General features: G+C 37.7%; 6 protein-coding genes, 2 long non-coding RNA genes and 3 pseudogenes across 14 annotated transcripts; 9 read left to right on the top strand and 2 right to left on the bottom strand.

The window, feature by feature from the left end:
- The first annotated feature begins 8,690 nt into the window (after positions 1-8,690).
- Positions 8,691-11,966, top strand: LOC126589265 (uncharacterized). Its single transcript, XM_050254520.1, has 3 exons — positions 8,691-9,292; positions 9,392-11,460; positions 11,566-11,966. Exon 2 carries the CDS (start codon positions 9,427-9,429, stop codon positions 10,105-10,107), a length of 681 nt encoding a protein of 226 aa, XP_050110477.1. The 5' UTR covers positions 8,691-9,292; positions 9,392-9,426; the 3' UTR covers positions 10,108-11,460; positions 11,566-11,966.
- Positions 11,967-49,059: 37,093 nt separating this feature from the next.
- LOC126589286 (protein SOSEKI 5-like) lies at positions 49,060-49,759 on the bottom strand. Its single transcript, XM_050254551.1, has 2 exons — positions 49,287-49,759; positions 49,060-49,202 (listed from the first exon to the last, which is right to left on the bottom strand). The coding sequence occupies exons 1-2, from the start codon at positions 49,510-49,512 to the stop codon at positions 49,105-49,107; spliced, it is 324 nt and encodes a 107-aa protein (XP_050110508.1). The 5' UTR covers positions 49,513-49,759; the 3' UTR covers positions 49,060-49,104.
- A 2,311-nt stretch (positions 49,760-52,070) lies between these two features.
- LOC126603300 (40S ribosomal protein S27-3-like) lies at positions 52,071-52,932 on the top strand (annotated as a pseudogene).
- Positions 52,933-56,062: 3,130 nt separating this feature from the next.
- On the top strand, positions 56,063-57,340 carry LOC126603292 (uncharacterized). Its single transcript, XM_050270097.1, has 2 exons — positions 56,063-56,433; positions 56,602-57,340. Exons 1-2 carry the CDS (start codon positions 56,063-56,065, stop codon positions 57,338-57,340), a joined length of 1,110 nt encoding a protein of 369 aa, XP_050126054.1.
- A 4,587-nt stretch (positions 57,341-61,927) lies between these two features.
- On the top strand, positions 61,928-89,032 carry LOC126589253 (dynamin-related protein 4C-like). Of its 3 annotated transcripts, none has more exons than XM_050254512.1 (2): positions 61,928-62,849; positions 87,509-89,032. In XM_050254512.1, exons 1-2 carry the CDS (start codon positions 62,073-62,075, stop codon positions 88,808-88,810), a joined length of 2,079 nt encoding a protein of 692 aa, XP_050110469.1. In that variant the 5' UTR covers positions 61,928-62,072; the 3' UTR covers positions 88,811-89,032. The 3 variants fall into 3 exon arrangements, with proteins under 3 accessions (XP_050110469.1, XP_050110462.1, XP_050110451.1); XM_050254505.1 differs by having other exon boundaries at positions 61,929-62,565; positions 87,225-89,032; XM_050254494.1 differs by having other exon boundaries at positions 61,931-62,160; positions 86,820-89,032.
- LOC126589274 (nudix hydrolase 16, mitochondrial-like) lies at positions 70,647-103,470 on the top strand. 2 transcript variants are annotated; one of them, XM_050254536.1, is made up of 5 exons: positions 70,647-70,655; positions 98,130-98,204; positions 100,348-100,462; positions 102,129-102,212; positions 102,964-103,470. In XM_050254536.1, exons 2-5 carry the CDS (start codon positions 98,134-98,136, stop codon positions 103,216-103,218), a joined length of 525 nt encoding a protein of 174 aa, XP_050110493.1. In that variant the 5' UTR covers positions 70,647-70,655; positions 98,130-98,133; the 3' UTR covers positions 103,219-103,470. The 2 variants fall into 2 exon arrangements, with proteins under 2 accessions (XP_050110493.1, XP_050110487.1); XM_050254530.1 differs by lacking the exon at positions 70,647-70,655 and adding an exon at positions 98,030-98,038.
- On the top strand, positions 94,790-97,019 carry LOC126603282 (dynamin-related protein 4C-like; annotated as a pseudogene).
- Positions 103,471-105,815: 2,345 nt separating the features above from the next.
- LOC126599474 (uncharacterized) lies at positions 105,816-120,333 on the top strand. Of its 3 annotated transcripts, none has more exons than XR_007615165.1 (3): positions 105,816-106,945; positions 109,630-109,871; positions 118,495-119,027. It is a non-coding gene; the product is annotated as an uncharacterized LOC126599474 (long non-coding RNA). The 3 variants fall into 3 exon arrangements; XR_007615156.1 differs by lacking the exon at positions 105,816-106,945 and adding an exon at positions 120,204-120,333 and having other exon boundaries at positions 109,576-109,871; positions 118,495-118,894; XR_007615161.1 differs by lacking the exon at positions 105,816-106,945 and having other exon boundaries at positions 109,576-109,871.
- Positions 108,556-109,564, top strand: LOC126599494 (uncharacterized). The gene is made up of 3 exons (XR_007615168.1): positions 108,556-108,630; positions 109,094-109,247; positions 109,405-109,564. It is a non-coding gene; the product is annotated as an uncharacterized LOC126599494 (long non-coding RNA).
- Positions 120,334-123,362: 3,029 nt separating the features above from the next.
- Positions 123,363-124,536, top strand: LOC126599339 (serpin-ZX-like; annotated as a pseudogene).
- Positions 124,537-126,165: 1,629 nt separating this feature from the next.
- LOC126599211 (E3 ubiquitin-protein ligase KEG-like) lies at positions 126,166-139,422 on the bottom strand. 2 transcript variants are annotated; one of them, XM_050265547.1, is made up of 16 exons: positions 138,381-139,422; positions 136,073-136,435; positions 135,750-135,980; positions 135,012-135,137; positions 134,579-134,915; positions 134,329-134,486; positions 133,645-133,802; positions 131,849-131,970; positions 131,587-131,721; positions 130,725-130,849; positions 130,330-130,434; positions 129,991-130,224; positions 128,867-129,200; positions 128,599-128,787; positions 128,189-128,494; positions 126,166-127,801 (listed from the first exon to the last, which is right to left on the bottom strand). In XM_050265547.1, the coding sequence occupies exons 1-16, from the start codon at positions 139,103-139,105 to the stop codon at positions 126,584-126,586; spliced, it is 4,866 nt and encodes a 1,621-aa protein (XP_050121504.1). In that variant the 5' UTR covers positions 139,106-139,422; the 3' UTR covers positions 126,166-126,583. The 2 variants fall into 2 exon arrangements, with proteins under 2 accessions (XP_050121504.1, XP_050121511.1); XM_050265554.1 differs by having other exon boundaries at positions 131,849-131,967.
- Positions 139,423-140,222: the final 800 nt, after the last annotated feature.

Here is a 140,222-nt window from a genome sequence, read left to right as displayed (position 1 = left end):
TAAAATGGTTTTAATCGCCCACTACCTCGCTAAAAGGAACCTAATGGATCGCACACCATAAAAGGTAGAGATTGAAGATTAAACGGAGATGAGTAAGAATGATTAAATGGTTTAATCATTTATTTATGGCAAGGATTAATTAATATGTTAATTAATCAAACGAATAAGTTCGTTATATGACTACGGGATAGTTTTGGACCTTAAGGCCCAATGGGCTTCGAACGTCAAGCCCATTAACTTAAGTTGTATGACAATTTAATGAATAAAGATTCATTAAGGCCCAAAAGCCCAAAATTCCCTAAATGGCCGGCCATAGTGTGATGAATTAGGGTTTTGGTTATTTAGGTCACTTAAAGAAGTGACTATATAAAGGACTTTATAGCCAAATATTCATTAAGGATTAAAAGGGTTTATTTTGGGGAAAATTGGTGAGAATTGTCTCTCCATTTTCTCTCTAAAGAGGCCAACACCTTGGAGGGTACATCTAGCAATCCTACTACTCCAAGGTCACTCATTTCTTCTACAATCTAACCTTGGTGAAGAGACTTAGAGGTTCTCAATTTTGGGAACTTGGAGAACCTATTCTTCCATCCAAATCCATGGATCTAAGAAGCAAGGAATGAAGGCCCTATCTCTTTGGGTGATTAGCCTTTGCTTATGCAAAGAGGAATCTACAAAGGTATTAATTTCAACTCACTTTGTTTTGAGTTGATTATTGGTTCACCAATCTACTAGGCTTTGAATTTCATGGTCATGTTTTGTTTTTTAGTGCATGATAGCATGATTCCGCCTTTAATTGTTAATTGCATGCTATATGATGTTGCTTAAATGAACATGTTTTCACAAAATAATTCCTTCAAGTGGTATCAGAGCCTAGGTCTAGTAGTTGGTGAATCCTTTTGGGTTTTGTAGTTCATAAGTTTGTGATTTAAAAGTTGTAATTGTTACAAGCTTTATTCTTGCTTCTTTGAATGTAAATTTTGTTGGAAAATTTGCCATCTCAAATGTTGTAGATGTTTTTCATATGAGCATGAATATTGGAGCTAAAATTTGGTGCCATGCTTTTGGGAAAATTCGGCCAAAACCAAAGGGTGGATTTTTGGGTTCTTGTTTGACTTGTTAAAAGTGTTTTAATGTGTTCTTTGGAACCCCTAAGTACCCTAGTTTGGTTAGATGTTATTTCCCTTAAGTAAGAATGGTTTTGGAATGTTTTTGGGTGAAAAAGGTTCATGGAAAAATTTGGGTTTTTCATGGATGTTCTTCATTGTTCTTGATGTTCTTGCCAAGAACAAAAAGGTTTGGTGTTTTGATTCAAAGTTTTGAATTATTTCATAAAGTTTATGTGATATGTTTTTAAATGATTTATCATGTATTTAAAGTGTTAGATATTTGTATAAATGATGATTGAAATAATTGTGATTGAATTATTTCAAAAACTTATCTTACATACACTTGCATGTTTTTGACAAAACTCACAAATCAACACACACACCAACCTTATCCCTCCCCAAAACCGGCCACTCCCTCAAAGGGAGTACTTTTGGGGCTTTTATGCAATTACATAAAGTTTTGATACTTTTGTGTATTTGCACTTTGGCCCAAAAGTTTACGTTTTTACGTTTAGGTCCAAAAATGCTAAAGGACAAATTGTTTTGTTCCTTTAATGAAGTTTTTGCATTATTAAAAGTTTGGGTTCTAGTTGTATTTACATGAAGTAGTGACTTTTGTGTATTGTACAAAGTGACCCCAAAAGTTTTTGTTATTGCAATATGGCCCAAAAGTTGAGGTTAATTGCATGATGGCCCAAATAGGATGAGAACAAAATTGTTTTGTCTCTTTAAATGAGAATTGGATTTTCATTTTGTTTAGCTCCATTTAAATCAATTTTATGGATACAAAAACCAAATGAAAATGTTGCATTCAATTTAATTAGTTAAAGTGTTAATTAATTAAAGGGTGATTATGAACCTAAGCCTAATATAATTGAGCTATGTGAAAGGCGTTTCAAATTTGTTTGAACCATGGGAATGTGTAGATTAAATTTTGGTTGTAATTTGATTTGATCAAATGTTGTAAAAGGGCTTAAGCTCTTCTTTACTTTAAAGTAATTTGTGATATGCAAATGTTGTAATGAGCATAAACTCACCTTTACTTTGAAGTACTTCTTTCTTGCTTTATTTGATATGCATGAAAATGAAGTAGTTGGGTCCAACGCCCCTAAGACAACACGCCTTAATGTGATTAAACGCGTAACTAAAATCAATCACCATTCCTAGACCGAGATTCAACACAAGGCTCGTGTTGAATCTAAACAAAGGTTCATAATCATCCTTAGGCCCTAAGGCAACTATATATAGTCCATCAAATGAATGCAAAGTTTATGTTAGTAGTATCATATACTCTTGCTTTAAAAATCGTTTTAAAAGCATAGTGGGACTATTATGTACAACTAAAACAATGAGATGGACCAATAGTTGTAATAGGACCAAAATTGTTTTAATAGAGATTAAAATGTATGTTTATATGTGATGAGACCTAAAACCCTCAACCAAACCAATATTAAGTTGATAAGCGGAGAGTGCTTAGAACACTCTTTCGTGGCCTTCCACCGTGGTGGGATCCAATCGTTTATGACTTGTACACCGGCTTCACCCTATCATGGGGGAGTACACAGTGCATGCTTATACTCATGAGGAATCCATACACATATGATGAGGTGAGTGTAGGCAACGAGGATGGCCAATATCATATCATTGTGAGGCTATTCTTGAACCCCTTCATGAACTAAGCATGGTGGGAATAACTTAACTAAGTGCAATGCAACCAATATCATATCATTGTGAGGTTACATTCTCTAGAGGCCAAATAAGATGGGTACTTGCACTAGTTGCAAATGAGTAAGCGTACTCTCTCATTATTATTAATGCTAGCCAATATCATATCATTGTGAGGTGGGCTTGGTAATAGTGAGCCTCCCATAACCTACTAGGAGTTTCATCCAAAACTCTCGAATTCCAATGAGGGATATGGAATTTGCCAAAAAATAGTGGGTGGTGCTATTTTGATTTAAAGACCCGAATCAAATGGCTTAAAATCAATCAATCTATATTCGTTATGTATTTGTTTACCAATATATTTGCAAACGCTATCCAACACTTGACAAAACCGAATGTTTTAGTTTCCGGACTTAGGTACCACAATCCCAAAGAATGTCTTAAAAGGATTGCATATGTATCTAAGTAGTCTCATCCTCAAAATCCTTCTATTGGTAATGTATCATTGAAAGAACATGTTAGATAAGTCTATCATGAAGAGGACAACACAAACAACCAATGCTTAATCCTTTGTTAAATGAACAAAGGAACTTACGAAGATTAGCATAATGACAAGGACACTTTTAGTGTTATTATTTCTTCACTTACAAATCGTTGTATGAAGAAATAATAGTTGCTTTGAACAACCCTTAGTCAATGCAAACACTAGTGCTTGTTTCTTTGTTAAATGAACAAAGAACTTGAGAAGAAAGCACAAAGGCATGGACACTTTATGTACCATAATTCTTCACTTACAATTTGTTGTGTGAAGAAATGAGAGTTGCCTTGTACAACTCTTGAAAGTTTGTAATTATGTTTAGAACATAATGGTTGGTTGACAAAAATAGTCCATTAACATGGACTTATGATGATTTTGAATCATTGAATGTTGAAGTGATAAACCACTTAACGAGACGGAAACTAGGCAAGGACTTCACCTTTGTGTCCCTATCCTAATGGTTCACTAAGTTTATTGTAAACTATGTAGTGAACAATAAACCACATGCTCTCCAAAATTGTTTGATGTGTATAACACAATTGAAAAAAAGGTTTCAAGAGAGATAGTGGGAGTTTAGGGACCATGACTAATGTAGTCAAAGGTGAAAGTCAGATAAAGAAGATAAATAACTCCAAGGGAACAAACTTTCTTTATGAAATGATGGATATTGGAAGGGGTATTTGCAAGAAATGTCTTGCAAGTGTCAAGGACACACCTTTCGAAGGTGTTGTAAATTGTTCTTGAATAGTTCAAAACAGTTGGTTCTTCTACTTGAATGCATGATTCCGTATTAGTGACTATGTTTTACAATCGTTGTAAAAGTGTGACTAATAAGAAGTAGAAGATTTATGAGAGAAGAGAAAGTACTTCACATTCGAAACGTGAATCAAATGTAGATCTCTGTGAAAGCAGATGGTACTTACTTCCTCATATGAACTACCAAAGAAATTGGAAAAACATAGATTGTCTTTATATTCCAATTTTAAGGAACTAAATTCCGTCACTATGTGAAATGGATAAATGTTTTGTTTGACAAAACAATGTTCTTTATTAATCAATGATTGGATTATGGTAATCTAATTAATTATCTCTATAGTAGAGATAATACGGTAGTGTTAACTGTTTAGAAAATAATGATGCTTAAAACCCAAAAGGTTGCAAGGTAGTGACTAATCCCAACTAAAGTTGTGATACCTTTAAAACATAAATTACGAGTTGGTCATAGATGGACGCTTTGGATCGTTAGATCCGGATCCAATACCTTCTTGTTAAAATTGTATAAAGGCGAAATGTTCGAATCTTTATTCTTTTGGAAAGAAGAAAGAATCACAAAGTTGTTGAGGTTAATTCACTTAAATGTTAGTGGCACTTGTCCACAAACATAATATTACTCATGTTGAATAACATTCACCGAAGATCACTCTCGGTTGGACTATAGTTTATTTTGAATAAACACAAGTCCGAATACTTTGCAAAATGTTTCAAAGAATTCAAGTAACGTAAGTTGATGAGTAAGACATCTAAAGTATTTACCTCCTTAGATTTGATCCAAGGAAAGGTAACACTTTAGATAAGTTTCCTTGAAAGATATCAAGGAAATAAGCATCATAAGATAATGTATTTCTCCATTAGGAGAAGAACGAACTCGAATAAGATTTAGTTCGTTAGATATTATCTATTACCCATATATAGGATATATACTTCTAAAACAATATGATTGTCAATGAGAAGATCTTCCAATATTTTCATGACTCCATAAGATGTAGTTGGAAAGAAAGACAAATCTTAAGCATGTTAAAGATTTGGGGTTGTGTGCTAACAAGCAATATTTGTTTAATAACAATCTTGTGGGATATCCTTAAATTAACTTTTGGATATCGCTTCTATAAACCAACTAACAAATGTTGTTTTGTTGGGTAGTTCATTGTAATTCTACAATGTGATTTGCCTAAAAGCAAATGAACGAGAGATAGAACTCAAAGAATGGATTCTTTGAGAGACAAGATAGTAATCAACAAATATAACAACCTAGTTCCTATACCACAAGCTCCAAAGTAGTCGATAAGAATGAAAATCCTTATGACTACATTGAGTGCATATACGATATATACTCAAGAAAATGGTAAAGTACCATTTGACTCGAAATAATGAAACCTTCAAAGCTAATTGGTAGCTTAAGGTGACTACAATCAAAGAGAATGGTTGACTTTAAAGGAACCATTTTTGACGTAGTCTTAGTTTCAATTAATTCGAAGATTGCTAGCTACAACTAAATGGTGATTCAATGTTTTGACATAATATGGGTTTCCGAAACCATTATTAAGATAGTCTTGATAATATATGTCTAAAACTATAAATCACAAGACATGTAAGTTGTAGAGATCCATCCATCATGGATCTTAGCAAGTTAGTGGGAGCTATTTGCATTTTATGAGAAAAGGATCAAATTGTTTGATTTCTCATAAAGATGTAAATGAATCTTTTGTTTACTAGTTTTACAAAAGATTAGTGGGAGTTAATCATGTTCCTAAAAATTTAAATATATATGATATATTAATTTTGGAAATGAAAAGAATACTTCTTCGTTAAAGTTATGATTTTAATACATTATATGAAGATAGAATGTATATGGGAGATATAGTCTATATACATGGGATGGAAATCTATAATGATATATTTCATGATATAATTGGATTATATCAATCCCTAATAATAGACAATGGATGCTAGGAAGTTTCTCATATGATGATAAACTTCAATAAGAAGGATGACTCTAGTAAGACTAGCAAGTTGCCCTTCTCAAAGGGAACGTACCCTTTTACTCCCATAGAAATAATGCGTAAATAGAATCCTTTATGCATACGCAGAAAGGTGATTTATGTATTTCATATTGTATGAAAAACATTGATATGAGTTGTACCTAGAACGGTACAAGACGATATCAGTGCAAGCCCAAGATCAGAACCATGGCAACTGTCAAGTGAGTCCTTAAGTATTTAAGAAATACTAAAGGATAGATTCCTCAAAGAATGAGGAAGAATTAGAGTAACGTAATGGAAGCGTAAATGTATTAGATTATGAATCTAATCCATCATTGGATGTTTCTTCATTATGAATGAAGAGATAAACAAATATCTCTTTATTATGACTAAAGAGATATTTGGATGGAAACATTAAAGTAATGACTTTAGTGTGTTCCATTATGAATGCAAGATATATTGCCATATAGAAGTTTACAACAATGTTGTTTGGATGGGAAAGTTCATTTATGAACTCTCTATTCGGTTCCAACCAGAAAGTGTATGACACTAATGGGGCGATAGCTCAAGCCTGGGAATCAAGGTCTCATCAAGATCTGAACACAAATGAGAGACTGAACCACATGATTGAGAATCATGTATAATGGTGACGTCGTTATTCTCAAGGTTGCTTCTATGGATAACACTTATAGATATCCACTGTCTAGGCCTACTATTCAGCCATTTATGAAATGACTACAGAAGAGGTATCATCAAGATGACCAAGCTGATTGGCTCTAGTGCAAGTGGGAGATTGTTGGAAATGTGCCCTAAAGCCAATCATGTGATGATACTTTACGGACATTTCACATGTTAAACTAATCTAGTTTTACATATAAAGGGCAAAGATTATTGTTTGAGCCGTCTCATATAAATGTTATATGCTTAAACGATAAAGTCCAAGGAATATGTGATTGGGAGAATGTAATCTAATGAAGTTAGATTCAAGAGACCATTCTTTCGTAGACACATCCTAAACGTTCCTGATCATAGGATTGCCAATTGGGCGTTGACAGTCCGTTAAGATTAGTACGTACTATGTCTTCTTTCAGGGAGAGTGATTAGTCTCGAGTCATTGGTGTGTGTGACATCAAGACAAGTACGGTATGTGGTCAATAGAGAATGAGTTCACTGAACGCGATTAACGAAGAGTTCTCATATTCCATGTCACATGAGAACTCATGTTTGGGATAATGCAAATTAGTCCTTTGACCTGAGGCATCATAGTTGTCTTGTGGTTAAGACCTTGATCTTTGATTATGTCAAAGTCACTCCATCAGGAGGGTGTCCACGGCATCGTTGGGGTCAAGCCGCTTAGCTATGGAGACAAGTGAATGCGCAACAAGGGATCTCTAACCTTCAAACCGTTTGAGGGAGAATACTCTCTGATATGATTTGAATCTCTGGCCAGAGTATGAATGAGATTAGGGAATGCGTTCCGAATCACATTCAAGTTAATCATATAAGCACAAGACACACATTGGATAGTAGACATGAGAAAATAAACTATCAAACCAAACAATGTGGTCAAGAGTATTAGATTAGAGAAAGACCGTATTGCATTTGTAATCTCAAACTGAATAGGTTCTCCACCTCTTCTGATTAGCTTGGGTAACCATGATATGCTGCTAGGTGTCACTCATGGTTTGTGGAAGCCCTAAACGTGTGTAATCACTAAAGGGAGAATTGAAAATAGTTTCAATTCACAATCGATGTAAAATGGTTTTAATCGCCCACTACCTCGCTAAAAGGAACCTAATGGATCGCACACCATAAAAGGTAGAGATTGAAGATTAAACGGAGATGAGTAAGAATGATTAAATGGTTTAATCATTTATTTATGGCAAGGATTAATTAATATGTTAATTAATCAAACGAATAAGTTCGTTATATGACTACGGGATAGTTTTGGACCTTAAGGCCCAATGGGCTTCGAACGTCAAGCCCATTAACTTAAGTTGTATGACAATTTAATGAATAAAGATTCATTAAGGCCCAAAAGCCCAAAATTCCCTAAATGGCCGGCCATAGTGTGATGAATTAGGGTTTTGGTTATTTAGGTCACTTAAAGAAGTGACTATATAAAGGACTTTATAGCCAAATATTCATTAAGGATTAAAAGGGTTTATTTTGGGGAAAATTGGTGAGAATTGTCTCTCCATTTTCTCTCTAAAGAGGCCAACACCTTGGAGGGTACATCTAGCAATCCTACTATTCCAAGGTCACTCATTTCTTCTACAATCTAACCTTGGTGAAGAGACTTAGAGGTTCTCAATTTTGGGAACTTGGAGAACCTATTCTTCCATCCAAATCCATGGATCTAAGAAGCAAGGAATGAAGGCCCTATCTCTTTGGGTGATTAGCCTTTGCTTATGCAAAGAGGAATCTACAAAGGTATTAATTTCAACTCACTTTGTTTTGAGTTGATTATTGGTTCACCAATCTACTAGGCTTTGAATTTCATGGTCATGTTTTGTTTTTGAGTGCATGATAGCATGATTCCGCCTTTAATTGTTAATTGCATGCTATATGATGTTGCTTAAATGAACATGTTTTCACAAAATAATTCCTTCAGTTTGATTACGTAGACAAAGACTTCATGTCTTTTTTCGAGATTGATGAAATGGTTAAGGAGTTAAGATATGATGGGTTGATGTTGTATCACTATAGGATTCCTGGGATGTCTTATTGGGAGGGATAAAGGCTGATTGAACGGGACCAAGATGTGGCTGAAATGTGCAAGTATGTTCCAGGGGTTAGGGAAATAGAAATTTACCTAGAACATCTGAGTCCGAAGCAAGCTGCCTTGAAACATAAACTTTTGATGAATCTAGATGAGAGTGTCGTATTAAAAAAAGGTGTCATTATAGAATATATTGAGGAATCGAGGTTGGTGATTTTGATTACAAAGGGAAGTGGTTCAAAATTGAAGAAGGGTAAAGCAAAAAGGGGTGCAGATGACTTAGAAAAATGGCTATGTCTTTTGAATAACATAGCCTACATTGGTGATGATGAACATGAGGTTGAAGCAACTGAGGGAGGACAATGAAGTGGAGATGAGGTTGAAGATGGTCCTCTCAATGCTGATAATAAAGGAGATGAAGATGATGAAGGTGATGAAATTAAAGAAGGTCACGAAGTTGAAGAAGTTAATGAAGGGACCGAAGTAGAAGCTAATGAAGGTAAAATTTTTGAAACATTTATTTTTACAATTTTAATTTCAGTATTCAATTATTTTTGCAAAGTTTAGGTTTTTAACAAATATGCATTGTTTGTGGCAGTAAATGCAGAGGATGACACTACAGATATTGAGTTTATGGATAGTAACTACAGTTTGGAAGATGATGATCGTCGTGCAGTAGATGATACGGTTGTAGAAAGTGTCGTTGGAGATGCTGAAAGGGGTGAATGGGTTGGGAACCAACATCCAGAAGAAGTTATTGATGCAAGGGATGTAGAAGACGTTCCCCTTGATGATGAGAGACAAGACTTAGATGGCCTGCACAGTGTTGACGATTCAGGTTCAGAATGTGATGAGAAGGTCATCTACCATGAGTTTAATGAAGAAGCTGACAGGGATGATCCAAAGTTTGAAAAGGGATTAAAGTTCAGAGTTGCTGCACAGTTGAGAGAGGCAGTGTGGTTTCACTCCATTAAGCATGATGCACCTTCTATTAAGCTAAAAATGAATGAGAAATGGAAGATTAGTGCAATGTGTGAGAAAAATTGTCCATGGAGATTGTATGCTTCTAGGATGTACAATGAATATTCAATGCAAGGGAAAACCTATGTTGGGAAACATGAATGTTTGAGGATTTGGAGGGAAAATCCTAACTGCAAAGTGGCATGGCTTGTGAAAAGGTATGTGGACAAGTTCAGACTCAACCCAAGCATGCCCATCACTACATTTATGGAAACAGTGAAGGAGGAAAGAATGGTTGAGATCCACCTCAAGACAGCCTACAAAGTGAGAGCACAATGTTTGAAAATCCTTTAGGGGAGTAACATGGATCAGTACACAAAGTTATGGGAATACTGTGATGAGTTTAGAAGGACAAACCGGGGTAGTACAATTCAGATGAAGGTGTTGCCCTATGATGATACTCATGTGATATTTCAGAGGATTTATATTTGTTTGGGGGCTTGCAAAAATGGATTTAATAATGGATGTAGGCAGCTTGTAGGGTGGGATGGTTGTCACTTGAAATGGGTGTTCAAAGGCCAGTTACTGTCTGTAGTGGGAATGGATGCAAATAACCAAACTTGGGTTATTGCATATACTATAGTGGAGCTCGAGAACAAAGACAGTTGGGTTTGGTTTCTGGAACTGCTAGCTGCTGACTTGGGAATTGTGAACCAGCATGCTTAGACTTTCATTTCTGACAAACAAAAGGGTTTAATACCAGCTTTTGAGAAGGTACTACCTAATTGTAATCATCGGTTATGTGTTAGGTACTTATACACCAACTACAAGGCAGATGAGTTTAAAGGGAAAGAATTAAAAGATGCCTTATAGAATGCTGCCAAGGCAACAACCATCGCAGAAAGAGTATAGTTAAGGTGATTAGGCTGAATGAAGAAGCTTATAAATGGTTGGAGAAGAAACCAGCATTGCATTGGAGTAGGTCACACTTTGAGACACATACTCAATGTGACATTCTCTTAAACAACCTCTGTGAGAGCTTCAATTCTTTTATCCTAAGGTCTAGGGACAGGCCTATTATTATCATGCTGGAAACTATATGAGTTTTATTGATGAAGATGATATGGTTGAGAAGAGATGCAATGAGGAAGGATAAATGAGCTATCTGCCCAAAAATTCAGAAGAAGTTGGAAGAGTACAAACTGAAAAGCTCACACACTATAGCTACATGGTCTGGAGGAGAAAAATTTGAAGTGGATGAAGGCAGAGGCAATATATTTGTGGTGGATTTGAATGGGTGCACTTGCTCATGCAGAAGATGGAATTTGACAGACTTTCCTTGCATACATGGTTGCTCAGCCATCTATTATGCAAGGAGACAGCCTTCAAAATTTGTTTCCTCTTGGTACAAGAAGGAGAAGTACTTTGAAGCTTACGAAAACTTGATTCAACCTGTCCAAGGCATGAAATTTTGGGAGCCATCTGAAAATAAATGCATTCTTCCTCCAACTTTTAAAAGGCAGTCGGGGAGACCAAAAAAGAAGAGACATAGGGAGGGTGATGAAAATAAATTCAAGTTAAGCAAGAGAGGGCAAAAAAAGTGTGAAGTGTAGTGTTTGCAAGGCCTCGGGACACAACAAGGCCAGATGCCCTACCACTCATCATCCTCCAGCTGCTAGAAAAGGAAGAAAAAGCAAGAAAAATGAGGTATAATTTTGATATTTTTTGTTGAATTTTCATTTCTTAAGTGAATTTGTTATTTGTGAGGTGTAGTATCTGTCAGTGCTAATGCTATATAAGTTCATTACTTAGGCCTCAACATCTAAGGCATCATAACCCTCTCAATCATCGCAACTATGCACTCAGGTAGCTCCACAACCTTCATCTCAGCCAACTCAAGCCTCTCAAACCACTTCAGAAAAAGAGGAGGAATGTTCCATGATGCTGCTTTAATGCTTTAGGTAGTTTAAGGGTTCATTTTGTTATAGTCGAATATGCCCGTAGTTTTGTTTTTAATCAACTTTCCGATATATCTTTAGTGTTTTGGACAGAGTTCAATTAGTTGTTAAGGTTGACCCATTAGTGTTTTGGCCAGTTATTTTTACAGATCTTTAGTATTTTTTGAATAACACCTTGACGCATTAGTTGTAAAAATTGTGGTCTTTTGATACTTTTGTGTGAATTGGAGGGTGTATATTGAACTTTGTTGTGAATTGAAAGTTGTTGACAATTAAACTTTGTTGGTAGTTTAAATGATGAATTTGCAGATTTAGAATTCAAAGTTTGTTTGGAATTGAATTTGCAGATTTGGAATAGAAAGTTGTGGTTTTTTCCCTATTTAATTTGATTTTTTTTTTCAAAAAATTTTGGCGGGAAAAAATGTAAGGTACATGGTTGTGGGAAAAAAAATTTGGGTGGGAAGTTTTTTTTTTGGAACCCCTTCTCTAAAAAAAAAAAAATATTCCACATAGACCCACATAGCGCCCAGTCATTGTCCACGTGGGTGCCACGTCACAGTTAACGGGAGACTTATCAGTTTGACTAACGGATGTATGAGACTGTCCCAAAATTTACACTTTAGGTATGACTCTGGGACGAAAAAAACTTGATGTACTAAATGTTGAAAACCACAAAACATAAGCGTAGTAAACAGAGATTTACCCAAGAAGTTAACAACAAACTCTCACAAGCAAGGTTCTAAAAGACACAATACACTAGTCAGACGGCAGGCTGAGGCCTAAGGCCTAGTGACTAGGCAGGCGCTTAGACGGACTAGGCAGGCGCTTAGACGGACTAGGCAGGCGCTTAGGCGGACTAGGCAGATTTAAATAAATCTATTATATTTCGTGTAAATAAGTGTTTGTTTATACCTTAAATATATATAATTTCATAATAAACTACAAAATATAATGATATATATATATATATATATATATTATGAAGTATTGAAACATAATGAAAACATGGAGAACAAGGATATAATGTGTGTTCATTTAAGTATGCAACAAGTCTCTTATAATTTATTGAAAAAAATAAAATGCAAAATGAAAGTTATCTATTTTCTGTTTAAGTGAGTCGCGACCTAGGCGGCTGCCTTAGCAGGTCCAGACGCATTTTCTTAATTTTCAAACGCTGCATTAATCGAGACGGTGACCAACCGCCTAACGCCTAGGCCGCTAGACGATAATTTTTAGAATAGTGATCATAAGGGAGAAGGAACTCTCACGAAGGGAGAGAAGCTTCTAACGTCTTTTTTTAATTAGAATCGACCTTTCCCACTTTGTTAATTTAACAACAAACACGATACTCAAATAGCCAGAAGAGAAAAATGGCCAGATATAGTTTCAAAATCTCAAAGTGATGTAAAAGAGAAATTCTGAGATCCGACAATCGAACTGCTTGTTCGTGGAGAATAAAAAAGAACACACTTTCTTTATCCCAATCCTTGATTTGCCATATTCACTCTGACCTACTTTTGATCCCACTCCTTTATGTTGTACCAAGACCCTCTCCTACTAAATACTTACAATAAAAGAAGGCTTAAATGTCAAAATAGCCTCGTGTGATAGCCATTTGGCCAATTTAGTCTTTGTGTTTTTAATTTGGTCAATTTGGTTCTCATGTTTATCTCCATAAACCAATTAAGAACATTTCATCCAACTCCTCGACCTCCTCCCAACTTCTTGACCTTTTCCCTAATGTTCTCTCATCTCCCAATTTTCTTCAAACACCCCCATTCTTTTCTATGTCACAACCTTAATAAATTTTTGGGTAAATCTCTGTTTATTACCTTCAAGTTTCATGGTTTTCAACATTTGTTACATCAAGTTTTTTTCGTCCCAGAGTCATACCTAAAGTGTAAATTTTTGGACAGTCTCATACATCTGTTAGTCAAACTGTTAAGCACCTATGTGGACAATGACTGAACGCCATGTGTCATTAAAAATTATTAAACTATTAAAATAATTAATTAAAAAAAAGTATTTTAAAAAAAAAGAAAAAAACCTAGAACTCATTTGTCTTCCCCACCCGACCCCTTCCCTTCTCCATCCATTCTCCCCACTGCACCTACCTTAACGTCTGCACATCTATCCTTCCCCCTCATCCGACCACCATTCTAACCACATCCCCTCCCTCGTGGATCTACTCCCATCCCCTTCTCTGTCGTCCCCACCCCAATCTCATATCCAATTCTTTTTCATAAATTCCATTCCTAACCCCACAAACATGGAGAAAGGAAGACCCATCCCCACTGTCGTCCGAGCACTTTTCTCCCTTCGCCGGAGACCTCGTCGCCGTGACTTACACTGAGCACACCAAAAGGAAGACTGTGACGACGATGGACGTCATCTATGCGCTCAAGAGGCAAGGTAAGACTTTGCACGGGTTCGGGGGTTAGGTTGTTAGGGTTTCAGATTGGGCATTTTGTAAATTGGTTGGTTGGTGGGCTGGCCGTTGGGTAGATTTAGGAAAGGCAATGCTTCAATTTTTATGTTTTTAGTTTGGATTTGAATGGAAAATCTACCTATTTGCACTGGTGTATGAGTCGCCACGTTTGGTGTGCTCGTCCCGCTCATCCCTCTTCACCTCCCTGACCCACCTTCTCCCTCTGTGACTCCCCTGATCCCTACCATCGTCGTCTTCATCCTGAAATCAAACGAAAGCTGCAACCCTCCCCAAATAAAAACAGAACCCAATTACAAGACATGAATTAAACCCTAAAAGTCAAATCAAATTCAATCACATAAATAATTAGAAAGTTTAGAAATTGGAGAACTAGAAGTTAGACTTCAATTGGGGTTTTGATGGTTTGGTTGTAGACCATTTGAGAGCTCAGGTTGAAGAAGAAGGGTGGCCCTTTTTTTCTGTGATTTGGCGGTGCAGAGAGAAGGGGGGGTGAGGTAGAAGACGCATGGTTTTTTTTTTTAAATACTTTTTTAATTAATTATTTTAATAGTTTAATTTTTTTTTAATTTTTTAATGACACGTGGCGCCTAGTCATTGTCCACATAGGTGCCACGTCATCAGTTAACAACAGACTTAACAGTTTGACTAACGAATGCATGAGACTATCCCAAAATTTACACTTTAGGTATGACTTTGGGACGAAAAAAATTTGATGTATTAAATGTTGAAAATCACGAAACTTGAGGGTAGTAAACAAAGATTTACCCTAATTTTTTCATATTGAAAGTTTACTTTGTTATATGTGTTAATTCTTATTGATTTGCATTTTTCTGTAAATTTATGTTTAAATAAAAAGAAAGGGTAATATATGGCTCTCTAAATAGTGATCTGTTACTCGATTAACCGTCAAAGGCGAGGTGGTCGAGGTTAATTTTCTTGGGACTATAATGATAGGTAAGGTTGAGATGGGTCTAGTGACGAGGTTCGGGTCAAGGATAAGGTGGATGACAGGTTGGGTTAGTTTAATTTTTTTTTTTTTTTTCATTTTGAAATTATATTTCTTTTTATTGTAATTGAAAAAATATTTTTCAACAATAGAATGTTATACTTTTATAAAAAAGAAATTTTAAACAAGTGATACTGTCTGCACTAAGGGATGAGAATGTGTTTAGCCTTACAATGTGTTAACAATAATATGGTTCAAAATTTTATTTTAGCAAGAATCGAACCTAGTATCTCTCATTTACAAGTGGAGAAGAATATCACCAGATCAAAGTGTTAAGTGGCTACTTTTATGTATTTTTTAACAGAGATTAGATGAAATGTCGGATAATGAAAATAAATGCGAGAAATAAATTGGCCAAAATAAAACATGGAGACTAAGGGCTGGTTTGGTATTGCTGTGCTTTGAAAAAAAGCTGTTGTGAGAATAAGCGGCTGTGCTGTGAGAATAAGCGGCTGTGAAATAAATCAGCAGAGTGTTTGGTAAACTTTTTTGTAAAAGTGCTTTTGGGAAAAAAAGCAATCTGATAGTGGGTCTTTTCATTAAAGGAGCAATGTAGCTCTGTGTGCTTTGAAAAAAAGCCATTTTTCCAAAGCTGCAAATAGCAGCTTTGGCTTTTTCCTTTGATTTCAGCTTATTCTCACAGCAGCTTCCAAAATAAGCCCTTTTTTTTCAGTTTACCAAACACCTAAAATTCTCACAGCTTTTTTTCATGGGTGCTTTTTTTTTAATCACCTCACTCCCAAACCACCCCTAAATTGGTCAAATTAAAACACGGTAACTAAATTAGCCAAATAACTATAACACAAACCGTAGCATTTAAGCCATAAAATAATTTACAAGAAATATGTATCATTCTTATTCGTTATTTATCGATATTCTTTCTCATTCTTGTATCAACTAGTAAATCTTCAGTGCCGGCCAGAAGATGTGGTGATTGTGATGGATAATTGATTATACAAACAATTAGCATGTGGCCTTCCCACTCAATGCGATCGGTAAGAAAACAAAAATATATCACTGGAATTCAAACTGTGCCAAACAGGCAAGAAGCGTACAGCTAGCTCATAGCTACTACTTGATATAATCAAAATCTATTACCTAATAATGTTTACACAGAATAAGAAACGACGAGCTGTGCGGCCGGCTGATCAGCCGGCGAGAAGGCGAGAAACACAAGAGCAGCCATTATGCCAACCGGAAAGAACAAGAGCATGAACGGCGGAGGAGGCAGCGGAGGCAACATCAAAGGCAGAACTACCATGCACAACGCTAGAACCGCCAGCGCCAGTACGGACCCCAAGCTCATACACTGCACCATGATATTAACAACGTCGTCAGACTTCCGACGACGACCATGTCTCTCCTCACCTCACCAACTGAAATGCTCGAATGCCACGTCAGCAAACGACAAAGTCGACGAGAAATTCTTATGGATACCGAAAACACAAAGTAGAAGTAGTACTCCAACTTCAACGAGAAAGGCGACGAATGAATGAAGGCTTTGACAGCGGTTACGGCTTCTAAATATAAGATGGTGTACGCAGGAGTGGGGATCTGTTGGGAGAGGGTGTAAAGATTTGTGATGAGACCGACGTGATGAGAGCCGTTGATTTGGGGATTAAAAATAATGTGAGGGACCAGAGAGTGGACTTTTGTTTGTTTGCGAGGAAATCCGGTTTGGGGTGATGGTCCGAATCGAGGAGAATCAGAGCGTCAGATATCAAGATATTCGGCTGATACGTTCAGCAACTTCTACTGTAAATTTTAATACTTAATTGTTGGGTTAGGTGTTCATTCTCATGTTTTATTTGTCTTTTTAAGTACACCATTTCATTTCTCACTTAAAGCAGTGGTCTTGTAGTTTTTTTTTTTTTTTTGAGCTTATAAATTAGAAGTCTTACATTTAAATCTATGGCATATCATCAGTTAATGTCTAAGATGGAGAGTAAAAGAACAAAGTACAAAATATTGAGATTAACGGTCAATGAGTGCTTAAAATGTGAGCCAAGTTTATGCAATATCATCACTTAACGTCCAAGACGGTGAAATTTAAGGAAATGTTAAATTTGTGCAATTCAGAAATCACGTGATGTATAAAATTGAAATTTCGTGACTCATTTTATTGATGACTTCAAATCTTACGGTGTAAAATGTAGTTAACACTATATTTTAATTAGCTATTCCTACGTTGGCGGCGACAACTGTGTTGGTGTACGGTTTATGTATTTTGGATTTCATACTTGGTTTTGGGCTGATGTGTGTGTGTGTATATTTTGCTATTTGTTTTTGAGCTCTTTGTAGTTGTTTAATGAAATGCATTCTCTCTTGTACTCGAGGTCATAAATTTGAATATTTCATTTTTCAATATAGCTTAAGCTTGCATCAAAAGAAATGTTACATGCCGAAGTGTGTTTGAAAACTTCTAAATATTACATTCATATGTATTTTGCTTGAAATATCAATAAAAATACTAAACCCTAGCTCTAAATTGAACGAGACCATCCCACAGATGGTAAACTATGATTCATCTAGTCACCATAATTCGAGCAAGACTACAAGTCTACAAGTACATTCAAGTGTATGGCTGCGAAAGTGTTCATTCAACAAATTACTAGAACTAAAATGTGAAAAATCTTTTCATTCGGACAATTTTGTACGACCCAAAAAGTCCGACTACAGAATAGTTGGTCAAAAATTTGGGCTTAAAGCACGTGTCACGGGTAACTATGAAAGACACAACAATTCTGATATAGCCACATCCGTCATGAGACTTCTATCCGAACTTTAACAATCTAATCATGTAAAATGATGGTCTGTTTGGTGAACTCTCTTTTTTTAAGAAAGAGAAATTTAACTTACACTCGTGACGCATAAGTGTTTTTTTTTTAATTGAGTTGAGGGATATTCTTGTTTGAATTTTAAGTTTTGACTAATACAGTATCTGGAGTGTTTTAAAGCATATTTTCTTCTGCGTGGTTAATTCATTAACCACTATCGACACATAAAGAGTATGGACATCTAATTATTAACAGAATGATGAAGATGGAGAAACTGAGAAATGCAGAACTCGAAGAAGAAAATGAATTGAGGAGAGAGAGAGAGAGAGAGAGAGAGAGAGAGAGAGAGAGAGAGAGAGAATATCTATTTGTATTGAATTAATTGAGTTAATGAGTGGCCCTTTACATTTCACTATGTATAGTGCTCAGTACTCTTCTTACATTTTAACCACCTAACAATATTTCTAACCACCTATACCAACACTCTGTAACCACTTGTAACCATAAGAAAGTGCACATTAATATGTCATACTTATTCTGTACCGAAAATATTATGTCATACTTATTGGACATCACTTTAATGACAGAAAGACATGCATATATATATATATATATGTATGTATATATGCATTTGATATGAAACTCTATATCCCATGCATGCACGAGAAGATTGATGATAATCCTGGAAAGATTGAAGATGCAGAAAACGATTCAAAGATGCTTTTTCCGAAGTCCAAGGCTGGGGTTGCATTACAAATCATTATAGAAGCAAGGAATGGCCGTGTGGGACTCAAATCTCAAGTCCCCATTTTGGCACAGTTGGGTTGTCTTATGTCTCAGTTCAATGCATGATCACAAATGAAACGTCAATACGACTTTTTTCATCTTAAAGATAGAGAAAATTTTAATTGTGATGGGAACACAGATGATACATCACGTGTTTTTATGCAAGTGGTGAAAATTTTTAATTTTTAAGTTATTAATCTTTTAACACACATAATCTACCATTTATATATGAACACGTGATGTACCATCTCGTGTGACGATCATACTGAAAAATCTCTCCTAAAGATGATCCTTTCCTTGGTCAAATAAGCTCGAATAATTAAGCCAATGTTGACTGTTAATATTACGGCATGATTACAATAATAATATGAAATAAGGTTAATGCAAATGGTGAATTGTTGAGTGAATAAGGTATTACAAAATAAATGTATTCTTTTTTAAGTTACTGTATTTCGAATTCAAAATCTCCATATTCTTGTAATGTAGACGAATTTACTGTAGATTATATGGTTTGTAAAGGAAAAAAGGTTATTGATCATGTTAATTGCGTTTTATAGTATATAAATGATCATCTTGAGGTATGTTGTATGCATATTTGGTGACAACTATGTTTCGTTATAAATTACTTAGTATTACGGTCTAGTAGTATTTCTCTGCACTTGTAAATGATAGGTCTTAGGTTCGGTTCTCATTAAATGCGAATTTGAACCTCATGGTTATGGCTAGTCCAGTGTGAGACTAGTCTATCCCTTACTCCCTTAGTGTAAATAATATCGTTTGTTAATATATATATATATATATTTCATATATACAAAGAGTCTTGTATTCAAATCTCATAAACACATTTGTTGATTTGAAGACACATATTATCGTGCCATGATCTACAATGTAAATTAAAAGCATAATGTATATATATTTGTTATTGTGAAGCTTATATGAATTATAGCTCTACAAGAATAACTTTTATGAATAAGTAGATCTACAATACTGTAAAACTTTCATAAATTGTATGTATACAGTATATGTACAACATAACAAATAAATTCTTAATAAATTAGCAAAATGATCCGAAATAAATTCTCAATTGCTGAACTAAACAAAAATTAAATATCAACAAAATATCGATCCAACGTCGACATGATGATCAAAGATTTACAACATGACCATCAAAATCAAAAATCGACAACACACTGAAAATAATCTCATTTTCTTTTCATCATTTCATACTGGTACAATTTCCTTTCTATCACTAAATCCATCCTCATCTCACGTCATTATATTCCTCGTCTCTTATTTGACCCATCATCAACAAATATTAGGCAGTCTGTGCAACATGTATAATTGTTGAGCTCAACAAGCGAATAACTTGGACAATTCTCGATCGATATGGGGGATGGATATGATAGGTATGATGAATGTGCAGCACAAACACAGGAAAAGAGCCCATACACCGATAGAGTATGCAATGTACGTGATCTTCTAGTTGGTATATAAAATTACGTTTTGAATCAAACAGGCGCGTCAGAAGCAGACGACTGGATATGATGGTGATGTTGTGCATGAAAGAATATGTGCAACTTGGTACATTCCCACTTACTTTTGGTTTTGTGCAATGTATCTGAACCACCCTACCCCACGCGCCTACCCTTCCTTTTCCTACACGCAATCATGTATGAATCTATTGAATATTCTTGTACCCTATTCCTACCTGTCCTTCTCATTGCCTTTTATTTTTGGTAATTAAGCATATGATATTAATTTGGTTAGATTAATGGTATTTGAACTATAATCCTGGTTTCAGTTTTCTAATTTTAGTTTTTGTCTTTTGTTTTTTGTTTTTTGTTTTTGGTAATGTCTCACTTCTAACTTAAATTAAATTTATCCTTTTTTTTATTGTGTTGTTTCATCTAAAATGTTGTGTGTGATTCTACGTGACAGGATGCAAATTTTTTTTTCAAGGATTATGTGCAAAGTCAATCTATTTTTTGAATAGTTTGGCGTATAAGATTAGTCCTGTGAGAAAAACATCTTATATGAAATGGCGAAAAGATTTAATAATTTTTTTTCAGCGAAAAATTGCAACAAAAATTTGTTCAAATGGTATTATTGGTGTAGTTTTCCTTTGGGTGAATAAATAGCCTTATTATCCTACTAAAAAGCGAAGTCATTTGCTACCTACAAACTCCTAAATACATTGTGGATGCAAATTTCTTCCTCCTCGATCTTGGACGATTTTGCATCTACAAAACAATTAACACCTTAGGTTAAGGCCAAGAGCCTCACGCGCCCACGATGAATGGGGGGGGCTTTGGCCGAAGAACCTCCGATGCCAAAGTTAGAATTTAGAGAGAAAGAGTGTTTAGAGAATTTTGGGATTTTTGCCAAAGTGTTGGAATTAGCTTTTTGGTGAGAATGGGAGTATATTTATAGGGATAGGAGGTGGCTAGGGTTTTTAGGTTTAATTTAGGTTTAATTAGCCAATTTATTTGGCTATTAAACATAAGATGAATGTTTTGGTGGTTTTTGAATTTATTGGGTAATAAAAAGGAAGAAATGGTGAAAAAAGTAGAAAAAAGTGATGGATTAGGTTTTGAAATGGGGATAGCCGGCCATGTGGTGTTTTAGGGTTGAATTGGATGTATTTTGTAGTTATTTGGATATAATGGATGGTTTAATTGACAATTAATGGGTTAATTAGGCAATAAACCCATTAATTAGCCAATTAACATAATTTAAAAAGAATGTGTTTGGGAATTACCTTGTAGAAAGAATTTGATGAGATGGACTTTGAATTGTTACCTATTTTGGGCACTTCTGTCTTGGTTGAAAGAGGGTTGCCCGCTGCTTGCGCGTAGGAACCTCGTTGTACTGCAAGGGTATTTTTGTCATTTTTGTCCAAAAATCCACGTGTCGCCCTGTGAATATTTTTGGCTCCACAAATGCCCCCACACCTGTTGGGCTGCTCGCAGAAAAGGGCAGCAGGTGTAGAGATCTTCTTGCTTTAGGAAACTTAGGACTGCTTCCTATTTTGATGTAGATTCTCTCTTTAATAGGAAATTAGATCCTTCTAGGAAAGGGAAATAAATTTCTCTCAAAGCCTATTTAAATCCACCTTAAATGGGTTATTAAATCAACTTTGGAGAGCGATTTATTCTACCCTACAAGAGAGAGATAGCTTAGAGGATATTTGTTCCCCCTCCTCTAGCAATCTTCTACATCTTGCCCGTGCAAAGGACCGTCTTTCGTTGATTTCTTCGTCTTCTTCGTGGATAGTGCTACCGCGGGGCAGCCGTCGGGGTGGTGCGGCACGTCGGCTGGCATGGGCCAGGAGTCGACTCGGCATGGGCCGATGAGGTATTGTGGCAGGGACCACTGCTTTAAGCTGCTCGACTTGGCTAGAACCAAGGGCAGCTTGTGTGGTTGGGACCTCGGATTGTGGCACTGGGGCGCAGTGTTAGGCAAGTCACATGGCTCATGTCTTTTTAGGCTTTTGGACATGACTCGAGCTAGGCTGGTGATTGAGAGAAATGAAGAGGTTGTGAACCTTATGAACTGCAGGAATGTTGGGTTGAACTTCCCTGCTAGGTACCACGAATGACGTTGGCTGCTTTAACTCTTTTCGTCAGGAGAAACGTGGGCTGTTCCCAAAAGATGAGGGGAATAGGATCAAAGCGGATGCACTGGCTCGTCCAATCACTGTTGTGGATCCTGCTGCAAGTGAAGGTGGGAAAATGGATATTCTCTGCTTGCTCAAGAGATGCCGGCTGAGAAAAAACCAAAGACTTCTTTCGCTGCTCATGAGGGTCCGCTTGCTACCAAGAGGTATGTGATTGACATGACTTCTTCCAATGGGAAGAAATGTAAGGCTGCTAGATCTGAGCATGTGGCGTCTTCCATGTTGAGAATGGCTAGTACAATTGTGGATAAGATTACTCAGCGTAAAGGTTTTATCATGCCCCCAGTGCCGAAGTCTGTACCAGGACGTTCTTTGGGAGCCAAGTCCGGTTCACCTTTGTAGAGACTTGTTATTATGAAGAGTGGTAAGGTGGACTCTGCTGCTAAAGTGGCGCCAAAGCCTGCTCCCTTTGCTGCTGAGATTGATTCGCCTCAGATTCAAGATCTTAAGCTTGCAATTTCTGAGCTTCGTTTCGCTACTTATGCTAAAAAGAGAGTGGATGAGCTGCAGCGCGTCCGTGTTAGTCTGCTTAAGAAGAATGAGCAACTGAAGGGTGAGAAGGATGGGCTTGAGGTTTTAAGACCTTCTCTATTTCTCCGGAAGACTTGTTTGCTTTTACTTTTAAGGCTTCCATTGGTGAAGTAGTTGGAGAAGTTAGTGCCCAGACTGGGGCAGCCAGGGGTGAAGCGTCGGATGATGCCGTTGCTAAGAGCGTTACAGCTGTTGAAGGTGTGGCGACCGAGTAGTCGTGGGATGTCCAAGCTGCTGTAGTGTAGCATTTTAGGTAGCCTTTCGGATTTTCTTTGTTTTTCCTTGTAGCTTTTGTTTTGCTTGAACTCCTTCGGCCTTTGCTAGTTGTTTATAAACATGTTTTCCTTCGTTTTTCTTCATCTTCACTTCTTTTGTTCATGCCCTAACCTTTAGACTTGATAGACCAGTGGCAGGCATGCTACTTTTTTATAAGCAGACAAACTCGCGTAGCCTATGCAGTCGTAGGTGTTGGTGTAGAACTTTGCAAAGTTGTTAGCCATAGGGTTGGCAGCCGGATGCCTTACTTACAGAAGCAGACAAGTCCGCGTAACCACTAGGCTGTTAACCTTGACTTTCTTCAATTCCGTAAGTTGCGTAGCAAGTATCACAACACTTTAGGACTTGGTGTAGGTTGTTTCGCGCTTGGCAGAGGTGAAGCTTATCGACTACGTAGCATGTCGGCAGTGGATAAAACTTCGTATATGCGCGCTAGCTTGTTTAACCTTTCACAAGAATGTGCGGTTGTATAAGTCTAGTGCGGCTTCACTGCTCGAAGGGCAAGCCGTAGGCAGTCTTCCGGAATCCGTAGGCTACCTTAGTGCACTCGGTAACAGCTTTAGGATTCCAGGGCAGCCGTCCATCGGATGTACTGCGTAATGTGCCCTCTCCGTCTCTAGGGCCCGGTTCCCCACGGATTAGGCCAAGAGACCCAAAATCCTTTAGTTAGCTAAGCCTTGAAAAAGACCATTGCGGCTACTTCTAGGAATCCCGGCGCAAGCCATCGTGCATCTAGTTATACTAGGGCAGCCAGGCTCATCCACGTCTGGATATTCGGAGTGTAAAGTTTATCCTCTCGTCTTGGAGAGCTGACCCATATGGGTATCGGAGAATTGGTTTACCCTCTCGCACTGGAGAGCATGGTTGGTCCCTCGGGGGGCGCAATTCCTGCGATGAGTCCCTAAGAAGGGCGCAGTCTTCTTTTGAAGTGCAGGAGTGATTAGTTGTTGTAAACATGCAGCCAAGCCAAGTTGTGATTACTTCTAAATTCCTCATTGAAAAACGAGTGAAACGAACGAGAACTTTAGCTGTAAGGTAGGAACTGCATAACAACTGGATAGTCCTTAGCTTGTGAGGTGGTGCCCGTCGAGCTTATTGAGTCTTCGGGTTTTGATGTAGCGGGAGGTCACACATGGTACTTCTTCAGATTGTAGGCCATCCATTTCTTTTCAATCTTTTTGCCGCTTCATGGTGGTGAGGGTGTAATTACTCTTGCCCCCTACTCTGCTGATCTTGTACGGACCTTCCCAGATGGGATCCATCTTTTTGGAGCCTTCTCTGCCGGCAGTGATGAAGGCTTTTCTGCGTCGTCGACATGCAAATGCCAGAAGTCTCCATCGGGTGGAGTAGGCGCAGCTAGAGTGTGCTCGGCTACTTCTGAGGCATCGTTGGGCCGCTCTGTTGCGTCACCTAGGCTCGGCGTGAAGACGCAATAGGGAGCTGTGGAGATGGGGCCATGTCATACGCAACAGGAGATGCTCAACTACCGGTATTGGGCCACTCTAGACTTGAATCATTGAGCAAGGGTCGGATAGGGCCGTGTGGTGCGCAGCAAGAAATGGTACTCAACTGCCGGTACATGTTGCTCCTATGTAGAATCTTTTAGGGTGACGAGGACAAAACTTGCTTTCGAGTGTGTCCTTCCAGTGTTGCGTTTGTCAGAAAACTTTACATCCGCCAGGGTCTACGCCTTTATTGTCGCGCGTCTGGATTGGGTAGAATAGTACGTCATTAGGATGATTGCATGCGTTTGAAAGTAAAACTTGTGCTTCTGGGTTGCAACAACTATCGCCAAAGTTAGCTTTTGAATTTTTAATAACATCGAGGGGAGCTTTTGAACTGTAGAATACATGTAACTGTGGAATACAGGTAGTCGGGCCCCCATCTCTTCTCGCATGATGGTAGAGCTTATTGCTACTTTAGATACCGTCAAACATGTGAATAAGTCCTCTGCTGCTTCTAGGGAGGTGATGTCGGGTACTTCTTCAAGTCCTTGAATGTGCATTGGCGAGCCTCATCCCAAAGTGCATACTTCTCTGCCAAAGCAAAAGAGTCTGCCAGAGTTAGATCTTCTTTCATGATCAATTTTCCGAATAGCGGGTGGTCTGCTAGAAGTCCTTTTTGGAAGGCTGCTCTAGCTATCGAGTCGTTGCATCCGACTATTTTTGCCTTCTCTACTTTGAATCTCCTCACATAGTCGCGAAGTGACTCCTTTGGGTTCTTCTTGACGTTGAACAAATGATCATATTTCTTTTTGATCGAGCGATAGGATGAATATTCTTTGGTGAAAACCAAAGAAAGTTCGTAGAAATTCCAGATGGATTGTGGCGGCAGGGTGTAGAACCAATCTTGCGCCTCGCCTTGTAGAGTGGTGGCGAATATCTTGAACATAAGCTCATCGTTGTTTCGATAAAGGATCATTGCGCTTCGGTAGCGCTTTAAGTGTCTCTCCGGGTCTTCATCCCCTTTGAAAGATGTGAAATGTGGCATGCTGAACTCTCGTGGAGGCTCTGCCTGCTCGATCTCGTCGGTGAAGGGTGACCTGCTTATATTGGTCATGTTTCGTCGTAGTGCCTCGTCGGTGACCTCGTTGCGTTGGAAATCATGCAATCGCTTGGTCAAGAGTCTCTCTACTTCTTCCTGAATTTGCCTTTGTTGGGGTAGCGGAGCTCTCGGCTGCCCCCAGCCATGACTTGCTGGTCTAGGCTGCTCTTCCATGTGTTTGGCTCATCTACGCCGCAGATGCAGTGCATGTGGTGCGTTCCTAGTAGGCGAGCGAGTTCTTCGCAGGCTGCTGGTTGAACTTGAGCTGGATTGAGTGACTGCTTCTCTCCGTCCGTCGTGCTGCCTACTCTGATGTGAGGTGGATGATGCTCCTTGTGGGCTTAGCCGCGAATGACCACTTTGTCCGGAAAGTTGCTCATGTTGACTATCGGAGTGTGACCCCAACCGTGAATGTATGCTCATCCGTGGGCCTAGTCGAGAGTACACGCTCCTCCGCGGCTAAGACGGGAGTATACGCTATCTCGGGGGCCCAATCGGGAATGTACACTGCCTGAACGTTCGGCTCGTGGCTGGTCGAATGGCTGCTTGCCGGGACGCTGCTGGAAAGGTTCGTCTGCCCTTGTCCTACTTCGGGATACCTCATCCGGGGCACGTTGGATCCTGATGCGTTGCAAAAGTTGATTCACCAAAGTTGTCTATTGTGCAAGGGCGCTCGTCAACTCTATGACTTGTCAAGACAAGTGTTCGCCATTTGGATTGGAAGAGCTTGGAAGGAATGCGCCTCATTGGGCAGTGGAAATGTGGTAGACTCCGGGCGTGAGATTTGAATTGGGAAATGTCAAATCCGCGAAAAAATATGGTGAGAATGCCCCCAGCTCGATGATAGGTCCGGATGGTTGAGATAGTCTTGGGTCGACTTGGGCTGCTTGGAAAGCCACTGGAGCATGATGGGCCGTGAGAGTGGGCTGCTCGTCGGGAGCAGGCTGGGTCACGAGAGCAGGCTGCTTGGCAGGAGCAGGCTGGACCACGGGAGTGGGCTGCTCGACGGGAGCAGGTTGGGTCACGAGAGCAGGCTGCTTGGCAGGAGCAGGCTGGGCCACAGGATTGGGCTGCTCGACGGAAGCAGGCTGGACCACGGGAGTGGGCTGCTCGTCGGGAGCAGGCTGGGTCACGAGAGCAGGCTGCTTGGCAGGAGCAGGTTGGGCCGTAAGAGTGGGCTGCTCGACGGAAGCAGGCTGGACCACGGGAGTGAGCTGCTCGTCGGGAGCAGGCTGGGTCACGAGAGCAGGCTGCTTGGCAGGAGCAGGCTGGGCCACAGAAGTGGGATGCTCGACGGAAGCAGGCTGGACCACGGGAGTGGGCTGCTCGTCGGGAGCAGGCTGGGTCACGAGAGCAGGCTGCTTGGCAGGAGCAGGCTGGGCCACGGGAGTGGGCTGCTCGACGGAAGCAGGCTGGACCACGGGAGTGGGCTGCTCGTTGGGAGCAGGCTGGGTCACGAGAGCAGGCTGCTTGGCAGGAGCAGGCTGGGCTACGGGAATGGGCTGCTCGACGGAAGCAGGCTGCTCAACGCGCGGTGCATGTGAATGCGAGGCTTGGGCTTGGGTCCATGTAAACTTGGATGACACGGCTTGGGTCGTGGTCTTGGTACCGTGAGCCTTGGATGGCACGGCTCGGGCCGTGGTGAAAGCTCCATGGACCTCCCCACGAATGGCTACCGAAGTAGCCACCATGGTGGTTCCCATGGTGGCCGTGGTGAAGGCACTATGGACCTCGCCGTGGGTGGCTACCGAGGTAGCCACCGCGGTGGTTCCCATGGTAGAAACTCGTGGTGGTGATGCTGCTCCCCTTATTGTTGCATTTTGCCTCACGGATCTCCGCACTCCCATTTCTTGAACACTAGAATTTTCACTTATGGAATTTTCTAAATTTCTAGCCATTATATTTTGCTTATACATTTTATCAAAGAACCTTTGCAAATAAAAAATTCTAATAATAAGAACGTATGAAAAATATTCAAATGGACTAGAAAATAAAGAAAAAACCTTTTTTGTGCGAGAGTATTCTACGAGTATGGATTTCAACTCTCAATGAAAGCACCAATTTGTGGATGCAAATTTCTTCCTCCTCGATCTTGGACGATTTTGCACCTACAAAACAATTAACACCTTAGGTTAAGGCCAAGAGCCTCACGCGCCCACGATGAATGGGGGGGGCTTTGGCCGAAGAACCTCCGATGCCAAAGTTAGAATTTAGAGAGAAAGAGTGTTTAGAGAATTTTAGGATTTTTGCCAAAGTGTTGGAATTAGCTTTTTGGTGAGAATGGGAGTATATTTATAGGGATAGGAGGTGGCTAGGGTTTTTAGGTTTAATTTAGGTTTAATTAGCCAATTTATTTGGCTATTAAACATAAGATGAATGTTTTGGTGGTTTTTGAATTTATTGGGTAATAAAAAGGAAGAAATGGTGAAAAAGGTAGAAAAAAGTGATGGATTAGGTTTTGAAATGGGGATAGCCGGCCATGTGGTGTTTTAGGGTTGAATTGGATGTATTTTGTAGTTATTTGGATATAATGGATGGTTTAATTGACAATTAATGGGTTAATTAGGCAATAAACCCATTAATTAGCCAATTAACATAATTTAAAAGGAATGTGTTTGGGAATTACCTTGTAGAAAGGATTTGATGAGATGAACTTTGAATTGTTACCTATTTTGGGCACTTCTGTCTTGGTTGAAAGAGGGTTGCCCGCTGCTTGCGCGTAGGAACCTCGTTGTACTGCAAGGGTATTTTTATCATTTTTGTCCAAAAATCCACGTGTCGCCCTGTGAATATTTTTTGCTCCACATACATTCTTTTCATAATTCTAACTTTGGTATCGAAGATTCTTCGGCCAAAGCCCTCTATTCATCGTGAGTGCGTGAGATTTTTGGCCTTAATTTTAAGTGTTATTCTTTTGCAAGTGCATTTTCGTCAAAGAAGAAGACGGCAGAAATTTGCATCCACAAATTAGTACTTTTATTGAGAGTTTGATTCACATGGTCGAAGAAGACTCTCATATTCAAAGTTTCTCATTTCTCGTTCATTCATAAATTTTTCATACTTTCTTATTCCTAGAATTTTTTTAATTCTTAGAATAAAGGTAAGAGAAAATTACAATGGCGAGAAATTCGGAAACCACAATGAACGAAACTTCCTAAGTTTAAAGATCTGGACCGATTGATGGATAATGAGACGTAACCCCACCATGACGATCCACGAAGCTTAACGCAATAGCAAGAAAAGCAACTTTGCCACCAAGGAGCACCACCACCATGGTAGCCACAAGGACCACTATGGCAATGGGGAGTGGGCCAGCTCCATGGCAGTAAGTCCATGGTGAGCTGGGAACAGCTGTGCTAACATCCCACGCAGCAAGACAGTTGAGCCAGACCCATCATGAGCCGGCCTAAGCTACTGCCCTAGTAGCGTAAACCCAAGGTGCATCGCAAGCCCGAGCCACGTCAACAATCCTCTCAACCCAGATCCAACGTGCTTGTAGTGCCGCACTGCCCCCACACGCCCTACACGTGGCCCGACCCACTTCTGCGGCCCAGTCCACTCTCGTGGTCCACCAAGCAATCTCAACTGGTCTAAAATCGGTTCAACCGTCCCTACTTTAGATTTATGAACCAACGATTAAACCGGGGGTATTTTCACCCCATTTCTCCTCAGATTTGACATATCCTAATCAAATCTTATGCTTGGAGTCCATTACACTTTCACTACTTAAGGAGACACATACCGTCCAATCTCTTCCAACCTAAATGGTGAACAACATTTGTCTCAACAAGTCATAAAGTTGACAAGCATCCTCGTGTAGCAGACATCCTTGGTAATTCAGCTCTTGCAATATATTGAGATGCAGTGTGCCCAGATGAGGGGTTCCAAAGTAGGACAAGGGCAGACGACGAACTTTTCCAACAGCGTCCCGGTAAATAGCCACTTGATCAATCACGAACTGAGCACTCTGACAGTGTACACTCCTAACTAAGCCCCTGAGATAGCGTATACTCTCGTTTTAGCGTGCGGATGAGTGTGCACTTTCGATTAAGTCCACGGACAAACATGTATTCATGGTTGGGGTCACACTCCGATAATCAACCTGAGCAATCTTCTAAGCGAAGTGTTCATTCACGGCTAGGCCTGCAAGGAGCATCATTCACCTTACATCGGAGTAAGCAACATGACAGATAGAGAGAAGCAGTCACTCAATCCGGCTCAAGTTCAACCAGCAGCCTGCGAGTAATTCGCTCGTCTGTTAAGAACGTACCATATGCACCGCAGCCATGGCATAGACGAGCCGAGCACATGGAAGAGCAACCTAGACCAGAAGGTTACGACCGGGGGTAGCCGAGAGATCTACTACCCCAACAAAGGAAAATTCAAGAAAAAGTAGAAAGGCTCATGACCGAGCGATTACGTGATTTCCAACACAATGAAGTCACTAACGAGACACTACGACGGGACATAACAAACATAAGCACATCACCCTTTACGGATGATATCGAGCAAGCAGAGTCTCAATGCAAGTTTAACATGTCATATTTCACATCCTTCAAAGGGGATGGAGACCCGGAGAAACACCTAAAGCACTACTAAAGCACAATGATCTTCCATTGAAACAACAACGTTTTTATGTGCAAGATATTTGCCACTATTCTACAAGGTAAGGCACAAGATTGGTTGCACAACTTGCCGCCACAATCCATCCAGAGTTTCAACGAACTTTCTTTATTTTCCACCAAAGAATATTCATCATATCGTTCGATCAAGAAAAAGTCTGACCACTTGTTCAACGTCAAGAAAAACCTAAAAGAGTTGCTCCGCAACTATGTGAAGAGGTTCAAAGTAGAGAAGGCAAAGATAATCAGATGCAACGACTCGATAACTAGTGTAGCCTTCCAAAAAGGACTCCTAGTAGACCACTTGTTGTTTGAAGAATTTATCATGAAAGAATATCTAACTTTGGCAGACTCTTTCGCTCTGGCAGATAAGCATGCACTTTGGAACGAGGCTGGGTGAGCAGACAAGGCACATGAGCATCCTCGAAAAGAATCGGCAGTAACTCAAACGAATGAGGACGTGAAGCAGTATAATAACCAAATCAGGCAGGAGGTTAAGTGTAGGGACCGATCCTCGACTAAAGAAGGCTTGACGCCCAAGAACTATTATAAGTTCTCGATCCCAATTCACCCAATTCACTAAATCCTCCACGACATCAAGAGCAAACCATGGTTCAAGTTGCTGAGCAATCAAAATGAGATATCTCCAATTTGGACCACACCAAGTACTGTGTATTCCATCGAGGCCCCGACCACGCAATCGACGAATGCTACACTTAGAGGAACTACATAAAGAAGCTGGTGAAAAAAGGCAAGGTCGATAGATACTTGGACAAGCCAGCTCAGTCTAGAAGGAACGCAGACGTCAATGAATAACTGTCAACCAAGACAATTCAAATCAATGGCATCTTCGTCGAATCCGAGCATTTGGGGGCCACTAACAACTCCATGAAAAGGAATATCTAACAGGCTCTGCTAGTCTCACAGGTCTAGACAATCAACACCTAACCTGGACCCATCGTTGGCTTCACTGAGCAGGATGCTGAAGGCGTCTACTTCCCACACGACGACGCATTAATGGTATTTGTCCAACTAGCCCACGCTATAGTCGACAGAATGATAGTTGACAACGGAAGTGCAGTCAACCTACTTCAGCTCTCAGTAATTCAGAAGATGGGCATAGAAAAAACAATCATACGCCAAACGGGGGTACTTACCAGATTCAATGGACACACCTCGATTTCCATCGACAACATTACACTAGACGTGAGAACACTACCAATTGTCTCAAAGCAAATGTTCACGACAGTAACCAACCCGTCTCATTACAATGGGATTCTAGGGCAACCTTGGCTGATAAAGTTGAACGCTATAACCTCCGTCAAGTATCAAAAAATCCAATTTCGCAACCTGGGTGGAGGAGTCGAAGAAATCAAATCTGACTAGGCCACATCTCGATGATGCATTGTGCAAGTACCGAATGAGTAAAAAAAAAAAACCTTTACCCCCGCAGAGGCTACCGAGGTTCGAAGAGACATCGAAGCTACCAAATAGCAATTATAACAGATGGATGAAGAAAATGGTGTCCAAATCAATGTGCCAACAGACAAGACGGGATGGAAACCCAAAGAAAACGTCGAGCACATCATTCTTAATCCCCAGCAGTCGGAGAAGAATGCTACGATTGGCTCACGACTGAGCCCTAAGGTAAAAGAATAGCTCACGACTTTCCTTAGGGAGAATCGTGACATCTTCGCATGGTCACCTTTTGACATGCCCAGCATCGACCCCAAGATAGCTTGCCACAAGCTGCACGTCAACCCCGCTGTCAAACCAATAATCCAAAAGAAAAGATCATTTGCACCAGAACGAGTGGCGATCATTGAAGCGGAAATCGGCAAGCTATTAGAGGCCAAATTCATATAAGAGATAGCACACTCAACATGGCTTGCCAACTTCGTGCTAGTAATGAAGAAAGAGAATAGTAAATTGAGGGTTTGTGTAGACTACACCGACCTTAACAAAACATGCATGAAAGATCCTTATCCAGTTCCCCAAATCGATATACTAGTAGATTTAACTTCTGGGAACCAGTTGCTCAGTTTCTTGGACGCATGCTACGGCTACAACCAAATAGCCATGCACGAGCCCGATAAGGAGAAAACCACGTTCATGATCGAGTGAGACATCTACTGCTACAAGGTCATGCCTTTTGGCCTAAAAAATGTGAGAGCTACTTACCCACTACTGGTAAACATGATGTTCAAGAAGCAAATTTGAGTAACCATAGAGGTCTACGTCGACAAAATTATGGTGAAAGGGGAAGCAACGATCAGACCACATCGACAACTTGGTGAAAACCTTCGACATCCTTAGAAAGTACAAGATGAAGGTCAATCCCCCAAAATGCAAATTCGGAGTATCTTCAAGCAAATTCTCAGGGCACCTAGTAACCTAACAAGGAATCGAAGCACATCATAAGCAGATCCGAGCAATCCTAGAAATGAAGTCTCTAACTTCCTTGAAAAGGATCCAAAGCTTGATCGGACGAGCTACCGCTCTTAACTAGTTCCTCTTGCGATCCATCGATTGATGCAAGCCTTTTTTTCAAAGCAATCAAGACGGCACAACTGACACGCTCCAATCCAGGTGTTCGAATGACAACGAGATGGCTACGTACTGACCGACACCTGAGGGTGATGCAAGCCATTTAATGAATGCATATGTCGAGAACATGTGAAACATGCATATAAATTTCACACGTAACTTTGCAACGTAATATTCTAATACAACCTTTACAAAATAATATAATAATATTCAACTGCTAATACAATAATAGTGATAATGCATGACATGTTTAGAGTATACTACTAAATTAGAATACAAGCGAAAGATATAACAGAAAGTGCTATTACAAGAGATGTCAAAAGCGGAGATGATGACACAAAATCACTGGTAGGGGAATGCCTCGCAGCTCGGATCGTATGTCTCGTTCCTATATCCTAAGGGGGTGCAAAACAAAACATAAGTGAAGCAAGTTGATATATAAGTAATACTAAAACAGTTATTCGTTAACATACTAACCCCCAATTTATGAAAACTCATATAGCATAATAAGAAATAAGTTTTCTGAAAACCCTAGCATGCCATAAAACCTTCAAAAACATATATCATATATAGTATGCTTAATAGTGGTATCAAAATCGCCCAAAAGCCTTCATTTGTCTGTAGGCCCTACATCACCCGACTTAAGCCATAGATAAATCTTCATTCGCCTGTAGGCCTCTACATCACCCGACCGAAGCCATATATAAATCTTCATTCGCCCGTAGGCCCTTACATCACTCGACCGAAGCCATATATAGATATCATTCGCCCATAGACATATAATATGAGTAACCACTGAATAAGTACGTAAAATCATAGAACATAATCTTTCCAAAATATATCTCATCGAAGCTCAATAGCTCAAACATCATATCATAAATCATGTTCATAAATATCTCAGAAAACATAAATCCAGTAAGGCATGATATTTCATAAAGCGTAAATCCAATTTACTCATAAACGTTTCATAAAACATTGCCATTAAATCATGTTTTTCATGTATGCATTTCTAATAATAAAATCATGCATTTTGGAAAAAGTCCACTCATAGATACTTCGTCGTCGAAGAGTTGTGCGAACTAGGAAGGACGAAAACGTCACTAACAAACGCACCTTGCTTGACAGTTAACTCATCTTGGTTTGGCCGAAAAACGTCTCAAAAGTGGCGGTGCTCACCGAAAAACTGGGAAAAGCTTACTCCGAGCTATTTCTATGTTGGAAAATCCACAACCACATCGAAGTTCTTTGGGGAAGAAAATTAACAATGACACCATCACTGCTGAGTTCCACAGCTTGTCACTAGTTCTGCGAAGCTCCTCCGTCCAGGTGTGAAGGTGGTTGTGCGTGTGAGTGAACTCAGAGAGGAGGAGGAAGTGGTTGCGGATGATGAAGAGATCTCGGGGGTGTGGAACGAGAAGAATAGAAAAATGAAGGGGGAGAGAAAGTTATAAAAGGAAAATATCTAAAAAGTAGGGGGTGGGGATATCTGGATAGGGTAAGGTTAAGGGGACAAGAATCCCAAGTGGGTCCCCTTTGGTTTGCAATTTAAGAACGTATAAGATGATACACAAAATATCCGGAAACGTTCGACGGTTCAAATGTAGAATCTTCGTTATAAATCCGATTTCAAATTCGTTCGTAACTATACGTTCGTGGCGATGAGTACAATATGAATAAATTAATTAAAATAAGACTACGCATTTCAACAAGACGATCAACGAAAGTCAACTAAAGGGTAAAATGGTAATTTCATAAATCTGATAGTACAAAATACGATAAATCAAAGATGGGGTTTCACAATAATGATCGATGCAAGCCTTTTTTCAAAGCTTGACCTGAGAAGTTCATTCGTAGCGTGTCACTAACATCGAAACTCCGAGCCGAAATGGTGGGGTTTCTTAAGGGAAGGGGGACGTTGTTGACCCTTTTTATGGTTGCACTTCAATATGTGTGAATCATATGAAGAGGGACATGTACGTTGGTCTTTTACAAATTACAACAAAGCAACACATCGATGGTTAGTTCCAATTATTTTGATTCAAATTCTGGGTATGATAATTTTAGTTATTGGGTATAAGTCTATCTACAAGTTTGATCGTTTTTGGATGATTGTGAAATTTGTTGTGATTGTTCTTTGAGGTTTGTAACAAGTGACGAAGAATTTAGTGAGGGTTATCGATTGAGCATGCCGCCAACATATTCACAGCCCCACACTTCAATTACTTCCTCACACGTAATTACAAATACGAGGGATGAGAAAATAACTGAAAAATTTAGAAAAATAGCCTTTTTCAGAAGCTTAAAAAGGTTTTGTCTTCTATTTTTTTACAAAATTTGTAGTGTTCTTCCCTTTTTTAAGACATAACTAACTTAATTTCATTCAAATTCTTTGTCTAGTTCGAATTGCTCAATTGAGACTCCCTTAAGAACAACTCAAGTCCATCTCAACTACGGTAAGATAATGTAGCAACTATTGCGAGTTATATATTAGTTAAAGTGTAAATAGTAGTTTATTGTCCCACATTGGTGAAGTACATATGTAATACCAATTGTAACTCCTATATATACTCCACTTTGGAGATTAATGAATATATAAGAAATTCCCAAATATTGTCATATATATTTTTTGTATTTACCATGTTTAGTTTAATATGGTATAAGAGCAGTTCGCTCTTGGTGACCTATGTGCTTTAATTTTGTGCCCACATTTTTCGTGATTTCCTTCGTGAGGGAAAAAAAAAGTGAATAGTGTCGCACTACAGTACATCGCTTTGCTACAGTGTGTGAACAGTGATCCTCTACAGTGCCGTGAACAATGATTGTTATAGTGCCGTGAATAGTGCTTGCTACAGTGTTCTAGTAAATTGTTTTCATTCCGCCGCGTATCTTTTATGCCTTTATTGTTCGTGATTTTGTTCAATGGCTCAATATAATCATAGTGTTGTTATGCATCTTGGTGGAACAAATAAATGGATAATTGATATTGGGGCCACTGATCATGTGACTAGTGATCCTAGAGTGTTTGATGAGTTATGTGACTAGTTCGTGATCCGTTTATTACTAGTGCAAATGGAGCACCTTCCCCTGTGAAGGGTGAAGGCAATATCTCTCTGACTCCAACCTTATCACTGGTCCGTGCTTTGCTTGTTCCTGATGTTAAGTGCAATCTTTTGTCGGTAGGAAAACTTCTTGATACCTTATATTGTTCTACTCACTTCTACCCTACGTATTGTTATTTTCAAGACATTCAAACTCAGAAGATAATTGGTCATGGTAAAAAAAATAGGGGGTTTGTACATCTTGACTATGGAGGATACTGTTGTTTCCGGTTCAAATAATCATCAAGTTTTAAGTGCTAAAGTGGACGACAAACATCAAATTTGGTTGTGGCATCGACAATTGGGACATCCATCATTTAGTTATATGAAGCATCTACTTCCTTCTTTGTTTCGCACTTGTAGTAATTCAGAGTTCAAGTGTGAAACATGTGTCAAGGCTAAGAGTCATCGTGCTTCCTTTCCTGTAAGTGATTCTAAAGCTACTTTGCCATTTGATTTGATACATTTTGATGTGTGGGGTCTGGCCAAAGTTACTTCTAATGGATTCCGATGGTTTATTACTTTTATTGATGATTGTACTTGGTTAATTTGGGCGTTCTTAATGAAGAATAAGAGTGATGTTCTTTTACTTCTTCAAGAATTTTGTACAATGGTATCTACTCAGTTTCAGACCAAAGTTAAGGTCTTCAGGTCTGTTAACGGAGGAGAATATGTGAATCACACGTTGACATGTTCTTTTCATGATCATGGTATTATTCACCAGACGACTACTCCGTTTACACCCCAACAAAATGGTGTGTCCAAACGAAAGAATCGTCAAATAATGGAGGTTGCCCACTCCTTGATGTTGGATAAATGTGTTCCTAATCATTTGTGGGGTCATGCTGTTTTGGCTGCTGTGCATTTGATCAATCGTGTTCCAAGTAGAGTTCTTGATTTTCAGACACTGTTTGATGTGCTACAAAAACATGTTTCTCTTGTTTCTGAATCAAAGCTTCCTCCGAAAGTGTTTGGGTGTATTGTGTATGTGCATGTCTACTCTCATCAGCGGAGTAAACTTGATGCATGTGCTCTCCGGTGTGTCTTTATTGGATATGCTAACAATAAAAAAGGTTATAAGTGTTATGATTCTCTGACTCAAAAAAACTTATATTACCATGGATGTCACCTTCCATGAGGAAGTTTCGTATTTTGTGAAGCCCTCTTCCGACTCTCCACTTCAGGGGAAGAGGGAGAGTGAAGTGCAAATTCAAAGAGATTGTATGGATGATGTGTTACAAGCAGAGTTGGGAACATAACCTATTATGTTGCCTGATACTAATCAATCGGCTACAGATAGTGATTGGTTACCTGTCATTCCCGGAACTATTTCTATTGACGACAGATCAGATGTGGCCAGCGAATTACCTTTTAGTATGTTTGATGAATTACCCTTCAATGATCAGTTGCCTGCTGCTGATATGTTTAACGAGTTGTCTGATGATGGTTCGTTCAGTGAAGATTCTTCTAACAGTTTGGTACAAGATGGTGGCATATATGAGGTAAATTCTGACGATTCTTCTACTTATCAGTTACCTCCACGAGCTAATCGTGGAAAACCTAAAGTACAATATGAGCCTAATATGCATGCCAAAGCCAAATATCCTATTAACAATTATGTGTCTACTCATCGTTTGTCCAAACCATATGCATCTTACATATGTCAGCTATCTAGTGTATCAATTCCAACAAAATTGCAAGATGCTTTGTCTGACCCTAAGTGGGTTAACGCCATGAAAGTTGAGATAGAAGCTTTGGAAAAGAATTCTACTTAAGATTTGGTTCCTTTATCAAACGGGAAGAAAACCGTTGGATGTGGGTGTTTACTATTAAGCAGAAAGCAGATGGTTCTATTAATCGGTATAAAGCCAGATTAGTTACTAATGGTTATACTCAAACCTATGGGGTGGACTATCAGGATACCTTTGCTTCTATTGCCAAACTTAATATTGTGTGTGTTCTTATGTCCTTAGCATCAAACCGGGATTGGCCTCTGTTGCAGTTTGATGTTAAGAATGTTTTCCTTCATGGTGATCTTAAGGAGGAAGTGTATATGGATCTCCTACCTGGTATTGGAACATCTCCTGAAAAAGGTGTTGTATGCAGGTTACGAAAGGCCTTGTATGGTTTGAAACAATATCCTAGAGCGTGGTTTGGGAGGTTTACAAGTTCAATAAAGAAGTTTGGGTATATCTAGAGTCATTCAGATCATACTTTGTTTTCTAAAACGACAAAATGGTAAGCTAACTACATTGATTATTTATGTTGATGACATGATAGTGACTGGTGATGATCAGAAGGAGATACAACGCCTTCAAAAGTACCTAGCTACTAAGTTTGAAATGAAAGAATTGGGTGAATTGAAGTATTTTCTTGGAATCGAGGTTGCACGATCCAAGCATGGTATTTTTCTGTCTCAACGGAAGTATGTTCTTGATTTGTTAGCGTAAACAGGTATGTTAGATTGCAAACCTATTGATACTCCGATTGATTAGAATCATCGTCTGGGCTTATTTCCAGATCAAGTTCCTACTCATAAGGAACGGTATCAGAGACTTGTGGGGAGATTAATTTATTTGTCTTACACTCGTTCTGACATTGCTTATGCAGTTAGTGTGATAAGTCGATTTTTGCACTCATATAGTAAAGCTCATATGGATGCAGTAACCGGTATTTTGAGGTACTTGAAGATGGCTCCTGGCAGAGGCCTGGTTTTCTCCAAGAATGGTCATTTGAATGTCGAAAGGTATACAGATGCAGATTGGGCAGGTTTTATCATTGATCAGCGATCTACATCTGGATACTGTACGTTTGCGGGTGGTAATTTAGTTACTTGGAGAAGCAAGAAACAAAATGTGGTGGCTAGGTCAACTGCAGAAGCTGAGTTTCGTGATATGTCTCATGATGTATGTGAGTTGTTGTGGTTGGAAAATTGTTGAGAGATCTTGGGTTTAAACCCAAAGGTGCTATGAAACTTCATTGTGATAATAAGGCTGCTATTGAGATTGCTCATAATCCAGTGCAACATGATTGAACAAAACATGTGGAGATTGATGGACATTTCATTAAGGAAAAATTGGATGCTGGAATTATTATGTTTCTGTTTGTGGAATCTGAAGATCAACTTGCTGATGCTCTTACTAAGGCTGTGTCTAAGGTCTAAAATATCGATGATATCGGAAATATCGGTAGTCCAAAAACACGGAAATTTAGATAGAAATATCGGGATATTATCGATATCGATAAAAATTGAATAAAAACCACGAAAATTATAAGAAAAACTTGGAAATTTTTATTGAAACTTTGCAGGATGTTTATTTAGTCAATTATCTATTAGTTTATCACAAAAAATTGGAAGGAAATGCATTGCATGATGGATTTAACTGATTTAAGTTGATTATATAGCGAGCTAGCAAACATTTTAAGTGTAGAAAATATGTAGTAATTAATGAAAGAAGTTTAAATACACCATAATCATTTATATATAATGAATTAGTAGAATATTTTACACTTTATACAATACATGGTAAGATACATGAGTGACTTAGTACCACATAGAGTTCCTATCAAGGTCTAAAATATCGATGATATCGAAAATATCGGTAGTCCAAAAACACGGAAATTTCGATGGAAATATCGGGATAATATCGATATTTTAGACCATGGCTGTGTCTAATAGTGTGTTTTCCAACTCGCTTGACAAGTTGGGCATGCGTGACATCTTTGCACCAACTTGAAGGGGAGTGTTGCGAGTTATATATTATTTAAAGTGTAAATAGTAGTTTATTGTCCCACATTAGTGAAGTACATATGTAATACCAATTGTAACTCCTATATATACTCCACTTTAGAGATTAGTGAATATATAAGAAATTCACAAATATTATCATATATATTTTTGGTATTTACCATGTTTAGTTTAATAGCAACAAGTTAAAATAATACTCGAAAATGTGAGAGATTGCTTGACAAACACTTTTAAAATGATCCTTAATTATGAAGGTGAAAAATCTAAAGTCCAAAAATATGAAATCCTCCAAATTAAACAAAAAGTTGGAGATAAAAGAATGAAAGAAAAAATGAAGAGGTAAGAATAAAACAAAATTGATTTTTAATTAGTTTTAATAGCCCAAATTAGAAGTCTCCGGTAGTCCCCACTGCTTTATTTCCAATAGAACCAAACTATGTTAGTTTGATTCAAATTAAACTAATATAACCAAACTGGCTACAACGGAACGAAACTAGGTCTTTCAGTTTCAGGTACACTGGGAGTGGGCGATTGACATCACCTCAATTGAACAGTCACTTTGATTTCGAATCAATAAATGACAACACAATGGCCAGCTACTACTGCTAGTGCCCGTCTTCTCAGCCTCAAGGATGTCCTTGACATTGTGTGATTTGATACCTGCAGCCTTCCAGCCTAACCCTCTGCTTGTTTTATTCTCTGGCTGGGATTTGACTCGGTTCGTCCGGTGAAAGAGATCATTTGGGATTTGATTTGGGTTTGCATGGATTATGAACACTACTAATTATATTATTTCGAAACATTTTAAGGTGATGTGGGTGTTTGATCATTGCCTTGCTGCCCAAACGTTTTGAATTGAGCATGTCGCTACAAGCCTTTGGGTTTGTAACTTTGTATTATCTGCTGTGTAGACTCGAGTGCGTTGCATGAGGTCTTGTTTCTACCCGAATTTACACTATTAGTTTTAATTGACTATTAGCTTTACACTATTCGATTTAATTGACTATTAGCTTTCATTTGGCTGTTCAAATCAAGGTGAAATGAATATTATATTAATCATATCTATGATTTAATTGATTAAAAGCATTTTCGTTTCGAATTAAGAAAATGGATACAATCAAGACTAGCTTATGTCAACCATCAACTAAAATTACGAAAAGCCCATGTGTAAAGTAAAAGCATTTTCGTTTCGAATTTGCTTTCTCCTACTAGTTTAGCAAGAGTAAATTGTAGCTATGGTCCTTGAACTTTATTCAAATTGGAGCAATGGTCATTCAACTAAAAATCTATTACCATTGGTCATTCAACTCATTAAAACGTGCAACTATGGTCCCTCAACTAAAAATTCATTACCTTTGGTCCCTTAATTTTAATTCAACTGGAGAAATTGTCCCTTAACTTTATCCCAATTGTAGCTATAGTCCTTCAAACATAAGTCGTTTTGACAAAATTTTTTAAGTAGTTGACGAAAATGACTATAATTACACACTTTGATGAGTTGAGGGACCCTAATTAAATAAATGGTTATTCCAACATAACATATTTTGACAAAATTTTGAAGAAATTAATGAAAATGACTATAGCTACATATTTTGATAAGTTGAGGGACCAATGGTAATGGATTTTTAATTGAGGGACTATTGCTCCAATTTGAGTAAAGTTCAGGGACCATTGTTACAATTTACTCAGTTTACCAAAGCTGATCATATGACTTTATTTCCCCCCCCCCCTGCCGCTACTCTGAAAGTGCCATTTCAACCTTCAATTGCTTCTTCCCCCCCCCTCCCCCCAACAAATCCACTCCAACCCAAAACCTAAACCAAACCTAAAACTTAAAACTTAAATTGAAGGTAAATATAGGTCACAAATTTAGCCCACAAAAGCTGCTGGGACTCACGAATGAGAGTGAAAAGTGAGCCTTGTCCTGTAGCCAACGATTACTTTTCTTCATCGGGTGGTGGTGGTAATTGGACCGTTGGTTAATCCAACGGTCCACATTCAATTTTTTTTTTGTTTTATATTTATATATTTATTGGATCCAACGGCTTAAATCGAATATAATCAAATCTAACGGTCCAAATTTAAATCCAATGGCTAAAATAATCTAAAATTTATCGGAATTTAAATATTTTTTTCCAACGGCTAGAATAATTTTTTTTTTTTTAAGTTTATGTGGTTTATCATGATTTTCATGTATTGATTTAGTGATTTTTCAAAATTTATCGGAATTTAAATATTTTTAGGTTAAAATGTTAATAAAATTAATTTAGAATAGCCTACATATTTTTTTTTTTAAAGTTAATTTAAAAAAAAATAGCTTTAATTCATTTTTTGATAATCTGAGGCTAAAATTTTAGGCCAAAATGGTTGGAGTAGAAAAGCTGTTTCTTGGTTAAAACCTAAATTTTCTGGACTAAATATTTTTATGTTTTAGGTCAGGATTGAAGATGGTCTTAGTGTTAACACTGCCCCCTTAAACAAAATTAACATTTCTACACGCGCCTTGAGAGTGAGAAAAACTTTTTTTACATCCCGACACACTACATGCGGCATACAAAATTTCATTAATCAAAGACGTTGCGTGCCCCTAAAATGCTTCTAAATATACGACGTTTATTTGTAGCTCTATGTCCCTCTATCTTTTACTTTATATTAATCCATAATACGTAATTTCTTTATCGATTTCTTCTTTTGTTAAAGCCCTTTTATTTACCTAAAGAATGTATATTTGGTTGAGAGGGCCGTAAAAAAAATTCAAATGATTAAGATCATTAGGGTATTAGGGTTGTCATTGAACATGGCATATCATCAACATTATCATACTACAATTTTCTTTTGTTTAAAATTTTCTGCACTTGTTTCTTCTAGTGTCTAAAATTATAGAGTTTGAAAAAAAATATTAGATAAGATGTCAGAACAAATGAAAAGAAGACAATTTACTTTACCATTTCACAACAAATCACAATATCAATTTCTGTTTCTTTCTTTACTTTAAAAATGTATACAACATAATCAAATACATTTTGTCGAGCAATGAAAAAAGAAATTGGAAGAACAAAAGAAAAAGTATTTGTTCACACTTACAATTACAATATATTGTGGTACATACATTTCTGTTTCTTCTTTTACCTTTGGTAGTGACTAATATTAAAACAGCCCTCTAGTTTTGCAGTCACATTCATGCACATGAAATGCAATGGATATCCATGCATGAAGCATCAACCGTTTTCCTTTCTGACAAATAGACAGTTCAACTTTTTCTTTGCCAACTGAAAATCTCATCTCTGTTGGGTTCATAATCCTCATATTCTCTGATACATGAAATATTCAAATCAAGTTACATCATATTAGTAATCTCTCTATATATTGAAATCGAAACAACACGAATAAACTAAAGGAAACTTGTGTAAACTTACGGTGAAATGGTAAAGTAAATTGAGATTATATACATGCCTGTCATTCAATCTCTCCCTCCTCAATTTCTCACGGCAAGCTTTTGCCTCTGGTCCAGAGCACGAATCCGGTCGTCCCCTTATTAACAAAACACCACCAATCAAACAATCAATTTCGTGACAAAAAGCTTGGAGCTTTAGGGATTAAGAACGCATTAAATTTCTGAAGGTTTCAAGGAAACCGGAAAAGGAGGAAATACCGCTTGCGGGACACTCTTTTTCCAGTAACCGTGAGGCTGAGGAACGGCGACGGCAGGAACATTGAGGGCCGAGAATTCGAAATTGTCGAAAGGAGTGCCATTGGACCAGAAGAAATCGGTGGGTTGGGTTTTGTCGATGTAATCAAGATAATCTATCCATTCCTCAAGATAATCTATCCATTCCTCCATTAGAGATTGCAAGAGAGACTAAGTCCTCTTCTATGAAAGAAAGCGATTGATTTTTTTAAGGAACCGCCCAGTCATGGGTTTTGGAGGACGTAAAAATAGGGTGCGTAGGTAACTAGTCTGTCGGTCTCTAGGAAGTTGATTCTAAGAGCAACTCCAGCCTTGCTTCTAGGCCGGGGGACAGGGGAGAAGAAAGGGCCCGAGGGCCTGTCAACCATCTCCAGCCATGAAGAGTCCGAGCTCGTGGAGAAGGCCCGAGCTCCAGACCTGTCAATTTGTGACAGCCCGTGAGCCCGAGCACTTCACCCATTTTTTATTTTTTTCTGTCAGACGCGTGCACCCCACTCGCGCGTGGGGCGCGTCGCCCAACAGCTTTTCAGAAAAATCAGGCCACTTGCAGCAGCTCTCAGTTACCGTTGGGAAGCCACTTGGCTTCCCACGGTCCGTTCGATCTCAACGGCTCCTTCATTTGGACCGTTGGATCTCAACGGTAAAAAAAATAAAACAAATCTTATTTAATAGCAACCGTTCGATCTGAGATCAACGGTCAATATTAATATGCTTTATAAATAAAGAAAAAAAAGTTTTAAAATTAAGAAAAGTTACCGTTGTGACACGTGGCACAATCTGGAGTCTTGGAATTCAAATTTTTTTAAATCCAACGGCAGAGATTTATTATTTGAAAAAAAAAATTTAATGGAAAAAATCCTAAAAAATTGTAAAAAATTGTAAAAAATCTGAAAAAAAAATTGTAAAAAATTGTTTTTACTTTTCTATAAATACCATTTCTTCTCCATCTACCTTACACCACAATTTCATATTTTCTCAACCACTTTCAATCAAATTCCTATCTTTCTCTCAAAGTTTCAATCCAATTTTTTTCCACAAAATGACTACTGATGCAGGTACGAATTGGTCGCTCATTGAAAATGTTGCGTTGTGCACTAACTGGGTTGAAGTTACTCATAATTCCCTTACGGGTAATGAGATGCAGTTGCGAGAAATGTGGAGTTTAATTCATACCAAATTTCTTGAGCAAATGAGTGGGAAAAGAACCAAGGAATCGATGTCCAGTCGTTGGAAAATACTTAGTCATTCCTTTAGTACGTGGAGAGATGCCTTGACACAAGCTAGTAGTAATGTTCGAAGTGGGGCAAATTATGCGGATGAGGTAAGAATATATTATAAATATTTGTTTGTATTATTATATTGTTACCTAATTTGATTATAATTATTTGTTTGTATTATTTATTTGTTACCTAATTTCATTATTATTATTATTTGTTTGCATTATTTATTTGTGACCTAATTTCATTATTATTATTTGTTTGTATTATTTATTTGTTACCTAATAATTTCATTATTATTATTTGTTTGTATTATTTATTTGTTACCTAATAATTTCATTTTTATTATTTATTTGTTACCTAATTTCATTATTATAATTATTTGTTTGCATTATTTATTTGCGACCTAATTTCATTATTATTATTTGTTTGCATTATTTATTTGTGACCTAATTTCATTATTATTATTTGTTTGTATTATTTATTTGTTACCTAGTAATTTCATTATTATTATTTGTTTGTATTATTTATTTGTTACCTAATAATTTCATTTTTATTATTTGTAGCAACTTCAAGCACAAGCATGGTATGCTGCCAAAATCAAATCAAGAAACAAATCATTCACCCAGTGGGAATGTTGGAATATTGTTAAAGATTGTCCTAAATTCAAAGTTGTGCCTGTTGGTCCAGAAGTATGCATGAACATCATCCCTCTAAGCAGCACCTTTGTACACAACACCTCTCCACACTCTACACCCGATCATGGCTCCCATGTTGATGAAGAAGATGGAGAAGAAGTGCCTGAACCGTCCATTCCTGAACAAGCGTCGGGGTCGACCCGTTATCCAATTAGGCCTCTAGGTAAGAAGGCTTCAAAGAGAAAAGGGAGTGCTTCCAAGAATGATTATGGAAAGTACATGCAAGAACTTGCTCGTCAAGGTGAATTGACGTTGGCACGGGAATTGGCGAAATATGAGGCTAATAAGGCTAGAGATGAGGTAAAAGCTGCAGCTATTCAACAAGCATTTCAAGCTGAACAGAGGGAAAGAGAGCTACTTAGGCAAGAAAGGGAGTTGTTTAGAGAAGAAAGAATTGCACAACGAGATCGTGACATTATGAACACGCGTTTAGAAGGGATGTCTCCAAATTCTAAATATTTTTGGCAGTCGGAGAAAGCGGATGTGGTCCAAAGGAGGCGTGCAAGAGAAGCGAGATCAAGACAAGATGGTCCTAGCACAACAAGACAAGATGATCCTAGCACCACAGATTGGTTAAGTGGTGAGGAATAAGGTACTTTTGTAATCGGAACCCATAGTTTTCCAATCACTTTGGGTTGTAATTTATTATTTATGTTATTTCCATTTTATTGAAGTTAGTACTTTATTTAAAGTGAGAGTACATGTATTTAATTACGTAATATATTTATCCTAATAATAGAATCTTTATTCATCAAATTGTTCACGTATAATGAAATTATAAAACACACCAAATAAAACTAAAAAACTCACCAATTGGAATTACATAAACACACCAAATAAAATTACATAAACATATGAAATAATAAAAAAACTCACTACAAAAAACACACCAAATAAAATTACATAAACATACCAAATAATTCACACCAAATAAAATTACACAAACATACGAAATAATAAAAAACTCACTACAAAAAACACACCAAATAAAATTACATAAACACACCAAATACAAACAAACATACTAAATAAACCTAAGTATCTTCAGCTTGTTTCAATGCCCACTGGTGCTCTATCAAGTCAATTTGCCGATCAATGTGCATAGATGACCTTTGAAGTGCAGTATATCGTTGAATGACCCTTTCATTGTAACGTCCATCCCTTTCTAATGGGTCATGTTGCACGGGTTCTTCGGTGGCATCATGCGCACAATATATCCGTGTTCTTCAATTGTTCATCGTGTCTGGCTCTGGCTCATATTCATCAACCGCATCATAATCGAACTCATCTTCCACAATCATGTTGTGAAGAATGACGCACGTCATCATGATGGATCGAAGTGACTCTACATCGAATATTCTGGCAACACCCCTGACGATCGCCCAACGAGCTTGAAGGATACCAAAATAACGCTCCACATCCTTCTTGCACCCCTCTTGACAGCTTGCAAAGTGTTTTTCCTTTGCACTTTGCGGGCGTGGCACTGTTTTGACGAATGTTTCCCACCGTAGGTAAATGTCGTCAGCTAGGTAGTATGCCCCTTCGTACCTACGTCCGTTGACGACGTACGTGACTTTTGGTGCCTTTCCTTGCAGGACGTCGTTGAACACTAGGGATTGGGCAAGGACGTTGAGATCATTTTGAGCCCCTGGAACCCCGAAAAAGGCGTGCCATATCCATGTATCAAAAGATGCCACGGCCTCCAAAATGATAGATTTTGATCATTTTCTGTCCCCATATGCGCCTTGCCATGCACTTGGACAGTTTTTCCACGTCCAGTGCATACAATCGATGCTTCCTATCATCCCAGGAAAACCTCGCATCTCACCCTTCTTCAGAAGCCTTTGCAAGTTCCAGCGAGTAGGTTTTCGGAGGTACTCTGCGGTGTACAAAGATTCGACTGCTCCGCAAAACCTCATCAGGGCCTTAAGAATGGTTGATTTCCCCATCCTCGTTATCTCATCCACTTGGTCTGCAGATGCTCCATACGCAAGCATCCGCAACGCAGCAGTGATTTTTTGCTCAGGCAGGAGACCCATAACACCACAAGCATCCTTCTTTTGCACAAAGTAAGAATCATGGTTGCAAACATTAGTCATGATTCTGTTGAACAAATGTCGTTCCATTCTAAAACGGCGTCTGAAGTACGTATCAGGAAATGCACTGTTATGGACAAAGTAATCATCCAACAGCTCTTCACCTCGTCGTTGCCTGCTTCTATCAAGGTTTCTTGAACGGTTGGGCCTGCATATCTGAGCAACAGTCTGGATGACTCGACGGGAATGTGAGGCTCTGGCCATTCTTGTTTCGTCATCTCTCCTTCTACGCTCCTCATCCTCTTCCATCTCATTTTCGGCTATCTGAAGGTTGAACATTCCTTCAGATTGGTTAAACAATTCTTCCTCTTGCTGATCGATTTCCCACATCATCCTTGATGAAGAAGAAGACATTGTAATGATGGATGATGAAGAAGAAGCAGAAACTATGAATAATGAGATAGAGATGTTGAGAAAATTAGTGTGAGATTTGTGAGGATGGATGGTGGATTATATGGACGATTCAGAAAGGATTGGATTGTAGATAAGGCCACGTGGCATGCCGTCATTCGTTAAAAATCTGATCGAAATCTATCCTCAAAGATTCTGAAAAGATAATGACACGTGGCACGATCGTATTGGATAAAAATCTTATCGAAATCGATCTCCAATAATTATATTTTCGGATAATGACACGTGGCGCAATTTTGAACGAGTTAAAATCTGATAGAAATCTATCACCAAAGATTCTCAAAAGATAACGACACGTGGCACGATGACATTGGATAAAAATCTTATCGAAATCTATCGCTAAATAATTGTTTTTTTTATAAAATGACACGTGACGCAACGAGAACGATTTAAAAAATCTTATCCGAAATTACAAATAATTTTATTTTGTATTATTTAAACAAACAAAAAAAACTAATATTTTATTGCCTATTGCCAGGGGAAGGGCTCTAAGGGTGGAGTTGCAAATGGCAATTACTGTTCATTTATGGCAGTTACTATTCATTAAAGGCAGTTACTGTTCAAAATGGTGGATTCAATAGTAGATTGCCAGTGGGGAGGGCTCCATGGGTGGAGTTGCTCTAAGAAGCAACTTACATTTTTTTTAATTAAAATAAATTGGATTTTTTTATGTTTTATTTTACAAAAGTACTCATAGGAGTTATGTTCCTTATTTCATCGGTAAATTACATAGTAGATCTTTAGATTTGAAATCTATTACAATCTCATATAACATCTTTAAAACATTTCACTTTCAAACCTCACGTATTATTTTATTTTAAAATAATACATCCGTTACATTTTTCATCTATTGATCCATTAAGAGCTGACGTGGCTACCACATTTGTGCCACGTGGCTGTCAAATGTGTGCTACGTGGCTGCCAAATGTGTGCCACGTGGCTGCCAAATGTGTGCCACGTGACAAAAATAATAATTTTTTAATTTTTTTAAGAAAAAACTAAACCTTCTAAATAAAAATAATAAAAAAAACCTAAACCTTCAGATCGTCTTCCCTTCCCCCTCCACCACCTCCTCCTCCTCCATCTTCATCCTTCCCTCTGCAACCCGAAAAAAAAAAAAGACAAAAACCCCTTCAGTTCGTCTTCCCTCCCTTCCTCCTTCCCTCTAATCTCCCCTATCTTCATCTTCTTCCCCATATTTCGTAATTAGATCAGTAATTAGATTAGACGGTTTGAGAAGCTAGCTCGCACCGTTTGGAAGACCAGGAGTACATCAAAGCCATGCCTTTGCCACGTAGCAAGTTTAACCGGTTGATAACATCTTAGGAAAGAAACGCACAAACTAAATTCATTTGATTTGAGCCTGTTTGGTTGCCGAGAAAGTGGACAGAAAATAAATTCTTACCTCTGAGAAAGAGGCCACGAGGAGAGGAGAGATGGACTTCCATGAAGTGCGGGTGCTCGAGCTGGCCGTTCATGGACAGGTAGTAAACGACAGGAACTTTTCTGGGAATGAAATGGAGATTGGGACCGGTCTGGGCAGGACTAATCCGGTCGGGGCTGGTTTCCGAGTCCCTCCATTTACTGGGGATTTGGAGGTGGGAGGGTCTGTCGCCGAAAGTGACAGGCATGGCTAATGGCTCAGTAGAAACAAAGAGTTTGGAGTCAGAGAAAAGCTGTTTGGTTACCGAGAAAATTGTGTGGGGTGGGGGGGAGAAAAAGTGCGGGAAAATGGCAGCTGGGAGAAAATTTAGGAGAGGAATGGAATGGAAGAAATGGTGCTGGGAAAGGTGGGGGTAGGGAAGGGAGGTGTTGGGAAGGGGGGAAATGGGTTTGCTGGGTTGCGGGTTTTAACTTTTGTTTTGGTTTTTCATCTTTTTTTTTATAGAAGATTTAGGTTTTTAAAAAAAAAATAAAGTTTTTTTTTTGCCATGTGACACATTTGGCAGCCATGTGGCACAAATGTGGTAGCCACATCAGCGCTTAACAGATCAATGGATGGAAAATGTAACGGAGGTATTATTTTGAAATAAAATAGTACGTGAGGTATGAAAGTGAAATGTTTTAAAGATATTGTATGAGGTTGTAATAGACTTAAAACATGAAGGGCTACTATGTAATTTACCCTTATTTCATTCTCTTGTGGATTTTCCATTTTTTTTTTGTTTCAAGGGCTTTTGTGTTCAATTATATTTGGTGATGTCTGGAGACACCAAAACTCACTTCTGGCATTCTAATATTAGAGATTAGAGATTAGAGATTAGAGATTAAGCTAGTAATGGGGGCTTTATCCTCCTTGAGGCTACCACATTTGTAGCTCTAATGAAAAATTTCATTCCCAATGGGCCGGAAAATGAGGCTATATCCACCACAAGGGCTAGCAACTTCAATCCTTGGGTAGCAAGAAGTTAAGCTACATCTAGCCCCAAAAAGTAGAGAACCACACCAAATTGAGGGCCCAGTCTTGGTTTTTGTTTTTTTAGTTTAGAAATTGGTGAGCCCCATTTTTAATTCCAAAAAATGATTTTAAAGGTTTACTTTTCAACCGTTTAGGATTTTAAGAGTTTATTTTCAATTGTTTGTTTGATTAAGAAAACATATACAAACAATGACTATTTTTTTGTGTTATTGATTAGAAAAAAATGTTGTGCTTCATGTTTAGTTTTCTAGAATGAAAAATTCATAAAAAAAATTGATGAAATTTAACATTGGTAGTTTAGAGACCTAAACCGAAAATATAAACAAATAACATAACTAAATTGTGATAAGATAATCAAATCCAATGATTGTTATGAAATGAAAATCTTGTTTGATTTCGGATAATGTGTCAAGCAGAGAAATAAAGCAATGATTGTTATAAAATGAAATCTTATCTTATCTTATCTGATTTCATAGAAATAAACCAACAGATGAGATTGAGATAAGATAATCAAAACCAATGATTGTTATGAAACGAAATCTTATCTTGTCTGATTTCATAGAAACAAACCAACGGATGAGATTGAGATAAGAGAACCTACAACGATGCATAAGTGATGAAATCTAACTTTATCAGAATTTGAATATTTTTAGGTTAAAAAGTTCATAAATTAAAATTTAAGATAACAAGTCTAAAAATCAAGTTTAGAGAAGTTAAGATAATAATAATTTACCGCGTAATCAAATTACTACATAATAAAATATATAGTCCCATATAGAGCCCGAAAGATATATAGTTCCTTATTGGGAGACATTCTTTTTTAGAGCACCTAAGATTCATTGGAGCTCTAAATTGAGCTATATCCACCATTTTTCTAGCCTCATATAGAACCCCTCATTGGGGATGCTCTAATCAGGCCTTCGTTACGTTTAAGCTGTTTTTGAACCGCAAGAACTTTGAATATGGAAAGTTGCACAAGTCAAGTGTGGTTTTATTTTAGGGAGTTTTAATGAAATGCCCATGGTACTGTTTACTTTAACGAAAAACCACATTTTTATACTAAAAAGTCAATCCTTGTACTATTCACTTTACCTTTTATTTTGTCATTATCGTTAAAATTCAAAGTTTTTAAACTCACTTTATTAGTTTTCCTTTTATTTTAGGAAACTTTAATGAAAAGAGTTTGGATCAAGATTAATTTAATAAAAAACCACCATATAGTTTTCTTTAATCAAATGCACCTCAAAATTAACCATAAGGTCAAGGACCCTAAATTTCACACAGGCTGGATTACAGAGCCCAAAATGAACAAAATTCAGTTTCCAAAATTACCCTAACAGAAGCCAGCCCTTAGGTACCGTTTGGTATGCAGACGGAATGGAACGAAATGGGACGAGACGGAACTGAGAGGGAGCAAAGATGCTCTCAGATGGAAACAAGGAGACGGAAATGTTATAATTTTGTGTTCCACGAATGTGGAACGAGTCGTTTTAGCGGGTGAGACGGAACAAAAATTCACCCAAAATTCGTCCCATGGAACAATGCGTTCCACCTGTTTTAAGTGCACTAAACGTGAGACGGAACACCTCATCCCATTCCGTTTCATCTCGTTCCATGTACCAAACGGTACCTTAGTGAATTAAATGAAGGATTGTTTGGTGCATATATTCTAGCATATTCAGAGGTTGCCTTGTCATGGTTTCCTCTGCTCTCTCACCAGCCATCATTGCAAGCTCGCTCGCTCCCTAGAGTCTTCCATTCGTGGTTGCCACTATTTTCTACGATCTTCAATTTCAATCAAGATGGTGCTTCAGAAAGATATCGATTTGCTCCATCCACCAGCTGAGCTTGAGAAGAGGAAGCACAAGATCAAGAGGCTTGTAAAGACCCCTAACTCTTTCTTTATGGTATGGATATTAATCGATGGATGCTTACGCTTTTGGGTTTTGTATTTATTCTTATTCCCTCGAATTTTGGGTTTTGTATTTTTTTTTTTATGTCGAAAGATGAGTTTTGTATTTAGGTTGTTTAGTTTCGAATGTTTAAGTGGGATGATACTAGTTTCGAATGTTCTGAACTTGAATAGGATGTCAAGTGCCAGGGGTGCTTCAACATGTGAATTTTTATCTTTTTTGTTGTTTTCGTTTATTTATTAAATTATGTGCTAGGAAATAAGAGTATTTATTTGTTGTTTAAAAGTGAATGTAATCGAATATGTTTGTGCAAAACCACTATGTTCAGTCACTCGCAAACAGTTGTGGTGTGCGGGAACTGCCAGACTGTGCTGTGCCAGCCTACTGGTGGTCGTGACTCGTGCCAGGCTCATCGAGGGTTCCTCTTTTGGGAGGAAGGGGACTGATTGTCCTGCAAATACCATTTTTGAAATGTTGTGTTTACACTTGTATTGTAAGATAAAACTGTTTTTGGAGAACTCAAAACATAACACTGTTTTTGGAAAAAGAAAAAAATCAGATACAGTGTTTGTTTTGTCTGTGCACAAACAAACACTGTATCTGGAAAAAAAACCAAAATCCAGAAACAGTGACTTAAATTCTAGAAACAGTGACTTAGATTCCAGAAATAATCTATGTTTTAACTTTTGACTGTTTCTTTTTTTTTATACATCAGTTGAATATATTTGAGAAACAGAGTGCTTATTTTGTTTTGAATCCATATACACTAATTTCACTATTTCTTTTCTAGCTTACATTTAAGAAACAATGTGTCTATTTCATTTAAATCCAGAAACAGTGACTTAGATTACAGAAACAGTATTTTAGATTCCAAAAACAATGACTTAGATTCTATAAACAGTGACTTAGATTCCATAAACAATGTTACTTAAAATCCAGAAACAATTTATTCTTACAATCCATAAATAATGACCCGTCGTTATTATTGAATAGTATGCAGATCTCAAATTTATTTTTTGGAAAAACAAACGATGAACTCCACTGACGAAGAAAAATTGAAAAATAGTATCTCGAATACACTATGAATAATAACGACGATTACATTTTAACGAGATAATACAAAATATAAATTAAATAGCATGAAGATCTATATTTTTGTTTCAAAGAAAAAGAAAAAGGTCTGCAAAACAACGATGAACTCCATTAACAACGAAAATCTGGAACTCAACTTAAAAATGTTAGGGGTAAAATCGACAAATCATAATTTATTATAGTTGGACCATTTTTAGTTGGACTGCTTTAATATGAGTTTTGTACTAATCATTAAATAAAATTTATAACATAGTTTTTTGGGTAAATTACATAGTAGCCCCTCAGGTTTGAGGTCTATTACAACCTCATACAACATATTTAAAATGTTTCACTTTCATACCTCACGTACTATTTTATTTCAAAATAATACCTCCGTTAGATTTTCCATCCATTGATCTGTTAAATGCTGACGTGGCTGCCACATTTGTGCTGATATGGCTGCCACGTGGCAAAAATAATAATTTTTATATATTAAAAATATTATAATATTAACCTTATTAAAAAATAAAAATAAAAAACAGAAAAACCCAAATCAGACATGCTCCCTTTCTCTGTCTCTCTCCTCTTCCCAAATCCCTAGCCGCAATCATCCATTATGCCTCCACCTACACCGGAAACTCCGTCCAAATCCCCACCCTCAACTCCTGGGTTTAGTACTTCCCTCAGGGCCACCTTGAGCAATCCTTCACCTCCTCCCCTACGCCTATCCTCCTCTCCCTTCTCCTCCTCTCCAAGCCTTTCATTCTCTGTCGGATCCTTGACCTCCACTTCCTCGCTGACCCTACCACCGACGAGGTCTTCGCCAAGCTACTTCAATGTCGAGCGGCCCAATGGCGACGAACTCGACGCCGACAATAATGGGGACTTGGAATGGATGCTCGCAATGGAGGTGGATTCTCTATTCCAAAGTTCTGCGCGGACTCCATCTTTCCTCTGCTTAACTAGCAGGCTGACCCGTTGGTCTAGGCGCTCTTCCTCACCGACCTCCACAGCGTTGACGGCACTTGCTTACCACTGGTTGGAGCAAGTTCGTCAATCACAAGATGCTCGTCGCTGGTGACTCCGTCGTCTTCATGAGGAACGGGAGTTGCAGAGAGGTGAGGGGAAGAAAATTAAAAAATGGGTAGGAAATGTTTGGATTTCTTTGTGTTCTGTTGAGTGTGGGAAAATTTGGAACTTTTCCAATTTTTGCCTTCTGGGATGGAGATTGATGGATCTGGAGCAAGATGGAGATTGAAGGTTGCGGGGGAGGCTCGGGTGATGGGGGATGGGAGAAAGGGGTGGGTGTTGGGGGGATGGGCTCTGGTGGGGGAAGGGGTGGGGAAGACGAAGGGGACTTTTGGGTTTTTTTTTTTTTTTAATTAATTTTTTTTATAAATTTTATATTTTTTTTAATTAATTATTCTAATATTTTAATTTTTTATTAAGTGTTTATCCATGTGGCATAAATGTGTCAGCCACATCAACACAAATGGGGACCTCATATTTGTCACGTCATCACTTAACGGTTAACTTAACAGAATTTTTAACGGTGGTATGAAATTGAAATAAAATAGTACTTGAAGTATGAAAGTGAAATGTTTTAAAGATGTTGTATGAGATTGTAATAGACCTCAAACCTGAGGGGCTCTATGTAATTTACCCTAGTTTTTTTATAAAAACAAAAAAATTTTAAGTTTTTTTTTATTTTAATAGTGGCTTCCGAGGGTTGTAATAATAAAAAAAAAAAAATCAAAGAAAGCATACTAATTTTGCAACACGTTGTGGTTTCCAACAGTGGAGACGATTGGGTATCTCTCTCTCTATGCTAGATTATCTAAATTTTTTAGTCGGATTATCTGTTTGGGTTTGCTAGTCCGGTTATCAGTTTACATCTCAACGACAAGATCTCAACCCTGCTCCGCCCGCAGCCGCGCGAAAGCGACGTGGTCCTGATCGTCATCTCTTCCACGACAGTCCTGGAATTGTGTTTTTCTTCTTCTTCATTACTTTAGGTCGACGGAATTTTACTAAGGCCGACCGTATTTCAGTTTAATTTCTCAATTAAAATAGGAGCTGGAAGATGCAGAATAATCTGTTCCATTGCTTGCTCTCCCTCTCTATGTTTGAATTTTCAGTCAATCAATCTGTCTCCGCGTTCAAATCCTTCTGCCAACCTAATCTACCTTGACCCCTTGTTCTTACTCCTCACACATCTCAAGCCAAGTCCTTCCCTTTTTCTCAATTTTCGAATCCTTCGGTCATCCTCATTCTTGTTCTTCACAATGGCCTTTGATGCGATTCTGTTCAGAAATGCTGAGTGCAGCCTGTGATAAGTCTGGTTGTCCTTTTCAGTATAGGACTCAATCACTTAGGTTTGTTATTGTTGTCAATAAGTTCCTATTATTTAGGAAGACTAGTTCTACGTAGACTATTTCTTCATGCACGTTACCACCTTCCGGATAGTGGGGAGAGTAGGTTGTTTTTAGGGTTCCGTTAATTATGTAAGGCTACATAATGGCCAAAGTTTCTATTCAATAAACAAGTTGTTCCTCCTGTTTGTTTGAGTTATTTGCAACAATACTCTTGGTATATTCGTTCTTGTTCCTAACAAACTGGTATCAGAGCCCCTCACTGGGGCTTGAGAACTGAAAAGCTGCAGCTTTTGAGTGACTTCCAAACACAAGAGAGAAAGAGAGGAAAATGACTTCTGAATGAAGCTTTGTGCAGCCTTCCATTCCACGTTTTGATGGTCATTATGACCATTGGAGCATGCTCATGGAAAATTTCCTTCGAAGCAAGGAGTATTGGAGTTTGATTGAAATTGGTTATGAAGAACCAGCAAAGGGGGCGCAACCCCTATCAGAAGCACGACATAAAGAGCTTGATGCAGTGAAACTCAAGGATCTCAAAGCCAAAAACTATCTTTTCCAAGCAATCGATAGAAGTATCCTAGAGACAATGTTGGAAAAGGACACCTCCAAGAAGATCTGGGATTCCATGAAGACGAAATATGAAGGGAATGCTCGAGTGAAGCATTCAACTCTTCAAGCTCTACGAAGGAATTTTGAGACTCTTGAGATGAAGGTTGGTGAAATAATCACTAATTACTTTGCTAGAGTGATGACAGTAGCAAACAAGATGAAAGTGTATGGAGAGACCATGACTGATGTCACAATCTGTGAAAAAATCCTGCGATCTCTCACGGACAAATTTAATTATATAGTTTGTTCGATTGAGGAATCTAGGGACTTGGATGAAATTACCATTGATGAGCTTCAAAGCTAGCTTACTGTACATGAGCAAAAATTTCACAGAAGCAGCGGTGTGGAGCAAGCTCTGAAGGTAACAACGGATGTCAAAACTAAAGGGGGTAGCAGCAATTATAGAGGACGAGGAAGAAGCAATTATAAAGGACAAGGACATGGAAGAGGAGGCCAAGCGTTCAACAAGGATATGGTGGAATGCTACAAGTGTCACAATCTTGGACACTACCAGTATGAATGTCCAAAATGGGATAAGGAGGCTAATTATGCAGAAGTGAATGAAGAAGATGATATGTTATTGATGTCATATGTTGAGTCACATGAACGGACTGATGCTTGGTTTCTTGACTCAAGATGTTCCAACCATATGTGTGGCAATCGGGATATGTTCACAAACCTAGATGAAAGCTTTGTTCATTCAGTTAAATTGGGAAACAACAGTAGAATGAATGTGATTGGCAAGGGAAGTGTCAAGCTTGTTGTAAATGGAATCAATCATATTGTCCATGAAGTGTACTATGTTCCAGAGCTAAAAAACAATCTCTTGAGCATAGGACAACTTCAAGAAAGGGGTTTGGCTATATTGATTCAAGAAGGAGTGTGCAAAATATATCATCCGACTAAGGGTCTGATTATTCAGACTGTGATGAGTAAGAACAGGATGTTTATACTGCTAGCAATCAGAAATGGGAGATTCAAAACATTATTTGAGAAACCCACTTATTTCAATACATTATTCCGATATCTTACTCTTGGGTCTCTTGTTGAATTCCCTGCACTCTTTCTCTAAATCTGCTTGCGATCAGAAATGGGGAGATTCAAAACATTGTTTGAGAAACCCACTCATTTCAATTTTCTGGTTTTATTTTTGTGGTTTTTAAACTTTAATCTTTGAAGAAAATTAAAATTTAATAAAAATCTGGTATTAGATTGGATATTGATTTTAGTCTTTTAATGTGGAGTTAATTCAAATTCATATTATATTTTTGTTTTAATATTTAATAGATATCTTATTTAATGTTATTACATTAAATTTTAAAATTATTATTATACACATTTTAATTCATTAATTTTATTTAACTTTTTCTAATTATTGTATCTAAAAGTTTGTATCATAATATATTTTATGTCACATCCTGGCCCCGGGTCCACCACATCCCGGGCCAGCTCCACAACCGTAGCACGATATTGTCCGCTTTGGGCCCCGACTACGCCCTCACGGTTTTGTTTCTGGGAACTCACACGAGAACTGTCACAGCCCGTCCCGAGATTTTCATATCGGGAGTGTGAAATGACGAAAGTACCCTTGACGTTATTAAGGTATGTGTGTGTATGATCTATTATTTGGACTAAATATACATTCCTAAACTTTTGGAGAAAATAATTTAAGTTGGATTAAAAATGTTATTCGAATTTGTGTGGTTAGGGATTAAAAATGTATGGTTTTGGTTGGACCACACAACCTGTCAAACCTCTCTCCCTCTCTTTCCCATATGCTCTCTCAGTCTCTCCTCTCTCACCCTCAAACGTACGGACGAAGCCCCAAATCCTCCAATTCTCACGGATCGACGCCAAAGAGGTATGATTCTTCATCCTTTTAACCTCCTGAGTCGATTGGTGTGAGTTTTAGGACGTGAAACCCTCGAAATCACGTGAAACCCGAACCTCCATTTTTGGTCACTGTTCATGCACTCGTAATATGTTGTGTTTCAGGGAATTCTAAGCTTACAGTGAGTTTAGTGAGGTCCCAAGGAAGCTCGGAGTGCTTCGTTTGAAGGTTTTGGACGTCGGGATCATGTGGTTCAACTTTGGCCGGTTTTCTTGGAATTTTTCCGGCGCCGATCGTCATGATGCCTTGGCGTATTGTGCTAGGGAGTTGTAGGGCAAACTCCAGGTGAGTGGGCAGTTTTGTTTTCGTATTACCTATATACTATTGTTTTTCCCAGAAAATGCATTTATATGAAAATATGTTTTAAAATGCCATGCATGCAATCAATGAGATATTTGAATTGATAATTGATGCATATATATGTGAATTGACGTTGTTGACGCACAGGTGAGTTTTTACATTATTCATACGATTTATTTTATGTGAATTGCATTGGAAGCTCATAACCTGCACCCTAGGTGATAGTGCTTATATTATTCACCACACCGCACGCTCGCCTTGGATCCAAGTAGGTGGATGTCGTACAGACCACTAGAGGTGGTTCCGACATGCCAGTCGTACAGACCATTAGAGGGGTTTCGACTGGTGGGTGACCTTAGATTATGTGCACAGATGATTGATGAGAGAAGCACTAGAGCGTATTATTTCACCATCTTAGTCGTACAGACTACTATAGGTAGTTTCGACTTATGTGCAGTGTAGTGCCGTACATGTCACAGTTGGTGACTCCGGCAGGGCCGTACAGGTCACAGTTGGTGACTCCGGCTGAATGGGATATTGAGCTGTAGAATTAACCGTACAGGACCAACGGCAGGGTCTCCGGTTAATTCATAATTTCACCTGTTACATTGATGCATCATTCTTTCAGTTTTTGAAAGTTTTTATAACATGGCATACTTTCTGGTTTTTGAGAGAAAAAAATTGATGATTTGAGATTTATGAAAGTATTATGCTATTATACTATTTTCTGGGAAAGTATACAGGTTTTACGGCGAGGGGTTAGAAATGTGTTAAATGAAAGATTTTCGAAAAGCTTTGTTTTGTTGACCCACTCAATTTTGTTTTGCGCCCCTCCAGGTTCTAGCTAGCAGAGCTTTGGTGGCCACGAGGAATCCAACGGTGTTCTGACAGAATTCACAAAAGTAGGATTCACCCTCGGGTGTTATATCTTAGTAATTGTATTCTTTAAAGCTTCCGAACTGTGTAAATGGTTACGTCACTCTCACGTGACGGCCAGCACGCCTTCCTTCGGGACGGGGTGTGTCAAGAACTTCCTAGTGGGTCAACTATCATTGGATTGCTTTCGCGGGCTACTCGCTTAACTTCAGAGTTCCGATGGAACCCGAAGCCAGCGAGCTCCCAAAATACCTCATGCTAGGTAGGGATGAGAATATACATATAAGGATCACTCCCCTAAGCGATGTGAGATCTTACAATCTACCCCCTTTAAGGGACCCGACGACCTCGTCGGCACACCGACCAGGGTTAGGCTCTAATACCAATATGTCACATCCTGGCCCGGGATCCACCACATCCCGGACCCGCTCCATCACCGTAGCACGATATTGTCCGCTTTGGGCTCCGACTACGCCCTCACGGTTTTGTTTCTGGGAACTCATACAAAAACTTCCCAGTGGGTCACCTATCATGGGATTGCTCTCGCGCGCTACTCGCTTAAATTCAGAGTTCCGATGGAACCCGAAGCCAATAAGCTCCCAAAATGCCTCATGCTAGGTAGGAATGAGAATATATATATAAGGATCACTCCCCTGGATGATGTGGGATCTCACATTTTACTAAATTAGTGTACCAAAATGTCCATACCTAAATACATTGTAGTGAATTAGTGGCACATAAAAAAATATGCAAAAACATAAGTGTACAGAAAATTCCGTACCCAAATATATGATACTAAACTAGTGTACCGAATTGTCTATACCTAAATATATTATACTAAATTAGTTTACCGAAATGTCTGTACCTAAATATAATATACTAAACTAGTGTACTAAAATGTTCGTACCTAAACATATTATACTAAACTAGTGTAATGAAATGCTCTTACCTATATATATTACAATGAAGTAGTGGCACGTAAGACAAGATGCAAAAACATAAGTGTTTCGAAAAAATTTTGCAAAAGTATTTTTTATACAATATACTTACTATAATGAGAATTAAAATTTATAATATAATCTTAAAATTTTATTTATGAACACCATAAAATTATAAATAAAAAAGAGATATTAAATACATATACTGACATTAAATAGAGTCTAGAGACTAAAAATCAATTTTTAATCTTGTATAAAACATTTTTCTAAACTTCATCTTGTTTAAGGATTAAAATATATTTATTTATTTTTTTTTTCAATTTTCCTTTTGATCTTGCAACGTTGTATAATAATAAGAACAGTTTATTTTTTAAATAATCTTTCTCATTTATTTTTGTTTTGTCAAGATAATCTTTCTCATTTTATTGTTTAATTTTTTGACATAGTTAATCTTTAAAAAAGTCATCGTTCGAATCATAACATTTGAAAATGAAAATAAATCAACATGATTCTTTTCGGATTCTTTTGGTGAGAATTCTGATAATTTGTGATTCGTGTTTGTTCATTAAACATCGTATGATCAGTTTTTATCAGATACTATTTGTATTTTATTTTAAATAAAAATATTTTAAATAATTTATAACCGCATGATATATAATGAATACGATTTACGAATTTCTAGAATTCTAAAAAAAAAAATTCGGCGAGAATCCGGAATTGAAAATAAAAGCCTAAAAAGTTAGAAAATCAGTAACATCCTCTTATTTCTTGACACATCCAATACTGTGATAATATCTAGTGTACTGTGTACTGTGGACATCCCATCAGCACAATTGGCTATCGAAGGGTCTGCTTCTATCGCTTCAACTAAATATTTGGAAATCCAGAGGTTTGGGGTTATGCATGTGACGGAATAAATTAACTTTACCGTTTTCACCACAAGCCTGTCCCCAGATTCCTGCACTCTTTGATACTTGCTTGGTATTAGAAATGGGAGATTCAAAACATTTTTGAGCAAAATGCTTATTTGAACTTTTTTTTTTATTTCCTCCGTTTTTCTTCTCATCTTACAGCATTATACAATAAAAATAAACGTTTATTTTCTAAATCATGTTTTAAAGATCAAATATGTTGAAACTCAACTAAATTTAAAATTGTGTAGTAATTTAACTGTTAATTAACATATAAAGGAACCATATTATTAAATTAAATATTAAAATTTTGACAATATGAGATAAAGGGCTACCTTTTAATATATTTGATTTTTCAACATAGTTGATCTTAAAAAAAAAAAAGCAATTTCGAATCATTGTGTTTGTCGGAAAATTTTTAGTTATGACCAGAATACAAATGATATACTACGTGTTTTTATGCAAATGGTGAAAATTTAATTTTTAAGTTATTAATATTTTAATACACATAATCCACCATTTATATAGAAACACGTGATATACTATTTCGTGTGACAAGAACACTAAAAAATCTCTCGTGTTTGTCTGGTAACATCCCCTTTAATTCTTCTCAAATACCAATACAAGGGCACCTCCTCATATCTAGTGTGTATTGTGCTGCTGTGTACCATGAGCACAGTAGCTATTGAAGGGTCCGCTTCTTTCACTTCAACTAGATACTTGGAAATCTACAGGTTTGGCGTTTTGCATGTGAAGGAATAAAATAGACTTCATCTTTTTCACCACAAGCCTGTCTCCAGTTTTGGTTTGCATTATATATACAGTACTCTTCATTGTCTCTTCCTCAACAACCACTCTTTCTTTCTTACCCTCATACCATCATCGGACATGGAAGGAAATAGGAAGCAAACAAAACTTGGTTCAAAAACCACCACCTCATCATCTTCATCAACCACAACCACTTTCAAAGATGAAGGTTCATCAGCAGCACTCGTTGTTGGAGCAGAACATGCTGTACCGCTCAGCGTCTTTGAGGACGCGCCTATCGTGTCATCCTACAACGACAAAATCCGTCCGCTGCTCGATGCAGTTGACAAGCTGCGTAACCTCATGGTTATGGAGGAAGGTATACAGCTCCCCACCATTGTTGTCGTCGGAGACCAGTCGTCCGGCAAATCTAGCGTCCTCGAGTCCCTCGCCGGCATCAGCCTGCCACGTGGACACGGTATCTGCACCAGGGTGCCTCTCGTAATGAGGCTTCAACACCATTCCAGTCGTGAACCGGAGCTCTCCTTGCAGTACAATGGCAGAGTGGAGCACACTGACGAGGACAACATTTCTGAAGACATTGTCAATGCTACTAATTTGATTGCTGGTGAAGGTAAGGGTATTTCAGATACCCCATTGACTTTGCTTGTGAAAAAGAAAGGCGTGCCTGATTTGACCATGGTTGATCTCCCTGGAATCACTAGGGTTCCAATCAATGGCCAGCCCGAGGATATTTGTGATCAAATTAAAAATATGATCAAGGCGTATATAAAACCAGAGGAGTGCATCATACTAAATGTGTTGTCTGCTACTGTTGATTTTCCTACTTGTGAGTCGATTCAGATGTCACAGACTGCTGATAAAACCGGTGAGAGGACTCTTGCTGTGGTCACCAAGGTTGATAAAGCACCAGAAGGGCTACTCGAGAAGGTTACGGCTGATGATGTCAACATTGGTCTAGGTTATGTCTGCATGCGGAACCGGATCGGAGATGAAACGTACGAGGAGGCAAGGGCAAATGCCGACAAACTGTTTCGAACTCATCCTCTTCTTTCAAAGATTGATAAGTCTATGGTGGGAATTCATGTTTTGGCTGACAAGTTGGTGCAAATTCAAGCTGCTAGCATAGCCAGGAACTTGCCGGATATCGTTAAGAAGATCAATGACAAGCTCAACTCTTGCATTTCAGAGCTCAAGAAAATGCCAAAGAGTCTATCCTCCGATGCTGAGGCTATCACTGCTTTCATGCAAATCATTGGAGTATCCAAAGAATCCCTCAGGAAAATTCTTGTTAGAGGAGAATTTGACGAATACCCGGGTGACAAGCGCATGCATTGCACCGCTAGGCTGGTTGAGATGCTCAATCAGTACTCGGATGAACTTCTTAAGTGCAATGAAAGTGACCCAACAGTTAATTTCTTGACTGAGGAGATTAGGATTTTGGAGGAAGCTAAAGGTATCACTCTTCCTAATTTTCTTCCGCGCAACGCTTTTCTTTCCATTTTGCAGGGAAAAGTGAGAGGGATTTCAGATATACCCATCAGGTTTGTTGAGCAGGTGTGGAGTTATATTGAGGATGTGGTTCTTGCTGTGCTAATGCATAATACACAAGACTATTATCATCTCCATTTGGCCACCAGAAGAGCTGGCCATAATCTCATAGCAAAGATGAAAGAAAAGTCAATCCACTGGATCTTGGAGATTGTGGAAATGGAGAAACACACTGATTACACTTGTAATCCTGAATATGCAGCTGAATGTAGTAGGCTTATGACCAAGCAGAATGCCTTCCTAGACGGTTTGAACGACGAGAAACGTCCTTCCAAGATAGTTATAGAGGGTATTGGGGAGGTTGAAGTTGAAGGCCTGAGGAAGTATAAACGTGTTGATCTATCTCAGGCTTACGACTTGAAAATGCGGATGACTGCCTATTGGAAGGTTGTTCTGAAAAGGCTGGTTGACAGTATGGCTTTGCATTTGCAGTTGAACGTTGCTAACCTTGTGAACAAGGACATGGAGATGGAGATTGTGGGAGAGCTAGTCGGACCTAATCACGGCTGTGGGATTGAAAAGATGCTGGAGGAATCTCCATCAACTGCAGTCAAGCGTGAGAAGCTCAACAAGAGCATCAAAAAGCTCAAGGATTCGAAAGAGGTGGTTGGTAAGATCATGGATGGCGTTATAACTTATGCTGGTTAACTTATGTGCATTGCGTGATGCATACTATGAACAATAATGGTCTGTTAATTTCCAGTTTAATATCTAGTTTGCTATCTAGTTGTCATCCATGTGTGGATGATCGGTTTCTACTTAAACAAGAACATATTTTGTTTATCATGTACCTCGATGTGTTCCTGTTTACCTCGATGTGTTCCCGTGTATGATATGTTCCTACTTAATTAACAGTGCAGTTTGCTTATAATCTACATGGATGTTTATCTTTGTTTCTCGGAAGTTTTAACGAAACTTTTGCGGTAATGTTTATTTTTAACGAAAATGATATTTTTACTTTAAAAAGTTATTTAGGTACTATTCACTTACAACATATTTTTGTCCTCTTAGTTAAAACCTTAAAGTTTTCAACCTTCTTTCATTAGTTTTTCTACTTGATGGAGAACGCATATCTTGTTTCTGAGTTGCTTCAAATCTTTACTTCAATTGATGAGCTATATGGAATCTAGTATAGCAGAATAACCAAAATGATTTTGTACTGAAAGAGTAAAATAATTTAAATTTAGAGACAAAAAAAAATTATGTTAATGTCAGTGATTATTTTGGCTTAAAAGCCAATAAAAAATCCTTTTTTTTTCTTATCGTATGGGAAGGTTTGATACGCGGTTCAAGTCCTCTATATTTCACATATCAACAAAGTACCAGTAGACCAGAAGTTAGTTGATACTCTATTTTGCTCTAAAACTTCTAAGAAATCAATACAACGCACGACTTCCAACTCCTTGCGAGCAGAGTTGGAGGAAGTCTTCATGGACCGCTAACATGAAAGATCTAGTACGACTTAATGAGACTGATAAGCAAAATCCAACTACTAGAATTTGGGCAAATTAAATCAAGTTGTTTACAATTCTCCCATTTTTGCAATTTGTGGTTTATGTTGTTTAAAAATTAACGAGAAGGTCTTGGATTCAAAACATTATATTTATTTTTTACTTTTCTAACCTTTACAAATTTATTTTCATGAGAGTTTATTTAAATTTACAAAATTTAGCTAAATGATCAAGAAGTTTAATAAGAATAAAAGGTTTTTGTTGATTAAAATTAATGAGAGGTCATGAGTTCGAAATGTTATATACATGACATTCGTTCTAATTCAAGTCTAACATTCAACAAAGAGTAATGCGTAAACCCAATATTTAGACAAAATTTACAAATCATATGACGTGTCATTAACAAGTTTAATTTAGTGCTCATTCATTAATTATACATATCAATTAAAGACTCAAAAACATCATTATTTTTGGATCTCATATTGACAAGGTTAGTAAATAAAAAAAAACACATCACGATTTATACAAAAATACTTTAAAAGTTTAGATAAAAGGAAAACAAAACTCATCATCTATCTACTTGTAAGCCTGGATTTTTTTATTTCATTCTTTCGGTACAAAACAAATTAGTTTTTCCATGTTTGTAAAATTATTATTTGAAGTACTTTTCTAAGTATAATTTTATCAAAATCTTACATGTGAAAACAAATAATTTTCTTATATAAAGCTAGGACATATTTTTGGCGTTGCCCCAAGCCTAAAAAATCCCAGAAAACGGCACTATTTATAATCGTATTTTGTCTTCAGCAATACCTAACCTCCATCCTGCAACCCACCATCTTCAACCGCCAACACTCTTTTTCTTCCATCTTCCTCGTTGACACCTTTTTCACATAGAAAACCCCTTCCACAACGTGTGCACAACACTAGGAGCGGCAATCCGGATCTGGTCGTCATATCCAAATACGATCCTGACTGATCCTCACTCGACTGGCTTACCAGAATATCGGGGTCAAGCGAGTTGTGGTTTTGCCGAAAGCAAGGGTGTCTTAGATGCCCCCTTTAGCCGCATTCGCTTCTCGTTTGTTTCGTTTGTTCTTACTTGCAGGAGCATGTGATGGTAATTTAGATCTAGTGTTTCTCTTTCGGTGGTGACATTTGGTTAAGGATATCATCTAGTTGCGGGTTAAAAAGTTTTGTGTTGCGATACCTTCGTCGAATTCAACGCAGAATTGGAATTGAATAAACAAAAATGAAAATAGAATTTAGGCGGAGAGATCGAGAAAGATGAGAGATAGATTAAACGGGCTAAGGCCTGTTGTCAAGGGTAAATTTGGAAACTCACTAGGGTACTTGCTTGGGCCAATTTTATTAGGTTGTTTTGTCCTAACTATTAAATAAAGTTGTTTGCATGTTTTTGGTTAAGATTTAAAATCTTAAAGCCATTTATATTAGTTCCTCTTAAAACCGATTGATAATATAGGAGTAGCCCAATACTTATACGTACATGCAATGTTACTTATTTCCCCGATGTTGGACGGATACTCCAGCACCCACCCACCCACCCCCCTCCCCCGGGGCGAGAGCAAACTTTCAAGCCAAATAGGTGGACAAAATAAATTGAGTGAAGTGACGAGGGACAACCTACTTTAATACTATAAAGAAATTGAAATTCTATCATAAAATCAATTGACAATATAAGGAGTAAGGATGGACAAAATACCCGCGGTTACCCGCCCATTTAAATTTCACGGTTACAATTATAGGTAACCATTTAGATAAATAAACGGTTATGGGTATAACCGTTTACCAGTGAAATTTAAATGGGTGGTTATGGGACTTAACCGCGGTTATAAATAGATAACCGTTTACCCATTTATTTTATATATGTAATGTTGAATATTTTAAAAATAAAATAATATATATATGTGTGTGTGCAGCTGTTTGACAAGGGATGGGGAGTTGTGTTATTAACCCAACAATCACATCTCTTCGATTTGAATGTTGCATCTTTTGATTGTTGCCGAAAAGACATGATTCATGATCAACAAGTGTAATCCTTCTCCTAACCATGTTCTCTATCGGACAAAATTTAGATCAATGCTATTAACTATAGTGCATGATTTATATATCTAATTATAATATAATGTAGCTCATATTATATATATATATATATATATATATATATATATATTATGTTAATACTTTACATTATGGGTTAAATAACCCAAAAATACTATCTTCTAAACAGTTTTCGTAATCCAAGAATACTTAACAAATATTATATTACCTTCATTGATAACAATTAAAAATATCGTCCGTAAACTTTATTTCAATTATTGGAATGATATAAGGACTTAAAAAAAATTAAAATACGGAAATGTATGATGAATTATAACGGTGTTTAATTGTCAAAAAAAAAATTACGACAATTTTTTATTTATTTACAAGTTGTTAAAAAACATGTAGACGAGTGAAAAATGGGTAATGGTAAAAAAATAAAAAATAAACTGGTTAAAAAGGGTAAATGGGTAAACATGTATTAAACGGTTACAGTTAAATGAGTATGCGGTTATGAGTATGGTTAACCGTTTATAAACGGTTATGGGTATGAGTATAACTGTTTAGGCAATTACCCAACGGGTAAACAGTTATGTGGGTATGAACATAAACGGTTATGGGTAAATAACCGCGGTTACCCGTCTGCCACAACCGTTGCCCATCCCTAATAAGGAGTAACCTAATTATTTATAAGTACATGCAAGGTCTCTTATTTCTCTGATGGGAAATAGATACTCTAACAATATAGATCATGCAAGTTTATTCTCGACACAAAAAAATTATTCTCGGCCCAAAAAAGGGTTTAGGACCTGTATTTGTTACATTATTTACAAAAATTATTTTTATACAAATGTTTTAGATTATTGACTTAACTTGCAAGTCAATGTCTTTTTAGCCTATGTTAGTGTGTGGAAAAGAGAGTTTGGAAAGTTTTTCATGTTTGGTAAGTCTAAAGATCAGAAATGGATTTCTTGGCCCATAAAACCTTACTTGATTTCATTTCAAAATTACTTTGATTTTATTAAACAATTGCTTCCCTGTAAATTAATCATGAATAATGCACCGAAAATTTGTGAATATGGTTTTTACATCTCAAATATAAGTTCTGGTGCTTCAAGGAAAAAGATTATTTGATCCTAAGTGCCAGTACAACAGTACAAAGTAAATACAATTTTGAATTCAATAAAAAAAAAAATACAATTCTGAATTATTTCTCCTGGAGTAATTAAGCACATCCAATATCAATTACATTGCTAGAAAGATGTGTATCGTATTTATTTTTGAGGTGACTCCTGGTTTCATTTCAATTAACAAAGTGTGGTTAATGGTGGAAGTCCGAAAGAGTGCTATATTTGCCAACGTATTGTAATATCAATTTATCATCATCCCTCATCTTTTACTCTTCGCAACTCCTGCTTTTCATCAGAAATGGGTGGAGGAAAACAAACTCAAACAGAAACCCTAGTTCTTTTCTTTTTCTTGTCAGTATCAGTAACCCAAGGTTGCTTGTATCCGCATGAGAGCTATCTATTTTCTGTTTAAATGAGTTGCAACCTAAGAGGGTGCTTAGGTGGGTCTGGATGGGCTAGGCGTGCCTAGACGGTCTAGGAGGGCCTTAGCAGGTCTAGGAGCTCTTTTTTAATTTTCAAACGCCTAGACATTAATCGGGATGATGGTCAACTACCTAGCGCGGCGATGCTAGACGGGGATTTTTAGAACAGTGAGCATATCCAAGAATTTCCAGGATATTGTTAAGAAGATTGATGACAAGCTGAATTCTTACCTTTCAGAGCTTAACAAAATGCCAAAGTGTTTGTCCTCCGTTGGTGAGGCTACGACAGTTTTGATGCACATTATTGGATTATCTAAAGAATCCCACAGGAAAATTCTTGTTAGAGGAGAATTTGACTAGAACCCTGATGAAAAGCACATGCATTGCACTGCTAGGCTGGTCGAGATCCTCAATCAGTACTCAGATGAACTTCATAAGTGTGCAACGAAAGTGACCAGAAAGTTAATTTCTTAATAGAGGAGATGAGGATTTTGGAGGAAGCTAAAGGTATTGCTCTTCCCAATTTTCTACCGCACAACGCTTTTCTTTTCATTTTGCAGGGAAAAGTGAGAGGGATTTCAGATATACCCATCAGGTTTGTTGCAGTTGTGGAGTTATATTGAGGATGTGGTTCTATCTGTGCTAATGCGTAACACGCAAGACTACTATCATCTTCAGTTGGCCACCCGAAGAGCTGGCCATAATCTCATAGCAAAAATGAAAGAAATGTCATTGAACTGGATCTTGGAGATTGTGGAAATGGAGAAACATACAGATTACACTTGTGATCCTGAATATGCATCCGAATGGAATAGACTCATGACCAAGCAGAATGCCTTCATAGAAAGAATCTTGGACAACGAGAAACGTCCTCTAAGATAGTTGTTGGTGGTATTGGGAGGGTTGAAGTTGAAAGTCTAAGGAAGCATAAACATGCGGATAGCTGCGTATTGGAATGTTGTTTTGAGAAGGTTGGTTGATTCCATGGCTCTGCATTTGCAGTTGAATGTTGCAAACCTTGTGAATCATGAAATAGAGATGGAGATTTTCAATGAGTTAACGTTCCCTTAAAGCTAAAACCATTAATCCGCTGACTCTTCTTCCAACGATTAACTAATTCACTGTAACGCCCAACCACTATGTGCCAAATTGACAACCCCCCGGTAACCAATACCATAACCGAATGCCAGCTAATATTCCACAACACGCCACGTGGAAGTACGACACCAAGGAAGTCCATTCCGTCGAGAGATATTTCAGTGTGATCTGCATACGTCACATGTCACTATACAAATAGTAGGATTTGTGTTAAAAAGTTAATAACTTAAAAAATAAAAATTTTCACTATTTACATAAAAATATGTGATGTACTACCCATGTCCCATCAAAATGAAAAATTTATCCATTCCGTCAACATGATCCAAAAACCACCAGATCCCAATTGTGTGTATATAGGTATTGTTTGATATGCAGACGGGACGAGACAAGATGAGATGGAATGGAGAGGGAGCAAAGATGTGCGCAGATGGAAACAAAGAGGAAGAAGAAGGAGACGGAAATGTTATAATTTTGTGTTCCACGGATGCGGGACGACTCGTTCCAGAAGGTGAGGTAGAACGAAAATTCACCCAAAACTTGTCCCATGGAACAGCACGTTCCATCCGTTTTAGGCACACTAAATGTGGGATGAAACGTCTCGTCCAACTCCGTTCCGTCCCGTTCCACGTATCAAACAGTACCCCAGTTGTTCTCCAATAGTGGGGCCCATTTGATCTATCGACCACGTGACTTTGACCACCATCACCGTCCGATTCGATCCGGTCTAACCGCTTTTATTTATTTATTTTTTCCTTTTATTCTCTCTCTCTCTCTCCCCCCTAACCCAGCCCTCATTTTTCCCTCTCTTTCTCTCTGCAACCAAACCCTAAAACAAAAACAGAACGAAATCTGAAATCTACAGCCATTGGATGATGCGAGGGAGCGCCGGTTGCCGCCGTCGAAGCCCAGAGAACCAGTGCTGGGAGATTTATCCGGTGCGGGCGTGAGCATTGTGACATCGCGTAAAAAACCAAATTAAAGAACCAGAACGATTTCAATGGCGGAAGAGGAGGAGAGAAATTGTTGAAGATTTTCAAAAAAGAAGAGAAAAAGGATTGAGTTTTTTTTTGGTTTGGGCGCTTAGTATGTGTGATATAGTGGCCCGTACGGGTCGGCATCAGCAACGCTACGAGGCCGGTTGTCGCCTTGTTGCCGGGTATTTAAATTTCTTCTCTGTACATATATTGCTTTATAAATACAAACATATAGGGTTGTCTTTATATGTGTGTGTATATATTCGTTTGTATATGTTTGATTTGGATTGATGTTGATGTTGTTTGTTTATGTGGTGTTCTAGTGGTGGAGGTGGACCAATGTGTCTCCAAAGTTGGTGGATTTTTCTTGTGAAGTGGTATTTTGGATTTTGACTGGTTGATGGCAACCATTTGGATCTTTAAGCAGGGTCGGATTAATGGTTTCTTTTGTTTATTGATTGTGTGTGTATATATTCATGTTTATTATATAAGGCAGGCAGAGAATGTGGGTTTATTAGGACAAACAATGACCTTGTATTGACTTACCTGAGTTTCATCTGTAAGTTATTCATGAGAAATTTTGTTGGATCACATATGAAAGTGGCAGATATGGCGTGGTTATACTTCCTCAAATTTGTAAATTTTTGGGACTTTATTAAATATCTTGGTGATATTATTTGGGAATGTTTTCATTGATGCAATCATTTGGGCAAGGATAAGCTAAGGAGTTGAGGGAACAAAAATTGGAAAGGAACTTATGTTGTTTCATTGTTTGTGTCTACATTCCCAACTTAGGACCTAGTGGTAGTAATTATAACGCACCACAAAGTAGCCCACAATAATCCTATTAATTTTCCTTATTAACACTAAGATTTGTCAATTGTAGTATATGAAAATAAGGGTCTTTCCCTCAGAAGATTGTTTTATCCAAATACTTAAAATGTCACAAAAACGGGGTGGCTGTCTCCACTGACCAGCCACCGAACAATAATTATTAGACTAACTTAAACTTATCCAAATGCAACGAAATTTTATACACATAAACTAGACACACCAAGCTATGCTCACACAAATTTTTGGAATTTTTGGAGTTGATTTGCTATTTAAATTAAATCGTACAAAAGCAGTACAGAAACAGATTTTGAGTAGATCACAAGTTTGAGAAAAACGAGTTAGGGGAATTGTTATCCACCACCAAATAATCATGCAAACATGTTATGTTTCATTCAAATTCCTTTTATTTCCGGATGAAGATGCTCAAGTTGGCTCAATGTTAGAACACAACCTATTACTCTTTCTTACGTAGTATGTTAAGAGAATGGCGTTTTCAACTTAACGTAGTCCCTAGCATGCAATCTAGAATGGCGTGTTCATAGATTTAACAAGTAGAAATCATTAAGAACGAAAAGAGTTTGAGTCATCACAAGGCATGGTAAGTACTGGCGTTGTCTTACTTATTCTAGAAATCGGTTCACATGTTAACCACAATTAACAAGTGCTACTCTAGAACATATGTAGATCCTCATTCAACAAGGGCAGACATACATATATTCATAGCATTAAAATCCTAGATATGCTCACTATGTATGCATCCATAGAAACACATAAAGAATTTATCAATGACATAAGTAGTAAAACAATTTTCATCCTTTCATAAAAGTCATTCAAACAAAATATCACAACAAACTTACAATCATATTCGGGGCTTCAAAACAGCTCCTAACTACTAAAAATTATTTACACATTATTCTCAAATTAAACCAAAAGTTAAACATGAGTTTGAGAAGATAAAACCAAGAAAAATGGAGTGAAGCATCTTCTTTTCTCCTTCTGCCTCTCCTGCCGTGCCTGCCCTCGTCTGTCGCTGTGTCTCTGTGCTTACTTCTTCTCACGTCTGACTCTCTCTCTGCTGCCCTCTGCTTTCTTATTTCTTTTATTTTTTTTTTCTTTCCCTCGTTTCTCTTAGTCTCTCCCCTTCTCTTCTGTCGCCCTCTCTTTATTTTCTGTATTTTCTTCCTTTTTCTGCGCGCGCCCCTGCTCCTGTTTTATCCCTTTTCCCTGCTACGTCTCTCTCTCTCCCCGTGTCTATATATGTTTTTCTGCTCCTGTCCTCCCTCTTTTATTTTATTTCTCTGCACAGTACGTGCTCTGCCTTCCGTCAGTATGCCATCCTCTCTTCTTTGTTTATGCCGTGTCCCTCTCTCTTTCCTCATCCTTTTCTTATATTTTTTTTCTTTTCTTTTCCTTCCACTCCATTTTGTCTGCCCGTGTCTTTCGAACCACTCCCTCTGTTTTATTTCTTTTCTTTTTGCTGTGCCGCACTCCCTTCTTCTTTTCCTTTGATTATTCCTCCATCAGTCCATTATTTCTGCTCCCTTGTCTGCCCTTTGTGCCGTTTCTTTTTATTCTTTTTCTTACTGCCATCCCCACTCCCTCTGCCTATTTTATTCTCTATGCCTTCCTTTCCGTCCCATTTATTTCTGTTGCTCCGTGCCTTCTTAGCATTTGAACTAATATTAACACTGTCAGACTTTTTTTTTCCTTCTGCTTTAGTTTGTTTCTCAGCATGATTTTCTTTCATGATGAAAAATAGAGTAAACTGGTTCCTTATAATCGCCAATTAATAGTTGAGTTCATAAAAGATATTGTTTTAGTGATGTAACTTTTTGTTTGATGAGTTAAATGTGGTGACTTCTTTGTTGACTTGTAAAATATTTATGTTGTACATACTTATAGGGTTATGCATTACAATCTCATGTGCTTTGGCTTCCTCTGTTTTTTGCTCTTTTTATTTATGATATCCAAAGAAAGTGTGCATACAAAACTAGTGAGTTTTACACTAGTGGTGGGTAATTTAAATATGATTAAACTAAGTATGCATACACAAGATGTTGTAGATGTCAAGAGGGTAGGAGATAGAATCATAGCAATCAAGATTGTAATAGGACAAGAACTTATCAATGTGATTAGTGCGTACGCACCTCAAGTAGGGTTGGATACGAGTTCGAAGGAGAAATTTTGGGAAGACCTTGGAGACTTGGTGCAAGGAATTGCTCAGACGGAGAAGTTATTTATAGGAGGAGATTTAAATGGACACGTGGGCAGGGAGACAGGCAACTATGGAGGTTTTCATGGTGGCCATGGTTTTGGGGAGAGAAACGAGGATGGGGAAGCTATCTTGGATTTTGCAATGGCATATGATCTCTTCTTAGCCAACACCTTCTTTAAGAAGAGAGAAGAACATGTAATCACCTACAAGAGTGGGTCGTCAAAAACACAAATAGATTTTCTTCTAATGAGGAAAGGGGATCGTATAACTTGTAAGGATTGCAAAGTTATACCAGGAGAGAGCGTGGCTAATCAACATCGCTTGTTGGTGATGGATGTACATATCAAAATAGTGAGACAAAAGAACAAGACTTGGAAGTGCCCAAGGACTAGATGGTGGAATCTAAAAGAAGAAAAACAAGCCATTTTCAAAGAGAAGGTAATCACCCAATGTGTGTGGGATAGAGAGGGGGAAGCTAGCCAAATGTGGGACTCCATGGCTAGTTGTATCCGAAAAGTAGCAAAAGAGGTATTAGGAGAGTCCAAGGGCTTTGCCCCACACCAAAAGGAATCTTGGTGGTGGAATGAGGAGGTACAAACAAAGGTGAAGGCTAAGAAGGAATGTTGTAAAGCCTTATACAAGGAGAGGACCGATGAAAATGGTGAAAGGTATAGAAAAGCGAAGCAAGAGGCGAAGAAAGCTGTCAGAGAAGCTAAGTTAGCGGCTTACGACGATATGTATAAACGACTAGATACCAAAGAAGGAGAGTTGGATATCTATAAACTAGCTAGAGCAAGGGAAAAGAAGACAAGGGACCTAAACCAAGTGAGGTGCATCAAGGATGAGGATGGAAAGGTTCTTGCTACAGAGAACGCGGTTAAAGACAGATGGAGAGGTTATTTTCATAATCTTTTCAATGAAGGACATGAAAGGAGTGCTTCTTTAGGGGAGTTGAGTAACTCAGAAGAGTGTAGAAACTACTCTTTTTATCGTCGAATCCGGAAGGAAGAAGTGGTTGTAGCTTTGAAGAAGATGAAGCATAGAAAAGCAATAGGCCCAGACGATATACCAATCGAAGTGTGGAAAGTTTTGGGAAAGACAGGTATAACATGGCTCACTGACCTTTTCAATAGGATTTTGAAAACGAAGAAGATGCCAAATGAGTGGCGAACGAGCACTTTGGTGCCTATCTACAAGAATAAGGGCGACGTACAAAATTGCATGAACTATAGGGGTATTAAGTTAATGAGTCATACAATGAAGCTCTGGGAGAGAGTCATTGAGCATAGATTGAGGCAAGAGACACGGGTTTCGGACAACCAATTCGGGTTCATGCCAGGGCGCTCAACCATGGAGGCAATATATCTCTTACGAAGAGAGATGGGAAAAAGGATTTACACATGGTCTTTATAGATTTGGAAAAAGCGTATGATAGGGTCCCAAAAGACATTCTTTGGAGGATTTTAGAGAAGAAAGAAGTACGAGTAGCATATATCCAAGCTATAAAGGATATGTATGAAGGAGCAAAGACTGCCGTAAGAACTCATGAAGGACAAACCGAAAGCTTTCCCATAACTGTAGGATTACATCAAGGCTCATCCTTAAGTCCTTACCTTTTTGCGTTGGTAATGGATGAGTTAACAGGACATATTCAAGATGATATTCCTTGGTGTATGCTTTTCGCAGACGATATAGTGTTGATAGATGAAACTCAGGAGGGGGTAAATGCAAAGCTTAACCTTTGGAGAGAAGTGTTGGAATCTAAAGGTCTTCGCCTAAGCCGATCAAAGACAGAATATATGGAGTGCAAGTTCAGTGCAAATGGAGGCCAAAACGAGTTAGGGGTGAGGATCGGAGATCAAGAAATACCAAAGAGCGACCGTTTTCGTTACCTAGGATCTATCTTGCAAAAGAACGGAGAATTAGATGGAGATCTCAACCATAGAATACAAGCTGGATGGATGAAGTAGAAGAGTGCATCTGGCGTGTTGTGTGACCGTCGTATGCCACTGAAGCTCAAGGGAAAATTTTATAGGACGGCAATAAGGCCGGCGATGTTGTATGGCACAGAATGTTGGGCGGTGAAGCATCAACACGTACACAAAATGGGTGTAGCGGAGATGAGGATGCTTCGTTGGATGTGTGGGCACACGAGAAAGGATAAGATTAGGAATGAGGATATCCGGGGTAAAGTAGGAGTAGCCGAAATTGAGGGAAAGATGAGAGAAAATCGGTTACGGTGGTTTGGACATGTGCAAAGAAGGCCTACTGACGCTCCGATTAGAAGATGCGACTATGAGACAGAGGTTCAGGGCCGAAGGGGTAGAGGAAGACCTAGAAAAACTTTGGAAGAAACTCTAAGAAAAGATTTAGAGTACTTGGATCTAACGAAGGACATGACACAGGACCGAGCACAATGGCGTTCTAAGATTCATATAGCCGATCCCACTCAGTGACTTGGATTTTCCAAGTCTCCAACCGAGAAGTTTTCCTCACTCGGAAAATTAAGGGAACACTACCCCAACCTACATGCTCCACTCAGAAAGCTTCAACATACAAGCTTCAACAAAAGAAAATTCAAAGAACTTAGCAAAGAAGACTTTGGTGTATTTAACACAATACGTTGAAATGAAGGAAAGCTTATTTATTGATATCCCCGATAAGCTACAAATATGTACATATACATGAGTCAAAATAAACAAACAAGATGGAGCCTTCACAAAGGTTGCTTAGGAGAAGTCTCAGCAGTCGGTAGAGCCCCAGAAAGAGAAGGCATCGGAGGGGGATCATTCGGAGCCTCAGTACTGGACAGAACCCTAGAAGGAGGAGGCATCAGAGGTTGATCATTTGGAGCTTCATTACGCGGTACAGCCCCAGAAGACGAAGGCAATAAATGCCTCTGGAACAAACCCACAAATCTCTGATGATCAAGTAAAACCTGACCATCAGTTTCCTTCATCTGGTCAAGCTTCCTCTTCATGTTTGTAGCATAGTCATGTGCGAGCCGGTGCAACTGTTTATTCTCATGCTTGAGCCCTCTAATCTCCTGTTTGAGACTCATCACTTCGGCCGCCAATGATTCAACTTGGCGGGTTCGAGCAAATAGGCGTTGGGCCATATTAGACACAGAACCTGCACACTGAACACTGAGAGCCAGCGAATCCTTAACAGCTAACTCATCAGACCGTTTGGAAAATAGTCTGTTATCTTTGGAAGTGAGAAGGTTCCTGGCCACCACCGCAGCGGTCATATCATTCTTCATCACGGAATCCCCAACGGTAAGAGGACCAGTAGGGGAAACGAAGGATGGGCGTCATATGTTGTCTGGAGAAGGCGGGGCTGCCTCTTCAACAAGGTTCAAGTCAAAACGACGGTCGGAGGGGCCAGACATTTTCAAATGTGTTGAAGAGAGAAGAGGTCGGACAAATCAAGATCTTAGAAGTGCAAGAATGGAGCTTCTACTGGTGGAGATTCAAGTGTGCTTTGGAACTTAATGCCAGCCCCTATAAAAAGCTGCACTCGACGGAGCTTCAGACATCGAAGAGGCGCCTGCTTAGAAATCGAAGAGGTGTTTGCTTTCTCAAAAGCTGGGCTGCTTAGAGACCACGAGGGTTGATCTCATAAATCGAAGAGGTGTTTGCTTTCTCAAAAGTTGGGCTGCTCAAAGACCACGAAAGCCGATCTCAGAAATCGAAGAGGCGCTCGCTTTCTCAAAAGCTGGGCTCCTCAGAGACCACGAGGGCCGATCTCAGAAATCGAAGAGGCACCTACTTTTCCAGCCTTGTCAGCACCTGTCACACGCACACTCAGCTTTGCGGAAATTATGGGTATTCTGTCGAAGATTTATGGGGAAGTAGAAAACACATGAATCTTACTGTCCAATCACTCACTTCCCACACGCAACAATAGCTCATGGGTACCACAGATAACTTTGCCAAAGTTCTCTGCCAAAGTTGAGCACGTGAAGCTTGCAGCTCCCACTACATCGCTCTGACCAAGAAGGGTAAAAGAATAGCAAAGAAACAGCACTAACAAAGTTTAGACCCATAAGTTTTGAAGGTCTAGCTATCATATTATTACCCACAAGGGTAAAGGAACAGTACCACTGCTGGATAATTGGAAAGTCCCTGTGTGTCAACCTCTGTGCCTCGTGACAAGGTAGACTAGTAAACATGCCCAACCTTTACTCACATTCGAGAAAACACTCCCAATAAGATTGCTTGCTCCAAAATCGAAGAGGCACCGTCCTCCGAATCTCGAGAGCCAGACTCCCAACATGACTACTTTCTCAAAAATCGAAGAGAGGGTAAAGGAACAGTACCATTGCTGGATAATTGGAAAGTCCTTGTGTGTCAACCTCTGTGCTTCGTGGTAAGGTAGACTAGCAAACATGCCCAACCTTTACTCACATTCGAGAAAACACTCTCACCAAGATTGCTTGCTCCAAAATCGAAGAGGCACCGCCTTCCGAATCTCGAGAGCCAGACTCCCAACATGATTACTTTCTCAAAAATCGAAAAGACATTGCTCCCCGAATCTCGAGAGCCAGACCCCCAGCATGATTGCTTTCTCAAAAATCGAAGAGGCATCGTTCTCCGAATCAATCAAAGAGGCGCTCGCTTTCTCAAAAGCTGGGCTGCTCAGAGACCACGAGGGCCAATCTCAGAAATTGAAGAGGCACCTACTTTTCTAGCCTTGTCAGCACCTGTCACACGCACACTCAGCTTTGCGGAAATTATGGGCATTTTGTCGAAAACTTCTGGTGAAGTAGAAAACACATGAATCTTACTGTTCAATCACCCACTTCCCACACGCAACAATAGCTCATGGGTACCACATATAACTTTGCCAAAGTCTCTGCCAAAGTTGAGCACGTGAAGCTTGCAGCTCCCATTACATCGCTCTGACCAAGAAAGGTAAAAGAATAGCAAAGAAACAGCACTAACAAAGTTTAGACACATAAATTTTGAAGGTCTAGCTACCATATTATTACCCACAAGGGTAAAGGAACAGTACCACTACTGGATAATTGGAAAGTCCCTGTGTGTCAACCTCCGTGCTTCGTGGCAAGGTAGACTAGCAAACATGCCCAACCTTTACTCACATCCGAGAAAACATTCCCAACAAGATTGCTTACTCCAAAATCGAAGAGGCACCGCCCTCCGAATCTCGAAGCCAGACTCCCAACATGATTACTTTCTCAAAAATCAAAGAGACACTGCTCCCCGAATCTCGAGAGGCAGACCCCCAGCATGATTGCTTTCTCAAAAATCGAAGAAGCATCGTTCTTCGAATCTCGAGAGCCAGATACCACATACCACTTTTTCAAAGTGCTCTGACAGAGTTAAAACATGTGAAGCTGGCAGCTCCCACTACCGTGCTATGACCAAGCAGGGTAAAGGAATAACATTACTACTTGTTGTTAGGGAGACTCCTATATATGTCGACCTCCATCCCCAACGGACAGGCAGACCTGCAAAAATGCTCAACCCTTCCTCATATCTGAGAGGGCACTCCCAACGAAACCTTTCGAAATATTCAGCTTTCTTTCCCCCGATAATACCTCTGCAAACAAGCTATACTAGAGCAAGAATATCTCATATCATCAGGGTTAAAAGCAAGAGTATCCCATATCATGCTTTTTCCCTGTCTTTTCCTTTGGCCTTGTTTTTACCTGCAAGACAAGGAGAAAGAAAGCAATCAGTCAGCACTTGAAATCAAGCTCCCAGCCAGGAACTGACTGCCTGGAACCCCTTACCTGATTACTTACCTGGCATTGCTCTCGAGTACTCATCTTCAACATCTTATGTTTCCAGGGAAGATACCGCATCTGCTTGAGGAACAGATAGGGCAAGTGCGAAGGATACAAGGAAGCATGTGGAGACAAGCGTAACAGCACACGTGCCGATACATCCATTACTCTGTCAAAAGCAAAAGTATCCCATATCAGCAGGGTCGAACGTACTCTAGATTTGATGGACTTGTTTTGACCCTCAAATTCTTCAGTCGGCCTTATACTCTGGAGGAAACCAGAAAACCCTCCAGCTCAGTTCAAGAATAAGCCTGTGGAAAGTTACTTCTTCAAAAGCAAAAGTATCCCATATCATCTCTTCTCATTTTTCTTCTCTTTATCCTTCATGCTGCTGCAAGATGGGGAGAAGGTGAACAATCAGCCGGAGCTCTGATTGCTTACCTTGTCTGTCACCTCTTTCAGCAGATCCCCTAGCTCGGCGACTTGGGGGACTCCTACTACATGGTTTGTATCGCGCTAGACCAAGCCTGAAACTACAAGTAAGCTTCAAGTGAAATTGATACATTACCTTGTGCATCTCCACCAGTTAAAGATACCACCCCTGGATGGAGGAAGAGTACTTCCAGAGAAGCTGCCACATCTACCTATGAGACAGATAAGGCAAGTCAAGATGATACCACACTCCGATACTTAGAAGTTTCGTGATTACGAGATCATTCTCCCACAATATTTCCTAATGTCATTTGTACTCTAATGTCATTTGTACTAAATCATTTACTGGTACTCACTAAAGGAGAGCTTGAACCTATGTACTTGTGTAAACCCTTCACAATTAATGAGAACTCTTCTATTCCGTGGACGTAGCCAATCTGGGTGAACCACGTACATCTTGTGTTTGCTTTCCTATCTCTATCCATTTATATATTTATCCACACTAATGACCGGAGCAATCTAGCGAAGATCACAAAAGCGACCGTTTTCGCTACCTAGGATCTATCTTGCAAGAGAACGGAGAATTAGATGGAGATCTCAACCATAGAATACGAGCTGGATGGATGAAGTGTAAGAGTGCATCCGGCGTGTTGTGTGACCGTCGTAGGCCACTGAAGCTCAAGGGAAAATTTTATAGGACGGCAATAAGGCTAGCGATGTTGTATGGCACATAATGTTGGGCGGTGAAACATCAACACGTACACAAAATGGGTGTAGCGGAGATGAGGATGCTTCGTGGGATGTGTGGGCACACGAGAAAGGATAAGATTGAGAATGAGGATATCCGAGGTAAAGTAGGAGTAGCCGAAATTGAAGGAAAGATGAGAGAAAATCGGTTCCGGTGATTTGGACATGTGCAAAGAAGGCCGACTGACGCTCCGATTCGAAGATGTGACTACGGGACAGAGGTTCAGGGCCGAAGGGGTAGAGGAAGACCTAGGAAAACTTTGGAAGAGACTCTAAGAAAAGGCTTAGAGTACTTGGATCTAACGGAGGACATGACACAAAACCGAGCGCAATGGCGTTCTAGGATTCATATAGCCGACCCCACTTAGTGGGAAAAGGCTTTGTTGTTGTTGTTGTTGTTGTTGGTGGGTAATTTAAATATGATTAAACTAAACAAGGAACTACTTTGGAGTTTCCCTTTGGAAAGGGATTTCACATGGAATGCTATGAGCCTATGATCAGAAACAAAATATTCAATTTATGTTAATGGCTGGAAGTCCAAAATAGTGAGTGGCTAGAGTCATCTCCCAAGGAAATACATTCTCAAGGCATCACTTATTTCTCTTGTTGTAGTGGATAATTGGTTGAAGGGACTTTTAGAAAATGGTATATTACACTCATCTAGACCAGACAGTAGGAGGTGGAAGTTGGAGTCAACTGGGACATTCTCTTGCCGATTCTATGTCATAATCAATCTATTTCATTGTTTCATCTCTCTTCTGATTTGGAAGGCTAAATTATCTCTTAAAGTGATTATGTGCTTCTTCGGGTGTGTGGGAAGTAGAGAACTTATAATAAGTTACTATTTAATTTAAGAATATGTTATTCACATGCAGGGAGGCTGGGAGAATGATGAAACTGTTGAGGAGGCAGCCGCAAGGGAAGCTGTTGAAGAAGCTGGAGTTCGAGGAGAGCTAATGGTGAAATACGTTTTTTCAACTTATATTTCTTCTAATTGTTATTTCTTGAGCTTTTTCCATATTATCACCTCTAACTTCTTTGAATAGTTTCTCTTCATCTGTTGAAGACTTGAATTGCTTTTGGGGATTGCAATTTCTTACTTTTGCTTTGTTGCAAGATGATGCATCCATTTAAGGCTTTAATTCTTTAGATTGTTTATCAGTTTGTGTCTTGATTGGATTTCTTGTGTTTCACAAGACTTGAGCAGTGGATCTAATGTTTGCATTAGATCCATTTTACATACTTGTTACTTTTCATTGTGGGCAGTATGATTTACCTTGACAGAACTGTATGTTAGTTATATGGGCACCAGTTGAGTTTAGTAGTTGTAGAAAGCATAACTGAATTGAGCTGACCTCTCAGGGCATTGTAGTCTAAAGTAGTTATTTTCTCTATCCTATCTTATTGATAGATGAAGGAACTTGGGGGTTATTAAATTCCAGGTGCCGATGTCCAATTTAATCAATATATTGGCTGTCATGGAGAATAATAAGGATGCATTGAAATGTGGGCCTAGATAAATGAAAGACTTCTTTCGGTCTATTGAAATGTGAGAGACTTGCGGTTTACAAAGCCTTCAGAAAAGTAAGGTTGGTCTTAACCGTTCCATTCGAATCCTATGGAGATCCTCTGCCTGATGCATGACACGTGGGTGCATCCTCAGTTTTTATGCCCCCTAGGACACGGTTTGAAGAGAGGGGAGAGAGCCGTTTGGGCTCTGTGTTTGATGACTGACAGAGACAGACGACTGATGCCAGCTGCATGCCTTTCTTTAAAGGGAATCCAATGTTTATATCAAAAGGGCATTGCGAGCAGCAAGTGGCCCGTGTAGATTTAAAAAAAAAACAATTTATTGGCTGCCCTCCATCATGGCTTATTGTTCAAAGCATGCCACTTTTCAAATTGCATGCCACAATGGAGTCCACTTCTCTTAGGTTTTTTCTTTTCAAAATTTTTTTTTAATGTTTTTTATTATGTTCCTTGTCATGCCGTTTTTGTCCTCTTTTTGTTAATTATTCATAGGTTTAGTTAGTGTCCTTTGTAATATTTAATTTTCTTTGTAAGGTTGTTGCTACATTTTTTTTTTCACACCTTGAGGACAAAGTGTGAAATAAGTTTGGGGGTGGGAAAGTAAATTTTAGTTTTTTTATTATTGTGTCAGTTTAAAATTTTCATTCTTGTTAAGTTAATATCCATAGATTATTTTAAACGTTAGAACAAATGGACATGGTGAAGATTAATCCCACATTAGAGTCTTTGCTATTTATCGTTACTTAGACACTAATTCATGAATTATACTTTGAACTTTGCACATCACACCAACATGGTTTGTGGGGAGTGAGATTGAAACACTTGCTTTTAGTCTAAGTTTATTTTTAATTTTTGTTTTAAGTAAAGTCAGTTATTATTGTGAAAAAAGTAATAATTGTCTCACTCGAGGTTTTGCCTAGTAACCGGGCCAGTCCTGCCTAATCAGCAGTGATTCTCGCGTCAAACGGTAGAATTTTGGCATGGGGCAGGGTGGTTAATTGGTTTCGTAGCCTTTTCAGCTCGGGTTAATAAGTCCTTAGGAGTGTTCTACACCTAGTGCCCTAAAGCCCTAGTGGTTTGGGAATCATTGACCTAAAGCTCGCTACATGGATTGGATTGAAAGCTTAAGTGAACCGACATTGCACGACCACTACTGTTACTGAAAAAAAAAAAAAAAAAGCCAGAAAAAAAATTGAAAAGAAAAAGAAAAAGAAAAATAGTTATATTTAAAGTTAGTATGTGTGAAATAAAGAAGGACGAGAGGTAAGGGTTTTAGTCGAGTCTCCTTAATTATGTGGTTCACTTTACATCAAAGGAAGTTTGTGAATTCTTTTCTAATTGATTCTAAATGGTTTAGACTCTGTGGTGGGATTGGTTGGAACTTTTGAAAAAATGTTCTAGTTTTTAAAATTTGCTATGGATTGCAACTTTGAAGGTCAAATTTTTGTCAGTTAATTTTAGCTAGTTGTCTAGTTTGTTAAGTTTTTATTTTTGTTTGAGTCTTGTTTTGCTTGAGGACAAGCAAAAAGCTAAGTTTGGGGGTATTTTGATGAGTAGATTTTATATTATATATTTTACCCTAATCTTAGTATATTTTGGTTAATATTTTGGAAGAATTTTGATACTTTGAATTGTATTTTCAATATAGGACTTTCGATTTCCTCTGAAGCAAAACAGGACCAAATGGACGAATTTTGGAGTAATTCCAGTTGGAGGACGTTCGTGAGTCACTTAGCTTGATCATATCAAAATTTGGGATTTTTCCACCAAACGGTTATTTTCTGGCAATGAAATAAAGAAGCAGTGCGCAGTGCTGAAAAATGACGTTTTTGGGCTTAAATTGCGTTTTTGGAGCCCAAGATGACCTCGGATGGGTTCGTGGCCTTCTGGAAAAGTGTTCAGAATATTCTAAACATTAAATCCAGCTATATTGGGCCAGTTTTGGAGCAGCTTATGGGTCCAAAACGTGGCTATTCAGATTTTAGGCAAATTTTACCATTTAATTTAGGGTTATGTTTCCTATTTTATTGGATTATTAATTTTAGTTTTTAGGGTTTGTGTGGAGGCTTAGCAGATATATTGCTTGGCCGTCTACCATTTTTCTTTACGCTTCTTTTATGCAATTTTGGAGACAGAGAGAATTGTTAGGGTTTTGGAGACTTTTTACTTGGAGGTACTTTCGATCCTTTTCTTGAATATATTTTCTATGATTTCAATTACGAATATGCGGAACTAATTTTTTTTTGCTAGGGCGAAGCCTTGAGCCTTAGCATGAATATGTGATTTTTATTTAATTGCTTATGATTGATTGCATGCATACTTTGAATTGTTAATCACTGGGATAAAAACTATCTAATTGTCTTAATGCTTGATCAGCATTAGGATATTTAGAAAAATAATTTGATGCAATTTTAGTCGGAAGGTTCCCTGAAATTGACTCTGGCTTCTTGTGATTAATGATTGTAATTTCACTTAGGATGAATATCACGTCTTAAGGATTGCATGGTTTTTCAAAGGATTTTCATAAAGCATAATGAGTATTTCATGTTCAGATTTGATCCGAACATCCGGACGGGTTGTATGTTAGATATACGTTCTATGTTGGAGGTTCCAAGTAGAATATGAATTAGGAAAATCTAACCTTCAAAGTGGCATGTGTAGATCATAAGTAATTGGTAAAAATTCATAGGATTGCTAGGTGATGGTGGAACCTTAGTGCTTTCTTAATTTTATTCTCCCAAAACTGTTTTCTTCTCTCTAGCTCTAATATTACAGATTGTTTATTTTAATTCATTAATTTCGTTTTTATTTTAATTAGGTTATAAAATCAATAACCTAAACTTCTACTTTACAGTAATTAAATGGAATCTGATTAGTTTCGAATGATTTAATAGTCCCTGTGGAGACGACCTTGCGAGATCCGTTTATACTACAATAACCTTGTGATTCTTGCAAGTAAAATAGGAAATTTAAGCCCGTTCACATGAGTAGTAAAAATCCTATCAATAATATACTTACTATAATGAGAATTAAAATTTATAATATAATCTTAAAATCTTATTTATGAACACCATAAAATTATAAATAAAAAAGAGACATTAAATACATATACTGACATTAAATAGAGTCTAGAGACTAAAAATCAATTTTTAATCTTGTATAAAACATTTTTCTAAACTTCATCTTGTTTAAGGATTAAAATATATATATTTATTTTTTTTTCAATTTTCCTTTTGATCTTGCAACGTTGTATAATAATAAGAACAGTTTATTTTTTAAATAATCTTTCTCATTTATTTTTGTTTTGTCAAGATAATCTTTCTCATTTTATTGTTTGATTTTTTGACATAGTTAATCTTTAAAAAAGTCATCGTTCGAATCATAACATTTGAAAATGAAAATAAATCAACATGATTCTTTTCGGATTCTTTTGATGAGAATTCTGATAATTTGTGATTCGTGTTCGTTCATTGAATATCGTATGATCAGTTTTTATCAGTTACCATTTGTGTTTTATTTTAAATAAAAATATTTTAAATAATTTCTAACCGTATGATATATAATTACCAAATACGATTTACGAATTTCTAGAATTCTCAAAATAAAATTCGGCGAGAATCCGGAATTGAAAATAAAAGCCTAAAAAGTTAGAAAATCAGTAACATCCTCTTATTTCTTGACACATCCAATACTGTGATAATATCTAGTGTACTGTGTACTGTGGACATCCCATCAGCACAATTGGCTATCGAAGGGTCTGCTTCTATCGCTTCAACTAAATATTTGGAAATCCAGAGGTTTGGGGTTATGCATGTGACGGAATAAATTAACTTTACCCTTTTCACCACAAGCCTGTCCCCAGATTCTTGCACTCTTTGATACTTGCTTGGTATTAGAAATGGGAGATTCAAAACATTTTTTAGCAAAATGCTTATTTGAACTTTTTTTTTTATTTCCTCCGTTTTTCTTCTCATCTTACAGCATTTTTTTTTTAATCTATTCTCATCTTACAGCATTATACAATAAAAATAAACGTTTATTTTCTAAATCATGTTTTAAAGATCCAATATGTTGAAACTCAACTAAATTTAAAATTGTGTAGTAATTTAACTGTTAATTAACATATAAAGGAACCATATTATTAAATTAAATATTAAAATTTTGACAATATGAGATAAAGGGCTACCTTTTAATATATTTGATTTTTCGACATAGTTGATCTTAAAAAAAAAAAAAAAGCAATTTCGAATCATTGTGTTTGTCGGAAAATTTTTAGTTATGACCAGAATACAGATGATATACCACGTGTTTTTATGCAAATGGTGAAAAATTTTAATTTTTAAGTTATTAACATTTTAATACACATAACCCACAATTTATATAGAAACACGTGATGTACCATTTATATAGATACTTGGAAATCTACAGGTTTGGCGTTTTGCATGTGAAGGAATAAAATAGACTTCATCTTTTTCACCACAAGCCTGTCTCCAGTTTTGGTTTGCATTATATATACAGTACTCTTCATTGTCTCTTCCTCAACAACCACTCTTTCTTTCTTACCCTCATACCATCATCGGACATGGAAGGAAATAGGAAGCAAACAAAACTTGGTTCAAAAACCACCACCTCATCATCTTCATCAACTACAACCACTTTCAAAGATGAAGGTTCATCAGCAGCACTCGTTGTTGGAGCAGAACATGCTGTACCGCTCAGCGTCGTTGAGGACGCGCCTATCGTGTCATCCTACAACGACAAAATCCGTCCGCTGCTCGATGCAGTTGACAAGCTGCGTAACCTCATGGTTATGGAGGAAGGTATACAGCTCCCCACCATTGTTGTCGTCGGAGACCAGTCGTCCGGCAAATCTAGCGTCCTCGAGTCCCTCGCCGGCATCAGCCTGCCACGTGGACACGGTATCTGCACCAGGGTGCCTCTCGTAATGAGGCTTCAACACCATTCCAGTCGTGAACCGGAGCTCTCCTTGCAGTACAATCGCAGAGTGGAGCACACTGACGAGGACAACATTTCTGAAGACATTGTCAATGCCACTAATTTGATCGCTGGTGAAGGTAAGGGTATTTCAGATACCCCATTGACTTTGCTTGTGAAAAAGAAGGGCGTGCCTGATTTGACCATGGTTGATCTCCCTGGAATCACTAGGGTTCCAATCAATGGCCAGCCTGAAGATATTTGTGATCAAATTAAAAATATGATCAAGGAGTATATAAAACCAGAAGAGTGCATCATACTAAATGTGTTGTCTGCTACTGTTGATTTTCCTACTTGTGAGTCGATTCAGATGTCACAGACTGCTGATAAAACCGGTGAGAGGACTCTTGCTGTAGTCACCAAGGTTGATAAAGCACCAGAAGGGTTACTTGAGAAGGTTACAGCTGATGATGTCAACATTGGTCTAGGTTATGTCTGCGTGCGGAACCGGATCGGAGATGAAACGTACGAGGAGGCAAGGGCAAATGCCGACAAACTGTTTCGAACTCATCCTCTTCTTTCAAAGATTGATAAGTCTATGGTGGGAATTCATGTTTTGGCTGACAAGTTGGTGCAAATTCAAGCTGCTAGCATAGCCAGGAACTTGCCGGATATCGTTAAGAAGATCAATGACAAGCTCAACTCTTGCATTTCAGAGCTCAAGAAAATGCCAAAGAGTCTATCCTCCGATGCTGAGGCTATCACTGCTTTCATGCAAATCATTGGAGTATCCAAAGAATCCCTCAGGAAAATTCTTGTGAGAGGAGAATTTGACGAATACCCGGGTGACAAGCGCATGCATTGCACTGCTAGGCTGGTTGAGATGCTCAATCAGTACTCGGATGAACTTCTTAAGTGCAATGAAAGTGACCCAACCGTTAATTTCTTGACTGAGGAGATTAGGATTTTGGAGGAAGCTAAAGGTATCACTCTTCCTAATTTTCTTCCGCGCAACGCTTTTCTTTCCATTTTGCAGGGAAAAGTGAGAGGGATTTCAGATATACCCATCAGGTTTGTTGAGCAGGTGTGGAGTTATATTGAGGATGTGGTTCTTGCTGTGCTAATGCATAATACACAAGACTATTATCATCTCCATTTGGCCACCAGAAGAGCTGGCCATAATCTCATAGCAAAGATGAAAGAAAAGTCAATCAACTGGATCTTGGAGATTGTGGAAATGGAGAAACACACTGATTACACTTGTAATCCTGAATATGCAGCTGAATGTAGTAGGCTTATGACCAAGCAGAATGCCTTCCTAGACGGTTTGAACGACGAGAAACGTCCTTCCAAGATAGTTATAGGGGGTATTGGGGAGGTTGAAGTTGAAGGCCTGAGGAAGTATAAACGTGTTGATCTATCTCAGGCTTACGACTTGAAAATCCGGATGACTGCCTATTGGAAGGTTGTTCTGAGAAGGCTGGTTGACAGTATGGCTTTGCATTTGCAGTTGAACGTTGCTAACCTTGTGAACAAGGACATGGAGATGGAGATTGTGGGAGAGCTAGTCGGACCTAATCACGGCTGTGGGATTGAAAAGATGCTGGAGGAATCTCCATCAACTGCAGTCAAGCGTGAGAAGCTCAACAAGAGCATCAAAAAGCTCAAGGATTCGAAAGAGGTGGTTGGTAAGATCATGGATGGCGTTATAACTTATGCTGGTTAACTTATGTGCATTGCGTGATGCATACTATGAACAATAATGGTCTGTTAATTTCTAGTTTAATATTTAGTTTGCTATCTAGTTGTCATCCATGTGTGGATGATCGGTTTCTGGTTAAACAAGAACATATTTTGTTTATCATGTACCTCGATGTGTTCCCGTGTATGATATGTTCCTACTTAATTAACATTGCAGTTTGCTTATAATCTACATGGATGTTGTTTATCTTTGTTTCTCGGAAGTTTTAACGAAACATTTTCGCTATTGTTTACTTTTAACGAAAATGAAAAGTCATTTTGGTACTATTCACTTACAACACATTTTTGTCATCTTGGTTAAAACTCAAAGTTTTCAACTTTCTTTCATTAGTTTTCCTTGTTTCTACTTGATGGAGAACGCATATCTTGTTTCTGAGTTGCTTCAAATCTTTACTTCAATTGATGAGCTATATGGAATCTAGTCTAGTAGAATAATCAAAATGATTTTGTACTAAAAGAGTAAAATAATTTACAATTTAGAGGCAAAAAAAAATTATGTTAATGTCAGTGATTATTTTGGCTTAAAAGCCAATAAAAAATCCTTTTTTTTTCTTATCGTATGGGAAGGTTTGATACGCGGTTCAAGTCCTCTATATTTCACATATCAACAAAGTACCAGCAGACCAAAAGTTAACTGATACTCTATTTTGCTCTAAAACTTCTAAGAAATCAATACAACGCACGACTTCCAACTCCTTGCGAGCAGAGTTGGAGAAAGTCTTCATGGACTGCTAACATGAAAGACCTAGTACGACTTAATGAGACTGATAAGCAAAATCCAACTACTAGAATTTGGGCAAATTAAATCGAGTTGTTTACAATTCTCCAATTTTTGCAATTTGTGGTTTATGTTGTTTAAAAATTAACGAGAAGGTCTTGGATTCAAAACACTATATTTATTTTTTACTTTCTAATCTTTACAAATTTATTTTTATAAGAGTTTATTTAAATTTACAAAATTTAGCTAAATGATCATGAAGTTTAATCAGAAGAAAAGGCTTTTGTTGATTAAAATTAATGAGAGGTCATGAGTTCAAAATGCTATATGCATGACATTCGTTCCAATTCAAGTCTAATATTCAACAAAGAATGATGCGCAGACCAAATATTTAGACAAAATTTACAAATCATATGACGTGTCATCAACAAGTTTAATTTAGTGCTCAGTCATTACTTATACATATCAATTAAAGATTAAAAAACATTATTATTTTTGGATCTCATATTGACAAGGTTAGTAAATAAGAAAAAACACATCACGATTTATACAAAAATACTTTAAAAGTTTAGATAGAAGGAAAACAAAACTCATCATCTATCTACTTGTAAGCCTGAGTTTTTTTATTTCCTTCTCTCGGTACAAAACAAATTAGTTTTTCCATGTTTCTAAAATTATTATTTGAAGTACTTTTCTAAGTATAATTTTATCAAAATCTTACATGTGAAAACAAATAATTTTCTTATATAAAGTTACGGCATATTTTTTGGCGTCGCCCCGAGCCTCAAAAATCTCAGAAAACGGCACTATTTATAATCGTATTTTGTCTTCAGCAATACCTAACCTCCATCCTGCAACCCACCATTTTCAACCGCCAACACTCTTTTTCTTCCATCTTCCTCGTTGACACCTTTTTCACATAGAAAACCCCTCCCACAACGTGTGCACAACACTAGGAGCGGCAATACGGATCTGGTCGTCATATCGAAATACGATCCTGACTGATCCTCACTCGACTGGCTTACCAGAATATCGGGGTCAAGTGAGTTGCGGTTTTGCCGAAAACAAGGGTGTCTTAGATGCCCCATTTAGCCGCATTCGCTTCTCATTTGTTTCGTTTGTTCTTACTTGCAGGAGCATGTGATTGTAATTTAGATCTAGTGTTTCTCTTTCGGTGGTGACATTTGGTTAAGGATATCATCTTGTTGCGGGTTAAAAAGTTTTGTGTTGCGATACCTTCGTCGAATTCAACGCAGAATTGGAATTGAATAAACAAAAATGAAAATAGAATTTAGGCGGAGAGATCGAGAAAGATGAGAGAAAGATTAAACGGGCTAAGGCTTGTTGTCAAGGGTAAATTTGGAAACTCAAAAGGGTACTTGCTTGGGCCAATTTTATTAGGTTGTTTTGTCCTAACTATTAAATAAAATTGTTTGCATGCTTTTGGTTAAAATTTAAAGTCTTAAAGCCATTTTTATTAGTTTCTCTTAAAACCAATTGATAATATAGGAGTAGCCCAATACTTATACGCACATGCAAGGTTACTTATTTCCCCGATGTTGGACAGATACTCCAGCACCCATCACCCCCCTCCCCCGGGGCGAGAGCAAACTTTCAAGCCAAATAGGTGGACAAAATAAATTGCGTGAAGTGACGAGGGACAACCTGCTTTAATACCATGAAGAAGTTGAAATTCTACCATAAAATCAATTGACAATATAAGGAGTAGGGATAGGCAAAATACCCCCGGTTATGGGTAACCGCGGTTACCCGTCCATTTAAACTTCACGGTTACGGTTATAGGTAACTATTTAGATAAATAAACGATTAGATGTATAACTATTTGCCCGTGAAATTTAAATGGATGGTTATGGGAATTAACCGTGATTATAAACGGGTAATCGTTTACCCATTTATTTTATATATGTAATGTTGAATATTTTAAAAATAAAATAATATATATATATATATATATATATATATATATGTGTGTGTGTGTGTGTGTGTGTGCGGCTATTTGACAGGAGATGGGGAGTTGTGTTATTAACCCAACAATCACATCTCTTCGATTTGAATGTTGCATCTTTTGATTGTTGCCGAAAAGAGATGATTCATGGTCAACAAGTGTCATCCTTCTCCTAACCATGTTCTCTATCGGACAAAATTTAGATTAATGCTATTAACTATAGTGCATGGTTTATATAGCTAATTATAATATAATGTAGCTAATTATAATATAATGTAGCTCATTATATATATATATATATATATATATATATATATATATTTATTATGTTAATACTTTACATTATGGGTTAAATAACCCAAAAATACTATCTTCTAAACAGTTTTCGTAATCCAAGAATACTTAACAAATATTATATTACCTTCATTGATAACAGTTAAAAATATCCCCCGTAAACTTTATTTCAATTATTGGAATGGTATAAGAACTTTAAAAAATAAAATACGGAAATGTGTGATGAATTATAACTGTGTTTAATTGTCAAAAAAAGAAAATTACGACAATTTTTTATTTATTTGCAAGTTGTTAAAAAACATGTAGACGAGTAAAAAATGGGTAATGATAAAAAAAACAAAAGATAAACTGGTTAAAGGGGTAAATGGGTAAACGGGTATTAAACGGTTACAGTTAAATGGGTATGCGAGGTTCTAAAAGTCGCTAGGCGCTAGTCGGCCGGCGGGCTGGGGCCTATTGCCTAGGCGAACTAGGCGGATTTAAGTAAATTTATCATATTTCATGTAAATAAGTGTCTGCTTCTACTTAAAATATATGTAATTTCATCATAAACTACAAAATAGAATGCATATATATCATGAAGTATTGGAACATAATGAAAACATATGAAATAAGGATATAATGTTTGTTCATTCAAGTATGCAACAAGTCTCTTACAATTTATTGGAAAAAAAAACAAAATGCAAAATGAAAGTTATGTATTTTCTGTCTAAGTGAGTTGCGGGCTAAGCGGGTGCCTAGGTGGTCTAGGCGGTGGGATGGGGCCTAGCGCCTAGGCGGCGCTAGACAGGGATTTTTAGAATAGTGGCAGTTATGAGTATGGTTAACCGTTTATAAACGGTTATGGGTATGAGTATAACCGTTTAGGCAATTACCCAACGGTTATGCGGGTATGAACATAAACGGTTATGGGTAAATAACCGCGGTTACCCGCCTACCACAACCGTTGCTCATCCCTAATAAGGAGTAACCCAATTATTTATAGGGAACTTTAACGAAAAGCACCTGGTGCGGTTCACTTTAACGAAAAACCATATTTTTACACTAAAAAGTCAATCATGGTACTATTCACTTTACTATTTATTTTGTCCTTATCATTAAAACTCAAAGTTTTCAAGCCATTTTCATTAGTTTTCCTTTATTTATAAGTACATGTAAGATCTCTTATTTCTCTGATGGGAAATAGATACTCTAACAATATAGATCATGCAAGTTTATTCTCGACAAAAAAAAATTATTCTCGGCCCAAAAAAGGGTTTAGGGCCTGTATTTGTTACATTATTTACAAAAATTATTTTTATACAAATGTTTTAGATTATTGACTTAACTTGCTAGTCAATGTCTTTTTAGCCTATGTTATTTTGTGGAAAAGAGAGTTCGGAAAGTTTTTCATGTTTGGTAAGTCTAAAGATCAGAAATGGATTTCTTGGCCCATAAAACCTTACTTGATTTCATTTCAAAATTACTTTGATTTTATTAAACAATTGCTTCCCTGTAAATTAAACATGAATAATGCACCGAAAATTTGTGAATATGGTTTTTACATCTCAAATATAAGTTCTGGTGCTTCAAGGAAAAAGATTATTTGATCCTAAGTGCCAGTACACCAGTACAAAGTAAATACAATTTTGAATTCAATAAAAAAAAATAGGAAACTATATATTAATCCTTGAAAAAGATTATCTTTAGACTAAAACCTTAACCAAGATAAAAAAACTAATTATAGTCCTTTGACTTATGTCCAAGTCAGCACTTATATTTAATGTCAGAGTTAATTCCTTTTATGTAATTTTTTTTCTTCCTATATTATCCTTGAGTGAATTATAATGTCTTATATTTATTTTATTTATAACTTTTCATTTTTATTGCTAACATAAATGATTCTCCTTAAAAATGAAACTTTTTGTCCAACCCAAAAAATTATCTTCAACCGTGTAAGAAGAGAGAGGGCTAGGGCCACCATCCACATCTAATATTTCTTCTTCTTATGCATCTAATAGTGCATGATTTACTTTTATCATTTTTTCTAGTGTTGATGATTTATTTTTACCTTCTCATACATCGAATCTACCGATTTTTTCTTTTGATGTTTATGTATCAATATTTGCGTACCTATATATATGTACATAAGTATCGACACTTCTGCACCAATACTTTCGTACCAATGCTAACGTATCAATATTTTCGTACCTATATGTATGTATGTATGTACCTATGTGTACGTATGTATCGGCACTTCCATACCGATACTTCCGTACCCAGTGGCGAAGCCAGGAATTGTAGAGGGGAGGGGCGACATTTAAAAGGTTTAAGGTCCTAAAAAAATGTGGACATCCGTTCAAGGTCCAAGTCTTGGGTTGGCAAGAAGATTATGTGAACTACCAGAATATTCGTAGGAGAATTTGCACTGACCAAAATATTCGAAAGAGTATTTGAACTACATTATTATGTGGAGGAGGATTTAAGCATCCTTTATCCTTTCTTGTTGTATCATGTCATTACATAACTATATAACGAGTAAAGTTCTAAGACGTAAGTGCTGGATGAGCGGTGGACGTGACCCAACGCTTAGGCGAGGATCTAGATGAACTAGGTTGTACGTATAAATAAGTGTTTATTTATTATATAGTGATAATATCTAAAAAAATTGATTAAAAAAACATAGTATATAAAAATATTGACAATTTTATTTGTTATTTGTTGAATTTGATGTAAGACATAAAAATTCAAAGCATTACGAGTTCATAATACAACAAAATATTTTTGAAGCTAGTATGAATTTATAGTTAATTTTAACATAAATAAGATTGGCAAATACGTAGTTTGAAAACTATGTGGGCAAACTAATTAGACAATAACTAAAAAACAAATATAAGAAAAGTACATGTAAATATCAAGTTAGGTGGTGCAAATTGGTTGGACAATAGTTAAAATTGGGTGAATTTTACAAGGACACGTGGGATGGGATGGGAGAGAGAGAGAGTCTCTTCTTCCTCCCTCGTTTTCTTCATTGGAACTTGAACTCCATTTCAGAAACTGCAAATTACAGGTCTCCCTTCCTCCTTTCTTTGGCCTTGGGTATTTTGAAAAAAATAGACAGCTCACGCGCAGCCTGGGCTACGCAGCAGAAGGGAAACCCAGACAGCCAGAGCACCAGACGGAATTTCATCACTTTTGACGGGATTAGAGAGGCAGAACCACCACTCCTGAGCTTGATTTTCGGCGAGAGGAGGGGCGGCCGCCCCTCCTCGCCCTTATGTAGCTTCGCCCATGTCCGTACCTATGTGCATGTATGTACCTACACATATGTACCGACACTTATGCAATTCCTATATATAGACAATAAGGAGTTGTTATACTTTTTTTTTTTTTTGTGATATATATATATATATTAAGGATTATTATTTAATTTTTTTAACCTATTGTTTTTGTAGTTGATTTTTTCATCTTCGACTTCTTAAGGTGACTGACCTAAAATTACTATAGACTTAATTTGTTTGTCAGCAAGTATAAATTAGTATAATTTACCTTAGTTGGATTTATCTTATTGACGAATGGTTTATTAGCGGAATATATTTAAGCCTTAATTATAGAATAGGTTGACAATTTAAATGGCAAAGTTTGTAAATATGGTAGGTAATAGAGGTATCTTATAATATGATGTGGCGGTGAATATTAAATTAGGGACTAAAATAAGATTTTGAAACCCATTAAGGTTATAATCTAAAAATTATCTTATATAGGTCCTAAAATCTAAATACCCCTAAAAAAATACAATTCTGAATTATTTCTCCTGGAGTAATTAAGCACATCCAATATCAATTACATTTCTAGAAAGATGTGTATCGTATTTATTTTTGAGGTGACTCCTGGTTTCATTTCAATTAACAAAGTGTGGTTAATGGTGGAAGTCCAAAAGAGTGCTATATTTGCCAACGTATGGTAATCTGAATTTATCATCATCTCTCATCTTTTACTCTTCGCAACTCCTGCTTTTCATCAGAAATGGGTTGAGGAAAACAAACTCAAACAGCAACCCTAGTTCTTTCCTTTTTCTTTTCAGTATCAGTAACCCTAGGTTGCTTGTATCCCCATGAGAGCTATCTATATTCTGTCTAAATAAGTTGCAATTTAAAAGGGTGCTTAGGTGGGTCTGGATGGGCTAGGCGGGTGTCGTCTAGGAGGGCCTTAGCAGGTCTAAGAGCTCTTTTTTAATTTTCAAACGCCTAGACATTAATCGGGATGATGGCTAACCACCTAGCGCGGCGGCACTAGGCGGGGATTTTTAAAACAGGTAGCATATCCAAGAATTTACAGGATATTGTTAAGAAGATTGATGTCAAGCTGAATTCTTACCTTTCAGAGCTTGACAAAATGCCAAAGTGTTAGTCCTCCGTTGGTGAGGCTACGACAGTTTTGATGCACATTATTGGATTATCTAAAGAATCCCACAGGAAAATTCTTGTTAGAGGAGAATTTGACTAGAACCCAGATGAAAAGCACATGCATTGCACTGCTAGGCTGGTCGAGATCCTCAATCAGTACTTAGATGAACTTCATAAGTGTGCAACGAAAGTGACCAGAAAGTTAATTTCTTAATAGAGGAGATGAGGATTTTGGAGGAAGCTAAAGGTATTGCTCTTCCCAATTTTCTACCGCGCAACGCTTTTCTTTTCATTTTGCAGGGAAAAGTGAGAGGGATTTCAGATATACCCATCAGGTTTGTTGCAGTTGTGGAGTTATATTGAGGATGTGGTTCTATCTGTGCTAATGCGTAACATGCAAGACTACTATCATCTTCAGTTGGCCACCCGAAGAGCTGGCCATAATCTCATAGCAAAAATGAAAGAAATGTCATTGAACTGGATCTTGGAGATTGTGGAAATGGAGAAACATACAGATTACACTTGTGATCCTAAATATGCATCCGAATGGAATAGACTCATGACCAAGCAGAATGCCTTCATAGAGAGAATCTTGGACAACGAGAAACGTCCTCTAAGATAGTTGTTGGTGGTATTGGGAGGGTTGAAGTTGAAAGTCTAAGGAAGCATAAACATGCGGATAGCTGCGTATTGGAATGTTGTTTTGAGAAGGTTGGTTGATTCCATGGCTTTGCATTTGCAGTTGAATGTTGCAAACCTTGTGAATCATGAAATAGAGATGGAGATTTTCAATGAGTTAACGTTCCTTTAAAGTTAAAACCACTAATCCGCTGACTCTTCTTCCAACGATTAACTAATTCATTGCAACGCCCAACCACTCTGTGCCAAATTGACAACCCCTCGGTAACCAATACCATAACCGAATGCCAGCTAATATTCCACAACACACCACGTGGAAGTACTACACCAAGGAAGTCCATTTCGTCGAGAGATATTTCAGTGTGATCTGCATACGTCACATGTCACTATACAAATAGTAAGATTTGTGTGTTAAAAAGTTAATAACTTAAAAAATAAAAAATTTCACTATTTACATAAAAATATGTGATGTACTACCCATGTCCCATCAAAATGAAAAATTTATCCATTTCGTCAACATGATTCAAAAACCACCAGATCCCAATCGTGTGTATATAGGTATTGTTTGATATGCAGACGGGACGAGACAAGATGAGATGGAATGGAGAGGGAGCAAAGATGTGCACAGATGGAAACAAAGAGGAAGAAGAAGGAGACGGAAATGTTATAATTTTGTGTTCCACAGATGCGGGACGACTCGTTCCAGAAGGTGAGGTAGAACGAAAATTCACCCAAAACTTGTCCCATGGAACAACACGTTCCATCCGTTTTAGGCACACTAAATGTGGGATGAAACGTCTCGTCCAACTCCGTTCCGTCCCGTTCCACGTATCAAACAGTACCCCAGTTGTTCTCCAATAGTGGGGCCCATTTGATCTATCGACCACGTGACTTTGACCACCATCACCGTCCGATTCGATCCGGTCTAACCGCTTTTATTTATTTATTTTTTCCTTTTATTCTCTCTCTCTCTCTCCCCCCTAACCCAGCCCTCATTTTTCCCTCTCTTTCTCTCTGCAACCAAACCCTAAAACAAAAACAGAACGAAATCTGAAATCTACAGCCATTGGATGATGCGAGGGAGCGCCGGTTGCCGCCGTCGAAGCCCAGAGAACCAGTGCTGGGAGATTTATCCGGTGCGGGCGTGAGCATTGTGACATCGCGTAAAAAACCAAATTAAAGAACCAGAACGATTTCAATGGCGGAAGAGGAGGAGAGAAATTGTTGAAGATTTTCAAAAAAGAAGAGAAAAAGGATTGAGTTTTTTTTTGGTTTGGGCGCTTAGTATGTGTGATATAGTGGCCCGTACGGGTCGGCATCAGCAACGCTACGAGGCCGGTTGTCGCCTTGTTGCCGGGTATTTAAATTTCTTCTCTGTACATATATTGCTTTATAAATACAAACATATAGGGTTGTCTTTATATGTGTGTGTATATATTCGTTTGTATATGTTTGATTTGGATTGATGTTGATGTTGTTTAATTTGGGTTGATGTTGATGTTGTTTGTTTATGTGGTGTTCTAGTGGTGGAGGTGGACCAATGTGTCTCCAAAGTTGGTGGATTTTTCTTGTGAAGTGGTATTTTGGATTTTGACTGGTTGATGGCAACCATTTGGATCTTTAATCAGGATCGGATTAATGGTTTCTTTTGTTTATTGATTGTGTGTGTATATATTCATGTTTATTATATAAGGCAGGTAGAGAATGTGGGTTTATTAGGACAAACAATGACCTTGTATTGACTTACCTGAGTTTCATCTGTAAGTTATTCATGAGAAATTTTGTTGGATCACATATGAAAGTGCCTTCGCCCATGAGCGGTAGGTCTCGGGTTCGAGACTTGGGAGCAGCCTCTCCATAAAATGGGGTTAAGGCTAGCCGACATTTACCTCTCCCAGACCCTGCGTAAAGCGGGAGCATTGTGCACTGGGTACGACCTTTACATATGAAAGTGGCAGATATGGCGTGGTTATGCTTCCTCAAATTTGTAAATTTTTGGGACTTTGTTAAATATCTTGGTGATATTATTTGGGAATGTTTTCATTGATGCAATCATTTAGGCAAGGATAAGCTAAGGAGTTGAGTGAACAAAAATTGGAAAGGAACTTATGTTGTTTCATTGTTTGTGTCTACATTCCCAACTTAGGACCTAGCTTCTAGCCAACCATTTGGGCTTCGTTTTAATAATATTTTGCTCAGAGTTTTTTATCAGGTGCTGCTATTTTTTTGCAAATTTAAGCTATGTACTGGTTTTTGGGTGATATATGCACTAGATGAATGTGATGTTTTGGTTTCCTCTGTGTTGAAAATGAGGAGCTTATCAATTTTCATGTGACTAGTCATCATTGTGTGGTAGCACAAATTGGCAGATAGCGTATGAATTGCATTATGTCTCATGTCTGCATTTTGGGTTGGCAGAGTTGTCTAGGTTGGTGGCCCTCTGTATTATGCTGTATTTAGGACCAGTGTGACATGCTGGCGAATGAATTTCCCTTCTCTGGTCTTTGGTTGGATATATTTTGTAATCAGTATTTAATTTTCCTTAATACCAGTTCGGTTACTGTTCACATTGTTCCTGCTTCAGCATTTTGTTATAATTATGAAGTTTAAGTTCATTGTTTTTTCAAACTTTGACAAGGTGGAAAAGGTAAAAAAAAAAAAAAAAAAGAAAAAAAAAACACTGAGGACACAGAGAACCAATTTGGATTCTTTAGGCTTCTTTCTTTAGGAACCGGATCCCCTTTGGATCCAAGGAAACTAAGCCCACTAATCAATGAATCTGGGCCGTTGAAATTTGATCCAACGGCCACAATTATTATAAATTTTAGAGGGACCCCCTGTTTGTAGCCGTTGGATCAAATTTGAACAGCCTGGATTCATTGATTAGTGTGCTCAGTTTATTGGGGTCCAGTTCCCTTTCTTTATACAGGGAGTGTACTGTTGCTTCGAGGAAATAATTGTGCTAAATTTTTTGGTCTTAATAGAAGCTCTTTGTGAGTGATAAATTGCATAAAGTAATCGAGTTATGATGGACAGATTGTAAATGCACTCAACACCTTTCAGTTTTGTAGTCATCAATAAATTTTGATTAAAGACTTATTTTATTCTGATTTGAAGTTTCACTAATAAATGTTTGTCTTTCTTCTTCTTCTTCTCTTTTTTTTTTTATTTTTGGACAAGAATCACTATATAATTTCTTTTCCCCATACACCAAAACCAAATGACGTGTAGATTAAAATATTGATATAACCTGTCAATCAGACTTATAAAGTGTGAGCTTGGCAGTATGGTTATTGGTTATACAATAAATTATTTGCCAGGGCTGAGCGACCATGCAGACATTTCTATCTATATGCATAAGATTCTCGTTTTTCTATTACTCATCTTTAACTAGATTTGAGATTACTTACTGTTAAATTTTATGTATGTGAACAAGTTTTAATTTTTTTAATTTTTTATTTTTTCTGATATGAAGTAGCTAACTGAGATGACCTTGACAGGTGTATTCCATTTAGATACAAAAATTCTGATGAGACCGATGAGGCCAATTCTGAGAAGATCATTGAGGTGCTTATGATTAGCTCACCTAGTGGACCAGGGCTTTTGTTTCCAAAGGTATGTATATTTTCTGCTGGAGTTAAAAAATGTTCACAGTTGTGTGGTCTTTCTTCCTGAGCTTTTTTTTTCTGAATACCCTTTTTTCGTAGATTACTATTGTATTTTTGTTCTGACGCCTCGCTAACAGGTCAACAGTAAAAATTAGTTCAAGTTGTGCAAAATGTTAGTTTCAAAGTAACTTATGCTTGTGGGATAGGGGTCAAGATCAATTAAGTTGATAGGATTGCTTTATCTGGGAAACATTTAGGTATTAAACCTTCAAACTAATTTCTTTTCTTTTCATACTGATAGATACATTTAAGTACCATATCATGACTCTGGGCTGTGAAAACCTAGAGCAGAAAATATTAGAAATTTTCTGTAGGCTGTAAAGCCTAAATCCCAGTTACCCCAGTTGCTTGATATTCTCTCTTATTACCTGCTAGTGGGGTGGATTATTTCAATGGCTCTACAGAAACTGTGTGAATAGGTCTGGATTAAAAGGAGAAGGAACATTTGTTGGCTTAAGCCAGTCTTCTGCTTATTGATGATGCTAGACTGGAAGTAGCCTACTTTGTTTTGAATTGGAATGAGGCCTTTTAATTTTATAACCAATTATGTCATGAATTTAATTTTGCAGAAAATACAAAACTTTTGAGTAGTAGTCCTTTATAGATATGATCGGTTAGTTCATTGGATATTTTTTTAGTCCATGATTCAGTCAATTATGATGCCCATAGACGTGTTGTCTCAAATACGTTTTGACATTTGCAAGGCTGGGAACAGAATTGTTGTTTTCACTTGCCCCTAGATATGCAAATGTAGATACGTATGCTTTTGTTATGAATCTGATTATAGTGCCCTCTTAGCATTTGAACTAATATTAACACTGTCAGACTTTTTTTTTTCCTTCTGCTTTAGTTTGTTTCTCAGCATGATTTTCTTTCATGATGAAAAATAGAGTAAACTGGTTCCTTATAATCGCCAATTAATAGTTGAGTTCATAAAAGATATTGTTTTAGTGATGTAACTTTATGTTTGATGAGTTAAATGTGGTGACTTCTTTGTTGACTTGTAAAATATTTATGTTGTACATACTTATAGGGTTATACATTACAATCTCATGTGCTTTGGCTTCCTCTGTTTTTTGCTCTTTTTATTTATGATATCCAAAGAAAGTGTGCATACAAAACTAGTGAGTTTTACACTAGTGGTGGGTAATTTAAATATGAGTAAACTAAACAAGGAACTACTTTGGAGTTTCCCTTTGGAAAGGGATTTCACATGGAATGCTATGAGCCTATGATCAGAAACAAAATATTCAATTTATGTTAATGGCTGGAAGTCCAAAATAGTGAGTGGCTAGAGTCATCTCCCAAGGAAATACATTCTCAAGGCATCACTTATTTCTCTTGTTGTAGTGGATAATTGGTTGAAGGGACTTTTAGAAAATGGTATATTACACTCATCTAGACCAGACAGTAGGAGGTGGAAGTTGGAGTCAACTGGGACATTCTCTTGCCGATCCTATGTCATAATCAATCTATTTCATTGTTTCATCTCTCTTCTGATTTGGAAGGCTAAATTATCTCTCAAAGTGATTACGTGCTTCTTTGGGTGTGCGGGAAGTAGAGAACTTATAATAAGTTACTATTTAATTTAAGAATATGTTATTCACATGCAGGGAGGCTGGGAGAATGATGAAACTGTTGAGGAGGCAGCCGCAAGGGAAGCTGTTGAAGAAGCTGGAGTTCGAGGAGAGCTAATGGTGAAATACATTTTTTTCAACTTATATTTCTTCTAATTGTTATTTCTTGAGATTTTTCCATATTATCACCTCTAACTTCTTTGAATAGTTTCTCTTCATCTGTTGAAGACTTGAATTGCTTAGGTTGTATCTGTGTTATTTGGATTTCTTGTGTTTAATATTGAAATGCTTTTGGGGATTGCAATTTCTTACTTTTGCTTTGTTGCAAAATGATGCATCCATTTAAGGCTTTAATTCTTTAGATTGTTTATCAGTTTATCAGTTTGTGTTTTGATTGGATTTCTTGTGTTTCCCAAGACTTGAGCAGTGGATCTAATGTTTGCATTAGATCCATTTTACATACTTATTACTTTTCATTGTGGGCAGTATGATTTACCTTGACAGAACTGTATGTAAGTTATATGGGCACCAGGTGAGTTTAGTAGTTGTAGAAAGCATAACTCAATTGAGCTGGCCTCTCAGGGCATTGTAGTCTAGAGTAGTTATTTTCTCTATCCTATCTTATTGATAGATGAAGGAACTTGGGGGTTATTATATTCCAGGTGCCGATGTCCAATTTAATCAATATGTTGGCTGTCATGGAGGATAATAAAGATGTATATAATTTTGGTTGGCTTTGTATGTCAGCATCGAGTGTTAGTATGCCTGCTGCATATATTTCGAGAATTCTTTGCCAAATCTATTTGTATGTTCTTTCTATATCACAGTACATGGAGAAAGCAAACCAACTGTTTATCTATTTGGTTTGCAGGGTTTCCTGGGGTATTATTATTTTAAGAGCAAGACACACCAGGATGAGTTCAGTCCGGAAGGTGTATGTAAAGCTGCTATGTTTGCTTTGTTTGTCAAGGAGGAACTTGAGTCATGGCCCGAACAGAGCACCCGAAACAGAACATGGCTGACTGTCGCAGAGGCTATCGTGAGTTGCCGGCATGCATGGATGAGGGATGCCCTGGTGGAAGGCTTCTCAAAGTGGCATGCAGAAAAGATGATAGGTACGGGGTAGGTTGAGGAGGATGTAACATTGACTTGCTAATAGGGTGTGTGAGCGTGAACAGAGGCCATTTTAGTTGCACGCTCATGAACACAAGTACAAACATGCTGGAATTGATTATTCGGTGCAGTTTTCTGCTTACCAATTGTTCATCAAGTAACAACACTATTAACGATACTACCGTTGGAAGTTACGTAGTCTCAGTCCCTTCAAGTTTATGTTCAACATTTTCTGGTGCATATCCAAACGTTTACTTGCCCTTTCTGCAATGGTGCATTATTGTTAAGTTGGAAACAAATTTCCAAAGCTCTTCTTTGAAGATATTGTTTCCTTTTGCACTTGCGTTTGATCCCCCTTCTCCCCTTCTTGTAGGTTAGAGTAAGTTAGAATACTGAATAAGAAAAACTAATTTCGTACCGCATCATCCTATGGAGGACATTGGTGAGAAAAAGTTCATCGCACTGCGGCGCCACCATCATATCCGGCAGTGATTGACAATTACACTTGGATTCATGGCAGCAAATGCAAGAAGCATCTTGTTGCGTTGCGTTAAAATCTAGTCATCTCTTCTTGTTCTTCCAAGGTCACCAAAGCTTTCCAGAAACATATCATTCCCATCCTTGTAAGTTTGATCATCCTCTTCCTCGCTACGAGACTTGCAAAGCATAGAGGAACGCTCTTCACCTTTGAATCTATTTGCCTTATCGCTGAAAAATATCAACCCTCTCCCCATCTTTGCCGCCACCTCATGCAACTCCAAATTATTTTTTTTTCCAGTGCACTTTGGAATCCCCAACCAGACTCCCTCTCGCATTTTCCGGCAGAGGAGGACCATTCTTTTCGGTAAGTTCACCGCTTGGAGCACTACTGAAGGCGTTGGTGGTGATGGTGATGATGATGATCTACTTGTACAATTGTGGGGGTTTTTTTTGTTAATAACATCATTACCACGTTGATTGATAAGCGCAATAGTAATTTTTTCATTGAGATTAGCCACCTTCGAGGCACTGAACACATATGGTATAATCTTCGAAGTATCTTCCTTAAAATCTCTCGTCAATCCAACTTGGCTTAACTGCTTGCTGAGTCACGCTTCTTGGGACAGTAGGTAACTTGACAGTCATAGATAAAACCATGCTAAACTAGCAATATTAAACCTCCTCTCTTTGACATAGATTTTGATCCAAAGAGTATAATGGAGGGACCATATAGATTCAGTGGCTTAAGTGATTGAAGTAGGGATCAATTTATTACTCCCTGTTGAGCAAAAAATTTTACACAATATGTAAACAAATAATTCACTCGACACAATTTCATCTTTGTTCATTTTTCCGAAGAGGGTTTTATTAATTTGAGTTCGACCCATTCTAAGCTACGCGCCTATTAATTACAACCCTTCTCCCTTTGATTCTAATATGAATAAATCGTAACTTGGGGATTTGAGTGTTTATTTGATTTTGTGACTGCACCTAGGTAGAGCCCTAGATTGCCTACGTACCCTCGTTGAGGGATCAAGTCACTTGTAGTTCCTTATGTGTTTGTTGGGGTTTGATGCCTTGTGCAGTTGTAGCTCGTGGGGGCGAGGACTTTGAACCATTGGAGCATTTAACGCCTTGTGCAGTTTTAGCTTATGCGGGCGAGGACTTTGAGCCATTAGAGCATTTGATGCCTTGTGTAGTTTTAGCTCTTGCGGGCGAGGACTTTAAGCCATTGGAGCGTTTGATGCCTTGTGCATTTTTAGCTCATGCGAGCAAGAACTTTAAGCCATTGGAGTGAGATGTGGCTTCATGCCATTTGAGACTTGTTGCGGCTTCATGCCATTTAATACTTTTCTTTGGCTTTGTGCCATTTGTAGCGGCTTTGTGCCATTTGAGTGGCTTTGTGCCATTTGTAATTTGAACCGGCTTTATGCCATTTGAAGTTTGATGTGGCTTCGTGCCATTTGAGTGGCTTTGTGCCATATGAGAAAACTTGATGGTTGGGTGATTGTTGAAGAGCTTTCGTGGTTTTGTACCACTTCATTTGTCAAATGAAATTAACAGGTATATTTGTAATAAACCCATTAATATTTAGTTTTGGGTTGGCACAATTTCTTGCTCCATGTTTAATTTTAACTTGATGGAGGTCATACTTGTGATAAACTCGCATGAGCGGTATTTTATTTTTCCTCTTACTTTGCAGCTTCCTTCTCCAATAGGTTATTCAATTCTATTTGAAATAGGTCTTTGAAAGCAGGAAAGTTGGCCCCTTTTTTTTATTGTGAAAAAGACTTTTTTTTTTACTTTTCTTTCCTTTTGAGTTTTAAACTCTTTCCTTTCTTTTGGAGAAAATTTTAGTTGTGACGGAAATACGAAGGGTACATCACGTGCTTTTATGCAAGTGGTGGAAAATTTTAATTTTTAAGTTATTAACCTTTTAACACACATAATCCACCATTTATATATGGACACATAGTGTACCACCTCGTGTGACTGTCACATTGAAAAATCTCTCATTCTTTTGCTTTTGGCTTGTAGCTTTTGTTAGAGTCGCGACAAACTTCACCTCTTCATCTTTTTATTTGCTTTGTAGAAATCATTTCTTCCAATTCCTAATTTAGACAGAATTTGAAAGAAACTTGCTCAGCAATAAGCAACGCCTATTCTTCTTTGGCTGGGCTTTCTTCGGGTTTCTGTTGCAAGAAAGAACACCAAGGGCTTTTGAGGATAACCATGATCAATAGGTAATTTATGCAAGTAATGTTCTTCTTTGTCGACATCTCGAACCACGGATGCGCGTTGTCTTACTTCAGTAACCAATGGTCTTCTTCTCTGCGGAACAAAGGCACCAGTTTAGGTGGACTTTGCTTCTTCTTCTTCTTTATTGTCAGCAACCCATCTTCTTCTTAACTCCAAAACGACGGCTGCGATGGGTTTGTTTTTTTCTTTGCTAGAAGCATCCTTCTTTGTGGTGTGACTTCTGTCTCCGACTTTGTGCCAAATTCTTCGAAATGAGCTCCTAAAACGGAGCAGCAGCAACCATTTCAACTTCAGCAGCCATTGCGGTTGTTGTTCTCACGGCAGAGGACTTCGTTCATGACCACCTTATTTTATGCCGTAGGTGAGAAAATGGAGCATGCTGTGTCGTTAGGCTTGCAGATCGGAGGATGACGTGACTGTTGTTGCCGTCGGTGTTGTTGAAGTGGTGGTGTTCGGCGGCTCTCTCTGGGCAGAGAGGTAAGATGCAAATAGGTTGGGCAAAGATGCTTGGTGGCGTTCTCGTACATCCGTGGCTGCTATTGCCTCATTTCGGAAACCGCCCTTGCATCGTTGATGAATTTCAGAACCATTGTTAGGCACAATGGGTAGGCGTTGTTCCTCCATGAAAATCAGACTTCCAAACTTCTTTGGGCACCACAGGTTGTAGGGTGCTGAAGACGGCGAAAGCGCAGCGACGGTAATGCTTTTCTTTGTTGATGCCGCTGCTGGTACTAGGATTTTGACGAAGGATTGTAGAGAAGTCGAAGGTGTCGACAACGTGGCAGCGGCGGCTGTTGATCCCATATAGGCTTCCGTCTGACGTTGGCGGTTGCTAGCGTATAGGTTCGTGTTGCTGGCCAAAGTTTACTCAAGACGACACTTGCCTACAAAATAAATTTATTGGAGAGAAAATGAAGAGACAAGAAACATAGGTTTTGTACCTTCTAATTGTTGCTTGTAGTTTGCTCTCCTTCCTTGAAAGACTTGGTTTGAAATCGCAGGTAAGGGAATTACTTCGTCTTCTTTCCCAGCAGTACTTCGTTGCTTCTTTCCTCTCTCAATTCCTCTCTCAATTTCTACAGCGTACCTCCTCTTGTTTTTTTCTTCCCAATTTTCTTTGGATTAATGCCTTTTAGGCGAACGGTGAAAACAGAAGTTGTGGTTAGTGGGTGAGTGCTACCACGTACTCTGCATAGTGGGATATCCGTATAAAACCACCCACGTCTCCAGGTGTGAAGGGATTTTATTATCCCACTTTATATATATATATATATATATATATATATATGGGATAGGATCAAGGGACAAATATTTTTACAAATATTTTTACACTCTTTTTAAGTTTTTTGATTACATGACATACAATGGTTCTTATTTATTCATTAAATGACATGGATGCTTATGTGGATTTTAACTAATATTAAAGATAAAATAAAACTAAAAATAAAAATAAAATCTGGAAAATTAAAAATATAATTAAAAAAGGAAGATAATTTAACTGAATTGGTTCTTCCATTTCCATTTCGATCAAGACTTGGATTCAGACTTTGAACCCTAATAAAAAAATCATGAAACTTCTTCTTTGCCGATGAGGAAGCTTAATGTCATCACCATCACAATCATAAAATTGGGTGTAGTCAAAGTTAAGAAGTGGATTTTGATCCTTATTGTTGATTTGATGACTCTGATCAAGATTGGATGGACTAGCTAGTGAAGAAGCCGCGGTGGGATTGACTACAAAGTAGTCTGGCTGGGGGTCTTGTGTAACAAAGTAGTGTGCCTGATCAGCGAAACCAGTCATACGAATCTGTGGTGGATCATATTGAGAGGAATCAGTACCACTACTTGGGTCTTGTGTACTGGAGTTGTCCGTCGAAGCATTGTTCACAAAACCATTGTGCTGAAGGTAGTCTTCTTGTCTAGCCATGCATAGTTAAGATGCCATAGTTGGGACAATAATATAGAATTTAGGGTTTCGTTTTGCTTACCTAATAAGATTCCATCAAGCTTCCTCATCGGCAAAGAAGAAGTTTCATGGTTTTTTTTAGGGTTCAAAGTTTGAATCCAAGTCTTGACCGAAATGGGAATGGGAGAACCAATTTTAGTTAAATTATCTTCCTTTTTTAATTATATTTTTAATTTTCCAGATTTTATGTTTTTTTTAGTTTTATTTTATCTTTAATATTAGTTAAAATCCACATAAGCATCCACGTCATTTAATGAATAAATAAGAAACATTGGATGTCATGTAATCAAAAGGTTTAAAAAGAGTGTAAAAGTTTTGTAAAAAATTTGTCCCTTAATCCTATATATATATATATATATATATATATATATATATATATATATATATATAAAGGGAGAAGAACATTTTGGTGAAACATTCAGAAATACCAAGAAAGCCCTTTTGTTTTCTTCACAATTGAAATCCAAAAATAGGAAAAAATGAGGACAAACTGGTAAAAAAACCTTTAATTGAAATAGAGATAAAAGCATCCAAACGGAGAGTTCAACAAGCTCCGCGAACGTGGGATTCAACAGTCTCCACGTTCTGCAAACTACCAACACCATCTACACTAACTTTCCAAGCAGTTTTCTCCACAACAATTGACACAAACATGTTCAGTTTTCAAACTGATATTTGGAAACACAGAGAGAGTCATGCGATGCTATTTGAATTAATTTGGTGAGATTCTTGACTCAAAAGGCTTTTTCCAACCATTCATATCCATCTTCTATGAAATCTTGGTGCTTTTTATTTTAGTTTTCTTAATTCTTTCTCTCCTTTTTGTTATAGGGTCCAAAGTTCAAAGGTTTGAGTAACTTTGGGTAAATCTCAATCTAAATTTACCTTTTTAGTTTTTAGGTTTTTTTTAACGGTTTATCTTTTAGGTGATGAATTTGATGCGCTCTACTGCAGCTTTAAGGATGTATATATGAGTTTGTATTTAGTATTTCCAAGTCAATTTTAGTTTGTATTTACTGACACGAATTAAAGAACAAAGTTTATCATAAGCAAGGGTTCAGGATATCGTGTTGATTTGTTTTAAAGGTTTTGATTTATCTCTATTTTTCTTTGTGCCTAATCTGCTTTAATTTCGTTAAAATAAATAAATAAAATTCTTCATATTCTATGGGGTTTTATGCAGGCATGAAATTTGATTCCTTTCAAACCAAAATTTATCCACTCCAACCCCTTTGCGATGGGAACGACGACTTGCAAAAGTAGGGATGAAGAGTACTTCTCCTTCGACGCATTCGTGGAATAAGTGTGCAATTGTCAATTGCATTGAATATCATCAGGTATGAAGGAATGAGTGTGTGTGTGTGTGTGTGTGTGTTTGATTCTACTTATTAATTTATCAGTAGTAGATTGGAGGGGGAAGGAGATTTTTTTTTTTTTGTGGGATTGTTGGTTTCTTTTGAATTGGATATTAATGTAAGGTTTTCAAATGTGTAGAGATTGTTTCAGTAAGGAAAACCTCAAAAGAGACCTTCACATTGCCAATGAAGGAATAACGATGGTTAAAACGTTCAATGCAAAAAGCTAGTGAAGACGTCATATGCAAACCTTGGATGGGTTAATCAATCGGCATTTGCAGGTCTCACAGTTTATCAAATTTGATTTGTATTTTCTTTCATCTTTAGTTCCCGATTACTTGAATTTTATATTTTCTGAGATCAGTTCCAGTTGGAGCGAGTTCAAATGCTGGAAAGAAGCATTTGTGGATGACTCTTGAATGACTCCATCAATATATGGGTTCAATTACAAAGGAGACATTTTGCAGGTGAATGTGCTTATTTTCAACTGGGTTTATGAACATTTTAATGAGAGACTGAGAATCTTGCTGGATGAAACACGCACTCCCTCTTTTACATCTGAAAACTCACAAACCCCTAAAATCGCTAACCTTCAAGAACGATTTGGTAAGCATTCTCCAATCTTTACATTTAAAAGTAGATGAACTAATATTGAAATATATTATATGGATGTGATTTTGAAAGCCGAATACAATTTTGTGTGGAAAATATACATGATACTGTATTAGATAAACTTTTATATTCCTCTGCGTAAGAGTTTTGCTTGCATTATGGGTGTGTTTGAGTTTCCTTATAGTAATGGTGACCATTCACGGTAATTCATTGCATGATCATCCTTATCACAAAATAAGGATAAATATGTCCCGCGCTTGATTAGTAAAAGTGTTTTCACCAGGTCCTATAGTTTAACGTTAATACCATTATTGTTTACTCATTCATGAAACAAATGTAAAGTGATGTTTAGGGGTTCATATAGTGTCGGTGCTAAAATTAGATTCAGTTTGGAAATAACTCTCAGTTTCTAATCCATGAAAACTGTGGTGAGAAATTTTGAATTGATTGATATAGAGTTCCGTTACAAACCTAAATGAATATTGACTGTTAGAAGACATGAATAATCACACTCTTTACATGAAATGTCAACATATGAGTACATGTTCTCTTCTTGATGCAATGCATATACATGGATGGATTGGCCCATGTAGATATTTCTCACAAAGAAGGAATTCAGGCATTAGAGATGAGATCAACATAGGTCGAGAAGAGTGGTCACACAAATGGTCAAATTTTTTAGAAGACTTTAATGATGTGTATGCATGAGCTAATTTAAATTTCTAAAAACTTAGGCTATATGTATTAAGACTGCACCACCAAGAGAATAAAATATAAAGGTATTGTATTCACATACTCTTTAACTTAGGCTATCTGTAATTCTTTTGAACAATTTTTCGTACATGTGTCAAAATGATAGAAAAGGTTTGAGTTTTTTTGTGATGGAATTCCAAGACTGCCATGTTATGGACTTCCAAGAGATTAAAAGCATAAAAGTAAAAAAAGGGCATTTCAGAGATGAAGCATCAGGCCACGGCATCGCAATATTCTAATTGGGTTTCTACTGCAGTTTTATTTTAATTTTGTTTTGGTTTTGGATTGCTTTGCGATATTTGCGGTTTCCGATTGACTCTCTTGGATTGTTTTTTGTGACTTACAGTTTTACTTTTATTTTCAGAGCCTTTGTTAGAGATGAAAATTTGAATAAGAAGAAGACGGCAAGGAATTTCTAAGTAATTTTTTCGTTTCTTTTTTATTTTTCTGAATAGATTATTTTTTTAGTCTATGATTGGATGCAAGTGTTCCCAAGCAAATACTGAAAATTTTAATCACTTTCTTAAATTTATGTCCATTTTATATACTGATCTATTTGTAAAAGTTAATTTGATAACAATGTAAAGTAGTGTATTTATATGTGAATTTGTTATTTGATTTGTGCAGAAATTATTATTTTAATGATGGCTTACAAATGAAAACCAAATGCTCTACATGACTAATAGTTAGTTTAAGATGATTGATGTGCATATTACATGATTAATTATTGATAGTAAATTTTACATGTACTGTATAGATAAAGATCAAAATTTTCACATAATTGATAAAAAAAAAAGAAGCCAACATAATGTATAAGGCGGTGTTGTGGAGTTTTACATATAAAGACCAAGTTCCACTATGTAGTAGCATTTGTGATGTACAAGATTGATTTGAAAGATTATGTTTAGCTTCATTCTATTTATGTGCTTCTCTCTTTTTAGGTTTGGAGGATTAAACAATTTCAGTTCAAAGAGATAATTTTGACAATTATCCCATTGAAATACAAGTTTGGGAGGATCAAGAAAAGAATAGATATTGGATAGTTAGATTATTTTGTCTTATTTATTTGTCAATTTTAAACTCAAAATAACATTTGAACAAATTTAAGTCTTTTCGACCAAGGTGGAATTCAACCATTTTTCATGGTAGCTGACTGTGATCATACTTATTCTTCTGTGTAGGTTGGTAGAAAATGCCTGAACAAGTGTGCCAATTTTATTTGATCTCTGAACGGTTAAAAAAAGTAGAGCACGTGTGCTTTTTTTCAATAGAATGCAAATTTCATTCAACTTGGAGAAATACTATTCCAGGGTTGTGCTTACTACTTCTAATCAAAAGAAGAAGAAAATACACACTTGAAGGTATCTATTAAAAAGGTAGGCGGAAACATGGATGTTGGCCTCTCATAAATTCATTGGAAAAATGAGTGTTAGTATTTCAAAGTTTAAAATTTTGGATGGGCAAATAAGAAAACAACTAAAGCAATACATTCTTAGAGGCACGTAGCTCCCGTGATGAAAAAATGCCTCTCGCATGCGCATGAATAACATTTAAATCATTACTTTACGCAAAGTAAAAATGAAAAAAATGATAATTTTTTAGGATGTGCATGGTAAAAAAAAAAAAAAAGTTCCTCTTTGCACGATACATTTAAAGTATATCTGGACAATTACAATGGAAAAAAACTAATACAATACATCTTTAGGGGGGCGTAGCGCCCGTGATGCAAAAATGTCTCTCACATGCACGTTAGTGCGTGCGGAGAGGCTAGTATATATAAGGGGAGAGCCCCAGTTTGGTGAAGCATTCCAAAATACCAAAAAGATCCCTATGTTTCCTTCACAATCAAAATGTAAAAAATCCAAAAAAGGAGGACAAATTGGTAAAAAAAAGGAAGAAAAAATTGAATAAAAAAACTGTATTAGAATAAATAAATAAATAAAGAAAAAAAAACAGAATTTTAAACCAATACACGGAGAAGGCACATGGAGAATAGATTGGAAACTGCTATGCGTCTTAACTGGAACCGTTTTGCGGAATGAGAGATAAACGTGAACGTGCAGAATGGGGTTGAGGAGGAAAAGAAACACCTAATCGTGCAAAAAGAAGCAGTTTTGCTAGATGAGAGATATATAGAATGACACAAAGTAAGAACCTGAAAAGAAAAAACTGAGACAGTTTTGCAGGAAGAGAAGATGATACAAAAGCCATTGCTTGCTCCTAAATTTGAAGAGAATTACAAGTTTGCTCTTCTTTAATTCCATGAAGTTGTTGGTGTTAGGGAATGACTTAGGTTAGTTCCAGGTGTCATTAGTAGAGTAGAGAATATGGAGTTAGTTATAAGGTGGTTGTATTTATATATAAGTAAGGGATGTAAACAGATTGTAGCTGATATCTTGGAATATACATAACATTCTTTTTACTCTCTCTCTACTTCCTCTCTCTACATTTTCTCTCTGTACTTTTCTTCATTACTGTTGACATGGTATCTTCGCCGGCAAAGGGTAACACCGTCGTCGGTTCCTGATCTCTGTGCTTCCGCTCGTCTTGTTCGTGCTTTCATCTTGGTAATAGTTGTTCTCGTTTCGTCGAGGATCTCCGTCGGTGGCTGAAACCCTAGAAAATTTGGGGCTTTTTCGTCTGTCGGTCGGTGATTGTTCTTCTTGAAATTCCTTCGTTAATTGTTGCTGTTGTGTGTTTCTTGAAGGCATTGTGGTGTAGTTTTATCGTCATTTTGTCTCGCTCATTTGCGATTGTTGCTGCAATTGGATTGTCGAGATTTTCTTGATATTATTTCGATTGGAGTTTATTGCGTTGCTTGATCTGGTTTCTTGATGTGCCTCTTGCTTGCATACGTATTGTTGTTCGTCTGTGGAGAATTCTGTTGACAAATTGTGTGTTTTGGTTGTTTTCTGAGTCTTGACGATACGTTGATCTTTTACAGTTCTCATCATGGTTACAGTTGCTCAATTAGCACTTACTCAGTCACCAATTTCTTCGCTGATTCCTAGTGTTGGTAACACTGTCATTGTCAAATTGGATGATTCCAATTATGTTACCTGGAATTTTCAAATGGGGCTTTTATTAGAGGGAAATGGAATTTTTGGTTTTGTGGATGGATCCATTCCTTGCCCAGATAAATATCCTGATTCTGATTCTGAGGACGAAACTGTTACTAATTCACATCATATTACTGTTGATTACAAAGTATGGAAGATTCATGATAAAGCTCTCATGACTCTCATCACTGCTACATTGTCCACTGCTGCCCTGTCCTGTGTTATTGGTTGTCAAAGTTCACAGGAAATGTGGAATAATCTGAGGGAACAGTTTTCTAACATGACTAGAACCAATATTGTTCAAATGAAGATTGATCTGCAGGACATAAAGAAAGGGTCTGAGTCTATTGATTTGTATCTGTAGCGAATCAAGGACTGTAGAGATCAACTTGCTGCTGTTTGAGTGTTTATTTCAGATGAGGATATTGTAATTGTTGCTCTTAAAGGTCTTCCACATGAGTTTAATACTATCAAGGCAGTTATAAGGGGCAGAGAGAATCTTGTGTCTTTAAAAGAATTGCGCTCCCAATTGAAAGCTGAAGAGGCTGCTTTGGACGAAGTTATTAAACAGGCTCCTATAATGTCTGCTATGTATGCTTCTAATTCAGTCTATGATGCTGGGGGATCATCTGGTGGTGCCGCACATAATGCATCTCAGCATTTTTTCAATGGTTCCCATTTTCCGATCTCTTCAACCCCAGTGTTTCAACAAATGCCATTTCCTAATCCAATGTTCCAGATGAATAGTCCTCTTGCTTGTGTATCTCAGGGTGGTTCAGGGACTTATAACAATTTCAGGGGGAATAACTTCAAACCAAAGGGGAAAGGCAAGAAAGTTTATAATAATTTTCAGCAACCTCAACAAACTGGTGCTTCATTTCCACAGCAGTCTTCATCAAATAATTTTCATCAGGGCTCTTCTTTTCAGTCTCTCCATTCTCCTCTGCCTACTGAGCAAGTGTATCAACCGTTGCAGATTTGTCAAATATGTAATAGGAAAGGTCATAGTGCTATTCATTGTTTTCAAAAAGGGTGTCAAATTTGCAATCGAAAAGGGCATACTGCTGCCACTTGTTTTGATCGAAATAGTGGTTTTTCTTCGATGGTGCCTCCCCAGTTTTCTTCATCATCATAAGGGTTCTCTCCACAGCAATTTCAACCCTCTCAACAGGCTACTTTTCCTGCACCATTTCCACCTGCCCATATGGTTCATCCTCCTTAGTTTCATCCTGCAATGATGAGCTCTCAAAATCATTCTCCGATTGCTATGACTGCGCGGTCTACTTCTTCTCCCTCTGCACCACAGCAAGAGTATTGGTTACTTGACTCATGGGCCACACATCACATGACTTCTGATTTGTCTAACATTCAAATGGCTGCTCCTTACTCATCCTCTGATACTATCACTGGTGCTAATGGAGAAGGTTTACATATTGCTCATATTGGACATTCTACTCTTCCATTACAGTCTCATAATCTTTGTCTAAAATCTGTCTTACATGTACCTCAATTATCACAACATTTATTGTCCATGCATCAACTGTGCAAGGATAATAATTGTAGGTGTATTGTTGATGAGTCTTCTGTGTGCATACATGACAAGGTCACTCAGGAAGTTCTGTATCACGGACTGAGTAACAATGCTGTCTATCCTTTACCAGTCATGAAGTCTTCTCCTGTGTCTTCCGCATCATATATTGGACAAAGAATAAATTCTGCACTCTGGCATTGCAGATTGGGTCATCCTGTTCCTTCAGTAGTCAAGGTAGCTCTTTCTAAGGCTGATATTTCTTTTAAGTGTCTCAATTCTTCCTATACTTGTAAAGCTTGTTTACAAGGCAAATTTGCCAATCTACCTTTTCCTTCTTTGGCTTCAAAGTCTGTAGTTCCTTTTGAAGTCATTCACACTGATGTTTGGGGTCCGTCCCCTAGTTTGTCTATTGAAGGATATAGGTATTATGTGTCCTTTATTGATGAATGTACAAGGTACACATGGATATTTCCTATCATGAATAAAGCTGCTGTTTTTGGTATGTTTGTCCAATTTCAAGCTTTTGTGCAAAATTTCTTTAATGTTCATATCAGAATATTGCAAAGTGATGGTGGTGGAGAGTATATTGGGATTCGTTTTCAGAATTTTCTTAAGGACAAAGGTATTTTGCATCATAAGTCTTGCCCTTACACTCATCAACAAAATGGGCTCGTAGAGAGAAAAAATCGACATATTATCGAGACAGCTATCTCTCTTCTTCAACAAGCTTGTCTTCCTCCTCAGTTTTGGTACCATGATGTGCCACAACAGTATATCTTATTAATCGAATGCCTACACCGGTCTTGTCTATGAAGTCTCCCTTTGAAATGTTATATCATTCTTCACCCAAACTAGATCACTTGAAGATTTTTGGTTGTGCTTGCTATCCGTCATTGAAGCCTTATAGATCTCATAAGCTTGCACCAAAGACCAGTGAATGCATATTTTTGAGATATGCTGCTCAGTATAAAGGGTTTATCTGCTTTAATCCTAAAGACAATAAACTAATTGTCTCTCGGCATGTTCTATTTGATGAAAGTCATTTTCCTGCGACTCATATGGCTAGTCCGTTTGACTTTGGTTCCAAGGTGGCTTCCATATCTTCCACCGTACCCTCCAATACTTTTCATCATCCTCCTTTAGCATCTATACCGTTTCCACAAGTGTTCTCCAGGGATTCAAGTTCTCAGCATAGTCCTCCAGTATGTTCTTCAGCACCAAGCGAGTTTGTTTCTTCTGGTACCATTCCCTCACTACCAGGGGATATTTCCATGGATCACATGCCCGGTGCTGCTATTTCTGGTCCCGTCATGTCTGAGTTACATCCTGATACTCATCTGTCTCAAGTTTCTGAGTTGCAACCCGTTTCTGTTACTGCTGTTAACTCTCATCCTATGCAGACTCGATCCAAGTCGGGCATTTTTAAGAAAAAGCAGGCCTTTTCTGTTGACGTTCAATCTGGTGCTCAAGAACCTCAGTCCTACTCTGCAGCATGTAAATTGTCAGAGTGGCGATGAGCAATGCAGGAAGAAATGGATGCTCTTCGTCAGCAGAAAACTTGGACCTTGGTTCCCCTTCCTCCCGATAAGAACTTGGTTGGGTGTAAATGGATTTATAAGATAAAAAAACATCCTGATGGTACTGTTGCTCGGTACAAAGCCAGGTTAGTGGCTAAGGGATTTTCACAAGAAGTTGGGTTAGATTATTATGAGACTTTTAGTCCTGTGGTTAAACCTACCACAGTGAGACTTCTCATTTCTTTAGCTGCTTCTAATGGCTGGAAACTCAAACAATTGGATGTAAAAAATGCTTTTTTACATGGCTTTCTTGACGAGGAAGTCTATATGGCTCAACCTCAGGGTTTTGTAGATCCTCTTCATCCCACACATGTGTGTAAACTCCAAAGATCTCTATATGGGTTGAAGCAGGCTTTCCGAGCCTGGAATGAGCGTTTTACCAAATTTCTTCTCACTTTGGGCTTCAAATCCTCTTATGCTGATCCATTCTTGTTTGTCAAGTATGAGAATCAATCTATTGTTGTTCTTTTGTTGTATGTGGACGACATTATTCTTACAGGCAATAGTGTTGCTGGGGTTCAAAATGTGATACAACAGTTGACTGCAGAGTTTGATATGAAAGATCTTGGTCTTCTGCATTATTTTCTTGGTTTACAGATTGAGTATCGTTCCAGTGGTATTTTTGTTCATCAATCCAAGTATATCACGGATTTGTTACACAAGGCAGACATGTTCCATTGCAGGCCGTGCCTTACTCCATGCCATCCTAATCACAAGCTGTTGACTCATGGCAGTCCCTCATTCTCAGATCCTTTCAAATATCGGAGTATCGTTGGGGCTCTTCAATATCTAACCTTTACTCGACCTGACATAGGCTATTCCGTGAATCAGGTTTGTCAGTTTATGCATGCTCATCTTGAAGATCATTTCATTGCTGTTAAACGGATCTTACGATATCTCCGTGGCACTATGCATCTTGGTATCCATTTTACACCTGGTTCTCTTGACATTAAAGCATATACTGATGCGGATTGGGCTGGAGACCCCAATGACCGCCGATCCACCACTGGTTTTGTTGTGTTTTTGGGTTCTAATCCTATTTCTTGGAGTTCCAAGAAACAACATACAGTGAGTCGCTCGTCTACTGAAGCCGAATATCGTGCTATGGCCACCACTACTGCTGAAATAGTATGGATTCAACAGTTGTTACTGGATTTGCATATTTCATGTCAATTTGTACCCCTTCTTCATTGTGATAATCTTTCTGCTATGGCTTTGGCTACTAATCCTATCCTTCATTCAACAAGGGACAATCATGCTTCAGTTTGTCTCTACCACGGAACAGTGTGCTGATGTGCTCACCAAAAGTTTATGTTCCTCTCAGTTTCAGGTTCATTGTTCCAATCTTATGTTGGGTTCTTCCCTTCATAAGATTGAGGGGGAATGTTAGGGAATGACTTAGGTTAGTGCTAGGTGTCATTAGTAGAGTAGAGAATATGGAGTTAGTTATAAGGTGGTTGTATTTATATATAAGTAAGGGATGTAAACAGATTGTAGCTGATATCTTGGAATATACATAACATTCTTTTTACTCTCTCTCTACTTCCTCTCTCTACATTTTCTCTCTGTACTTTTCTTCATTACTGTTGACAGTTGGATCACCACACTCTTTTCATTCTTTCTGTGTTTTTTTTTTCCAATGGATCACACAACTTGGTTCTAAGATTAGCATATAGTTATGTTTTCTTATGTTGCAGATTTATGAACAAGGATTGGGTATTTCTCTCTGGTGATTCTGTGGGTGAAGCCGGTTTCCTTTCTCCACTTTTTACTGATTTATCATCTATGCCATATAATTGTTTGGGAGTTTATTGGAGTTTAATTCAATTCCTCTGTGTTTCATTTTTCTTTGGCACACTACCCACTTACGATTGAAATCAAATTCGTATGGTCAGATTTTTCGGGGATAACCTTTTCTCTTCGTCCCCTGCTCTATATTTTCATGTTTTAATTGTCTCCTTTCTTTCTTTCTCTTTTTATGTTTTAGATAGTAACTATGGGTCCTCTATACAGAAATAAAGTTATCCAGATATACATAGAGAAGGGAAGTGACTACTTGATTTACATGGCAACTGGAAGCGGCAAGTCCAATATTTGGTTTGTTTGACATTTTATATTTTGTTTAATGTGTATAGTTTAATGAAATGCCTGAGAAAAACCATCATGATCATGATGCTTGATAAACAATTTGTACTAAAAAAATGTTTGACAAACGAAATCCTGAGCAAAAGATGTTTGCATTGAGAAATCCTGCTGTTTGCATTCCTTTTTTTTTTTTTTTATAAAGAACTTCTTTGCATGGTTGGCTGCTTTTTCTAACTCTTCTGGTTAGATGAGTTGTACTCGCTTTACTCTTTGTAGATATAACATGAAATTAGACATACGCTTTATGCATGTATAAGTAAAAACTTAAAATGAAAAATTATCATTTTTATAGCTTAATGTGGTTGTTCCTACTTTTTTAGGTTCCTTTGTGGTTCCGATGGATTAAAGTTTTAGAACAAACACCAGCTAAAATTTATTACATAGCTTTTTGCCATTTAATTGGTGCTTCGGTTGAACCTGATGCAGGATTTCTTGCACTCTGTCATGATCAGAACCTCACCTTCAATTGAGTATGCCTACATGCCATTTGACAACACTCCAGTTGTTATTGAACCATTTAATATGAGCATATTATGCAGCTGTAGGACAAGTTGCTTCTAATAGAGAAGGTTTTAACGGCTAATGGAGATACCGAAAAGATGTGATTGAACAAAGATAAAGTGCCCAACAATATTGTTGTCTTGCCTATTGTTTTGAAGAGAGCACAAGAGTGTCTTTCAAATATTGACAAATTAGACCCTCAAAACATAATCATATGTTAGGACATGCTAATACATGTTTTTTAATCTATCAAGATAAAGGGTAATATTTTTCTTAGTTTTATTCTTGGCGTGTGTTAAATATGACAAATGTGTAAGACGCCTGTTGTGTGCATGTTTAAAGCCTCTCACACGCAGTATATAGCCAATTAAAAGAGAACTGAATGTATTTATAAATCAAATAAAATAGAAATGGAGAAAAAAGAATACAACAAATGGAGGACATGTAGAACACAAAAAAACCTATATTAAATAAGGCAACATAAATAGTTCATTAGCATACCTTCATAGCTTTTTCTCTTCCGGTTACTATTACTTCTTTGCCCTACAAGTCATAGTTTGGCTAATAAAATTGAGAACAACGTCTGATTTAGTTTTATTTTTTTTTTGGTCGAAATGTCCGAATTGGTTTAACACGTCTCATTTTGATAATTCATGTGCCCTTGGTTTGATAGCATTTGGATTTAAGCGTTGATAGAAAATATCTCATTCCAGTCATCAAGTCATCTTTTAACTTTGATTCTGTTAATTATTGTCTATAGGTACAAAAAAATATGCAGATTTTGCTTTCAAATTTGAATTTGCTACAAATTGAGAGGCTTAAGGACAATCTATGTTCAAAGAAAAATAAGTTGGACAAAGAGAGGACATGGATATGGAACATGATTGGTTGCTATATTACTTTGGGATGAGTTTTGATATTTTTTAGAGATTGATAGTTTAGTTTGTTCTCTAACACTATTATTTGGTTCTTACTGTATTTCTTCCTTTATTTATTACTAATTTCCAAGAACGTGCTTTTGTGCATGTAAGGAGACTTTCTTTTATTACGCATTTTGCGCGCGACTTAATTTGGTTTTCTTTTCTTTTAGGGTTCTTTAGATATAGACCATTATAATTCTTGTCTTCTATATAAAAACCCACCTAATTATAAACATTCAAATAAAACCTAAATTTAAAAGTGATTGCCATGTAAGAAAGTAATTGACCTATTAATACAAAATATTTACAACTTGTACCACAACATTCAAAATAAATCAATAAATATTATTACCCACCTTAATTACAATGAACAAATAATTTATTACATATTATTACCCCTAACACACACACATATACATATATATACACGTTCAAATGTATCTAGTACTACCACAAGCTCAATATATATATATATATATATATATATATATATATATATATATATGTACGTATGTATACACAATACTACATATATGATCAAACACATTATACTAATTAATCTACCTATATGTAAATTTATGATGAGCAAATAACATATATTTTGTAGGTATATTATTTTGTATGTATCATCATATATATTGGGCACATTTTATTATTATATGTACAAAATAATAGGTAAAATAGTACTGAATAAAATAATATTATTATTTTTTATGTAGGTACATTATTTTGCATGTATTTTACATATAGTGGGGAAATTATTTTGCTTTTTTTTAAGCAATCTAACATTTTAAAATTTGAATAGTAGGTGCACTGAATCAAATAACATTTTTTGTAGGTAAATTATTTTGCATGAATTTTTACGTATACCAGGAATTTTTTTAATTTTTTTTTGTTATATATATGTGTGTGAAATAATTTACCTACATTTATATGTAAAATATAATTTGTTGACTTATCTAAGCATGTATTGTTACATATGTTAGGCATGTTTTGTTGTTATTATATATTAGGCAATAAATTTATTATTTATTATTTTCGTAAAATCATTAATTCTCCCTTACAATCTATATGGAACTAATTGTATACATCAAAACATTCAAATAGGGGTGTTTTGGGAATCGAAATTTTTTAAATGTGTAAAGTCAAATATAATTAATGAATTTGCTAATGTGGAATCTAGTTAATGGGTTTTATTTGAGTAAAAAACTTATGACGGGTTTTATGTGGAGAAAATTAAATTTCAAGGGCTAAAGTCATATTTTCAGTTTCTTTTATTTGTAACCGTATGTTGCATTTTATTTTATTTTTGTTTACCCTTGACAAATGATCAAAACAAATATTTTCATACGAACATATCTCCCGAGACGGATTTTGAGGGGTGTTTTTCATTACGAATCTGAGTGTTGAGACCTAAAAATGTCACATGCAAACGCCTCATGCCAAGCCCAAGTACATGCAAAAGTGCAGAATCAAGAAAAGAATACATTCACAATTATCCCACACTATGGTAATTAAGCCGGATATTTATAAAGAAACACTTAAGAATTAAGGAAATAAATAAAGCAACACATTTCGAGGGGCGCTATATAAAAAAAAATGCCACGCGCATGTTCTTGAGCGTATGCAGAGAGGCTAGTAATTAATAAAGTAAAAAAGATATGATGAAATCATCATAAAGAGATGCATAATAAATGCATTAATAATAGGAGAAAAAAAGGGAATGCTAAAGAAATAACTTGAAGTTTACAAAAAAAAGTAATAAGAAATAAACTTTTTTTCTTGAGAAAAGTGAAGAAATAAACTTTAAATAAAATAAAATATTTAATCAAAATTTTATAAGGTTTTTTTTATAAGCACCCCACATATTATTGAATGCATCCCACAAAAAATTCAATATTAAATTACTTATTTATTCTACTATGCAATGACAATTTCGACCTTATTAAGTTTTAAAAAATAAAATTCCAAATACACCCCACACCATTTTTAACGTATTATTTATCTTATTCAATTATCAAAACCCTCCCACCCTCCATTGTTGAACAAAATCCTAACTAATGAAATTACAAACACATTGATTGAGAAAACCCTAATAAAATGTCTATGAATATGCCAATTCTATTGATCACTGTGACTGCAATAAGTTATTTTCTCTCCAACCACACATTTTATCACATCCTAGCATTTACTATGTCGAAAAACTTCAGAACTTATGCCTTTGAACTAGCTCTGTGAATTGAAATGCCAACAGCTTGAAACTTTCAATAATTCTTTTTTATTTTTTTATTTCTTTTGTTATAGAAAAGTTACATAAGATCTTGAGTTTGGATAATTCTTGAATTTGGAAGTGACATAAGATTTTTCAATCTGCACAAAGATAAAAAAAATTAAGATAAGCGTTAGCGTCCAAATCGGTTAATGATAATATGCTCTCAAGCTAGAAACAAAAAACAAGTCAATCACATATGTAATTAGCCTAGGAACAGCAGGGTATCTAGATTCAATCCATCAAAATTAAAAATGAGTATTATAAAATTTGAAGAAATTGGGGTGTATATAGAAATATAATGTGTGTTTTGAGAATGTGGGGGTGTGAGGGTATTATGGAGAGGTTTGTGGGGTGTATAAAGATAATTTTTAATTGAAAAAAGTAAATGTGGGGTGTATTAAGTATGTGAGGCTTATTCAACAATTTATGGGGTGTTAATATAATAAGCCTTTTTATAAAGAAGAGATGTTTATTAAATTATTTTCTTTAGGGTTACGCAACGGTACACTTTCTTGTGCGGAAAGTAATAGATGGGGATTCCAAAGGTCAAATGGTTTTATTCCATGTGTATATAATAGCCTAGTTACTAGGGTTTGTTCACAGAGAGAGAGAGAGAGAGAGAGAGAGCCGTGAGTGTGTGTTTTAGGGTTTGATTTCAATTATCTAAATCTCTCCCACTTGCCTGCCTGGTGTTTCCTGCCGCGCCGATCAATCCGTCAGTTTCACCATGGATCTCAAAAAACCCATCAGCAACCTAACCGATGTCGCACTCAGAATTACCAAGCAGCTGCTCACGACCGAAGGCAAAGGGAAGAACATGGTGTACTCGCCGCTGTCCCTCCAGGTCCTGTTGTCTTCGGTGACTGCAGGATCTAAGGGTCCAACCAAGAAACAGTTGCTCTCTTTCCTCAAGTCAAAGTCCTCCGATGAACTCAACTCCCTCGTCTCCCATCTTGTCCCTCGGGTTGTCCGACGGATCCACTAGAGGTGGTCCCTGCGTGAACTCTGGCAATAGCCTTTGGGTTGAGCACTCTCTGACTGTCAAACCTTCTTTCAAACGCATGTTGGTCAATGTTTACAATGCGGTCATTAAAGAAGTTAGCTTTGGAACCGACCCTGACAAAGCGCGGGTTCAAGTGAACTCATGGACCAAAAAGGAGACGAAGGGCCTTATCCCTGAGGCTCTCCCTCCTGGGTCAGTTGATGAAAATACCATGCTTTTACTTTTAAATACGATATACTTCAAAGGAGTTTGGAGCGATCGGTTTGATCCATCGGAGACAGAAGAGTGCAAATTTGGCCTTCTCGATGGTAGTACTGTTGAGGCACCGTTCATGATTGAAAGCTACGGATGGCATTATGTAAAAGCCTTTGACGGCTTCAAAGTCTCAAAGCTTCCGTACAAGCAAGGCAAAGACAAGGAGAGGCGGTTTTCTATGTACTTTTTACTTCCAAATTCAAGAAATGGGCTCCCAGCTTTGGTCAAGAGAGTTTGTTCTGAACCTGATTTCTTAGATTGCCATCTCCCCGAAATACAACGTGAACCTGGTGCCTTGAAGATCCCAAAGTTTAATATTAACTCTAACTTTTTAGCTTCCGAAATACTCATGAAGTTAGGACTGGTGTTGCCTTTCAACGGTAATGGTGATTTCAGTGAGATGGTGGAGTCGGGCATTGGTGACCCCAAAATAATCCACAAGTCCTTCATTGAAGTTGACGAAGGTGGTACAAAAGCTGCAGCTGTTTCTACTTTTGACGGTGGGGCAGATTGTGCTGGACCCTTTGAACCGATTAAAAGCATAAACTTTGTGGCTGATCACCCATTCATGTTTTTGATCAGAGAGGAAATGACTGGAACTGTTTTGTTCATTGGTCACGTGCTCAATCCGCTTGAAGAATGATTTTATCATGGGAAAGCATCAGAACAACTCTCTTGTTTGTTTTCTTCTCAAGTCTAGTAGTTAATGAAATTAAGATCAACTAGTACTCTTTACTTTCTGGTGATGATTTTTATTCTTGTTAGTCTTCGGAAATATTATTTTTGATGGAATGTAATCCAACCAGTACGATCTTTACTTGTTAAAATCTTTGCGACACATTAATTCTGTTAAGAAAGTATGAATCAATAGTGTTACATTCATGCAATGATCTTGCTTACTAATCTAGCATACTTAAGGCGCACAATGCAATCAGAGTCTCATCTTTTTACCTCGGCAAATCCAGGACATGTGGTGAGACGTAGGTGCCTTTTACTTAAGGACAAACAAATCCTTCTCGAGGATTCATCGGTCGGAAAGAGAGAAACAGAACTCCATGCAAGTTTTGTGCCTCCATCAAAGCATCTATTTCTTGTTTTATCCCTAAAAACACCCAACTTCTCACGGACCATTTTGTCTGCTTTTTCGTTCGTCCCAAGCATGTTCAAATAGTGATGAAGGTCCAGACCTAGCGGATTACTTGCCAACAACGCTAAAAGGCTGTAATCTGTACCTTTCCTTCACTTTTTCATATCAGTAGGAAGAGCACATAAGGTGAGATTAAGATATTGCATGCCATTTGAAATATTGCTTGTGTTTGGGTTGGAACTAATTGGCAACCTGTCTGCAACATTCAAATCTGAATTATGTATGCGGAGAACAAGATGTTATGATCCTAAACATACAAGACTTTTTATGCTTTTCTAGTGAATAGAAAATGGCTACGAAATTTCAAAGACTATGCGTAACGTGTAGGTTTCAGCAAATTGAACTAAAGAGAGGACATGGAGGCATGGATACATCAACCACTCCTTCAAGCCTCCTCAACAGCCTTTTCATGTCATTTCTTGCCTCCTCCTCATCCTCTAACAGCTTCTTTAATGTTTTTCCCTTGTAGCAATCGTAAACCCAATCCGTTAGTATCACTTGTTCTTCGTTTTCCCTTTCCATTCAAGGCTGCTCCTGCAACAGATAATCTCCAATAACATGACCCCATAACTATAAGCATCAACCTTTGCAGTAATCGGAATATTCCTGAACCATTCTCGTGCAAGATATCCTCTAGTCCCTCTGATGACTGAATTACTAAGAGTTGGATCACTCCGCAGCCAATCCAAAGTCTGAAATCCTTGACGTGAATGAATCATTTAGAAGTGTGTTGCAGGGCCTGATATCGCAGTGGATGATTTGCGTGCTACACTCCTCGTGCAGGTAATATGCTAGATGTGCTCAATTGGGTGAGATTTTTGAATTAGATCGTGCTACTTTGACATGAGTTCCTCTTGCAATGCCAGAAAAATTTTGGATTCGTTTGTTCGGTTCCAATCCGGCCTTGAAATCCCAAGGAGAAAACCTTTATCCCTGTAATTTTTAGGCTACGTTTGTAGGAGGAATTTACAATTACCAAAAGATATAGGACAATTAGTTTACAAATGAATCACAGAACACTAGACGAACCCCCCTGGCTCTTGCAACTCTCTCATCCAAATATAAATGGTAATAACGCTACTGCCAATTCGTTTACAGACAAAATAAAACACCAACGAGAAAAGCTTTAGAGAAATGGACTAGAAGAATGTATTAACTAGCAAGATTAAGGGTTCAATTTGTACATCAGTATATATAACCTTATATATATATATATATATACCTCAACAGCTTGTCAACTGCACATCTATGAAACACAAATGGCAAACTGCCACGTCTTTCTTCGCCTCCCTTGTGTCTCGTATAATTAACGGTAGGGAAAGACAATTTCCCCCGATTCCTATCTATCCGTCTCTTGTAATCTTCTGTATTAACAAAGAAATTGCCCCTTCAGAGCCCATTACAACAAAGTTATAGTTTCCAGGCAGATCTGATTGCATGCTACCGTAGCAATGCAATTCTGCTTGTCTGCACATTCGAGAGGGAGAAAACCCCGATAGGCTGAGGAAGCCCGTGAAAAGAAGCACAAGTTGGAAAAGTTCAGTCACGTGCTTTCATCAAGAGAAATATCAGCAGGGTCTCCAATCCACGGCTTCCCTTCTCTCCATCGGAACTTAATCCTTAACTTCCCATTTGCGTCGACCCCCACTACCTGTCCTTTGCTCGTGTGGGTCTCCATTCCCCAACCCCACCGTGGGGTCACCAGCCCTTCTCTAATCCTCACTTTGTCCCCCACTTTAAACGGCCTAACCCGTTCCATTTCCGATGCCTTGCAAAGCCACAACCTCTCTGTGAAGCAAAACGCCACCCAGAGCTCCTCATTTTCCATCCGATGCACAACCCCAACACTTGAACGATTCACCTCTCCCCACTGGTGGGCTGGAGTTGAAACTGATGTTTTAACCCTAACCCAGTCACCGATGTGAAGCTCCTCTTCCTCCACAAGTTCCACTTCTGATGGATCCAGCATCCAAGCTTTTGAACCAGCTGGAGTGTATATTCTCAGCTTGCCATCAGCATCAATTGTGGATATGGTTCCAAGACTTGCATGGCTGTGGCCTGACCACCCAAATCTTGGCTGCTTGACAGACAGTTTAACCCTAACCTTCTGGCCAACCATGAGCCTGTTCACCCTTTCAAGAGCAGAGGTAGGCCCAACCCATTTTTCTTGCTCCCCACAGAATCCAACGGAAGTGGTTCCATCCCATGTATCTGCATCGTATCCCAATCCTTGCACCACTCCAACACTACCCGGTCCAATGGATTTCCAAGCACCTGCTTGATCTTCTAATCTCACCCACTCTCCAACTTCAAATATCTGCTCTATTTCAAGATCTGCAGGATCTCCTCTCCACAACCCTGGCAAACCAGAGAAAGCCACTCTCACTTCCCCATCAGCATGAACGCTAGTTATGACGCCTCGAGAATCAGGTTGAGCCCCTCTCCAGCCCCATCTTGGTTCAACTAGCCCAGTCCGGAACCGGACATACTGCCCAATTTTAAAGCATGGGACCTTTTCAACATCTGTGTAATGAGTTATCCACCTGCCCTTACGGAAACAACAAGCCAACTCCAGATAACCTGTATCTTGAACACTGTGCACGACAGCTAAACTTTCCTTTCCAACGCTGTTCCAGTCATAGCTTGGTCGAGTTCCCAGGCTTGGTTTTGAACGTACCCAGTCACCAACTTCAAATCCAGAGAGTCGTTCCGCATCTCCAGGAGAAACTTTCCACAAGCTCTGTCGGCCAGTGACTCTTGTCTACATAACAAACAAGCAAAAAGGTCCTGTTATATGGTTGTTGAATTCTGCACGCACACAGAAGCATATAATATATAGTTGCAGAAATTGTCATGCACCAGCAGAAAATATAAAATGTTCTACAACTAATTTAACCGAAAAAATGGAAGTGTTCATCTAGCAAAAGTTCCTTTTTTAATTTCTTGTTTTATGTGTCTTCAATTAAAAAGAGAAAGGGACGAGACAGACGGCTTAAGAAGACATGAGATAAGATAAATTCAACAGAAAACTAAAAGACATTAGAATTTTGAAACATTTTAGGTATTGTTCCTCCTCTCCCTTGATCTCTTTCTCTCGTCCTCCGCTCAAATAAGATATTGTATAAATGTCTAAGATAAGAATTCTTACATTCAAAGCTCCATCCATATCAATCCTAACAATTTTTCCAACAGTTGCTGGACTTTCATTTGACCATCCAAGTTTTGGTTGAGTAACAGATGATATCACATGAATCTCTTGCCCCACTTCAAAAGGGGGCACCTTTTCCACATCTGTGACAGAACAAGAAAAAGGCTTGCTCCTGAAGCAGAAGGCGACACCCATATCACCATCTTCCTCCAAGCTATGAATTATCCCAACACTGTTCCTTGTGATATCCTCCCATCCATATCTGGGGGATGGTACAGAAGCTTTGACTCTAACCCAGTCACCTACCTGCATGGTAGAAACGGCAATATGTGGATATGAAGAAGAATAAAAAATGCCATCCTGTTGTATTTTTTTAATAAATATCATATGAATGAAAAATTAGATATTACCTTGAAATCTTCCACCTTCTCCATGTCAGAAGGATCAGACTGCCATGGTATTGGTCGATTTGGTATTTCAATTACCAGGAGCCCATCATTCTCTATCTCACTTATTTTTCCAACACTATGGTGTGTCTCACCACCCCATGCATACCTAGGCTCTGCAACAGATCGCTTCACACATACCCTGTCACCAATCTTCAAAGTAAACACTATTAGTGTTTGAAAAGACTACAGAGTAAGAACTGTACAACAAATATCAACATATCTCGCTCACCCTGAAAGGAGTTACAAGCTCAACCTCCTCTGGTTCACAATGCCATGGACTTGGAAGATAGCTTAATTCCAGCAACAGACTACTATCTGGTCTTATGCAATACACAATACCAATGCTACCAGGTGTAACAGATCCTAATCCGTGCTTTGCAGTTGTAAGAGTGGGGCGAATTCGAACCCAGTCCCCAACCTTGAATTCTTCAACTCTCTCCATCTCTGCTGGATCAGCTTTCCACCCTCTGGAGGCTCCGGGAAAGCCAACACGTAGGATCCCATCATCATCGACACATAGTACAGTACCAATGCTATCACGCGACTGGCCACGCCACCCAAATCTGATAGCCAAACAAGGTTTAGTCAACAAATTTATCACGTTGAATAAGGATTACAAGTAAGTTGATATAAGAAGGCGCATATGAAAAGGGCTTATATATGACAGAGGCAAAATTAAAAGCCCAATACAAGATAAAGTGTATCAGATGCCATCACTTGGGAAGACTAAGAACTAATGAACTACTTGACCACAAAGAAAAACAAAAAACTAACCACGCAACAATGCATGAGCTGTTTACTCAAGTAAGCTTAAAAAATTGTTTAGGTAATGAGTTGGTTAAATAATCTATAAGTCCAATCAGCCAAACTATTAAGTACTTCAGTCTGTTATAATCTATGGTACCTAGGAAAAAATAATCCTGAAGATTGAGGTAAATCAGTACGAGGGGCTGTGACCAAAAAATGTCTAGTCTTTTTTTTTTTGTACAGGCTCTGGAGTAGAACCCGTTATTGGGTATGTGGTATCAGGCATGACTGGTCTCTGAACTGCATAAATACTTTATCCTACACTTGGACCAGTAGATTTTGCAAGAAATGTGAATCAACCTTACAATCCCATAATTACTACAAGCAATATAAGTGGTTTCACTAGTGAATAATTATAATATTTCAAAGAGAGAACCTAAAATATTGATCCTTCCTTTCTAAAAAAGTGAAAATTTGAATTTTAACAAGGGAATTGCAGTATGAAAATTACATTCAGGATCAAAGAACAAGACAAGCTAATCAAAAGTAGATACTACCAAAATCTAATTGAATATGGATGCAAATTGAAACTAATCAGATTCAAACCTGGGTTCTTTGACATCTGGTTTCAGCTGGACATGCTGACCCCTGTCTAAGGGAATAACTTTTACAACTTCATTCGCCGAAACACGAGCATCTCCAGAACAAAATGATACTATCAAATGGTCCTTATCTGGGGCACCTTGCACAAAGCCAACACTTCTATGTTTTGCATCTTGCCAGCCATACGTAGGAGCTGTTATACTTCTTTTAAATTTGACCCAGTCTCCTACATCAAATCTAGACCATAGAGAAAACAAGAAATATGGAATCTATTAGTCGCAAGGGTGTATAAGACATGCAAAAAATATCAAAAAACAGCACAATGATATCATCTCTTCTCACATTGTAGGAGATAGACGCACTCCCCGATTTACAAGTGCCTCCATCAGATCTTCAGATATCCATTCCCGAGGAAGTGTCTCCAAAAAGTCGCGTAAAGTCTTGCCACTGCCATCAAAGTCAAATGCATAAGTTGGTCATATAGTAGATTGCTCAACCTGTGCCTTCCCACATTTTTGTAGTTCCAAAAAGTACTCATTAAACGCAAAAGTATAAAGGCCTAATAGTCATCAATAAGTCATCCACAACCATGTTATTGTATTAGTCATTATTTGTTTCTTGGGAAAAAATAGCTGTTAAAGTTCAACCGCTTAATAGAAAACAAAGCTGAAAGAGGACAATCTCTTGCAAGTGAAGGTCAAGCCACCCAAAAGCGCGATGCATTTATTGGCACTTGCCTGTGATTTCTAGCTTCAACAGCAGCATCAGGATTTCTAAGCATGACAATAAGCCATTCGAGATTTTCACGTATCATTTTTGCTGCATCTGCTGCTATATGGAAAGCATTGTCACCTTCGTCATCCTGATAACAATGAGCAAAATACTTTGTGCATAAGTAACGAAAAGAAGAAAGCTGCTTTGAGTAGTAAAATATAGGAGCAAAGTCATCAGGCATCATCAAAATATAAAAGCTGTCCTTGTGTATGTGCGTGCAACACTCTAACAAGGGCGTAACGGACTTGTATATCATTATTAGTTATGGCTAAAATCTTGGTAACATCCAATCAATCACCATATCGGTTAAACGGACAGCCTGCCAATCCTAAGAGCATCTCCAATGGGCTCCCTAAATGAACTCCTAGCCAAAATATAGGAAGACTTGAAAATTTTCATCTCCAATCACACTCCCTATTATGCTCCTAGGATAGCAAAACCTCTAGGAGCTCCTAAATCTAGGGAGTGAGAAAGGAGCTCCTAGCATTAATTATTCCTATTGGTTCACAATTATTATAACTCCCTAAACTAGTGAGTATGGTTGGAGTTGAAATTTTATAGGAGCTCCAAAAATAACTTTCTAGTCTTTTTAGCTAAAATTTGAATTGAAAATAGAGAGCATGATTGAAGATGCTCTAACTGGCTCCTCATAACATCGCCTCGACGTGCATATATCAAATTGGAGTCTATGTTTAGAAGACTATATGCATTCGACATAACATGCGGGCATTATATCAAAACTCAGTTCCAACAAAGAAAAGATTGAGATACCATGAGAATGTATAACTGACAAAACAATTCAATTTCAAGTGATTGAAGAAAAACCTGCAAATTATAATTAGCTCCAGCTGATAGAAGCAGTCCAACACATGACTTTGCCCCTCTGGCCAGTGCTACGTGAAGAGGAATTGTATTTTGTACATTCCGAATGTTCACATCAACTCCAGCATCAAGTATAATCTACCAAGAAAAAACAAAGTTTCCAAAGTGTCGATACTTCAATAATGCACACAGAGGATAGATGACCAAAAATCATGAAATGGAGTTTAGATTCTGATATTATGTATTAGGAAGCTCTCTTCCATACCTTGACCAACTCAACTTCATTGGCCATTGAAGCTGTATGCAAAGCTGTCCGTCCATGCTGCAAATCTTGAGCAGTTGGATCTGCTCCAGAAGCAAGCAAAATTTGCACAATTTCTCTTCCTTCTACAACCAGCATCAGGTATAAATATCAATACTAATAGTAACATAAATTTCTTAATTGCTTCAAGTAGAACACTTGAAGAAAGAAATGAAATTAATTTTACCTATCCACTAGTGTACTTAAACATAAAAACCAACGAGGAAAGAGCTACAAAGAAGCAAACAAGATTTCTTGGGGTGGGTGCAAATGTAGCAACATAGTTTACACTAATGAACAAACACATGGTTTATGAAAATCCAAAGAGGTCTAAAAGAAATAACAAAGCACAAAAGCCACTAATTTATCTCAAAACAAAATAACAATATTCTATATCAAAGAGAAAAGAAAGAAGAAGAGAGTGTTGAAAAACCCGCACACTAGACCTTCTTCTTTAATGTAACCAACGGCAATAGACTAAACTAGCAAATATTAGAAAACTTAGAAACACACAAGAATTATACTGGTTCGGCAGAACTTTTGCCTATGTCCAGTTGTGATGTCTCTAGGTAGAGAAATCACCGCTCCTTTGATTAATAATCGAGATTACAGAACTTTTGCAAACCCTAGAACTAATCTCAAAACTCTTGGCTGTCTGGCTGTTTTCTTTCTCTCTTAAAAAATCAGCCTTGCCGCACCTATTTATAGACATAGGGTTGGCTTATATGTCCCAAAGCTGATTGAATTCCTATTTCTAAGTGGATTAGGAAATTACACTTATCCAAATCCAAATAGACTTCTAGAAATCCAAACCTAAAGTGAATAAGGAAACTGAAATTCTTTCCTAATCCCTCTAGGACAAGAATCGGTATACCTATAGGTTTCCTAAAACAATCCTAAACCAACTAGGACATATTTGACGAGCCAAAATCCTAACAGAGAGGAGAGGGGGGGGGGGGTAGTAGACAGAGATAGACGGAAAGAGAGCTTAAGACGACAACTTTTAATTGTTGACATATTGACATAACATTTGGGATTCAAAATTTAAGCGCCCACCCTACAAGTCATCATGGCTGGATAAAACAATTGCAAAAACATTTATTTGTTGGAAAAAAAAATGGGACTCAAGATTTAAGTGCCCGCCTTACAAGTCATCATGGCCAGATAAAATGTTAACCAAGGGAAAGTTCTTAATCTGTGCCCTCCCTACAAGTCATCATGGTCGGATAAAACATTTATTTGTTGAAAAAAAGGGGATTCAAGATTTAAGTGCCCGCCTTACAAGTCATCATGGGCGGATAAAATGTTAACCAAGGGAAAGTTCTTAATCAGTATCTATAGACCTATTAGCTAGATCTCTTGACCAGTTTTGTGACGATGGACCACTGTAGTTATGGAGCTGGTAAATATTCATCAACAACCATTTCAAGACTTTGGAACATGCAATCATGCATATTGCATAAAACTAGGAAAGACATCAAATTTAAAAAACATATACAATTTTTTATGACATAAATAAATAAAATTGTGCATAAAAAGCAAATTGGCATGCATGAAGCGCGTGCCAAGATCCTAGTTTCAACATTAAAAAACTGGGTAGGTATTGATTAGTTATATACCCATATGTCAATTATTGGATGCTATAATCACATCAACCAAAGTCCGAAAAATAATCGATATCAATCAAAGTGCCTCTAAAACTACTAAAAGAATTAGAAGTTCAGATCAATGAACCAGACATTCCAAAGATCTAAGATTACCAATTTCATGATCTTTCTTTAGAGAAGCTGCCATACACAATGCAGTGCCAACTGGACTTGGTCTATCAATTGCATCAGCAATCTCTTCTGGTGTTGCAACTTCCACCCACCTTCTAACAACAGCAACATTCCATGTTGCCACACACAAGTGCAACGGTCTATAATACAATAAGAAATTAACAGGCAATTAAAAATCGAGAACAAAAATATATGTAGTTTTAATCCACTTGCAATTTGCAAAATCATTTTAAGATAGACATGCAACTACTCTGATAACAATTTACAAGTCTATTAAAATATAACCTACAGAACAAATATGCTTAAGAAAAAAAGTGACAACTGTCAGGCATACTAAGCATGTACTTTGAATAACAGGATCAGCAAAATGATTGGGCCAATGACTCCAGAAAGGCTCAACTAGTACAACTCACCACCTATACTGTGCACTTTGGATATAGTTAAACAATTTTAACACATCACCAGCAGGTAGACCCTGCCTGCCTATAAATTAAGAAAGCATAAATATATTTTCTAAAACCTGATTATGGCTCAATGGATTGTGCATATTAAAAGTAAAAACAAAATATATTGCATAAACACGTCATCAATGAATTTCATTTCCCGATAGCTTGCATACACATGATTCTTATATCGGAAAAAAATGAAAATCAACTTTGTGCTTACGTAAACTTTTCTGAATTCAAAACACACATTGACCTAGAGCCCCCATTTTCCAGAACAACAAGGGCACAATCTGTATATTTCTTCGCAACAGCTCTATGCAGTACAGATTCACCTTCCTCATCCACTGCATTAGGATCTGCTCCAGCCATTAGTAACTCCTGAGATCATACAAAGTATATGTTAAGAATACACCTATCAAGAACCTTATGAAGTAAAATGAAATATCATTAAAAATCCAACTGACACATACACGCATACAATCAGGTTGGCCATGATAGGCACAGACATGAGCAACAGAGGGACCAAATCCTTCTCGCAACCTAGATCTCACATTAGCACCTCTGTTAATGAGAGCATGAACGCATTCTGGGGATCCAGCTACTAATGCAAAAACAAGTGGAGGATCCCCATCTTTGTCCAAGACATCCACATTCGCCTCTTGATACTCCAAAATAGAATTAACAAGTTCTGCACTACCGCGTCTACAGGCCAAATGGAGAGCAGTTTGGCCATCAGCATTTTGAGCTTCTAATAGAGACAATATTGTGCTGTTATCACTCCCTGCTGAAGCCTTTTGAAGCAGATCTCTGGACAACCAACGAAGTGTGACAAGGAGAATAAGCCAAAAAGTTTGTGTTTAAGAAAACTATAGCTCAAATAATTCCTTGACAAAGTGCACTAACCTAACACCGCGCACATCCCCTTCAGACACAAGTCTATGCAGAAGGGTGGGGTTACCCTGAAAAACTTCTGATTTGGATATAGGAGATGGTTCCGTCGCATTTGATCCAGAGAATTTAGCTAAAACACTGTTCAAACACTCGAGATATAAGTTTTTTTCCCTTTTGATGTAAATCTAACGAAATTGGCTAGAACACAGTGAGTTACGCTATTTCTTCTGCCCTCAGGGATTAATCAGATACCCCAAGTTATTCAAAATTTAAATTGTATATACATTTACACATAAGAACCCCCTTCTTAAGAGGATCCCTTTTCAGCCCTAATCATAAATGTGATCTATCTGAACTGTTCATTTTCTAAGACCTCCTAAAGGATCATCCTTCCAGAACCTCAAAAGTTGAAAATCGTTTAGTCATCTAACTGTAGCACAACAAATGGACGAACACATTGTTTCCAATAAACAACGAGGTGTTCATGATGATAATCCAATGGCAAAACAATTTCCAATTTTGCTTTACTGTTCGGATCACTGAACCACATTGTGAGTGGCCCCAATAATGGGATCCCTTTTCAGTATTCATCAAAAGTGATCATATTAAAGGATGTTGCCTATATATAATTATAAATGTTTGTGTGTCTCTGTCTCATCCAACGATATCAGCTAGGATTGATTAAGTCAAGATGCTACAAATAAAAATACCAGAAACTTCAGGGGCACGATCAGAACTTTGAATTCTTACTTATCAGGACTTGCAGGAGGGCTGCGTGGTATCTCCTGCAAATGGCGAAGAAAAGTGGCTAGCATTGAATTAAAAGATGGTCTTTTCGATGACTTGAACTGCAGGCACTCGCCAATCATTTTCCACAATTCTCTAGGTATCCCAACACCTACTACACTTGCATATTGTGGAGGTAGTTTCCGAGTCTTGATTACAGCCCGATAAATTTCCTCAGTGCTTAAACCAGCCCATCTGCACAATGAATTTCAACTTGTACTAAAAATCATTTCACAAAGGGAAAACGAATGAGAACTTTCAAATATACAGTATGTTGCTCCACATACGGAATGGAACCAGTGCACATTTCTACCAATGTACAACCAAAACTCCATGCATCTGACTCAGCAGAAATACCAATAGCATCCTCCCAAAATGGATTCAATAACTTCTTCACTGGCTCCCATGCCTCTGGAGCTGCATAGTGGGGGCTGAGCATTGTACACTCCATACAAGAATGGATCCTTGAGGTGTCACACTCCAATCGAGCTTTCCGGCAGGAAGGTTTCTTCAGAATTGCAGCAACTCCATAATCAGAAACTACTGCATGACCACTTTCATCCAAAAGAAGATTGGACGGTTTTAGATTCATACAAACGACACCTGCCGCATGAAGTTCAGCCACTCCCCGTGCAATGTCAGCCCCGTATCTACAAATGGCAAGCGCTCAAAACATCAAGACAATAATTAAGCCAGCTAGTAGTTACTAATATAAGATATTATATACAATTACACATTGGTAAGTTTGGATTGGTAAACCTCTAACTCAACTAGAACTTAAGTATGTGTGGAATGTAAGTATAAGCATATACATGACCATACTAACTTTTATTTATAAACTTCCAAAACATTTCAAATTAAGACAAGAGATGTGCGAAGCAAACCCGGCGCTCTCTTTTGGAAGCTGGTTACATGGACAACAGAATACAAGTTTTGCATTTGTCGGTGAAGACACAATTTTTTATATATTTGTTCGCAAAGACTAAAGCTCAGCATTCAGATTCAAAAGTGCATTCAGAAAACCAGAATGATATTCCAAATCATTTTTATTGTGTTAGTATTTCCCGCTCCTACCTCATAAATACAGAAATAAAGAAAGCTTCTTTGTTTATGAAAGAAAAACAATTCTACAAGAATCAGTTTAAGCTTCATATCTTTGGGAACAAATGAGATATTCATTCAATATTTCCAAGTTTCAAAAGTTCTTTTTTTACCTTTCAGATTCCTCGTTGCTAATCAATGTAAATAAAACCTTTGCATCAGTTATCAAACATTTGTAGCACAAATGGTGGTTAAAGGAGGACAGGGTAACTACAATTAACAATTGATCTTGTATAACAATGCATTTATTATGTTGATTGCCCATTCTATTGAAGGGAAAATTAACATATAAGATTATTTTTATTAAAAGTCTCTTTTTTTACTTACTAAACTGATACAGCTGTTCACAATTTTGCAATCAATTGGAAGGTTTTATTTCCAGCTTATGGCTACAACAGTAAAGTTAATACAAACTCAACAATATTAAGAATGATATGGCTAAATCTGACAACTAATTTCAATGGATTTAAAGAATTTGCAGGAGTATTGAATGAAAGGTTATGAATAAGCTTGATCTCCATGTCAGGGGAAATTCTTGTAGGTCTCATGCAACCAGCAATCCCCATTTTTTCCATTCATACCTGTTCCGTCATGTCCATCCATTGAGAGATTACTCTCAAGTCACAAAGAAAATCCCGTTATTCAACATCAACCTTTGTGAGCAAATCAACATTCTTATAAAGTTTCTAATTCTCCGCTTCAGGGTTAAAAAAATGAGGTATATATTGGAACAGAAACTACGTTTAGCTAAAAGTAAGAAAGATCAAGAATTGTCCTGCTTGAAAGCTTTTTAGTGAGGACAACCTTTCTGGGAATGGAAGCCACCACAATTTGGTGATTGCAATATAACTTGTATCCTCAGTTAGCATTGAATGCAAAGGGTTATATTTGTAGTTTTAGGGCCTCACATGGGATTATGCTATATCAAACTCAATAGAATACCATCCCACTTGCATAGTAAGACATTGACACGAAAATGCATTGGCAGGACACATACAAGGCTACCATGGACTGCAACCTAGTTAGCCTTTTGGGGACTGAAAAAATCCTCCTATAATTTTGCTTATGTTGAGTGTTTGTCTATCAAATTATACCTAGTAAACAACCCACTAAACCTAATAGCAATCCTAAATGAACGAAAAACATAGATAGCCTACCCAATTGAAAATTCTTGACTCCGCTCTTGCGAGTAGGACTGCTTCCATGCTCATTTGTTAAAATATGCATCCACTCAACAAAATCATAATCCATGACTTAACGAATCATAAAGCACATAACTCTAACCACTAAATCAACATCCACAAGAGTTTCCTACACTCGCAAAATACCTTTATGAACTAACAATACAGAATTACCAAACAAACCAAGAAATTAAATTACTTTCCACACACACACGCACAGTGACAGATACAAATCAGTCAGAATATAACACATTATAGAATACAAAACCTTTCAAAGAAAAAATGAAAAGAAGGAAATTTGAAACCACAAAACCTTAGAATTTGCTCCAAAGTAAGCCTGCCCTCATTGCGCTGCATCTCGGACTGAACCGACCCATAACACTTATCCATAACAAGACACAAGGTGCCTTCACTCTTCATAGCCCCATGAAATGTGCACACATTCCTACACCACATCGATGCCCACCGCAAATTATCCAGCTGCCCCATCACCCAATCCATACTTGTCTCCTCCGCCACCGCCACTTTCTTCACCGCAACCCGGTGACGACACCTTCCACCTCCACCTCCAATGACAGCAGTCCACATTTGAACCCCGGCCTGCCTCCCCTCCCCTATCCGCCGCACCAACTTCAAGTCGTGGTGCACCGCCAGCTCGATCGCCGGTCCACACCCACCCGAGCTCGACGTGTGGGACCCACGAGCACACCGTCGGTCCCCATCCTCATCCTCATCGTCGTCCCCATCCTCGTCGTCTGTGTAATCGTAATCGAAATTGGCGGCGGCGGCAGACGAGACACCATTGGAGCTGGTGTGAATCAAGGCGAGTACGGCAAAGTTCTTGCGGAGGGCCTGAACGGAGTTCCCGACGACGGTGACGTGGCGGCAGCGGGGGCAGACGAGGGTAGTATCCGGACACGAAGAGAACATCTTCGACAAGCAGTCCTTGCAGAAGCCATGGCCGCACTGAAGCAAAAGCGGAACTCTTTCCTCCTCGTCGTAGCGGGTCTGGCACACCAAGCAGCACGGCACCTTCATCGGATTCCGGCTGCTTTTCTTTCAGCTGAATTGAATCGATCGGAACCGGGAATCGGGTTTCGGATTTCGGAGCTCCGGGGGAGCTCAGAAGGTCGGGTCGCGAGTGCGAAAGGGCAGATCCATAAATAAAATGGGGAGAGAAAATGGAGATTTGAGAGAAATGAATGATCAGTTGGGGTGTTGGGCTAACAAGGAAGGAAATCTACACCAACAAAGAAAAAAGGGTTTTAGCCTTTTTAGAGAGAGAAACTAGAAAGAGAAAGAGAGAAAGAAAAGAAAGAGAGAGAAACTAGAGAGAGAGAGGAGGTTGTGTCTTGTCTTGTAACTTGCAAGTTGCAACAGGTTTTTTATTTTTGCTCTTCTAATTTTTTGTTTTGGTGAAGTTATTCTTTTTTTCTTACGATTTTTAATTTTAATTTTATTTGTTTTGTGATTTTGTTTCGCTTTCTTTGAGCTAAACCATTTTAGGACGAAATGATACCGGTTTTATTGTATTATTGAGGTCTTCAATTCAAAGAAATTTTTAACAAATCTAAGAGGTCATTAGCCTAAGTCAAAGGAATTCATATTCAAACTCACATTCTAAAGTCAAACAGATTTCATTCATGATTAAAATGTCAAACACTTTAAAATTGACATTTGAGAAAATCTACAAACAAAATTTTGAATATAACAAACAAGATGACACTCATCAACAATGAATAGTACCAACTCACACAACAAAGTAGACTCATGAGAAACTAGAAACACACCAATCAAAAATTAAAATATTCATTGAGAGACAACTCACAATTAATCTTACCAAAAAAAAAAACACTTATTAAAAATAGATATGCAGCAAGGCATAGGAACCGAAAATTAAGTTAGAAGGCTTGAAAATTTGGGGAGAAGAACTGGCATTGGAGGATAAAGTCGATGAGTTTGAAACTTAAACAATCAAATTGATAACTTGTTAAAAACATAAGGGACCACCATTTGTGGTATAAAATTGAGCAGGGATTTAGCTACAGTCAAAAGTTTGTCATTCAATTTCATCTTATTTACAACAATGTCAACCAAATGGTAATTATGAAACGTTAGGACGGTAATTTTGTCCAAAGGGTTTGGGTGCCCTCTT

The sequence above is a fragment of the Malus sylvestris genome, chromosome 2 (assembly GCF_916048215.2).
Source record: "Malus sylvestris chromosome 2, drMalSylv7.2, whole genome shotgun sequence".
In the NCBI taxonomy this organism is placed as follows: domain Eukaryota; kingdom Viridiplantae; phylum Streptophyta; class Magnoliopsida; order Rosales; family Rosaceae; genus Malus; species Malus sylvestris.
The sequence above is the reverse complement of the archived record's forward strand: the minus strand, read 5'-3'. Positions and strand labels throughout refer to the sequence as shown.

Coding starts and splice junctions, on each gene's coding strand:
- LOC126589265 (XM_050254520.1), top strand. CDS start 9,427: ATGGATAGTAACTACAGTTTGGAAGATGATGATCGTCGTGCAGTAGAT.
- LOC126589286 (XM_050254551.1), bottom strand. CDS start 49,512: ATGCCTGTCACTTTCGGCGACAGACCCTCCCACCTCCAAATCCCCAGT. Junction 49,203..49,286: donor TCGTGGCCTCTTTCTCAGAG/GTAAGAATTTAT, acceptor TTCTTTCCTAAG/ATGTTATCAACCGGTTAAAC.
- LOC126603292 (XM_050270097.1), top strand. CDS start 56,063: ATGGAAAATTTCCTTCGAAGCAAGGAGTATTGGAGTTTGATTGAAATT. Junction 56,434..56,601: donor GTAGCAAACAAGATGAAAGT/GTATGGAGAGAC, acceptor AAAATTTCACAG/AAGCAGCGGTGTGGAGCAAG.
- LOC126589253 (XM_050254512.1), top strand. CDS start 62,073: ATGGAAGGAAATAGGAAGCAAACAAAACTTGGTTCAAAAACCACCACC. Junction 62,850..87,508: donor CTCTTGCTGTGGTCACCAAG/GTTGATAAAGCA, acceptor GTAGTCACCAAG/GTTGATAAAGCACCAGAAGG.
- LOC126589274 (XM_050254536.1), top strand. CDS start 98,134: ATGTGTGATATAGTGGCCCGTACGGGTCGGCATCAGCAACGCTACGAG. Junction 98,205..100,347: donor GGTTGTCGCCTTGTTGCCGG/GTATTTAAATTT, acceptor TGACCTTGACAG/GTGTATTCCATTTAGATACA. Junction 102,213..102,963: donor GAGTTCGAGGAGAGCTAATG/GTGAAATACATT, acceptor TTTGGTTTGCAG/GGTTTCCTGGGGTATTATTA.
- LOC126599211 (XM_050265547.1), bottom strand. CDS start 139,105: ATGAAGGTGCCGTGCTGCTTGGTGTGCCAGACCCGCTACGACGAGGAG. Junction 136,436..138,380: donor ACTTTGGAGCAAATTCTAAG/GTTTTGTGGTTT, acceptor TGCCATTTGTAG/ATACGGGGCTGACATTGCAC. Junction 130,435..130,724: donor GTTGAAGCTAGAAATCACAG/GCAAGTGCCAAT, acceptor CTTTGATGGCAG/TGGCAAGACTTTACGCGACT.